This window comes from Ambystoma mexicanum, chromosome 13, assembly GCF_040938575.1.
Source record: "Ambystoma mexicanum isolate Mex_15411 chromosome 13, UKY_AmexF1_1, whole genome shotgun sequence".
Taxonomy (NCBI): domain Eukaryota; kingdom Metazoa; phylum Chordata; class Amphibia; order Caudata; family Ambystomatidae; genus Ambystoma; species Ambystoma mexicanum.
The window spans coordinates 205,567,821-205,711,999 of NC_090938.1; the positions used below are offsets into that span (position 1 = coordinate 205,567,821).

Sequence of the window (144,179 nt, forward strand, 5' to 3'; positions counted from 1 at the left end):
AGTGGTGTTGTCTGGCAATGTCGGGAATTGCTCTCCCATATGGTATAAATCAGTGGAGCTCCAGCAAGTGTGAATTCTCATAGGTTCCGCCTCTGTATTTGCCTGATGGAGGGTGCGCATAGGCATTAGAGTGGTGGATGCAGCAGAAGATTTTTAGGCATCCATAGTGTGCAGCGGGGGTGGCTCAGACATGGATGAATGTGATCATTTAATATCTTGCCTGGTAAGTTGTCCTGGCCTGGAGTTAAAAGCGTAAGAGTCGGACAGTGCCTGCAAGTCATCCATGTATTTCTGGCAGATAGAGTCAGATATGCGCCTATGGGACTGGGGGATGGGCAGGGGAGTGGATGTAGATCGAGGTGGGAACCTACTTGCCTGGGAGCGAGTCCAGGGTGGTGTGTAGGTAGAAGCTGATGGCGGCAGAAGTGGAGGCGGGGCAGGGGGAGGAGATGTTGTTAAGTCTCCTCAAGGATTGGACAGAGCAGTTGAGGATGCAGGCGGGGGTGTGAGAGGCAGGAGAGGGTGGTGGGGGAATGTGATGGCTGGCAGTGGCGCAGGGGTTGGTGGTGGGGGTGAAAAGGAGGTGTCCAGGCCCTCAGGTGAGACGAGTATGGTGCTTGTTCATCTAAAAGGTCTACAGGTGGTGCTGTAGGTGCTTCCGAACCAGAATCTCTAATGGTGTCTGCAGAAACACTTGGTAGAGGCCTGTTTTGCGATTGTGTTTACTGTTTAGCCAGCCAGCCTTTGGAGGATGCTTTTTCTGCTCTAATTCTTTCTCTAACCTAGCCTGAGAGTTCTTAAGCGACCTAGTCTGACTGTCACGCAATCTGTCTGTAGACACTTTGTACCAGGTCAAATAAGCTGACCAATGACCATCAGACACCTTAAACTTTCTATGTTTCGAAGCCTCGCGCAAGACAACAAGGCAATCCACATGAAACAACCCCTCAAGTGGCCAATGACACTCCTTTTGAACCTGAGTCAAAAGATTCCACTCTTTTAAATATTTACAGGTGAACGCCCCATACGTCGAAAACATGAAGAAAGCATTAGTGCCTACTGCAGGTGTAATTGTTGTTGTGGAAATCTCAGAGCCCATGGCTACATCTAGAAGTCAAAAGAGCGGGGAGACACAAAGGGAGCTAGGAATGCAGGTACTGCAGATCAAGAGGGGTGGTGCAGAAAACCTTCCGGCAATTGGTATTTACCGGTGGTGACAGCGTAAAGACAAACCAGAAAGGTGGTACACAAGGGGAGAGAGGAGCAGGCAAGGATTGATAGAGTTTGCTGAATATAAAGATAAAGTAAGACAAGATGGACAAGAGGAACAGCTTCACGGTTGCTTCAACAATCACATTTGGCACTTACCTCACAAATGGCTAAAGTCCATCAGCATCGCCTCTTTAGCAGAAACCAGAACCCAGATATAGCAAGGCTCTGAGTGTTATGGTAGGTTAAGCAATGAAGGTGGGAGGCCAATCCCCAAAATGTATTCATGCAGGAACATTTTTCTTGCCAATCAAGTCCTCTCGCATTCATGGAAGAAAATCATGTAAGTCTGTCTGTGCCCTAAATTGTCTGTAGCATGGACAGGACGCTAGTGAATAGTAGCAAACAATCTTGACAGTGCCCACACTAAATCAAGAAAATAAACACAAAGTCAATTCATCAACAAAACCAATCACAATGAACCCCAAGTAACCCCAAAGGAATATGTCAGCTCTCTAAACGCGGCAGGCCTGCAAGCATAAAAGTAAAGACGTACCACAGCAATCCTTTGATTCAGTAGCAAAAATAACACTGGCAGCAGAGAAAAATACAAGACAACACTGTCAGCTGCAATCATAAAAACGGCAGCCCACAGGAATGCACAGCAGTCTACCAGCGATGTTCCTCTGAGAAAGCACTCTTAATAGCCACCCAGGGGCAAATGCATCAGAACCCACATTTGATCCTGCGGACATGCGACAACACACCTGGACTCCCCTACTCACAAACTGTGTCTATGTGCAGCACACATAAACCACAGGCGCATTGACTCTGACACTCACGTAGCCTGGAGACAGCAGCATGTCTCGCTAGTTTGAAAAACAGAAATAGTCTGTGACATCACATGGTGGCCCTATGTCTAAAATACAAGAAAATGCAATGAGGATCTAAACCTCCTCTTCAACCAGTTCAAGAAGCAAAATGAACAGTAACCCAAATTGTAAAACCAACCCTGACAAAATGACAATCCAAAAATCCAATGCAACAAGCGATACAAAACTTCACAGTAGTAGAAACAGAAGCAGTTTTAATCAGAACCCGACAAACAGACAGCAATGACATGTACACGATAGACAAGTTGTTTGCAAGAAAGGGCCTTTAAATAGAACTACACCAACTGCATTCTGTAGTTGAGAGCTTATCCCTCTCATTGTTTTATGTTTGTCGAGAGCATGATGCGAAAACATTCAATCTTAGCTTCAATGTGAGCTTTGGCAGCCTGCCAGTGCTTTTCTGTGTCTGGGTCGCGCTGCTTTGATGCAAGGAAGAGGGGTGTTGTGGGCTTCCAGTGCCTCTGCAAATGCAGGGGCCTGCTCCGCTACAATATGGGACACCTATCTGTTTGTTACTTGATTGCAACAAAAAACACTTATGCACAGGAAGGCCCACGGCACTAATTGTTAGGTACTCAACTTGAGCTCTACACTGAAACCAGCAACTAGTGCACAGAAGCAAAACAGAAAGACCATAGTCAAACTCAATGACTGTGATCGACAGAGCTGAAAATGACTGAAACGTAGCTATTTACCCAGTTATAGATGAACACAAAACATTCCACAGGTGGAGGGAGAGAGAAAATACACAACATGACAAATCAAATTTTTGTCAAAATGACATGCAGTGCCGTGAAGATCAAAAATAAAGCAGAACATAAGCGGATGGTTATATTTACTGATCAGTCCTAGGGGAACAAGTTCACGGCCTTGCTCTGCGACAGAGATTTCCCATGGGCATCCCAACCACACCACAGAGTTTGACAACTTCGCAGATAACAGGGATGCCACGCTTTTAACAGCGCCCTCTGGTAAAATGAGGACCTTATGTAGTTGGCCTGTGGTAGTGGTAGATGGCAGCCCCCCATAGGAATTCCAGCACAGTCCCGACCAAAGATCACAGTACCATTCTGTGGTGGCCAAGATAGGGCCCCTTTCCAAGAACCCCCCCTCGGCCAGCATCAGTTTGCAGCAAGTAAGTAGTTCAAACAGAGACTGGTGGTAAACCAAGCATCTTGTATTAGATAGCAAAGACAGAGCATAGAGAGTGATCAGCTGGGAACACAGCAGGACAGGTGTTCAGGCAATCGGCACACAGAGCTCTCTTGGGACCACCCCTAAAGCACAGGTTATATCGCAAATGATAAGCAATTACTAATATATAATAGCACTTTCAGAATGAGGGGGTGTTACTTGGCATGATATTGCAGACATTTGGCAAAAACTGTCGACATCTCACTTGTGACCTTGTGACGCAGTCCGGTAGGTACATTGTTAGGCAGAATCATGTGCAGTACCCTTTGGGAACACTACACACAATTAAGACTACACGTGTAAGTACAATTTCACCTTTGGTAGAAGGCTGTACTACACTGTAATGTGGTAGCAGGGGCTGAGCAGCCAGACTTATCTCAAGAGTAAAGTGAGCAGTACAATAGGTTACACAAAGGACTGGCAATTACAGTGATTCAAACAAACACTTACTCAAGGTTTCTTGGTAAAAGAATATACATTTATTTACACAGTCAGTTGGAAAACATTCCACTAGCAAGAGCAGCTCAATATCACAGTCTAATACTCTACAATACACAACCAATCAGTTTATGAACACGTTCAGCTCCCCTGAAGTGGGTGCAAAATGGCACTTCAGTTACTTTAAAAGGGTTAGAAAGACAAGGTTAAAAGAAAGATAGCACAAATATTTTATAGAGGAAGGGCAAACAGTTTCAGTTCACTACAACCAGCCATTCAATTCAATAGGCCTGGGCCAAAGTCAATGGTTCAGAGTCTTGTATAGGATAGCATAGTTCTGGTAGTAAACGGTTAAGTCTTTGCCACGGTTCTTAAGAAGAATTTGGTCAGGCGAAATGTTATATGTTGGTTTAGGGAAAGATAAGCCTTCAAAGTCTTAAAGTTTCACAAACTTTAACCGTGGCCGATCGGAGTTCTGCACCGCACTTGCACAGTACCTTGTAAGTGAAGAAAAGCTGTAGCTGAGGCAGTTGTTCCTGGCAGTTCCTGCAGATCTCACTGTTCCTGAGCTTCAGTCGTGGGGACAAGAAGGAGGACATTGGGAGGTTCCTGCACTGCCCAGGGAAGAGGCCACAAGCTTGGCAAAATGTCGGTTTAAGGTGTGGGTGGCTTAAAGACCACGAACTGGTATCCTTCCCACTGGCTATCTGGTTTTCAACAGCACTAAGGAGAAAATTCGACCATTATGCGGACGGTGTCCAGGCGTCTTACGAGTTGGTTGTTCCCACCAAACTCAAGAGAAGAAGCTAACCTTGAAGGGCTTCTCTGGCAATGGAGTTTCAGGCAATTCGGACCTACGGCAGGTCTTCATCGGTGGACCAGGAGTTGCAGCAGTCGTCTTCCTTCAGCTGGTCTTCGGTTCTTTTGTTCCAGTGGTCGACTCTGCTTTCCAAGTCCCAGAGACCTGCTTTTAAACAGTTTTCCCCCATTCATTCCAGCCTGGCTGTCACTCACACAGCAGGGTGGCTGTCCTTGCCGGACAGCCTGCTGGCCAATAATGCCAGAGTGCATTCTGGTCTCCTATGAGACTAAGCACAGGGAGTTTCAGGCACCTCCCTCACATTGTGTCCACCCCAGACACTCAGGCACCAGAGGAGGGCTTAAGCACTTAAGCCTGCCAAAGGCCAACGAACAAAGGGACCAAACCTGGCTTGGTGCGCAGAGACAAACACAAGAAGGACCTTTCCAAAAAGAAATGGTGAAAAAAGTTGACCGGAGTCTGTTTTTACAGATAGGTCTTGGGCGCCATATTGGAAAAGTTGGCTGTAGCGATTTTTAGCTACCGGTGTTCGCGGTCAGGAAAAATCATGGTAGTTTGTTTAAAACCACTGCCACCAGTCATTTCAAGTGAGAAAGGGTAACATTTGACTGTTATATTAGTGTTTAGACTCAGGGGAAGCTAGGCAACCCCTCCAGCACTCTATTGAAAGATAGTGTGTGCTGGGTCTGTAAATTTAAAAAGACTAGTAAAGTCAATTTAACTTTACATGCTCTGGGAGACAGTAGTCAGTCCCAGAGAAGGTATTTAAACCTTGGGGAGTCTGAAAGACACCCCTGTGCCACTGCACTGAGGGTGCTGTGTGACACACAGAAAAAGATGATGCCTATGGAGTTGTTTTAAAACTCCATATCCAAAGAACACAAAAGTAAAACACACATCAAAATACATGAAAGAGTGGAAAAAAGGCTCACACTCTTTCCAGGTAGAAACTAAAATCCTAGAAATCCAGCAAAGTTGCTGGGGGTCTCAAAAGGTAAGGGAAATTAGCACATTCTTGAGAATTCTCCCTAACATACATCATGTTGTATTATGGGTAAGGGGCATTCGTAGAAACCCTACTGTTATCTCCCATATATGGTGCTAATGCTATACTTGTAGAGAATCCACGGAAGAGAAGGTCGGACTTGTCATCTTCCCTAGGAGGGGTTTGGGCCTGTCCGGGGTGCTGCGTGCAGAGGGAAGCAGAGGGAAGATCTGAGGCCTAAATGTATGAGAGAGAGCCTAATGTAGAATACCATAGCATAGTTATAGCATAATCATCCAGCATAGCATAGCATAACATAGCAAAACATAACAATCCTGCCACATCAGTACACAGACATCATATCTCTCCAGGCAATATTGCTGAAATAAAACACATACTTAATAGCTCCTAAGGTAATAATTATGCTATAGCACACACTCTGCATAAGTGTCCACTTAGCCATGCTACAATAATAAAGATTCTTCAAAGCTCCCCAGGTAAAAGTTCTGCTATAGCACACAGGCATTATAACTTTGCAGATAATATTGCAGAAATTGAATACATTCCCACTGCTTTAAGTGGAATGAGAAATCAAGGCGAGCTCATGGGGCGAAGTCAAAGTACTTGATGTAAGAAGCAGGGGAGGTATGGGGATATGGGGAAGACAAGAGGTGGCAGAAGATTTTTGTTAGGAAAGGGGTAAATAGGGCAGCCCTTTGTGACTTTGCACATTTTCTTACAGAGATCATAAAAGGGATGCCTACAGGGGTCAGAGCCTGTCCATCAAAAACCTCTCTAAGGCAGACCCTTCACCATAGCTCATTTTGTCAAGAAACAAAATGAGAGGCCGTTGCATCAAAACGAATGTTAGTAATCTGCACGTCCTTCCCACTGACCTCTTACAAAAAGGCAGTGTCGCCTCTTGTAATTGGTCAGTGATACAAGCAGTGTATTGCTAGCATAAATTATGCACTCGCGTCTCACTTTCTTTTTTAATTTACAGCGCCGAGCCATGGAGGTAGCCCTTTCACTGTGTGTGTGGAGAAAGGGCTAGCTGCAGTAGTGGTTGGAGCTCTGGCAGAACCCTGGCTCAGGGGAACTTTTTAAAGACTGCCAGGGCTCTGCCCCAGCGAGCACCATCCCACTTAAAGCCCAACACATACTTCATAACTTCCAAGGTATTGATTCTGCTACAGTACCATTGGGTTGTATTGCTGAAATATTACACATGCACCTAACTCCCAAAGTAGTAATTGTGCCATGGACTTCATAGCTTTCCGGGAAGTAATGCTGCAATAAGCATCATACCTGGTAGCACCCAGAGGAACACGTGCGCTGCAGTCCACACACCTTTGATCTTTCCACAGATAGACTGTTGGTCAATCCGGGCATCGTTTCTACCTCAGTACACACAGATGTGAGATGTGTGGTCTTGGTATCATCTAAGGCGCACAGACTTCAGCCCCATTCATACACCGCCTCGCGCCTCACGTTGCACCTTGGACCTGAAGACGGGAGGTTAATCATTGCTGGCAGCCCAGGCCGGCTGAGTGAGGGCGTCAGCAGGTGCAGGAGAATGGCGGAGCAGGCCTTCTACCCCGCCGTGGCCCTCTACTACTTCTTCAAGGTGTCCCGGGCCTGCCAGGACGACGAGCTGATCCTGGACACGCGGGCGTCGGTGAACGTGTCCTGCCTCTTCGTGGTGGCTCAGCCGCTGTGCCTGCTCCTGGGGGGCTATGCCGGAATGCTGGCCTACCTGGCCACTGCCCTGGTATCCTACACGCTACTGCCCAAGAAGGATAAAGGTGAAGCGGGCAGAGGACTGGCGGAGGAGAAGAAGCAGAAGAGACCCCAGATCAAGGAGAAGGAGGAGAAGGGCGCGAAGGTGGACTGAGGTGCCAACTTGCACTAAGGTACCCCTCCATTATCTGTACCCACCTTAGCAAAGGTTCGGTGGTGGGTGCCCCACCTGCTTCTACCCAGTGGTAGATCTTTTTCTCTACCACATACCCCCTCCCCACAGTGGCACCTTTTTCATGCATTGGGACAAACGCACCTGTTTTCAGCCCCCCTTGCCTTGAAAGTACCCTTTCAAACCTATGGGTTAGAACTGCCCTGAAACCCTACATGGCCACAGTGGCTCTCCGCCGACACCTCCCTATGTAGCAGGCAATGGTACGGCCCTGTCTTGGTGTAGACGTCTGCCAAAAGTAACGCCAGTGTTTATGACGAAACATAAACCTTGATCCGTTTATCACCTTTTTTGGTTTTGCTCTGCTTCACCCTTCAAGTATTCTATTCACACTGCCTCTGCTTTTCATTCTTAATCTGTAGCACTGGCACACACAGGCAGCCCTTTGACCGTGCGCATTTTCCAACAGAGATGGTCGCAATGTATCGTGAAAGGGCTGCCTGCAGGGCTCAGCTCCTCGGATCAAGAAACAAAAGGAGAGGCAAGCGCAGCAAAATGTGCTCGCCCCTGCCACTGACCCCTTACAATAAGCCACTGCCACCGCTTGACCCACCTTTGCAAGTGGTCAGGGAGAGAGAGAGACGGTGCATTGCTAGCATTCATTTTGCTGCAGCCACCTCCCCCTTCCTTTTTTTAATTAGGCAAACTCGCAGAATGGATCCGTTGAATATACTTTGTAACATACCTCAATTGGTTGAGGCACCTGCTGCAGATGTGACCCTCCTGAGGATAATGCAATCCCTTGCATGCAGGGAACTCGAACCTTCCTGTATGGGCAAGGGAGGTGGCAAACAGAGATCCGCCATGGGCTCAAGTCCCAGAGCAGTCCTGTCCAGCCTACAGGCCAGTATCACGCAGGAACTGAAGCAACAGGAGGCAGCCTGTCCAGGCCAGTGGTAAGCATGAACTGAAACAACAGGCAGCCTGTCCAGGGAAGCTCAGGATAGTGCGGCAGTGGAACAAAAACCTGCAGTGTGAACCGCAGAGGGGAAGACTGCGTGTAGGCAAGCATCCTCTGGCCCAAGGCATCTTACCCCCTGCCCCACCTCCCGCACACACACACTGTAGCAGGTGACGCCGCAGCCCATCAATCTGGGGGATCGGGGGCCCTAGGACTCTATACCCAGGGCTTTAAGTGGGCCGGGGCCTGCCGTGGCTGGGCCCCGGCAGTTCCGAAATTTCGTTTTGAGGCGGGGCCCTGCCGGGGCCCACTAATCTCCCCTGGCAGCCCCACCCACTATACGAAAAGCCATTTTTTTTCTATAGCCTGAAGCTCTCGCTCGTGTGCGAAAGCTTCAGGCTTCAGAAAAAAATGCCTTTCAGCCATAATGGTGGCGCCGCACCTACGAGGCATCCTACCAATCAAGTGATGCACGTGGGCCGGCGCCACCATTGAGGAGAAAGCGTGAGGCCGCTGGAAGCAGGGGCCTTGCTTTCTAAATACTGAAGCTCCCGCGGATTCGCGGGAGTTTCAGTCTTTAGGAAAAAGGCCTCTGCTTCCAGTGGCCTCACCCTTTCAGCCTTGATGGTGACGCTGCCCCTGCCCAGCTGGCGAGGGGCAGCACCACCATTAAGGCTGAATAGGGAGGCGCTGTCCCCTGCCAGGCAAGCCTATAGAATATAAATGCAGAGATCAGCACCCTCTCCCCCAAAGGGGAAAGGGTGCAATCTCTACAAAAGGCTGCCTGGCAGGGGTGCCAGTAGCCCATTGAGCCGGGGCTCGTCAAGGGGGCGTGGCCTAACGGGCCATCAAGACCCCTGCTGTTAGGCCACGCCCCCTCGATGAGCCCTGGCTCGATTTGTAGTGCCACTTAAGGCACTGTCTATACCCAGCCACGGCTCACGTTATGTCTGGCTGCTGGAGTGTATACCCTACACAGCTGCCACCCGCATGGACTCGAGGCCCTTTGGTGGATCTGGAAAACAGGTGGGTAGGTTAGGATAGCTGGAAGAACAGAGCGTGTCATATAGCTTTGCTCCTGTGTTGATGTGTGCAGGTTAGGGAGTGGAGGCCATAGTGTTCAGGTGGGAGCTTGGTGTCTCTGCGGTGCTGGATGCAGCAGCCAGGTTGCTAGTCTGTAAATTAGCTGTGCAAGGGTCCCGCTGTGCGGTTTGGTGTCTGTCTCCAGAAGGAACGGTTCAAGAGCATCTTTCATTTCACTTCTCTGTTGGGGGGAACCATGGCTCCCAAGTGATGGTGGCACAAGCAAGCTTGGGGACACTAAACAGCTGATCATTATTAATATGATGCATGGAGCAACACTGTTGCCTGCTAAATCATGCAGGGCGAGGCAGTGTGTGTGTGCAGTGCACGCTTAATAGAACCACGCGCAGGTGATTCCCATTATTGGCAGCCAATGGAAATAATACCCCTTTTAGGTAAATTGGTTTGCCCAGGGTCACCAGGATTGGTCAATTGCTGAGGCGGGACTTTTGATTGCAGAGTCTGTATGTTGTTCTTGCTCCAGTGCACACATCCCCCAGCTGCATCTTCGCTTAGCATGTTTTGCATCCGGTTATAGGGCTTCTGCATAGGGTTCCGGCAGGAGTGAAACAGGAAATCTGTGCGCGGTTATCAACTGCTGCATTCTCCACGTGGGAGAATGGAAGAGATGCCTTGAGGTGCGCCCATTGCTCAGCCAAAAGTGACATCACAGCAAAGAGGAGATCTGCCCCAAACATGTATGGTTGGGATATCATGGGAAAGGGGTGTGTGTGTGTGTGTGAGAGAGAAAAACATGATGACTGTGTTTTAAAATGACACCTTTTCAAGGTGTCAGATGTAGCAGTTAAATTATTCTGCACGTTCTGGCGTTTTAGCTCTTATCTGTCTGCATTCCTGTGCAGTAATGGTCATTATATTTTGGTATGCACAGCCACCTGCTTGTAGTCATTGATTAAGTCGCACTTAAACAATGTAACTGTCATACATGACGTGAGCACTATAGATCCATGTCATGAGCTCCATTTAGCGCACACTAGCTGGGCAGTAATAGGGTGCTGTAAAACAAGGAGTGCAACACGAGGATAGAAGAATATGTATTTTTTTTATTTTATTTTTATTATTGGTTTATTTGGTTTCCTCTTTGAAAACCTTTAGCCCATACAAAATATAAATATCCATACAACTGTTTGCATAAAAAAATCAAGCGAACTTCATATATACAAGACAAGAAGGAAGCAGAAAAAGAAGCAAAAAAGAGATATGTACCAAAAAGAAAAAAAAAGAAGAAAAAAAATAGTTTGTTCTAGAATACACTAGGTTCATAAGGTATCAAGTAAAGTACAGATCGTCGCTGTCTAACAGAGCTCTTCCAAATTATAGTTCTACTGTGCAATTGCTAGTTTCGTAAATATCAGTAGCAAACATTTCGTCAGAGCAATTATTATTTTTGATTTCTCTCCTTCAACCAAGATAGTCCATCAAAGCTTTTCTGAGGCGGCCCATATTTGGTAATGATATCTCCCATAGTAGTGAGTCTTTCTGTTTTCAGGAGCAGAATATGTATTTACTTATTTAATTTCTAAAGTGCCCTGATTGTTTACAATTAGAAGGGTAGAATATCATGGGTGCTGTCGTGGGCAGAGGGTTACAGGCAGATTAGGGACGGGGAGGTGGACCCAGTCTCAATGGGAGAGTTACACGCACTATCCACCGGTGAGATTTTCTTTCAAGAGACGGGTCTTCAGCCCGTTTCTGAACTGCAGGAGAAACAGGCCCAGTCTGATGTCAGGCGAACGTTGCTCCTTCTTACCTTTGCTTATTTGGACAAGGCTTGTTTCTTGTTCTTTTCATCTTTGCAGTTTCTGCTTCAGAGTTTGGTGATGCTCGGGCCCCTGGTGTTGCACTGGCCTCCAGAGATTAGTGCTGTCCCGTCAAAAAAATAAACTCATTATGGAAATCAACTAGTGTCTGTAGGATTCCCTCTGTAATTTAGCCAGCTGTTTTATAAAGTTGGAAGCAGTCAGTGTGAGCCCAAAGTGTGCTTCTGCCCCTGACAGTTTGCCTGTAAATAGCCCCCCGCCCACCTCGACCAACCGCAAGCATTCCCTGATGTGACTGCTCCAGACCTCAAAAAATGACTGCCCCCAGAAAAACAAAGAATCAGCGAAAAAAGAGATTGCTCCGAGTGCAGCCTCGGTCATGACATAGATGCCACTCTGCGGTAGCAAGAGCCGGCGGTGGCCCAGCATACGCCACCCCTATTGGAGTAGAAACAAGGGGGGACCATATCCTATCGCATTCGGGGAGGTGGGGGTACATGAAGATGTGTCCTACCCTCATATCTGAGCTGTGCCTTCCAGGCAGATTGCCAGCATGGGGAACTGATGGGGGCTGTCATTGTTAAGTACATCAGAGAGTAACAGGTAAAGTTAAATTGAGGCTCATTATGAGTGTGGTGGTGTGGTAAAAAAGTGGCACTAATTACCACTTTACACGCTCTGCCATGCTACGAGTTTGGACCTGGAGTGAGTGATTTACCGCCAGAATCTTGCTGGAGGTGAGTCCCACTTTCTGACAAAAAATCTGCAGCATTACCGCCCAAGTAATTCCACCGAAATCCCCAATGGAGTCCTATGCACTCCAGATTAATGGGGACTAACACCGCCACCACCACTACTGGCGGTAAATCCAATGAGCAAGTGGTGGTAACAGTAATTCCATTGGGCGGTATTCTGGCAGATATACCCCCGGTATACCACCCAACTCGTAATGAGGCCAAAGTGTCTTCCTAAGCATTTGAAAAACAGGGCATCGATCTGCTGGCTGGCGCATTTGCATTTGCATCCGACACGAAGGGTACAGAAGGAGGTGTGGGGTGCGTCTCTGCAGAAACTTAAAGTGTACTGGTTGGCTAAAAATCAAACAATTTCAATTGCTGTGTCCAGATACGACAAAGCACATTTTTCGGTCATTGTTCTGGAGTTCGGTCTGTTTTACAACAAAAGAAACAATAATATATTTTTCATTGAGCCCAAACTGAATCGGTGTCTCATCTGTACTTTTTCCTGTTAGCATCAAGTATGTCATTCGTGACCTGTGTCTATTCATGGGTGAGCATTTGGTGTGTTCCTGTCAAGAGAAGCTGCATTGAGCAATATTGTATGTCCACTGAATCAACTTTTATTTGTTCCCATTATACTTTGTTGTGTACAGATGTGTACCCCCAAAAGTGTGCTCATATAGTACCTGATGAAGAAAAAGGCACTTCTGGTCATAATTCCTTCTTTCTTTTTAAGAGAAACGAGGGTTGTAATCTCTGACTCCAAACTTGGCCAGATTCTCAGAAAGTGCCGGAAGTAAAAAAAAAAAAGCACATAATGTGCTTGTTTAAGGTTGAATCTTAAACAAAGGAAGGGTGTTAATCCATAACCAACAAACAGATCTATACCTACAAACAAGGTCTGTACCTAGACATCCCCACATACACCAACTAATATCAGGTGTATGTCCTCAGACTGTTTCAAATAACATATTTTATTGTTCAATACTCAAAGCAACAAAATCCTGACACAAGAATCTAAAACACATAAAAAGCATATGCACATGTTACAATAAAAAACGCATAAAAAGTTGCTGTTAAAAAAACCAAGATCAATCATTAGAACCGGAAAAAGGCACAGAGCCAAATTAATTGTTGTTGCTCAACACTGTACCCATCATAGCCCAATAAAATATGTTATGTGAAACAGTCTGAGGACATACACCTGATATTAGTTGGTATGTGTGGTGATGTCTAGGTAGAGACCTTGTTTGTAGGTATAGATGTGATTGTTGGTTATGGATTAACACCCTTCCTTTGTTTAAGATTGAATAATATTACATCCCCACTTAGTAGGAGGGGTCAATACCTTTTGTGTGGGGAACCACCCCTGTAGACATTTTTGCTTGTTTAAGGTTGTCCATCATGATTTCATCGAATGCGAAATGTCAAAGGGAGAAAAAAACGAAAGTCATTTAAACGAAAAGGACTTTCGTTTTTTCTCCCGTGGACATTTCTGGTCTCCCGCATCGCCCCCCCCCCCCTACTACTTACCCTTTGGCGGCACACTTCGCTGTATGCTGTCAACTCCTCCCTTCCTCACGTGCATGGGAACCAGGGCCGCAGGGTCCTTTTTAATTTATTTATTTTAAACATTAGTGTTTCGGTTGCGGGGGACAACCACGCAACCCCGATGTGATTGTAGTGAACAAGGGTGCGGCGGACACCACCCCATCCCCCGCTCTTCTGCCGAAATTCGAATAAATATCCCATTTGGTTTTCATTTTTATTCGGTCATTTCTACAGATTCCCTTTTATCTAAATGGACCATTTTAAGAATTCGGCAGCTGACCGTGTTCAGAAGGGTGACTTGCACATTTCCTGGGGGCTGTGCAACACCACAAAAATGCTGTGGGCTTCCCTGCTTGCATACATTAGAAATGTGGGTGCTTGGAGCATTATTCACAGACCAGTGAATGGCCCATTATTGTGAAATGTGCAAAAATAAATAAAAGCATTTCTATCCCTGTTTCATAAGGCTGCTGTCACATTCAAATAAAAAGGCATGAGAGTGTCAAAATGCACCCTTCACTGTATTGCACATTCATCTGCCCCTGTTCCAAACAGGCGCTGGGGAATTTGTTTCCCCGTGCATTGAAATGTGTACAAATGCTCCCTTATTTGCGTAAATGTGCAAAGGGGGTGAGCAATTGCATTTGATGTGCTCATTCAAATGCTCTTACTTAATAGGTTTGATAATCTGGCCCATTGTGTATGTGAACTGGCTCATTTTGCAAGGTGACGGGCATTACACAATGGTGCCTGCATTTGCACCTTTTCACAATTTGTGCAATTTTCTTTCTATTTTAAACAGGGGTGGACTGGGAACCAAAAGTGGCCCTGGAAATGTTTTTCAAATGGCCCCACATTACACTGTCTGAGTAAATGTAGCAAGCATGACCAACTTCAATAAGTATGGATTGAGGGTGGAAGGGTACCACACCCAAGAACATCTGGAAAAACTAGGTCCAAAGGATGAATTTTAAAGCACCCATGTCCCTGTAAAGTTAAACGACATAAAATAGGCATACTATGCGTTAAGAGTGAGTGATAGCCTACTGGCAGCTTTGTAACAAATCCTTTACTTCAAATGGATGTGGGGAAGAGGCAGTGTTGTGATTGGGCGAGAGGGTAAGAGAATTAAAAAACCAGGAGACCCACATCAAAGAGGCCCACTGGAATATCTCCTGAGCGCCCTGTAGGGCAGTGCAGCACTGGCAGGAGTAGAGGCAATGAACTGACTAATCGTGTCCATCATGCATCCCCGCTCCACCTCAAAGCAACGCATGGTTTAACACCAGATTATTATGCAGGCACTAAGCTAATGGATTCCCATCGAATCTGCCCATGTTTTACACCTGGTAAAAGCAGGGAGATTCCATAGGAATTTGTTAAGGATTCCAATCGGGCGTCACACACTGGACCAGGACACTTGGTCCTAGCCTGGGATGTGGTGCTCAATAGGAATGCTTTTTCTTTAATTTCAACGAATTCAAATTGTGCCGGTACCCGACCCGTCTCACACCCCTTTTACAAATACCCCGGGTTACAATAGACTGTGAACCAGGCCAGTTGGTCAAAATACAATATTTATTTATTTTTAAAATTCACAAAAATCACACACATTTTAATATTGGCAGCAATCACCAATGGGGTGATAATGATAATGGAATGGAAGCAATACACTTGGTAACCCTTCTAGTAAAACATATTCAAAGCACAAATGAATAGGAGCACTATTTGAATTAGGATAGATAGCACCCAAGTTAAGGGTTCCCCCTGAAATGTTCCTTCAACCCACCAATAATCGAATTCTGAGTGGATAGAGCGAAGCAGCAGGTAATCAGGGATAAAAGGCAGCAAACAGAATCAAAATCTGAATCCAAAAAGCCTAAAATGCCATCAGATTTTGAAAAATAATTAATTATATCTGTGTTTAAATAATGATATGCATATGTTTTATCACAGTATCAGGGATGTTATATCACTAACAACCATCAGGCAAAGTATCAAAAAAGCATACAGTTCACAAAGCAAGTTAAAATTGAAAACCCAGTGCAGCCGAATTCACACATGGAAAAGTTACATTTTTTCTAGTTTGCAGTTTTAAATGCCAAAATGTTTTTTAAAAAAAGAAAAACGGGTGAAAAACACTGATACAGAATGCAGTTTCTTGTCAGGGTGAGAGATGCACATCACAGGGACAATACAGAAGAGAAAGGAAGGCTATAGCTGGTGAATTGAGAGAGATTTGGAGGGTAGAATATGGTTCGGTTTTAGCAAAATAGAGCAGTGAAAAAGAGAAAATCGGTTTTAAAAATGAAAGGCAAGTTTTGCTTAAACTAAATTATCTAGACTATATTGTTAAAGAGAGCCACGGTACATTCAAAGATTCATTCGCGACGTCAACCTTTTCCCGCCGTGTTCTGATCTATGTGGGAATTAATTTAAATTACTCCAAATATTACTAATGAGTTACAAGATAAGGTGAATGAAAGAATTGCGCTAACACTAGAAAACAAGAACAGGGTACACAGAAAATTAGAACAGTCTATACAAGTTATTAGGGTATGGATAGGGTTGCTTAGAGGGTGGCACAATGTCAAAAGTCAAGATGGGGTACACTAAGTGTTATGGGATGGGGATACTCACAGTCCGCTCTTAGATTTGGCATTAGGAACAGTCAACCAGGTTCTGCATTCCAGGGCTCAGGTCAGCAGGTAGCGGCAGACTCTCCTAGCAGAACAACAGCTGGGCCTGTCTGGTCACCGGATACAAGGACAGCCGGATGGCAGGGTTGCAGCGGGCATGCAGTTAGTGGGCAAAAAGCCGGTCAGGTCTCAGGATGCTTCCCAAAAGAATACCACAGCTTTTCCCTTTGGTCATTGGGATTTTTTCCTTAGTGGGATCTCTGGACTGAGGCCTTGCTGAGATGGTCAGCAATGCTTTGGCCTTGTGGAATCTGGAATCAGCTATGCTTTGCCTTTGCAATGGAATCTGGAATCAGCTATGCTTTGGCTTTGCAGTGGGATCTGGAATCTGGCAAGATGAATGTAGATGATCCGGAACGCAGGCGCCGGAATTTCAGGAAAGGGTGTGTGTCCAGAGTTCTGTCAACCACCCTTTTTATAAAGCATCGTGGCATCATAGAATTATATGGTAGGGCAGGCTTAGCTAGGTATGCCTCTAAACAACTGGATTGGTCAGGGGTGATAGTTACCGCCTTCCTATCAGCTTTTTGGGTTCAAGAGCACAATGTCAGATTTATGATGTGAGTTTTACAATGCCCAGAACCTCCCACAGTTACTTTAGCTAAAATCCAGTTTTGCCATAAATGGCACATTTGCACAGTGGTAGCATTTTAACAAATTACATAAGCAGGTTACATATTTTATGCAGAACATGCCAGTCCAACTCTACAATTTGTAAGACATTGTTCCACCCTTCTAATAATTTTTAGTCATTTTAAGTGTGAAATATTCGGCCTAAAATTCTATAACTTTACACTTGTGTATGGATTATCATCAGGCATGTCAGTATTGAATTTTACATTGGCATCATGTACATTTTCCTTGAAATACCCAATTCTCTGCCATTTCTGTTCCCAGGGTGGCAGTGAAGGCTACAACGTCTTAAATTAAAACCCACAAAATTACATTAAAACTGTTTACCTTTTACATTCCTGCGAATTTCTGTTGCAAAAATAACAATCTTCAAAGTTTCTTAATAAAATAGTCTTTTGAAACAAATGGGCATCCTTTGTCCTTCACTGGAGCCATTTTTTTTCTCTTCAACTACCACCAACTATCAATTCAGCCCAGTGTGGGGAGGGGGTTTCCTAGTTTGATTGAACGTTTATGGCCCCCTCCACTTCACAGGCTGGTGTCCCAGAATTTCCATTGAAAGAGGCCTCAGCCCAGACAAAAGTCTGCCAAGGTAGCAATTATCACTTGGGTGTTCTATCATCTACTGTGAGGGGCTTTCTGTTGCTGGCAACGCCCAAGCAGAAACCTGTTTGGGGCCGATTTCCCCCATGTAGCAATGCAATGCTACATGGGGGAATTTCCCCCATGTAGCTTGATTGCCAAAAATCATATTGCCATTAGACAGATGGAAGGCGTTCTCAGCCCCACCTGCGACTACCTCCACCTCAAAGTAAAGGTCTCCGCCAACTGTACCATTATGCTGAATATCATCTACAGACCACCAGGTCCAGTGCCAGCCTCCCTGAGCAAAGCATTATCTACACTAGGCTTCACCCAGGCCATCGAAGTACCTACCCATAGCAAAGGCCGCACTCTAGATTGGGTAACCCACCATAACTGCTCAATCAATATCACTGATATCTCTCCTATCCCTTGGTCAGACCACTACTCCACTCTGTTTGAAATCAAGGTCTCGAGGGACCAACTCAAACAGACCCCACTGCCTGCAGCTATGGCCAGAAGTACCCAGCAACTAACTAAAGACAGGCTCACGCCTTACCTACTAGTGCCGGCCCTCCAGGCCCCCCGCTCTAACGACCCTGAAACTCTTGCTGATGCGTTTACTACAATCATCTCTCAGGCAGTGGACGCTATTGCACCTCTCACCCTGAAAAAGGCCAAACGAACTAAGCACTCCAATGCCTGGTTCTCCAAAGATCTCTATGACCTTAGAGCTAAGAAAAGGGCAGTGCTTTCTCACTGGAAAGCAGACCCCAATGACATCACCAAATCTACCTTCAAATCCATTTCTAAAGAATCCAAAACGGCAATAATTTCAGCAAAAGCCTCTTCGTTCAACTCAAGAATAGCTAATGCGAAATCTTATATGAAGGAAATCTTTGCCATCTTTAGGGAACTGGAGACTCTCACTACCCCACCACCAATACTCCACAAGGATGAAAAGTGGTGCAACCAAATCCAAACAGCCATGCTGGACAAACTCACCATGCTCCAGAACAAAATATTAGCCCATCAACAAGCCCTTAGTCACCAGATAACCCTGGCACAGACTATGACCAGCAACAACACCCCATCCTTCGAGTTTAAGGATATGAGCGAACAAGAGGTTATTGCTCTCCTAAATTCAATCAAACCATCCACCTGCAAGAGGGATGCTTGCCCAGCTCAACTTTTTAAAGATTGCGCCGGCCCCCTTGCCCCCTTTCTCACTGCATTCATCAATGCATCCTTCCAATCAGGCCGCGTCCCCACCAGTCTCAAAGAAGCATGGGTACGCCCTCTTCTTAAAAAACCAACCCTAGACCCAAATGCCCCAGGGAATTATAGACCCATCATGACAGTCCACTTCCTTCTAAAAATTCTGGACAAAGCAGCTTACCTGCAAATCCAGAAGCTTCTCGAAACCAACAAGGTGCTTGGATCAAGACAATCAGGATTCCGCCCAGGGCACGGCACTGAAACTGCTCTCATAGACCTAAAAAATCAAATGGATGACTTGAGAGACACAGGCAAACCTGTGCTCCTCCTGCTCCTTGACCTATCAGCGGCTTTTGACCTGTTGGATCACAATACTCTCTGTCACCACCTCTCCACTGCCGCCAACTTCTCCCCTTCAGCCATAGCTTGGATCACCTCGTTTCTTCAGGAAAGGGTTATGAAAGTCTTCTCCGACTCAGCCCGTGCATTCCCAAGCCTCATCAAATGTGGAGACCCTCAAGGATCCTGCATTTCCCCCACTCTATATAACCTGTTCACCAGGCCGCTGTTCTAGATCCTGGACGCCTTGGGCATCATGTACACCAACTATGCTGATGACACACAGGTCCTCATTCCCCTCACAGGTGACTACGAAGCTGATAAGGCCACCCTCGAGTCAACCTACTGCACAATTCAAACATGGATGGCAGAAAACTGGTTATGCCTCAATGGGGATAAAAGCGAGCTTCTGATAATCGGTTCACCAGCCACACTTAAGAAGTTGGATAAACAGTACAGCTCCTTTACCATTGACCACTCATCAATCCCAGTACTGCAAACTGTAAAAACCCTAGGAGTCTACCTCCACCCTGACCTCTCCATGAACAGACAAGTGAATGCCATTTCCTCGACCTCTGCATATCACTCCAAACTCATCAATGCCATTAGACCATATCTCTCAAAGCCCAACTGTCTTACCATTGCAAAAGCAATAATCGGATCAAGATTACACTACTGTAATGCCCTCTTCCTAGGAACTTTCAATAAAAACCTCGCCAAACTACAGACAGTCCAGAATAACGCCCTTAGGGCAGCCACTGGCATCTCCAAAAGGGAACACATTTCACACACAAGAAAACAAGCCCATTGGCTCCCCATCAAGGAGAGAATAGCCTTCACAGCTCTGGCCATAACACACAAATGCTTCCACAACCAGGCACCCCAATACCTGGTGCAAAGGGTTATTAAATAAGAACCTACGAGACCCACCAGATCAGCCTATGCGAACAGGATATCTGTTTCTAAAACAAAGAGAGCGCGAGCCATGAGGATCCAGCTTTCCAGTTCTGGCAGCAACACACTGGAATGCCCTCCCTCCACACGCTAGGAATAGTGTATCTCACCTGGCATTCAGGAAACTAATCAAAACCCTGCTGTTCACCTAAGCCCTCCTTAGATCACCTGACTGCTTCAGTCCACTACCACAAGCTAGTGCACTCTCCTTTACCAATTTTTCCTCTGCTACTAATGCAACACTGTTCATTAAGCTCAATGTAACCAAGAGCTAACACTGTTCATTAAGCTCAATGTAACCAAGAGCTTCTTTATTAAGCTCAATGTAACCAAGAGCCTACTATCTCTGAGTAACTAAGCCAAATATACATATAAGACAATCACTGCAACAGCGCCTCGATGCCTGCGGGCGGCTCGTGCGCTTTACAAATGCAAATAAATAAATAAAATAAATGTAATACCTTATTTTATTTATTTTTGTTATAAATCAGAATAAAGCCTGTTGAATAAGATCTCCCATATATGTTTTACAGCACAAAACACCTTCACATTGCTAGATAAGGGCAGGACCTTATCCAACAGACACTTTTAAACAAGTATTTTTCTTATTTGTAAAAGTTTGTTTAAACATCTGGTGACTGCTGACCTTTTCCTTGCAAGAGTTAGTTTCTTGTATGCAGCAATTTGTTTAAACACAGATGCACTGAAATTGACATATGCCCAGAGAGCCAGGGCCTCTTTGGCGCATTGATCTTTGATATTTTGTAGCCCCAAAAGTAAAGCATTTCCTGAGTAGCTGAAGTAAAGCTTCTTTTGATCACTTCAGAGCTGAACAACAGCCTGTCATGCAGGGATACTGTTCTTGTCCGCTGAAGCACAATTTGAAAGTGGATGGGCATGGCAGGGTCTCATTAATAAAAGTATTGTGATGAGGAACAGAGGAAAAAGAGCAACAGAGTGGCATCATTTTTAAATGTAAATATTTCCCTTTTTCAATGGGACTTTGGGCTTGCAGCAAAGCAGCGCTGCTTTTTCACTCCCCTTCTTTTGTACATGTAAGAACACAACACACTGGCAGGCTTTCTCAGAGTGCCCCCTAGTTCCATCCGGCGCCCAGTAGGTGCTTGGCAAGATGGTGCAGCCATCTTTTTGTTGCTGCAAAACACAGTTTTGGTGTTAGGCAGTAGATCTCCAAGGAGCCAGCGCAGCCATTTTGCTGCTTCTGCTGAAGTGCAGCTTGGTTATGGAAGGGACTACAGCTGAGTGGGGAAATATATCCCACAAATCCATGGTAAATGTCTCCTGCCATCGTAAATTGCAGGAGACATTCACACTTTTTGCAACATGTAGATGAATGAAAAGAAAGGTGCTACATTCATCTGGCATGTTTTGGCACCTTTTCACCACTATACTTAAGAAATAAAAAGGCATTTCTCTGATTTGATTTAGGGAGGGTTTAATGAGAAACACTAGCATATCAACAGTGCCCACTAGGCTTGATCTATGGGCTTGTCCTGGGTTACCTGAACCCATTCATAGTGGCATTTGGCAAGGTAGCCTGGGGCATGGTAGTTGGCTGTGCCTCCGACCACCCCCAAGCCACCCAGAGTGGCCACGTGACATGGCCCAAAGCACACCCTTCAGGCACCTAGCCATGGCCAAGTGTCCTCCAAACATGTCACACCTATCTGAGGCAACCTCACAGAGCATTCACCAACTAGGATCATTGGGGGACAAAACTTGACACAAAGCGAAGCTCCTAAGTGTTAATCCAGATGGATCTGAATACAGTTTAAATTTCATCCATCAATTGATGTAACAATAATGTATAATTACTGAACATTTTGAAGCATTCATTCATTTATTGTATCACACAAAACAATGTGTATATATATATATATATAGAAAGAGAGAGAGAGAAAGAGAGAGCGAGAGAGAGGGAGAGAGACAGAGAGAGAGAGAGAGAGAGAGAGAGAGAGAGAGAGAGAGAGAGAGAGAGAGAGAGAGAGAGATTAAGATTATGTTAGGGTATAACCGCCGGAGATTTGCGTTTTACAAGAGGAGATTTGTTTCCCTATAAAATGCAGTAATTTACAAAGTCAATTTGTGCTCTTGATTTATTTTTTTATTGACAAACAACACTTGGTCGATTTCAAGGCTGTGAATTCGTGCAGCAAAAATTGACAAAAAATATTTTTATAACATATATTTACAGAATCCGTAAATAAAATTGTAAAATCAAATAATATGGATAATGTTACATACCAGTAAAGGGCAGGTGGTTGACACATAAGAGAAAATAGACAAAGGTATGGTCTCATTAAAAAGCCAGCATAATTGCTGGTATTCATGACCTCATCATCATTAAACACAGTAGTTAGAGCTCATTGCATATTATTTGATTTTACAATTTTATTTATGGATTCTGTAAATATATATTATAAAAATATGTTTTTGAACATTTTCTGCACGAATTCACAGCCTCGAAAATGACCAAGTGTCGGCTGTCAATAAGAAAATAAATCAAGAGCACAAACAAATTGCTTTGTAAATTACTGCATTGTACAGGGAAACACATCTCCCTTGGCAAAGCACAAATCTCCGGCACAATATTTATATATATATATATATATATATGGTTTTTGTATAGGGTTTGGTAATCTTGTAGTGAGTGAGCATTTTGTCATTTCCTTGTAGATTGTGCAATTATATCTATATGCATTGAACGGTTACCATTACTGTGGTGACCTGTTTTATAGATTGCATCGGCACTTTACTATTGTATTTGTATATTTTGCAGATATCCAATGAATTCTTATCATCGTTACATAATGCACTTGCACTTTATTACATGATGGATGTACATGCATATGATTAAATGATAATGCCGCCCATTCTTGCACAATGCACTGGCACTTTGCTATTATTGGATGCGTTTACAGAGTAGATATTGAATTAATTTCCAACATTTTAGCACAATGCAATCGCACCTGATTATATGATGCAGGTACATTCATGTAATCTAATGAGAACCTAGTCCAGTCTTGCACTATGCATTTGCACTTTAGTACTTTAATTCTATGCATTTGACCTATGATATGTTTCTAGCTATGAACAGTTGGACATATGTTTTCCTGCTGCAAGTGTAACATAATAACATTTTGCCCTTTTTGCCATATTAAATCATTACTTGGATTTTGCATTAGATAGCGGTTGTTTAAACAGAATGAAGATCCCAATACAGACAATGCCTAGATTGACCATGCTGGGAAGCAGTTTTTCCGGCTGCATAATATACCTTGAACATGGCAGCAAGGTCCCTCCTTGTTCCTACAGATTGCTATAGGCGGCCATAATGTCCATCCTAGAGCACTGGGCTATCCCATGTACACATACGCATTATCTATGATCAACATCAGCAAGGTCGGCGATCTAAACAGTATCACCGACACATACATAGTCTACCTCACTATAGATCTAGATGTGACATTATACGAGCATGGCCAACATTGGCAACACGGTAGCCTATGTGTGATGCAAAGGCATTGGAGTGCAAACCGGGGTGCATATGTTTATTTGATGGTTGATATACAATTTGCATTTTTGATTGTATTGTTTTGTAACTATGTTCAAAACCAACTGTGGATGCAAATATATGTATTCTCACTAATCATTAGTGAAGCTTCACGCATTGGTGCCCAAAACATATTGGATAAATGTAATAGCAACTGTATACGCCAGATTAATTAGAACTATACAGCAAATATAATGCTCATATACCCTGTAAGATCCATGAGTCCTTTCAAAAATGGCCGACAGAAACAACAGCAGCCAGCCAAAGTCACCTTCTCACTGTTTGTCAATGTATGTATGTGTTTAAATGGGATCCCTACACAGGGAGGAGTTACTGTGAGCAAGCCACGGGAGTGTGGCGAAACGCGTCAGTCAGCCTCTCTGGCATGGATGAATTTGGGAAGCTTTTTTAAACTGCATTTCTCAATAAAGCTTTTTACTCTCTACGACTTCGTTGGGCAGTTTTTGAATTGGTGTTTCCCAACTTTCTCATTTTTCTGCCATTTTTGCCGCACACTGGTGTAATCCACTCTGATGGGAGTGCAGCTCCAAAAAATGGAGGCTTCACCGCCTTTCTGACTTGGAAATATATATATATATATATCTCCAGTGACATATCGCAACGACACAATTGTTGTCAACTAACAAACATCCAAAAACACACACACAACACATATTACAAAATCACACACATTGTTTACAGATCAGTGTAAACCAGACACTCAAATTTTAATTCTGTGTCCACTCGGGTTTGACAGGACAGTGAATGTGATGTAGCCCCTACCTATTCGTGAACATTTCCTGAATGCTGCTGTGAATAAAATATATATTTGGTTAATCGTTTGCCAACTCGAGTTTCGGGTATCAAGGCGTTGCAATTCCTATACCCACCCTCCCTCAGGGCGATTCCTATTTTGTGACATGGGAAAATATTAAAACGAATCTGATCGTCTATGCAATGCTTTTAGTGATGAACCCTTAAGGGCAAATGAACTGCTGTCCCCACAGGTACGGTTCCTGGAGCCCACCACATGCTCCTTGTAGACATCAATGAGCTTCATGGAATTGCTTCCCGCCTGCTTACATGGGCAAGAGCGATTGTTCTGTGGGAATAACTCAAAGGAACGCGCATGTGTTCCTTTTAGCTGGTGTTCATGGCGACACCAAGCACTTTGTTTCTTCATTGGTGCTGCTGGGCTGTCACTGCTTATCCCAACCGCCCCTTTCTCGAACCTTTCCCGCAGGGCTCTGGGATCCAAGCCCATGACAGCTTGGAACCTGATCATGCTGAGACCTTGGCAACCCTGTGAAGTGCCAAAGTATTTAGTGTGCTAAACATTTCATCAGCTTATCATCAAGTGAAACTCTCAGATGAATCCCAACACCTGACTTCTTTCATGACACCTGTGACAAATCGCAGAATTCAATCACTTCTCCCCAGGAGGGAACCTTTTCTTGTGAGGCTAGGGAAGTGCGCCTGCTACCCGATATCCTCCCTAGGGTTAGAGGCAAGCAGAACCTCACCAGGGAAGATGCCCCCCGCCCTTGGGGAAAGGACTCTGGGTTCAAAGAGGAATTTCCTAAGTTACTCACTCACAACCCACCAACTACAGCCAACTACAGCCACAACACAAAGACGCCAAAAAGAACAAGCTATTGTTTGTTATTGTGACATAACATAGTTCGGTATGAAGAAAATCATATTGCCAATACTGCGATGAAGAAGAGATCTAAAGGAATGCAGAACACTCTGGCAACACATAGAAGGAACTCTGATTCTCTGCTGGGGAAGGCCCTGCTGAGCATTATAAAAAGGAAAGGAGGAGCGCTAGAAGGAAGAGAAGCCTGGGAGTTTCAATCCTGTGTGCAAAAGCTGAGAGAAGCTGAGAAGTGAAGCATTAAGAGTGGAAAGACAGCTAGCATGCAAGAGAAATGCTAGAACAGCTAGATGCCAGAGAAACTGGGGAAAGGGAACCCCAACAAAGAAGCCGAACAGTGAGTGATGGCATGACCATGACGCAGTGAACTGTCCTCTTCAGTAACAATGCAGAGAACACGGACTCTCCCGCATTGCAGAATTGATACAGATGGAGAGAGCGAGGAGAGAAGAGCGAAGGCAGCCTGTCGGCACGAGAAGAGATTACCAGGCCTGGTGATGCTAACCCCAAGGAAAGGAGTAACAGGGGCAGCGGGAGACACAGGAGTATATGAATCATACTCGTCCCAGTGAGAGTGAAGAGTGGAAGTCAAGTAATAATCATTAGTGGCACAATTATATTATTCCCAGTAAGAGTGAAAAGTAGAACCCAAATGAGAATCATTACTGGTACAATCTTATTCGGCCCAGTAAGAGTGAAGCGTGGAACCTAAGTGATCATTACTGGAACCTCCCTACTCGTCCCAGTAATAGAGAAGAGTGGAAGAAAAGTAAGGAACGGGTTGAAAGGGTTGTTAACTGGCCCAGCCAGGGAAGGGAATTGGAATTAAGTCAAGAAACAGTAATACATATAGGAAACCAAGAAAGAGAGAGAGAAGGAACCAAGGAAAGAAAAAGCAAGGTGTCAAGGATATGTTAGAAAAGCTGAAAAATCCTATTTCTGAAATGTATGAATTAGTGAAAGTAGTTGCCAAGAACTACCTGAAACCCAACTACTAAAGTGACTTTGCTGAGAAGCAGAATGCAGGAGAAGGTAGTCATTCTCCTGTGCCTTTGTTCTTTCTGAATAGTGGTAGGGACAGAGTAGATGAGAATTGGACAGAGAACAGTTATTTTTTTTTGTCTCAACGATAACTGGCAAACACACTCGTTAGTTTGTGTTAAGCAAGGAAAACCCCATAGTTTAGGGATATCTAGGAGTTTATTTTATTTAATTCTAAAATAAAAACCCTTGAAAGGGAAGACACTCATCTCTGTCCTTCTTCTGAGCCGCCACACACCCTTAAGAACTTTCAAGTTCCTTGAATGCCCGTTGGCCTAGCCTCGGCGGCAGCAGTCTTACAACAGGCCGTGGAAGCGGTTCTTAAGGGACTGATGAGCTCAAAGGTATTTCAATACGATGCACTTGTGCATGGTAACACTGTGGGAGAACCAGCCAGTACACTTGGGCAAGTGCTGGGCCATCTAAAGGATGCAGATTAATGATATAAAGAAGAAAATGCTGACTAAGTCTGAGGGCTGCTGAGTATTTGGGTCTTAAACTTTAGATGGAAGGGATTTGCCCCGACCGGGGTTGGTTGATGCTATTAAAATTGACCCGGCTCTTACTAATAAGGACCAATAACGGTCTTTTTTTTAAATTGGCGATCACTTGAACTTTACCACAAGTTCGTAAAGGATATGGCCACAAAAATGATGCCCCCAATATCACTTCTTAAGAAGGGGTCCCTTTTTTATGGTTAGAACAGTGCAGCCAAATGTTTCAGTGAATAAAAGAAGACATTGCCAATTCTCCCTCTTTGGGCAATTTTGTACCAGGCCACTGCACAGTACTCACCATAGATAGAAGTGGGCCAGGTTTGGGCACAACCTTCTAAAGGGTTGGGAGAAAACACAGTGGCCTTTGCGTCCAGGCCCTTGAGAGGCGGGGAGGTAAGCTATTTGGTGATTGAATGAGAGGCGTTGGCTATATCATGGCTGTGCACCATTTTAGGTTTTACCTGTTGGGATATAAATTCAGGGTACGTTCAGACCTCCTGCCACTTGTGCAAGTATTTTCAAGTACCAAATGGAAATAGGCCTCGCCATGCATTGCCAGATGGCTGCTGGGATTGCCATCCTTACACTTTTCTCTGGAGTATTTGCCATGGACACACAATGCAGCTGCTGCCTGCTTGTCCCATCTCCCTAGTCCCTAGTTGAGGAAGGGCTTGAGGCAGCTGGCAACGAAGTGGTTGTAGGATTCACCAGCCATTTCTGAAGAGGAATGGGGTCTGGCTGAGGGTGGGGAGAGAGTTATGAAGTGTTTCAAGGCATGGACGGTTAGTGGGTGGCAGAACAAGACCACTCTGGAGGAGGAGTTCTGGGTCGGGTATGAGGTCAAGGATGAACTATGGAGTGATAGATGGCAAAGTGAGGAGGAACAGTAGGATTGTACCCATAGAAACCTTAGGGGAAATTATAGTACAGTTAGCATACCAGTGATGCCAGGGCTTCAGCCTCACTAGGCGCTTTTGGAGGCCAGGCATGGATTTAATGGCCAATAGAATTCTAAGGCGGTTCAAGGGGTGTTCCTCCAGTCACAAAATGAGAGTCGCTAAGGAGGCCCCGCTATGTCTACTCGAAGTCTACTCTGAACGCTGGGCGAAGGTGGTGATGGATTTTACGTGACCCATGCAAGGTTTGGGTTGGGGCAGTAGATTCATTTTTGTTTTAGTGGATTACTCTTCTAAATGGATCGAGTGGAGGGCAGTGAGTCAGGCTTTCACTATGGCGATGATAAGGTTCCAAGAAGAGGTGTTTTTCAGGGACAGTTTTTCCAAGGAAATGTCACAGACAATGTGGTGCCATATGCCTCTACAGCTGCAAAGGGTTTCCTGAAACATGCAGCCATCATGCGCATGTGGACTGCTCGATACCATCCACGCTCCAAGGCTAAGTGGAGATAGCAAATAGGTGGGTAAAGGGTGGCTTCCAACTAGATGTCGAGGGTGATCTGCCGGAGAAGGGAATATTGACGCAAATGATTAGGGCATACTGCACCGCACCACACACACAGTAACACAGGTGCCACCCTTTGTCTCCCTGAAGGGTAGGCAGCCTGGTAGCCAACTCAGTCAGGGCGGACAGGCACTATTTGATCATGCAAGCCATTCAGGAGGCAAAACACAATTATAAGCAGTGTTTTGACACCGATCACCAAGTGAAGTGCACAGGCTCGGACTGGTCCTATAGGGCAAAAGACCCATGGCCGAACCTAAAACACAAAATGCTGGTGGGGGGCAGTTTTTTTTGGTCAAAGTGGGCCACTTTTTCTGGCCAATTTGATGAGTTAATTCACTATGCGGCTAGTAGTTCGGACTAGAGTCGCTGAATAAATATTCTTTAAAATGCACAATTTGCATCACACTTTATCAAACAAAAAAACCCTTGGGTGCTATTCAAACAGTGTCACAAAAGGAATGAATAGCCATTTGCAACTGTGGGCCACTTTTACATTGGTGCCAGAAACAATGTTATGGCTCAGACCGACCCTGGAAGTGCAGCCTTTCGGAGGTTAGTGAGTTGCTGGATCCCTAAAGAATATGTGGCATCGGGAGTGGTGTGGTGGCAGTAAGAGGAGTGGGGGAGGGGGTGGTCCAGGGAAGTTTGGTCAAATAAATGTCTCAGGGAAGGTTATTGGGTGATGGGGAAGGGGTTTTGGATCCTGATCTTCGCTCCTTGTCAGACGACCATGAGTTCCTGGATGATGGGGATGTGATACGTGACAACACAGCGGAACCGCAGCACGCAAAAAAGGAAAACCTACCACAAAAGGATAACCTGGATCAGGCAACAGCTGTCCTCTGCCTGTGGAACTCTAATCAAAGGGCTCCACCTGATTGGGTGAAAGACTAGGTTTGTAAATAGTGTACATAATCTGTAGAATGCTTGTTGTCCTCTCGTGTTCAGTTTATGGTGGGGGGCGGGGAGAGTTATAATCTGGAGTCTAGAATGCTTAAGTAATAGAATGTGTAGCAGGGGTCAAGACCTAAAAATTAAAGTGGGGGGACTCGTTAACATACGTGATGGGATGTGGCATCACCAGAAATTAGCATATCAAGGTGAAATATGCACATTTCATTAAATTGGCTTTGCATAACCCCCCTAATTGCAAAGGACGAATAGAATTTGCCTTTCATAAAATCAACACACACACAAAACCAACAGAGGGTACTTTCTTCTAAATGAATATTTGAAAACATTAAAATGTGTGCATGTTTTAAACTCCAAGAACCAATACAAATGTTTTCTCTGGAACTTGCAGTACCGAAATGGGAAATTTCACATTTAGTTTATTTTTCATCAGGTTATATAGTGCATTGGTGAAGTGTCCGGCCAGCAAACCTGACTGCAGTTCGATCCCAGAGGTCGGCTTTAATTCATAAATTCAAGGAGGACATTCAATGTTTCTCATTTTAGCTGGGGCTGGGGGAGGGGCAGTGACTCCCTACGTCCACCTGCATGTACCCTCGACTTGAACCCTGATGTGTCCACATGCATGTACCCTCGACTTGAGCCCTAATGCGTCCACCCGCATGTACCCTCGACTTGACCCCTGATGCGTCCACTGGCATGTACCCTCGACTTGAGCCCTGATGCGTCCACCGGCATGTACCCTCGACTTGAGCCCTGATGCGTCCACCCGCATGTACCCTCGACTTCAGCACTGATGCGTCCACCGTTAAGTACCCTTGACTTGAGCCCTGATGCGTCCACCCGCATGTACCCTCGACTTCAGCACTGATGCGTCCACCGTTATGTACCCTCCACTTGAACCCTGATTCGTCCACATGCATGTACCCTCGACTTGAGCCCTGATGCGTCCACCGGCATGTACCCTCGACTTGAGCCCTGATGCGTCCACCCATATGTACCCTCGACTTCAGCACTGATGCGTCCACTGGCATGTACCCTCGACTTGAGCCCTGATGCGTCCATCCGCATGTACCCTCGACTTGAGCCCTGATGCATCCACTGGCATGTACCCTTGACTTGAGCCCTGATGCGTCCACCGGCATGTACCCTCGACTTGAGCCCTGATGCATCCACCCGCATGTACCCTCGACTTCAGCACTGATGCGTCCACCGTTATGTACCCTCGACTTGAGCCCTGATGCGTCCACCGGCATGTACCCACGACTTGAGCCCTGATGCGTCCACCGGCATGTACCCTCGACTTGAGCCCTGATGCATCCACCGGCATGTACCCTCGACTTGAGCCCTGATGCATCCACCAGCATGTACCCTCGACTTCAGCACTGATGCGTCCACCGTTATGTACCCTCGACTTGAGCCCTGATGCGTCCACCCGCATGTATCCTCGACTTCAGCACTGATGCGTCCACCTGCATGTACCCTCGACTTGAGCCCTGATGCGTCCACCGGCATGTACCCTCGACTTCAGCCCTGATGCGTCCACCCGCATGTACCCTCGACTTCAGCACTGATGCGTCCACCATTATGTACCCTCGACTTGAGCCCTGATGCGTACGTATGATGTCATCGGAGCTGACGGGAATGTTGGAAAGGAGGTTGAAAATGGTTTGAACAGTGATGCCACACTTACCCTGAAGGTTTAACTCGGCGTCAGGATCCCCGGCTGCAGCCCAGTTAACTTTGCGTCTAGAATCACTGATAGAAAACTATTTTTACACATAGTTTTGGGGTGAGAAGGATCTTTTTGGGGCCTGGTGTGGCCTTAAATCTATGGGAAGAGTTGGGTTCTCAGATGCACTTCGCGTTGGGCAATCTCTCCAATTCCCCAGTTTGACAGCCTTCCTGCTGGGCCAGGGACTGGGAGGTGAAAGGGGTCTGTCTGGATGGAGCACAGCCATGCTTTGTTTGCAATTTAGGGAAAGGTGGAGCTACACATTCTGCTTGTGTAGTAATTATGGGGTGGGGTGAAGAGGGTGGTGTATAGCTACGCATCTTTTGGTGTTCTGAGAGACGGAAGGGTACGCTGTGGTGAACTGTGTATTGGTAAATTGACATTCACCCCAATGGGCAAAAACAATTGAGAAGCCTTTCATCTACTGGCGTGAAGGGGAGGGATAGGAAGACCCATAGAGCACTGCACCCACAGGTGCGATGAGGTGGAGGATTGAGAGTCAAGAAGGTTCTGTTATGTGAATAGAGACACACATGAGCCCTGCATCTACTGTTGTGATGTGGAAGAGGAGGACTGAGAGATGAGATGGTTCTGCTCTGAGGGATAGGGAGACCCATAGAGCCCTGCCTCCACTGTTGTGATGTGGAAGAGGAGGACTGAGAGATGAGATGGTTCGGCTCTGAGGGGTAGGGAGACCCATAGAGCCCTGCCTCCACTGTTGTGATGTGGAAGAGGAGGACTGAGAGATGAGATGGTTCTGCTCTGAGGGGTAGGGAGACCCATAGAGCCCTGCATCCACTGTTGTGATGTGGAAGAGGAGGACTGAGAAATGAGATGGTTCTGCTCTGAGGGATAGGGAGACCCATAGAGCCCTGCATCCACTGTTGTGATGTGGGAGAGGAGGACTGAGAGATGAGATGCTTCTGCTCTGAGGGATAGGGAGACCCATAGAGCCCTGCCTCTACTGTTGTGATGTGGGAGAGGAGGACTGAGAGATGAGATGGTTCTGCTCTGAGGGATAGGGAGACCAATAGAGCCCTGCATCCACTGTTGTGATGTGGAAGAGGAAGACTGAGAGATGAGATGGTCCTGCTCTGAGGGATAGGGAGACCCATTGAGCCCTGCATCCACTGTTGTGATGTGGAGGATGAGTATTGGGAGTTGAGATGGGTCTGCTCTGAAGGATAGTAAGACATGGACCCCTGCGTCTTCTGATGTGGCAGGAAGGAGAAGAATTGAGAGTCAAGAAGGTCTCTGTGGGAAAGGAATACCCATAGTGGCCTGCATCTACCTGTGTGATGTGGAGGAGGAGAGGATTGCAAGCCAACAAGGTGCTGTTCTGTGGGACATGAAGACCGGTTGGGTCTTGCTTCTTTTGGTGTGATATGATATAAGGCATTTATGTGGTGGTGAGAAGGTGGGGCATTTGGGGAATTGAAAGAGTTTCAACAGAAAGGTTCTTCCATGAAGCTCAGAGCTGGGGTAGAGTCAGTCACATGTCAGACTCAGTGTCACGCTGTAAACCATCTGCATCCCAGCTGAACATGGATGGTTGGAAATATCTTTGTTTCGCTATAGGTCACTGTGCTTTACGGTGTAACAAGTGAGAGTAGGAAGGGGCCTATGCAGGGCGGCAGGGAAATCTCTGGGGCCCTATATGCATACTGGCCTGATTGCATCACTGCAATGATGCTGGTTCCTTGTCTTGTACAGGATGTACAAGGCACAGGAGCTATGTGCAATTAGACACGCATATCAACACTTGAGCAGCTGTTGCGCATGCGCCTCACTGCACACAACAGTGATTGCAGACATGAAGGCCTGCAAGGGACGCCAGGCCCCTGTCTCTGCCTCTGCACTGCAGCTCCCCTTCTCATCGAGGCACATGGGTCTAAATGCAGTGATAGGGTGCATTGAGAGGACGCCATCGGGGTTACAAGCTGCAGTCTCAGGGGGCCTCATCCTACTCTCAGAACTGTAGGCCGCTTAGTGTACAGCGGAAGAACACCTGCACTGTTGCAGATGGTTACTGCTTGCCCTGGGCAGACACTGGCCGTTCAAAGCAGTGTGACTGCATGAGTCATCACAAACGAGTGAAACAACGCACTGTGAGTCCTAAGGAAGTAGCAGTGTCTGCTTGCTCTACTACCTTGTGCGTGCAAAAGGTTGCAGGCCATTGCGATTCACAACTTGAATTGCAAATTATTCATGGTGACCTAGGAATGAGCACTCGCAAAGCATGCTATGTTGACTAGCAGTCACTTTTTGTTTGCAATGTCCTTTCATCGCCTCTGTTTCTTCTGCACATTTCGGTATTTTCTGAACTGTATGCGTTAAACAGAGATGATGTGTTGGTAGAACCAAAAAGGAATACAATCAAAATAAACACTGAGCACATTTTTAAAGTGTGCTTACATTTCAAGAATAGAAAGTGTATCACATTTGAAACTTAATTAATTAACAAAACAAACAAACTGAAGCTCATCCCAACAAAGACCACATTCATTTCCCTTGGAAACCTCTCAAGCATCCACACGTCCAGAATTGGCTGACAGAAGTTAAGCTTGATGGATTTATGCCTCACTCTCACACATTGCCTATTTATTTATTTATTTATTGGGTATTTATAATGCACCAATACAGCAAATGGTGTTTCAAGGCGCCATCAACGATCACCCCACATTCAAAACTTGCGTCGCTAAAATGGCAAAAAGAGCATTGTATGGGCTCAAGCTCCTGCCACAAAATGTGAGCTCTTCATCCAGGTCACAGGTTTCTGAGCAGTTGTTCAAGGCCTCATCCCGGGTTTGGTGGTAACCCTTAAATGTGGTGGTAACGCTATTACAGCCACATTTAAGGGTCCGCCAAATCACAGGGTTGGCGGATTTAGCCCCAGCTCTGAGCTGGGGCAAATCCTGTGCAATTTTGCCAGTTTTTGGTGCTATTACCGCCGGAGGTAATAGCGCCGAACATTCCCCATTGTGCCCAATGGGGAATGTGAAATTCTCCAATGGGCCCAATGGGGAATGGAGATTTACAGTTCCGCCAAACCCGTGATCCCGCGCTAATAGCGCCAGGGGGGTTGATGGTAGGGCTAATAGCCCCGGCGGTAATACCGCCAGGGTTAGCGCCCAACTCGTGATGAGGCCCCATGGTCTTCCCCAACCTGGATTGAGGAAATGCCCCACCCTCCGAAGTCCCATATGCCACCTTGACCTCTCTGGAAGTGTTCCAGCTTGCTGAAGCAAGCATCAATATTGGGCTAATATATTGTAACCATATCGCCTGCATCCTCAAGGAGCTGCATCGGCTACCCCTTAAAGCATGCATCCTGTTCAAGACAGCCCCCATGCACTTCAAAGCAGTGTCAACTAAAACACCACTCTCCTCAGACGAGAAACTCACCATCTCCAGACATCAACACACCCCGGGAAGCCACGCCACCAGACGAAACACAAAAAAACACAAGAGGTGGGAAGAACTGGGAACGAGGCCTTTTCCAGCTAACACTCAGTTTCCAGAACAAGCTACCAATGCAGATGTCATGTTTTGTTATTGGGATCAGAATGGTCCTCTGAACTGACACTTCAAGAAGGAACCGAAGACCTTACTCTTCAAAGAACATTTCACAGTTAACTCCACTCTTCCCTGCTTCTCCCCCTCTGGAGCTTCTCCTTCCCCTGCTAACCCTACACGCCCCAGATGCTTCTGTTCCCTCCGAGCCCCACCTGTAGCCCTTGGGTGTGTCCGTCATGTACAGCGTTCCATCGCTTACCAGCTAGGCTTGTGGTTTGTAATGCACAGCGTTCCATCGCTTCCCAGCTAGGCTTGTGGTTTGTAATGTACAGCATTCCATTGCTTCCCAGCTAGGCTTGTGCTTTGTCATGTGCAGTGTTCCATTGCTTCCCAGCTAAGCTTGTGCTTTGTCATGCAAAACTTTCCATTGCTTCCCAGCTAGGTCTGTGCTTTGTCATGCACAGTGTTCCATTGCTTCCTGGCTAGGCTTGTGCTTTGTCATGTACAGCGTTAAATTGCTTCCTGGCTAGGCTTGTGCTTTGCCCTGCACAGCGTTTCATTCCTTCCCAGTTAGGCGTATGCTTTGTCATGCACACCGTTCCATTGCTTCCCGGTTAGGCTTCTGCTTTGTCATGTATAGCCTTCCACCGCTTCCCAGCTAGGTGTGTGCATTGTCATGTACAGCGTTCCATCACTTCCCAGCTAGGCTTGTGGTTTGTCATGTACAGCATTCCATCGCTTCCGAGCTACGCATGTGCTTTGTCATGCACAGTGTTTAATTACTTCCCAGTTAGGTGTATACTTTGTCATGTACAGCGTTCAATTGCTTCCCGGCTAGCTTGTGCTTTGTCATGACCAGCGTTCCATTGCTTCCTGGCTAGGCTTGTGCTTTTTATGCACAGCGTGCCATTGCTTCCTAGCTTGTCTTGTGCTTTGTCATGCACAGCGTTCCATTGCTTCCCGGCTAGGCTTGTGCTTTGTCATGTACATTGTTCCATCGCTTCCCAGCTAGGTGTGTGCATTGTCATGTACGTCATTCCATTGCTTCCCGACTAGGCTTGTGCTTTGTCATGTACATCGTTCCATTGCTTCAGAGATAGGCTTCTGCTTTGTCATGTTCAGCGTTCCATCGCTTCCCGGTTAGGCTTGTGCATTGTCATGTACAGCGTTCCATCACTTCCCAGATAGGCTTGTGGTTTGTCATGTATAGAGTTCCATCACTTTCCAGCTACGCTTGTGGTTTGTAATGTACAGCATTCCATTACTTCCTGGCTAGGCGTGTGCAATGTCATGTACAGCGTTCCATCGCTTCCCAGCTAGGACTGTGGTTTGTCATGTACAGCGTTCCATCACTTCCCAGATAGGCTTGTGCTTTGTCATGTACAACGTTCCATCACTTCCCAGGTAAGCTTGTGGTTTGTCATGTACAGTGTTCCATCGCTTCCTGGCTAGGCGTGTGCATTGTCATGTACAGCGTTCCATCGCTTCCCAGCTAGGCTTGTGGTTTGTCATGTACAGCGTTCCGTCACTTCCCAGCTGAGCTTGTGGTTTGTCATGTACAGCGTTCCATCGCTTCCCGGCTAGGCGTGTGCATTGTCATGTACAGCGTTCCATCGCTTCCCAGCTAGGCTTGTGGTTTGTCATGTACAGTGTTCCATCACTTTCCAGCTAGGCTTGTGGTTTGTCATGTACAGCGTTCCATCACTTCCCAGCTAGGCTTGTGGTTTGTCATGTACAGCGTTCCATCACTTCCTGGCTAGGCGTGTGCATTGTCCTGTAGAGCGTTCTATCACTTCCCGGCTAGGTGTGTAGTTTGTCATGTACAGTGTTCCATCACTTCCCAGCTAAGCTTGTGGTTTGTCATGGCCAGCGTTCCATCGCTTCCCGGCTAGGCGTGTGCATTGTCATGTACAGCGTTCCATCACTTCCCAGCTAGTCTTGTGGTTTCTCATGTACAGCGTTCCATCACTTCCCAGCTAGGTTTGTGGTTTGTCATGTACAGCGTTCCATCATTTCCCGGCTAGGTGTGTGCATTATCATGTACAGCGTTCCATCGCTTCCCAGCGAGGCTTGTGGTTTGTCATGTACAACGTTCCATCGCTTCCCGGCTAGGCGTGTGCATTGTCATGTACAGCGTTCATCACTTCCCAGCTAGGCTTGTGGTTTGTCATGTACAGCGTTCCATCGCTTCCCTGCTAGGCGTGTGCATTGTCATGTACATCGTTCTATCGCTTCCCAGCTAGGCTTGTGGTTTGTCATGTACAGTGTACCATCACTTCCCGGCTAGGCTTGTGGTTTATCATGTACAGTGTTCCATCGCTTCCCAGCTAGGCATGTGGTTTGTCATGTACAGCGTTCCATCACTTCCCAGCTAGACTTGTGGTTTGTCATGTACAGTGTTCCCTCACTTCCCAGCTAGGCTTGTGCATTGTCATGTACAGCGTTCCATCGCTTCCCGGCTAGGCGTGTGCATTGTCATGTACTGTCAGGAATGGCACTCTGTCAAGAGTGGCACAGGGTACCCAAGTAGGGTTTGGGTGGCTGTGCTGAGGTAAGGTAGCAGATAAGCACACACAGCAGGAAGTTCAACAAGAAAGAAGAGTAGGAAACAGTAGCTGTGAGCCAAAAGGGGCAAAAGATACAAAGGTACAAACAAACTGGATTCCCTCTTGGGGTGTATGCTGAAATGGGAAAGAGTGTTCCACGAACCTTAGGAAATTCCAGCCTTCTGCATAGATTGCTATAACAGAGGCCCATGTATGCTCATGGCTGGGAACAACAGCAGTAGGTGTCTATAACACTGAAAACGCGACAAAGGAAGGGGCAGAGGTTGCCTGCCGGAAACCAACAGGCAAGCTCTGTACAAAGGGATTACATAACACAGATGAGAAGACAAGAACAGACATATCCAGCGAAAAGGAAGTCAATGAGCAATCTAGCAGAAGGAAATGAAGGAAAGGCAGTTAGACTGAAATAGATAACCTAAGGTGGAGTACAGAGGACTCAAGGAAGAGAACAAGGGAGCAGCAGTCAGGAAAACAGAAGGGCTGCAAAGTAGGAAGCAGGTCTGCAGTCAAGAGTGGCACTAGGTGCAGGCAAACTGTAGTGGACTGCGGAGGACTGTAGTAGCCAGCAAGGCAGGGAGTCCAGAGGAACAGGACAGAGAGAGATTAGTAGTAGGCGACAGACAGAGAGCCCAAAAGAATAGGGCCGCGAGGTAGGGAGCCCAGAGGAGCAGGCCTGTAGGCAGCGAAGAGGTGCAGGCTGCAAGGTAGGGAGCCCAGGGAACAAGGGCTTGGAGACAGCAGAAGGTTGCAAGCTGCACGGTAGGGAGCCCAGAGGACAAGGGCTGCAGGCAGCCAGAGTGGGGCAGGCTGCAGGGCAGGGAGCCCAGAGGACAAAGACGGTAGGCAGCCGGAGTGAGGCAGGCTGCAGGGCAGGGAGCCCAGAGGACAAGGATTGTAGGCAGCCGGAGTAAGGCAGGCTGCAAGGCGGGCTGTAGAGGACTAGGACTGTAGGCAGCCGGAGTGAGGTAGGCTGCAGGGCAGGGAGCCCAGAGGACAAGGACTGTAGGCAGCCGGAGTGAGGCAGGCTGCAGAGCAAGGAGCCCAGAGGAGCAGGGCAGCAAGGAGTGAGCCCAGAGGAGCAGGGCTGCTGACTGTAGAGGGCTGCAGAGGACTGTAATAGGCTGCAAGGCAGGAAGCCCAGTGGACAAGGGCTGTAGGTAGAAGGCAGCGGATCATGATCGGCTGCAAGGCAGGGAGCCCGGAAAGGGCACTGGAACAAAACAGCATAATGCAGCAATAGGAACAGCATACAAAGTAAAAGGTCAAGGCAAACAGGAGCGGAGAGAACTCAAGATGCAAGACACTGTGCTCCTGCAGGCAGCTGCTTATATACAGCCCTGCCCTGTTCTGAGGCAGGCTAATTGACAGCACCTGGGGCAGCACACATGATGACAATCTGCCTCCTCCGTCTCTGGTCCTGAGCAGGTGGAAGCAGCACTGGCCGCTAGGGCTTCTGGGGATTGTGGTCCCAATAACAATGAATGAGAATAGCCAGGAATTGAGGATGTAGCCAGGTGCATTATGGTAAATGTATTTAATTGAATAAAATAAGAAAGAACCAAAGTTGAGCAAATGGAAATAAAAGGCCAAGGCGTGAAAAGGAGTTGTTCAAGGAGTATTACGAGGATAAATGAGTACCAAGTAGTCCATGATGGCTGCCAATGCGTGTGCCAGCGGCGCGGGTATGACATGTACAGCGTTCCATCGCTCCCCAGCTAGGCGTGTGGTTTGTCATGTACAGCGTTCCATCACTTCCCAGCTAAGCTTGTGGTTTGTCATGTACAGCATTCCATCGCTTCCCGGCTAGGCGTGTGCATTGTCATGTACAGCGTTCCATCACTTCCCAGCTAGGCTTGTGGTTTGTCATGTACAGTGTTCCATCACTTCCCAGCTAGGCTTGTGGTTTGTCATGTACAGCGTTCCATCGCTTCCCAGCTAGGCTTGTGGTTTGTCATTTACAGCGTTACATCGCTTCCCGGCTAGGCGTGTGCATTGTCATGTACAGCGTTCCATCGCTCCCCAGCTAGGCGTGTGGTTTGTCATGTACAGCGTTCCATCACTTCCCAGCTAAGCTTGTGGTTTGTCATGTACAGCGTTCCATCGCTTCCCGGCTAGGCGTTTGTATTGTCATATTCAGAGTTGCATCGCTTCCCAGCTAGGCTTGTGGTTTGTCATGTACAGCGTTCCATCGCTTCCCAGCTAGGCTTGTGGTTTGTCATGTACAGCGTTCCATCGCTTCCCAGCTAGGCGTGTGCATTGTCATGTACAGCGTTCCATCGCTTGCCAGATAGTCGTGTGCATTGTCATGTACAGCGTTTCATAACTTCCCAGCTAGGCTTGTGGTTTGTCATGTACAGCGTTCCATCGCTTCCCAGCTAGGCGTGTGCATTGTCATGTACAGCGTTCCATCGCTTGCCAGCTAGTCGTGTGCATTGTCATGTACAGCGTTCCATCACTTCCCAGCTAAGCTTGTAGTTTGTCATGTACAGCGTTCCATCGCTTCCCGGCTAGGCGTTTGCATTGTCATATACAGCGTTCCATCGCTTCCCAGCTAGGCGTGTGCATTGTCATGTACAGCGTTCCATCGCTTCCCAGCTAGGCTTGTGGTTTTTCATGTACAGCGTTCCATCACTTCCCAGCTAGGCTTGTGGTTTGTCATGTACAGCGTTGCATTGCTTCCCAGCTAGGCGTGTGCATTGTCATGTATGGCGTTCCATCGCTTCCCAGCTAGGCTTGTGGTTTGTCATGTACAGCGTTCCATCGCTTCCCAGCTAGGCTTGTGGTTTGTCATGTACAGCGTTCCATCACTTCCCAGCTAAGCTTGTGGTTCGTCATGTACAGCGTTCCATCGCTTCCCGGCTAGGAGTGTGCATTGTCATGTACAGCGTTCCATCGCTTCCCAGCGAGGCTTGTGGTTTGTCATGTACAGCGTTCCATCACTTCCCAGCTAAGCTTGTGGTTTGTCATGTACAGCGTTCCATCGCTTCCCGGCTAGGCGTGTGCATTTTCATGTACAGCGTTCCATCACTTCCCAGCTACGCTTGTGGTTTGTCATGTACAGCGTCCCATCACTTCCCAGCTAGGCGTGTGCATTGTCATGTACAGCGTTCCATCACTTCCCAGCTGGGCTTGTGGTTTGTCATGTACAGCGTTCCATCGCTTCCCAGCTAGGCGTGTGCATTGTCATGTACAACGTTCCATCGCTTCCCAGCTAGGCGTGTGCATTGTCATGTACAGCGTTCCATAACTTCCCAGCTAGGCTTGTGGTTTGTCATGTACAGCGTTCCATCGCTTCCCAGCTAGGCTTGTGGTTTGTCATGTACAGTGTTCCATCACTTCCCAGCTAGGCTTGTGGTTTGTCATGTACAGCGTTCCATCACTTCCCAGCTACGTTTGTGGTTTGTCATGTACAGCGTTCCATCGCTTCCCAGCTAGGCGTGTGCATTGTCATGTACAGCATTCTATCGCTTCCCAGCTAGGCTTGTGGTTTGTCATGTACAGTGTTCCATCACTTCTCAGCTAGTCTTGTGGTTTGTCATGTACAGCGTTCCATCAATTCCCAGCTAGGCTTGTGGTTTGTCATGTACAGCGTTCCATCACTTCCCAGCGAAGCTTGTGGTTTGTCATGTACAGCGTTCCATCGCTTCCCAGCTAGGCGTGTGCATTGTCATGTACAGCGTTCCATCGCTTCCCAGCTAGGCGTGTGCATTGTCATGTACAGCGTTCCATCGCTTCCCAGCTAGGCTTGTGGTTTGTCATGTACAGCGTTCCATCACTTCCCAGCTAGGCTTGTGGTTTGTCATGTACAGTGTTCCATCACTTCCCAACTAGGATTGTGCATTGTCATGTACAGCGTTCCATCGCTTCCCGGCTAGGCGTGTGCATTGTCATGTACAGCGTTCCATCGCTCCCCAGCTAGGCGTGTGGTTTGTCATGTACAGCGTTCCATCACTTCCCAGCTAAGCTTGTGGTTTGTCATGTACAGCGTTCCATCGCTTCCCAGCTAGGCGTGTGCATTGTCATGTACATCGTTCCATCGCTTCTCAGCTAGGCTTGTGGTTTTTCATGTACAGCGTTCCATCACTTCCCAGCTAGGCTTGTGGTTTGTCATGTACAGCATTCCATTGCTTCCCAGCTAGGCGTGTGCATTGTCATGTACAGCGTTCCATCGCTTCCCAGCTAGGCCTGAGCATTGTCATGTACAGCGTTGCATCGCTTCCCAGCTAGGCTTGTGGTTTGTCATGTACAGCGTTCCATCACTTCCCAGCTAGGCTTGTGGTTTGTCCTGTACAGTGTTCCATCACTTCCCAGCTAAGCTTGTGGTTTGTCATGTACAGTGTTCCATCGCTTCCCGGCTAGGTTGGTGCATTGTCATGTACAGCGTTACATCGCTTCCAAGCGACGCGTGTGGTTTGTCATGTACAGCGTTCCATCACTTCCCAGCTAAGCTTGTGGTTTGTCATGTACAGCGTTCCATCGCTTCCCGGCTAGGCGTGTGCATTGTCATGTACAGCGTTCCATCACTTCCCAGCTGGGCTTGTGGTTTGTCATGTACAGCGTTCCATCGCTTCCCAGCTAGGCGTGTGCATTGTCATGTACAGCGTTCTATCGCTTCCCAGCTTGGCTTGTGGTTTGTCATGTACAGTGTTAAATCACTTCCCAGCTAGGCTTGTGGTTTGTCACGTACAGCGTTCCATCACTTCCCAGCTAGGCTTGTGGTTTGTCATGTATAGCGTTACATCGCTTCCCAGCTAGGCTTGTGCATTGTCATGTACAGCGTTACATCGCTTCCCGGCTAGGCATGTGCATTGTCATGTACAGCGTTCCATCGCTCCCCAGCTAGGCTTGTGGTTTGTCATGTACAGCGTTCCATCACTTCCCAGCTAGGCTTGTGGTTTGTCATGTACAGCGTTCCATCGCTTCCCAGCTAGGCGTGTGCATTGTCATGTACAGCGTTCCATCGCTTCCCAGCTAGGCTTGTGGTTTGTCATGTACAGCGTTCCATCACTTCCCAGCTAGGCTTGTGGTTTGTCATGTACAGTGTTCCATCACTTCCCAGCTAGGCTTGTGCATTGTCATGTACAGCGTTCCTTCGCTTCCCGGCTAGGCGTGTGCATTTTCATGTACAGCGTTCCATCGCTCTCCAGCTACGCGTGTGGTTTGTCATGTACAGCGTTCCATCACTTCCCAGCTAAGCTTGTGGTTTGTCATGTACAGCGTTCCATCGCTTCCCGGCTAGGCGTTTGCATTGTCATATACAGCGTTGCATCGCTTCCCAGCTAAGCTTGTGGTTTGTCATGTACAGCGTTCCATCGCTTCCCAGCTAGGCGTGTGCATTGTCATGTACATCGTTCCATCGCTTCCCAGCTAGGCGTGTGCATTGTCATGTACAGTGTTCCATCACTTCCCAGCTAGGCTTGTGGCTTGTCATGTACAGCGTTCCATCGCTTCCCAGCTAGGCTTGTGGTTTGTCATGTACAGCGTTACATCACTTCCCAGCTAGGCTTGTGGCTTGTCATGTACAGCGTTCCATCGCTTCCCGGCTAGGCGTGTGCATTGTCATGTACAGCGTTCCATCGCTCACCAGCTAGGCGTGTGGTTTGTCATGTACAGCGTTCCATCACTTCCAATACAAACTTCCAGCTTGTGGTTTGTCATGTACAGCGTTCTATCGCTTCCCGGCTAGGCGTTTGTATTGTCATATTCAGAGTTGCATCGCTTCCCAGCTAGGCTTGTGGTTTGTCATGTACAGCGCTCCATCGCTTCCCAGCTAGGCGTGTGCATTGTCATGTACAGCGTTCCATCGCTTGCCAGCTAGTCGTGTGCATTGTCATGTACAGCGTTCCATCGCTTCCCAGCTAGGCTTGTGGTTTGTCTTGTACAGCGTTCCATCACTTCCCAGCTAGGCTTGTGGTTTGTCATGTACAGCGTTCCATCGCTTCCCAGCTAGGCGTGTGCATTGTCATGTACAGCGTTCCATTGTTTCCCAGCTAGGCGTGTGCATTGTCATGTACAGCGTTCCATCGCTTCCCAGCTAGGCTTGTGGTTTGTCATGTACAGCATTCCATCACTTCCCAGCTAGGCTTGTGGTTTGTCATGTACAGTATTCCATCACTTCCCAGCTAGGCTTGTGCATTGTCATGTACAGCGTTCCATCGCTTCCCGGCTAGGCATGTGCATTGTCATGTACAGCGTTCCATCACTTCCCAGCTAAGCTTGTAGTTTGTCATGAACAGCGTTCCATCGCTTCCCGGCTAGGCGTTTGCATTGTCATATACAGTGTTCCATCGCTTCCCAGCTAGGCATGTGCATTGTCATGTACATCGTTCCATCGCTTCCCAGCTAGGCGTGTGCATTGTCATGTACAGCGTTCCATCGCTTCCCAGCTAGGCTTGTGGTTTTTCATGTACAGCGTTCCATCACTTCCCAGCTAGGCTTGTGGTTTGTCATGTAGAGCGTTCCATCACTTCCCAGCTAGGCGTGTGCATTGTCATGTACAGCGTTCCATCGCTTCCCAGCTAGGCGTGTGCATTGTCATGTACAGCGTTCCATCGCTTCCCAGCTAGGCTTGTGGTTTGTCATGTACAGCGTACCATCGCTTCCCAGCTAGGCTTGTGGTTTGTCATGTACAGCGTTCCATCACTTCCCAGCTAAGCTTGTGGTTTGTCATGTACAGCGTTCCATCGCTTCCCGGCTAGGAGTGTGCATTGTCATGTACAGCGTTCCATCGCTTCCCAGCGAGGCTTGTGGTTTGTCATGTACAACGTTCCATCACTTCCCAGCTAAGCTTGTGGTTTGTCATGTACAGCGTTCCATCACTTCCCGGCTAGGCGTGTGCATTGTCATGTACAGCGTTCCATCACTTCCCAGCTAGGCTTGTGGTTTGTCATGTACAGCTTTCCATCACTTCCCAGCTAGGCGTGTGCATTGTCATGTACAGCGTTCCATCACTTCCCAGCTGGGCTTGTGGGTTGTCATGTACAGCGTTCCATCGCTTCCCGGCTAGGAGTTTGCATTGTCATATACAGCGTTGCATCGCTTCCCAACTAGGCTTGTGGTTTGTCATGTACAGCGTTCCATCGCTTCCCAGCTAGGCGTGTGCATTGTCATGTACATCGTTCCATCGCTTCCCAGCTAGGCGTGTGCATTGTCATGTACAGCGTTCCATCGCTTCCCAACTAGGCTTGTGGTTTTTCATGTACAGCGTTCCATCACTTCCCAGCTAGGCTTGTGGTTTGTCATGTACAGCATTCCATCGCTTCCCAGCTAGGCGTGTGCATTGTCATGTACAGCGTTCCATCGCTTCCCAGCTAGGCGTGAGCATTGTCATGTACAGCGTTCCATAGCTTCCCAGCTAGGCTTGTGGTTTGTCATGTACAGCGTTCCATCGCTTCCCAGCTAGGCTTGTGGTTTGTCCTGTACAGCGTTCCATCCCTTCCCAGCTAAGCTTGTGGTTTGTCATGTACAGCGTTCCATCGCTTCCCGGCTAGGTGTGTGCATTGTCATGTACAGCGTTCCATCGCTTCCAAGCGAGGCGTGTGGTTTGTCATGTACAGCGTTCCATCGCTTCCCAGCTAAGCTTGTGGTTTGTCATGTACAGCGTTCCATCGCTTCCCGGCTAGGCGTGTGCATTGTCATGTACAGTGTTACATCATTTCCCAGCTAGGCTTGTGGTTTGTCATGTACAGCGTTTCATCGATTCCCAGCTAGGCATGTGCATTGTCATGTACAGCGTTCCATCACTTCCCAGCTGGGCTTGTGGTTTGTCATGTACAGCGTTCCATCGCTTCCCAGCTAGGCGTGTGCATTGTCATGTACAGCGTTCTATCGCTTCCCAGCTTGGCTTGTGGTTTGTCATGTACAGTGTTCCATCACTTCCCAGCTAGGCTTGTGGTTTGTCATGTACAGCGCTCCATCATTTCCCAGCTAGGCTTGTGGTTTGTCATGTATAGCGTTACATCGCTTCCCAGCTAGGCTTGTGCATTGTCATGTACAGCGTTACATCGCTTCCCGGCTAGGCGTGTGCATTGTCATGTACAGCGTTCCATCGCTCCGCAGCTAGGCGTGTGGTTTGTCATGTACAGCGTTCCATCGCTTCCCGGCTAGGCGTTTGTATTGTCATATACAGAGTTGCATCGCTTCCCAGCTAGGCTTGTGGTTTGTCATGTACAGCGTTCCATCACTTCCCAGCTAGGCGTGTGCATTGTCATGTACAGCGTTCCATCGCTTCCCAGCTAGTCGTGTGCATTGTCATGTACAGCGTTCCATCGCTTCCCGGCTAGGCGTGTGCATTGTCATGTACAGCGTTCCATCGCTTCCCAGCTAGGCTTGTGGTTTGTCATGTACAGTGTTCCATCACTTTCCAGCTAGGCTTGTGGTTTGTCATGTACAGCGTTCCATCACTTCCCAGCTAGGCTTGTGGTTTGTCATGTACAGCGTTCCATCACTTCCTGGCTAGGCGTGTGCATTGTCCTGTAGAGCGTTCTATCACTTCCCGGCTAGGTGTGTAGTTTGTCATGTACAGCGTTCCATCACTTCCCAGCTAAGCTTGTGGTTTGTCATGGCCAGCGTTCCATCGCTTCCCGGCTAGGCGTGTGCATTGTCATGTACAGCGTTCCATCACTTCCCAGCTAGTCTTGTGGTTTCTCATGTACAGCGTTCCATCACTTCCCAGCTAGGTTTGTGGTTTGTCATGTACAGCGTTCCATCATTTCCCGGCTAGGTGTGTGCATTATCATGTACAGCGTTCCATCGCTTCCCAGCGAGGCTTGTGGTTTGTCATGTACAGCGTTCCATCGCTTCCCGGCTAGGCGTGTGCATTGTCATGTACAGCGTTCATCACTTCCCAGCTAGGCTTGTGGTTTGTCATGTACAGCGTTCCATCGCTTCCCTGCTAGGCGTGTGCATTGTCATGTACATCGTTCTATCGCTTCCCAGCTAGGCTTGTGGTTTGTCATGTACAGTGTACCATCACTTCCCGGCTAGGCTTGTGGTTTATCATGTACAGTGTTCCATCGCTTCCCAGCTAGGCATGTGGTTTGTCATGTACAGCGTTCCATCACTTCCCAGCTAGACTTGTGGTTTGTCATGTACAGTGTTCCCTCACTTCCCAGCTAGGCTTGTGCATTGTCATGTACAGCGTTCCATCGCTTCCCGGCTAGGCGTGTGCATTGTCATGTACTGTCAGGAATGGCACTCTGTCAAGAGTGGCACAGGGTACCCAAGTAGGGTTTGGGTGGCTGTGCTGAGGTAAGGTAGCAGATAAGCACACACAGCAGGAAGTTCAACAAGAAAGAAGAGTAGGAAACAGTAGCTGTGAGCCAAAAGGGGCAAAAGATACAAAGGTACAAACAAACTGGATTCCCTCTTGGGGTGTATGCTGAAATGGGAAAGAGTGTTCCACGAACCTTAGGAAATTCCAGCCTTCTGCATAGATTGCTATAACAGAGGCCCATGTATGCTCATGGCTGGGAACAACAGCAGTAGGTGTCTATAACACTGAAAACGCGACAAAGGAAGGGGCAGAGGTTGCCTGCCGGAAACCAACAGGCAAGCTCTGTACAAAGGGATTACATAACACAGATGAGAAGACAAGAACAGACATATCCAGCGAAAAGGAAGTCAATGAGCAATCTAGCAGAAGGAAATGAAGGAAAGGCAGTTAGACTGAAATAGATAACCTAAGGTGGAGTACAGAGGACTCAAGGAAGAGAACAAGGGAGCAGCAGTCAGGAAAACAGAAGGGCTGCAAAGTAGGAAGCAGGTCTGCAGTCAAGAGTGGCACTAGGTGCAGGCAAACTGTAGTGGACTGCGGAGGACTGTAGTAGCCAGCAAGGCAGGGAGTCCAGAGGAACAGGACAGAGAGAGATTAGTAGTAGGCGACAGACAGAGAGCCCAAAAGAATAGGGCCGCGAGGTAGGGAGCCCAGAGGAGCAGGCCTGTAGGCAGCGAAGAGGTGCAGGCTGCAAGGTAGGGAGCCCAGGGAACAAGGGCTTGGAGACAGCAGAAGGTTGCAAGCTGCACGGTAGGGAGCCCAGAGGACAAGGGCTGCAGGCAGCCAGAGTGGGGCAGGCTGCAGGGCAGGGAGCCCAGAGGACAAAGACGGTAGGCAGCCGGAGTGAGGCAGGCTGCAGGGCAGGGAGCCCAGAGGACAAGGATTGTAGGCAGCCGGAGTAAGGCAGGCTGCAAGGCGGGCTGTAGAGGACTAGGACTGTAGGCAGCCGGAGTGAGGTAGGCTGCAGGGCAGGGAGCCCAGAGGACAAGGACTGTAGGCAGCCGGAGTGAGGCAGGCTGCAGAGCAAGGAGCCCAGAGGAGCAGGGCAGCAAGGAGTGAGCCCAGAGGAGCAGGGCTGCTGACTGTAGAGGGCTGCAGAGGACTGTAATAGGCTGCAAGGCAGGAAGCCCAGTGGACAAGGGCTGTAGGTAGAAGGCAGCGGATCATGATCGGCTGCAAGGCAGGGAGCCCGGAAAGGGCACTGGAACAAAACAGCATAATGCAGCAATAGGAACAGCATACAAAGTAAAAGGTCAAGGCAAACAGGAGCGGAGAGAACTCAAGATGCAAGACACTGTGCTCCTGCAGGCAGCTGCTTATATACAGCCCTGCCCTGTTCTGAGGCAGGCTAATTGACAGCACCTGGGGCAGCACACATGATGACAATCTGCCTCCTCCGTCTCTGGTCCTGAGCAGGTGGAAGCAGCACTGGCCGCTAGGGCTTCTGGGGATTGTGGTCCCAATAACAATGAATGAGAATAGCCAGGAATTGAGGATGTAGCCAGGTGCATTATGGTAAATGTATTTAATTGAATAAAATAAGAAAGAACCAAAGTTGAGCAAATGGAAATAAAAGGCCAAGGCGTGAAAAGGAGTTGTTCAAGGAGTATTACGAGGATAAATGAGTACCAAGTAGTCCATGATGGCTGCCAATGCGTGTGCCAGCGGCGCGGGTATGACATGTACAGCGTTCCATCGCTCCCCAGCTAGGCGTGTGGTTTGTCATGTACAGCGTTCCATCACTTCCCAGCTAAGCTTGTGGTTTGTCATGTACAGCATTCCATCGCTTCCCGGCTAGGCGTGTGCATTGTCATGTACAGCGTTCCATCACTTCCCAGCTAGGCTTGTGGTTTGTCATGTACAGTGTTCCATCACTTCCCAGCTAGGCTTGTGGTTTGTCATGTACAGCGTTCCATCGCTTCCCAGCTAGGCTTGTGGTTTGTCATTTACAGCGTTACATCGCTTCCCGGCTAGGCGTGTGCATTGTCATGTACAGCGTTCCATCGCTCCCCAGCTAGGCGTGTGGTTTGTCATGTACAGCGTTCCATCACTTCCCAGCTAAGCTTGTGGTTTGTCATGTACAGCGTTCCATCGCTTCCCGGCTAGGCGTTTGTATTGTCATATTCAGAGTTGCATCGCTTCCCAGCTAGGCTTGTGGTTTGTCATGTACAGCGTTCCATCGCTTCCCAGCTAGGCTTGTGGTTTGTCATGTACAGCGTTCCATCGCTTCCCAGCTAGGCGTGTGCATTGTCATGTACAGCGTTCCATCGCTTGCCAGATAGTCGTGTGCATTGTCATGTACAGCGTTTCATAACTTCCCAGCTAGGCTTGTGGTTTGTCATGTACAGCGTTCCATCGCTTCCCAGCTAGGCGTGTGCATTGTCATGTACAGCGTTCCATCGCTTGCCAGCTAGTCGTGTGCATTGTCATGTACAGCGTTCCATCACTTCCCAGCTAAGCTTGTAGTTTGTCATGTACAGCGTTCCATCGCTTCCCGGCTAGGCGTTTGCATTGTCATATACAGCGTTCCATCGCTTCCCAGCTAGGCGTGTGCATTGTCATGTACAGCGTTCCATCGCTTCCCAGCTAGGCTTGTGGTTTTTCATGTACAGCGTTCCATCACTTCCCAGCTAGGCTTGTGGTTTGTCATGTACAGCGTTGCATTGCTTCCCAGCTAGGCGTGTGCATTGTCATGTATGGCGTTCCATCGCTTCCCAGCTAGGCTTGTGGTTTGTCATGTACAGCGTTCCATCGCTTCCCAGCTAGGCTTGTGGTTTGTCATGTACAGCGTTCCATCACTTCCCAGCTAAGCTTGTGGTTCGTCATGTACAGCGTTCCATCGCTTCCCGGCTAGGAGTGTGCATTGTCATGTACAGCGTTCCATCGCTTCCCAGCGAGGCTTGTGGTTTGTCATGTACAGCGTTCCATCACTTCCCAGCTAAGCTTGTGGTTTGTCATGTACAGCGTTCCATCGCTTCCCGGCTAGGCGTGTGCATTTTCATGTACAGCGTTCCATCACTTCCCAGCTACGCTTGTGGTTTGTCATGTACAGCGTCCCATCACTTCCCAGCTAGGCGTGTGCATTGTCATGTACAGCGTTCCATCACTTCCCAGCTGGGCTTGTGGTTTGTCATGTACAGCGTTCCATCGCTTCCCAGCTAGGCGTGTGCATTGTCATGTACAACGTTCCATCGCTTCCCAGCTAGGCGTGTGCATTGTCATGTACAGCGTTCCATAACTTCCCAGCTAGGCTTGTGGTTTGTCATGTACAGCGTTCCATCGCTTCCCAGCTAGGCTTGTGGTTTGTCATGTACAGTGTTCCATCACTTCCCAGCTAGGCTTGTGGTTTGTCATGTACAGCGTTCCATCACTTCCCAGCTACGCTTGTGGTTTGTCATGTACAGCGTTCCATCGCTTCCCAGCTAGGCGTGTGCATTGTCATGTACAGCATTCTATCGCTTCCCAGCTAGGCTTGTGGTTTGTCATGTACAGTGTTCCATCACTTCTCAGCTAGTCTTGTGGTTTGTCATGTACAGCGTTCCATCAATTCCCAGCTAGGCTTGTGGTTTGTCATGTACAGCGTTCCATCACTTCCCAGCGAAGCTTGTGGTTTGTCATGTACAGCGTTCCATCGCTTCCCAGCTAGGCGTGTGCATTGTCATGTACAGCGTTCCATCGCTTCCCAGCTAGGCGTGTGCATTGTCATGTACAGCGTTCCATCGCTTCCCAGCTAGGCTTGTGGTTTGTCATGTACAGCGTTCCATCACTTCCCAGCTAGGCTTGTGGTTTGTCATGTACAGTGTTCCATCACTTCCCAACTAGGATTGTGCATTGTCATGTACAGCGTTCCATCGCTTCCCGGCTAGGCGTGTGCATTGTCATGTACAGCGTTCCATCGCTCCCCAGCTAGGCGTGTGGTTTGTCATGTACAGCGTTCCATCACTTCCCAGCTAAGCTTGTGGTTTGTCATGTACAGCGTTCCATCGCTTCCCAGCTAGGCGTGTGCATTGTCATGTACATCGTTCCATCGCTTCTCAGCTAGGCTTGTGGTTTTTCATGTACAGCGTTCCATCACTTCCCAGCTAGGCTTGTGGTTTGTCATGTACAGCATTCCATTGCTTCCCAGCTAGGCGTGTGCATTGTCATGTACAGCGTTCCATCGCTTCCCAGCTAGGCCTGAGCATTGTCATGTACAGCGTTGCATCGCTTCCCAGCTAGGCTTGTGGTTTGTCATGTACAGCGTTCCATCACTTCCCAGCTAGGCTTGTGGTTTGTCCTGTACAGTGTTCCATCACTTCCCAGCTAAGCTTGTGGTTTGTCATGTACAGTGTTCCATCGCTTCCCGGCTAGGTTGGTGCATTGTCATGTACAGCGTTACATCGCTTCCAAGCGACGCGTGTGGTTTGTCATGTACAGCGTTCCATCACTTCCCAGCTAAGCTTGTGGTTTGTCATGTACAGCGTTCCATCGCTTCCCGGCTAGGCGTGTGCATTGTCATGTACAGCGTTCCATCACTTCCCAGCTGGGCTTGTGGTTTGTCATGTACAGCGTTCCATCGCTTCCCAGCTAGGCGTGTGCATTGTCATGTACAGCGTTCTATCGCTTCCCAGCTTGGCTAGTGGTTTGTCATGTACAGTGTTAAATCACTACCCAGCTAGGCTTGTGGTTTGTCACGTACAGCGTTCCATCACTTCCCAGCTAGGCTTGTGGTTTGTCATGTATAGCGTTACATCGCTTCCCAGCTAGGCTTGTGCATTGTCATGTACAGCGTTACATCGCTTCCCGGCTAGGCATGTGCATTGTCATGTACAGCGTTCCATCGCTCCCCAGCTAGGCTTGTGGTTTGTCATGTACAGCGTTCCATCACTTCCCAGCTAGGCTTGTGGTTTGTCATGTACAGCGTTCCATCGCTTCCCAGCTAGGCGTGTGCATTGTCATGTACAGCGTTCCATCGCTTCCCAGCTAGGCTTGTGGTTTGTCATGTACAGCGTTCCATCACTTCCCAGCTAGGCTTGTGGTTTGTCATGTACAGTGTTCCATCACTTCCCAGCTAGGCTTGTGCATTGTCATGTACAGCGTTCCTTCGCTTCCCGGCTAGGCGTGTGCATTTTCATGTACAGCGTTCCATCGCTCTCCAGCTACGCGTGTGGTTTGTCATGTACAGCGTTCCATCACTTCCCAGCTAAGCTTGTGGTTTGTCATGTACAGCGTTCCATCGCTTCCCGGCTAGGCGTTTGCATTGTCATATACAGCGTTGCATCGCTTCCCAGCTAAGCTTGTGGTTTGTCATGTACAGCGTTCCATCGCTTCCCAGCTAGGCGTGTGCATTGTCATGTACATCGTTCCATCGCTTCCCAGCTAGGCGTGTGCATTGTCATGTACAGTGTTCCATCACTTCCCAGCTAGGCTTGTGGCTTGTCATGTACAGCGTTCCATCGCTTCCCAGCTAGGCTTGTGGTTTGTCATGTACAGCGTTACATCACTTCCCAGCTAGGCTTGTGGCTTGTCATGTACAGCGTTCCATCGCTTCCCGGCTAGGCGTGTGCATTGTCATGTACAGCGTTCCATCGCTCACCAGCTAGGCGTGTGGTTTGTCATGTACAGCGTTCCATCACTTCCAATACAAACTTCCAGCTTGTGGTTTGTCATGTACAGCGTTCTATCGCTTCCCGGCTAGGCGTTTGTATTGTCATATTCAGAGTTGCATCGCTTCCCAGCTAGGCTTGTGGTTTGTCATGTACAGCGCTCCATCGCTTCCCAGCTAGGCGTGTGCATTGTCATGTACAGCGTTCCATCGCTTGCCAGCTAGTCGTGTGCATTGTCATGTACAGCGTTCCATCGCTTCCCAGCTAGGCTTGTGGTTTGTCTTGTACAGCGTTCCATCACTTCCCAGCTAGGCTTGTGGTTTGTCATGTACAGCGTTCCATCGCTTCCCAGCTAGGCGTGTGCATTGTCATGTACAGCGTTCCATTGTTTCCCAGCTAGGCGTGTGCATTGTCATGTACAGCGTTCCATCGCTTCCCAGCTAGGCTTGTGGTTTGTCATGTACAGCATTCCATCACTTCCCAGCTAGGCTTGTGGTTTGTCATGTACAGTATTCCATCACTTCCCAGCTAGGCTTGTGCATTGTCATGTACAGCGTTCCATCGCTTCCCGGCTAGGCATGTGCATTGTCATGTACAGCGTTCCATCACTTCCCAGCTAAGCTTGTAGTTTGTCATGAACAGCGTTCCATCGCTTCCCGGCTAGGCGTTTGCATTGTCATATACAGTGTTCCATCGCTTCCCAGCTAGGCATGTGCATTGTCATGTACATCGTTCCATCGCTTCCCAGCTAGGCGTGTGCATTGTCATGTACAGCGTTCCATCGCTTCCCAGCTAGGCTTGTGGTTTTTCATGTACAGCGTTCCATCACTTCCCAGCTAGGCTTGTGGTTTGTCATGTAGAGCGTTCCATCACTTCCCAGCTAGGCGTGTGCATTGTCATGTACAGCGTTCCATCGCTTCCCAGCTAGGCGTGTGCATTGTCATGTACAGCGTTCCATCGCTTCCCAGCTAGGCTTGTGGTTTGTCATGTACAGCGTACCATCGCTTCCCAGCTAGGCTTGTGGTTTGTCATGTACAGCGTTCCATCACTTCCCAGCTAAGCTTGTGGTTTGTCATGTACAGCGTTCCATCGCTTCCCGGCTAGGAGTGTGCATTGTCATGTACAGCGTTCCATCGCTTCCCAGCGAGGCTTGTGGTTTGTCATGTACAACGTTCCATCACTTCCCAGCTAAGCTTGTGGTTTGTCATGTACAGCGTTCCATCACTTCCCGGCTAGGCGTGTGCATTGTCATGTACAGCGTTCCATCACTTCCCAGCTAGGCTTGTGGTTTGTCATGTACAGCTTTCCATCACTTCCCAGCTAGGCGTGTGCATTGTCATGTACAGCGTTCCATCACTTCCCAGCTGGGCTTGTGGGTTGTCATGTACAGCGTTCCATCGCTTCCCGGCTAGGAGTTTGCATTGTCATATACAGCGTTGCATCGCTTCCCAACTAGGCTTGTGGTTTGTCATGTACAGCGTTCCATCGCTTCCCAGCTAGGCGTGTGCATTGTCATGTACATCGTTCCATCGCTTCCCAGCTAGGCGTGTGCATTGTCATGTACAGCGTTCCATCGCTTCCCAACTAGGCTTGTGGTTTTTCATGTACAGCGTTCCATCACTTCCCAGCTAGGCTTGTGGTTTGTCATGTACAGCATTCCATCGCTTCCCAGCTAGGCGTGTGCATTGTCATGTACAGCGTTCCATCGCTTCCCAGCTAGGCGTGAGCATTGTCATGTACAGCGTTCCATAGCTTCCCAGCTAGGCTTGTGGTTTGTCATGTACAGCGTTCCATCGCTTCCCAGCTAGGCTTGTGGTTTGTCCTGTACAGCGTTCCATCCCTTCCCAGCTAAGCTTGTGGTTTGTCATGTACAGCGTTCCATCGCTTCCCGGCTAGGTGTGTGCATTGTCATGTACAGCGTTCCATCGCTTCCAAGCGAGGCGTGTGGTTTGTCATGTACAGCGTTCCATCGCTTCCCAGCTAAGCTTGTGGTTTGTCATGTACAGCGTTCCATCGCTTCCCGGCTAGGCGTGTGCATTGTCATGTACAGTGTTACATCATTTCCCAGCTAGGCTTGTGGTTTGTCATGTACAGCGTTTCATCGATTCCCAGCTAGGCATGTGCATTGTCATGTACAGCGTTCCATCACTTCCCAGCTGGGCTTGTGGTTTGTCATGTACAGCGTTCCATCGCTTCCCAGCTAGGCGTGTGCATTGTCATGTACAGCGTTCTATCGCTTCCCAGCTTGGCTTGTGGTTTGTCATGTACAGTGTTCCATCACTTCCCAGCTAGGCTTGTGGTTTGTCATGTACAGCGCTCCATCATTTCCCAGCTAGGCTTGTGGTTTGTCATGTATAGCGTTACATCGCTTCCCAGCTAGGCTTGTGCATTGTCATGTACAGCGTTACATCGCTTCCCGGCTAGGCGTGTGCATTGTCATGTACAGCGTTCCATCGCTCCGCAGCTAGGCGTGTGGTTTGTCATGTACAGCGTTCCATCGCTTCCCGGCTAGGCGTTTGTATTGTCATATACAGAGTTGCATCGCTTCCCAGCTAGGCTTGTGGTTTGTCATGTACAGCGTTCCATCACTTCCCAGCTAGGCGTGTGCATTGTCATGTACAGCGTTCCATCGCTTCCCAGCTAGTCGTGTGCATTGTCATGTACAGCGTTCCATCGCTTCCCAGCTAGGCGTGTGCATTGTCATGTACAGCGTTCCATCGCTTCCCAGCTAGGCTTGTGGTTTTTCATGTACAGCGTTCCATCACTTCCCAGCTAGGCTTGTGGTTTGTCATGTACAGCGTTCCATCGCTTCCCAGCTAGGCGTGTGCATTGTCATGTACAGCGTTCCATCGCTTCCCAGCTAGGCTTGTGGTTTGTCATGTACAGCATTCCATCACTTCCCAGCTAGGCTTGTGGTTTGTCATGTACAGCATTACATCACTTCCCAGCTAAGCTTGTGGTTCGTCATGTACAGCGTTCCATCGCTTTCCGGCTAGGCGTTTGTATTGTCATATTCAGAGTTGCATCGCTTCCCAGCTAGGCTTGTGGTTTGTCATGTACAGCGTTCCATCGCTTCCCGTCTAGGAGTGTGCATTGTCATGTACAGCGTTCCATCGCTTCCCAGCTAGGCTTGTGGTTTGTCATGTACAGCGTTCCATAACTTCCCAGCTAGGCTTGTGGTTTGTCATGTACAGTGTTCCATCGCTTCCCGGCTAGGCGTTTGCATTGTCATATACAGCGTTTTATCGCTTCCCAGCTAGGCTTGTGGTTTGTCATGTACAGCGTTCCATCGCTTCCCAGCTAGGCCTGTGCATTGTCATGTACATCGTTCCATCGCTTCCCAGCTAGGCGTGTGCATTGTCATGTACAGCGTTCCATCGCTTCCCAACTAGGCTTGTGGTTTTTCATGTACAGCGTTCCATCGCTTCCCAGCTAGGCTTGTGGTTTGTCATGTACAGCATTCCATCGCTTCCCAGCTAGGCGTGTGCATTGTCATGTACAGCGTTCCATCGCTTCCCAGCTAGGCGTGAGCATTGTCAGGTACAGCGTTCCATCGCTTCCCAGCTAGGCTTGTGGTTTGTCATGTACAGCGTTCCATCGCTTCCCAGCTAGGCGTGTGCATTGTCATGTACAGCGTTCCATCGCTTCCCAGCTAGGCGTGTGCATTGTCATGTACAGCGTTCCATCGCTTCCCAGCTAGGCTTGTGGTTTGTCATGTACAGCGTTCCATCACTTCCCAGCTAGGCTTGTGGTTTGTCATGTATAGTGTTCCATCACTTCCCAGCTAGGCTTGTGCATTGTCATGTACAGAGTTCCATCGCTTCCCGGCTAGGCGTGTGCATTGTCATGTACAGCGTTCCATCGCTCCCCAGCTAGGCGTGTGGTTTGTCATGTACAGCGTTCCATCACTTCCCAGCTAAGCTTGTGGTTTGTCATGTACAGCGTTACATCGCTTCCAAGCGACGCGTGTGGTTTGTCATGTACAGCGTTCCATCACTTCCCAGCTAAGCTTGTGGTTTGTCATGTACAACGTTCCATCGCTTCCCGGCTAGGCGTGTGCATTGTCATGTACAGCGTTACATCATTTCCCAGCTAGGCTTGTAGTTTGTCATGTACAGCGTTCCATCGCTTCCCAGCTAGGCATGTGCATTGTCATGTACAGCGTTCCATCGCTTCCCAGCTAGGCTTGTGGTTTGTCACGTACAGCGTTCCATCACTTCCCAGCTAGGCTTGTGGTTTGTCATGTATAGCGTTACATCGCTTCCCAGCTAGGCTTGTGCATTGTCATGTACAGCGTTACATCGCTTCCCGGCTAGGCATGTGCATTGTCATGTACAGCGTTCCATCGCTCCCCAGCTAGGCGTGTGGTTTGTCATGTACAGCGTTCCATCACTTCCCAGCTAAGCTTGTGGTTTGTCATGTACAGCGTTCCATCGCTTCCCGGCTAGGCGTTTGTATTGTCATATACAGAGTTGCATCGCTTCCCAGCTAGGCTTGTGGTTTGTCATGTACAGCGTTCCATCGCTTCCCAGCTAGGCGTGTGCATTGTCATGTACAGCGTTCCATCGCTTCCCAGCTAGTCGTTTGCATTGTCATGTACAGTGTTCCATCGCTTCCCAGCTAGGCGTGTGCATTGTCATGTACAGCGTTCCATCGCTTCCCAGCTAGGCTTGTGGTTTGTCATGTACAGCGTTCCATCACTTCCCAGCTAGGCTTGTGGTTTGTCATGTACAGCGTTCCATCGCTTCCCAGCTAGGCGTGTGCATTGTCATGTAGAGCGTTCCATCACTTCCCATCTAGGCTTGTGGTTTGTCATGTACAGCGTTCCATCACTTCCCAGCTAGGCTTGTGGTTTGTCATGTACAGTGTTCCATCACTTCCCAGCTAGGCTTGTGCATTGTCATGTACAGCGTTCCTTCGCTTCCCGGCTAGGCGTGTGCTTTTTCATGTACAGCGTTCCATCGCTCTCCAGCTATGCGTGTGGTTTGTCATGTACAGCGTTCCATCACTTCCCAGCTAAGCTTGTGGTTTGTCATGTACAGCGTTCCATCGCTTCCCGGCTAGGCGTTTGCATTGTCATATACAGCGTTGCATCGCTTCCCAGCTAAGCTTGTGGTTTGTCATGTACAGCGTTCCATCGCTTCCCAGCTAGGCGTGTGCATTGTCATGTACATCGTTCCATCGCTTCCCAGCTAGGCGTGTGCATTGTCATGTACAGTGTTCCATCACTTCCCAGCTAGGCTTGTGGCTTGTCATGTACAGCGTTCCATCGCTTCCCAGCTAGGCTTGTGGTTTGTCATGTACAGCGTTACATCACTTCCCAGCTAGGCTTGTGGCTTGTCATGTACAGCGTTCCATCGCTTCCCGGCTAGGCGTGTGCATTTTCATGTACAGCGTTCCATCGCTCACCAGCTAGGCGTGTGGTTTGTCATGTACAGCGTTCCATCACTTCCAATACAAACTTCCAGCTTGTGGTTTGTCATGTACAGCGTTCTATCGCTTCCCGGCTAGGCGTTTGTATTGTCATATTCAGAGTTGCATCGCTTCCCAGCTAGGCTTGTGGTTTGTCATGTACAGCGTTCCATCGCTTCCCAGCTAGGCGTGTGCATTGTCATGTACAGCGTTCCATCGCTTGCCAGCTAGTCGTGTGCATTGTCATGTACAGCGTTCCATCGCTTCCCAGCTAGGCTTGTGGTTTGTCTTGTACAGCGTTCCATCACTTCCCAGCTAGGCTTGTGGTTTGTCATGTACAGCGTTCCATCGCTTCCCAGCTAGGCGTGTGCATTGTCATGTACAGCGTTGCATTGCTTCCCAGCTAGGCGTGTGCATTGTCATGTACAGCGTTCCATCGCTTCCCAGCTAGGCTTGTGGTTTGTCATGTACAGCATTCCATCACTTCCCAGCTAGGCTTGTGGTTTGTCATGTACAGTATTCCATCACTTCCCAGCTAGGCTTGTGCATTGTCATGTACAGCGTTCCATCGCTTCCCGGCTAGGCGTGTGCATTGTCATGTACAGCGTTCCATCGCTCCCCAGCTAGGCGTGTGGTTTGTCATGTACAGCGTTCCATCACTTCCCAGCTAAGCTTGTAGTTTGTCATGAACAGCGTTCCATCGCTTCCCGGCTAGGCGTTTGCATTGTCATATACAGCGTTCCATCGCTTCCCAGCTAGGCATGTGCATTGTCATGTACATCGTTCCATCGCTTCCCAGCTAGGCGTGTGCATTGTCATGTACAGCGTTCCATCGCTTCCCAGCTAGGCTTGTGGTTTTTCATGTACAGCGTTCCATCACTTCCCAGCTAGGCTTGTGGTTTGTCATGTAGAGCGTTCCATCACTTCCCAGCTAGGCGTGTGCATTGTCATGTACAGCGTTCCATCGCTTCCCAGCTAGGCGTGTGCATTGTCATGTACAGCGTTCCATCACTTCCCAGCTAGGCTTGTGGTTTGTCATGTACAGCGTTCCTTCGCTTCCCAGCTAGGCTTGTGGTTTGTCATGTACAGCGTTCCATCACTTCCCAGCTAAGCTTGTGGTTTGTCATGTACAGCGTTCCATCGCTTCCCGGCTAGGAGTGTGCATTGTCATGTACAGCGTTCCATCGCTTCCCAGCGAGGCTTGTGGTTTGTCATGTACAACGTTCCATCACTTCCCAGCTAAGCTTGTGGTTTGTCATGTACAGCGTTCCATCGCTTCCCGGCTAGGCGTGTGCATTGTCATGTACAGCGTTCCCTCACTTCCCAGCTAGGCTTGTGGTTTGTCATGTACAGCTTTCCATCACTTCCCAGCTAGGCGTGTGCATTGTCATGTACAGCGTTCCATCACTTCCCAGCTGGGCTTGTGGTTTGTCATGTACAGCGTTCCATCGCTTCCCGGCTAGGCGTTTGCATTGTCATATACAGCGTTGCATCGCTTCCCAACTAGGCTTGTGGTTTGTCATGTACAGCGTTCCATCGCTTCCCAGCTAGGCGTGTGCATTGTCATGTACATCGTTCCATCGCTTCCCAGCTAGGCGTGTGCATTGTCATGTACAGCGTTCCATCGCTTCCCAACTAGGCTTGTGGTTTTTCATGTACAGCGTTCCATCACTTCCCAGCTAGGCTTGTGGTTTGTCATGTACAGCATTCCATCGCTTCCCAGCTAGGCGTGTGCATTGTCATGTACAGCGTTCCATCGCTTCCCAGCTAGGCATGAGCATTGTCATGTACAGCGTTCCATAGCTTCCCAGCTAGGCTTGTGGTTTGTCATGTACAGCGTTCCATCGCTTCCCAGCTAGGCTTGTGGTTTGTCCTGTACAGCGTTCCAACACTTCCCAGCTAAGCTTGTGGTTTGTCATGTACAGCATTCCATCGCTTCCCGGCTAGGTGTGTGCATTGTCATGTACAGCGTTCCATCGCTTCCAAGCGAGGCGTGTGGTTTGTCATGTACAGCGTTCCATCGCTTCCCGGCTAGGCGTGTGCATTGTCATGTACAGTGTTACATCATTTCCCAGCTAGGCTTGTGGTTTGTCATGTACAGCGTTCCATCGCTTCCCAGCTAGGCATGTGCATTGTCATGTACAGCGTTCCATCACTTCCCAGCTGGGCTTGTGGCTTGTCATGTACAGCGTTCCATCGCTTCCCAGCTAGGCGTGTGCATTGTCATGTACAGCGTTCTATCGCTTCCCAGCTTGGCTTGTGGTTTGTCATGTACAGTGTTCCATCACTTCCCAGCTAGGCTTGTGGTTTGTCATGTACAGCGCTCCATCATTTCCCAGCTAGGCTTGTGGTTTGTCATGTATAGCGTTACATCGCTTCCCAGCTAGGCTTGTGCATTGTCATGTACAGCGTTACATCGCTTCCCGGCTAGGCGTGTGCATTGTCATGTACAGCGTTCCATCGCTCCCCAGCTAGGCGTGTGGTTTGTCATGTACAGCGTTCCATCACTTCCCAGCTAAGCTTGTGGTTTGTCATGTACAGCGTTCCATCGCTTCCCGGCTAGGCGTTTGTATTGTCATATACAGAGTTGCATCGCTTCCCAGCTAGGCTTGTGGTTTGTCATGTACAGCGTTCCATCACTTCCCAGCTAGGCGTGTGCATTGTCATGTACAGCGTTCCATCGCTTCCCAGCTAGTCGTGTGCATTGTCATGTACAGCGTTCCATCGCTTCCAAGCTAGGCGTGTGCATTGTCATGTACAGCGTTCCATCGCTTCCCAGCTAGGCTTGTGGTTTTTCATGTACAGCGTTCCATCACTTCCCAGCTAGGCTTGTGGTTTGTCATGTACAGCGTTCCATCGCTTCCCGGCTAGGCGTGTGCATTGTCATGTACAGCGTTCCATCGCTTCCCAGCTAGGCTTGTGGTTTGTCATGTACAGCGTTCCATCACTTCCCAGCTAGGCTTGTGGTTTGTCATGTACAGTATTCCATCACTTCCCAGCTAGGCTTGTGCATTGTCATGTACAGCGTTCCTTTGCTTCCCGGCTAGGCGTGTGCATTGTCATGCACAGCGTTCCATCGCTCTCCAGCTACGCGTGTGGTTTGTCATGTACAGCGTTCCATCACTTCCCAGCTAAGCTTGTGGTTTGTCATGTACAGCGTTCCATCGCTTCCCGGCTAGGCGTTTGCATTGTCATATACAGCGTTGCATCGCTTCCCAGCTAAGCTTGTGGTTTGTCATGTACAGCGTTCCATCGCTTCCCAGCTAGGCGTGTGCATTGTCATGTACATCGTTCCATCGCTTCCCAGCTAGGCGTGTGCATTGTCATGTACAGTGTTCCATCACTTCCCAGATAGGCTTGTGGTTTGTCATGTACAGCGTTCCATCGCTTCCCAGCTAGGCTTGTGGTTTGTCATGTACAGCGTTACATCACTTCCCAGCTAGGCTTGTGCATTGTCATGTACAGCGTTACATCGCTTCCCGGCTAGGCGTGTGCATTGTCATGTACAGCGTTCCTTCGCTCCCCAGCTAGGCGTGTGGTTTGTCATGTACAGCGTTCCATCACTTCCCAGCTAAGCTTGTGGTTCGTCATGTACAGCGTTCCATCGCTTCCCGGCTAGGCGTTTGTATTGTCATATTCAGAGTTGCATCGCTTCCCAGCTAGGCTTGTGGTTTGTCATGTACAGCGTTCCATCGCTTCCCAGCTAGGCGTGTGCATTGTCATGTACAGCGTTCCATCGCTTGCCAGCTAGTCGTGTGCATTGTCATGTACAGCGTTCCATCGCTTCCCAGCTAGGCTTGTGGTTTGTCTTGTACAGCGTTCCATCACTTCCCAGCTAGGCTTGTGGTTTGTCATGTAGAGCGTTCCATCGCTTCCCAGCTAGGCGTGTGCATTGTCATGTACAGCGTTCCATCGCTTCCCGGCTAGGCGTGTGCATTGTCATGTCCAGCGTTCCATCACTTCCCAGCTAAGCTTGTAGTTTGTCATGTAAAGCGTTCCATCGCTTCCCGGCTAGGGTTGTGGTTTGTCATGTACAGCGTTCCATCACTTCCCAGCTAGGCATGTGCATTGTCATGTACAGCGTTCCATCGCTTCCCAGCTAGGCGTGTGCATTGTCATGTACAGCGTTCCATCGCTTCCCAGCTAGGCTTTTGGTTTGTCATGTACAGCGTTCCATCACTTCCCAGCTAGGCTTGTGGTTTGTCATGTACAGCGTTCCATCGCTTCCCAGCTAGGCGTGTGCATTGTCATGTACAGCGTTCCATCGCTTCCCAGCTAGGCGTGTGCATTGTCATGTACAGCGTTCCATCGCTTCCCAGCTAGGCTTGTGGTTTGTCATGTACAGCATTCCATCACTTCCCAGCTAGGCTTGTGGTTTGTCATGTACAGTATTCCATCACTTCCCAGCTAGGCTTGTGCATTGTCATGTACAGCGTTCCATCGCTTCCCGGCTAGGCGTGTGCATTGTCATGTACAGCGTTCCATCGCTTCCCAGCTAGGCTTGTGGTTTGTCTTGTACAGCGTTCCATCACTTCCCAGCTAGGGTTGTGGTTTGTCATGTACAGCGTTCCATCACTTCCCAGCTAGGCATGTGCATTGTCATGTACAGCGTTCCATCGCTTCCCAGCTAGGCGTGTGCATTGTCATGTACAGCGTTCCATCGCTTCCCAGCTAGGCTTTTGGTTTGTCATGTACAGCGTTCCATCACTTCCCAGCTAGGCTTGTGGTTTGTCATGTACAGCGTTCCATCACTTCCCAGCTAAGCTTGTGGTTTGTCATGTACAGCGTTCCATCGCTTCCCGTCTAGGAGTGTGCATTGTCATGTACAGCGTTCCATCGCTTCCCAGCAAGGCTTGTGGTTTGTCATGTACAGCGTTCCATCACTTCCCAGCTAGGCTTGTGGTTTGTCATGTACAGCATTCCATCACTTCCCAGCTAGGCGTGTGCATTGTCATGTACAGCGTTCCATCACTTCCCAGCTGGGCTTGTGGTTTGTCATGTACAGCGTTCCATCGCTTCCCAGCTAGGCGTGTGCATTGTCATGTACAGCGTTCCATCGCTTCCCAGCTAGGCTTGTGGTTTGTCATGTACAGCGTTCCATAACTTCCCAGCTAGGCTTGTGGTTTGTCATGTACAGTGTTCCATCGCTTCCCGGCTAGGCGTTTGCATTGTCATATACAGCGTTGCATCGCTTCCCAGCTAGGCTTGTGGTTTGTCATGTACACCGTTCCATCGCTTCCCAGCTAGGCCTGTGCATTGTCATGTACATCGTTCCATCGCTTCCCAGCTAGGCGTGTGCATTGTCATGTACAGCGTTCCATCGCTTCCCAACTAGGCTTGTGGTTTTTCATGTACAGCGTTCCATCACTTCCCAGCTAGGCTTGTGGTTTGTCATGTACAGCATTCCATCGCTTCCCAGCTAGGCGTGTGCATTGTCATGTACAGCGTTCCATCGCTTCCCAGCTAGGCGTGAGCATTGTCAGGTACAGCATTCCATCGCTTCCCAGCTAGGCTTGTGGTTTGTCATGTACAGCGTTCCATCGCTTCCCAGCTAGGCTTGTGGTTTGTCATGTACAGCGTTCCATCGCTTCCCAGCTAGGCGTGTGCATTGTCATGTACAGCGTTCCATCGCTTCCCAGCTAGGCGTGTGGTTTGTCATGTACAGCGTTCCATCACTTCCCAGCTAGGCTTGTGGTTTGTCATGTATAGTGTTCCATCACTTCCCAGCTAGGCTTGTGCATTGTCATGTACAGAGTTCCATCGCTTCCCGGCTAGGCGTGTGCATTGTCATGTACAGCGTTCCATCGCTCCCCAGCTAGGCGTGTGGTTTGTCATGTACAGCGTTCCATCACTTCCCAGCTAAGCTTGTGGTTTGTCATGTACAGCGTTCCATCGCTTCCCGGCTAGGCGTTTGCATTGTCATGTACAGCGTTCCATCGCTTCCCAGCTAGGCGTGTGCATTGTCATGTACATCGTTCCATCGCTTCCCAGCTAGGCGTGTGCATTGTCATGTACAGCGTTCCATCGCTTCCGAACTAGGCTTGTGGTTTTCCATGTACAGTGTTCCATCAATTCCCAGCTAGGCTTGTGGTTTGTCATGTACAGCATTCCATCGCTTCCCAGCTAGGCGTGTGCATTGTCATGTACAGCGTTCCATCGCTTCCCAGCTAGGCGTGAGCATTGTCATGTACAACGTTCCATCACTTCCCAGCTAGGCTTGTGGTTTGTCATGTACAGCGTTCCATCGCTTCCCAGCTAGGCTTGTGGTATGTCCTGTACAGCGTTCCATCACTTCCCAGCTAAGCTTATGGTTTGTCATGTACAGCGTTCCATCGCTTCCCGGCTAGGTGTGTGCATTGTCATGTACAGCGTTCCATCGCTTCCAAGCGAGGCATGTGGTTTGTCATGTACAGTGTTCCATCACTTCCCAGCTAAGCTTGTGGTTTGTCATGTACAGCGTTCCATCGCTTCCCGGCTAGGCGTGTGCATTGTCATGTACAGCGTTATATCATTTCCCAGCTAGGCTTGTGGTTTGTCATGTACAGCGTTCCATCGCTTCCCAGCTAGGCATGTGCATTGTCATGTACAGCGTTCCATCACTTCCCAGCTGGGCTTGTGGTTTGTCATGTACAGCGTTCCATCGCTTCCCAGCTAGGCGTGTGCATTGTCATGTACAGCGTTCTATCGCTTCCCAGCTTGGCTTGTGGTTTGTCATGTACAGTTTTCCATCACTTCCCAGCCAGGCTTGTGGTTGGTCATGTACAGCGTTCCATCACTTCCTAGCTAGGCTTGTGGTTTGTCATGTATAGCGTTACATCGCTTCCCAGCTAGGCTTGTGCATTGTCATGTACAGCGTTACATCGCTTCCCGGCTAGGCGTGTGCATTGTCATGTACAGCGTTCCATCGCTCCCCAGCTAGGCGTGTGGTTTGTCATGTACAGCGTTCCACCACTTCCCAGCTAAGCTTGTGGTTTGTCATGTACAGCGTTCCATCACTTCCCAGCTAAGCTTGTGGTTTGTCATGTACAGCGTTTCATCGCTTCCCGTCTAGGAGTGTGCATTGTCATGTACAGCGTTCCATCGCTTCCCAGCAAGGCTTGTGGTTTGTCATGTACAGCGTTCCATCACTTCCCAGCTAAGCTTGTGGTTTGTCATGTACAGCGTTCCATCGCTTCCCGGCTAGGCGTGTGCATTGTCATGTACAGCGTTCCATCACTTCCCAGCTAGGCTTGTGGTTTGTCATGTACAGCGTTCCATCACTTCCCAGATAGGCGTGTGCATTGTCATGTACAGCGTTCCATCACTTCCCAGCTGGGCTTGTGGTTTGTCATGTACAGCGTTCCATCGCTTCCCAGCTAGGCGTGTGCATTGTCATGTACAGCGTTCCATCGCTTCCCAGCTAGGCTTGTGGTTTGTCATGTACAGCGTTCCATAACTTCCCAGCTAGGCTTGTGGTTTGTCATGTACAGCGTTCCATCGCTTCCCAGCTAGGCGTGTGCATTGTCATGTACATCGTTCCATCGCTTCCCAGCTAGGCGTGTGCATTGTCATGTACATCGTTCCATCGCTTCCCAGCTAGGCGTGTGCATTGTCATGTACAGCGTTCCATCGCTTCCCAACTAGGCTTGTGGTTTTTCATGTACAGCGTTCCATCACTTCCCAGCTAGGCTTGTGCATTGTCATGTACAGCGTTCCATCGCTTCCCGGCTAGGCGTGTGCATTGTCATGTACAGCGTTCCATCGCTCCCCAGCTAGGCGTGTGCATTGTCATGTACAGCGTTCCATCGCTTCCCAGCTAGGCTTGTGGTTTGTCATGTACAGCGTTCCATAACTTCCCAGCTAGGCTTGTGGTTTTTCATGTACAGCGTTCCATCACTTCCCAGCTAGGCTTGTGCATTGTCATGTACAGCGTTCCATCGCTTCCCGGCTAGGCGTGTGCATTGTCATGTACAGCGTTCCATCGCTTCCCAGCTAGGCATGTGCATTGTCATGTACAGCGTTCCATCGCTTCCCAACTAGGCGTGTGCATTGTCATGTACAGCGTTCCATCACTTCCCAGCTAAGCTTGTGGTTTGTCATGTACAGCGTTCCATCGCTTCCCAACTAGGCGTGTGCATTGTCATGGACAGCGTTCCATCATTTCCAAGCTAGGCTTGTGGTTTGTCATGTACAGCGTTCCATCACTTCCCAGCTAGGCGTGTGCATTGTCATGTACAGCATTCCATCACTTCCCAGCTGGGCTTGTGGTTTGTCATGTACAGCGGTCCATCGCTTCCCAGCTAGGCGTGTGCATTGTCATGTACAGCGTTCTATCGCTTCCCAGCTTAGCTTTTGGTTTGTCACGTACAGTGTTCCATCACTTCCCAGCTAGGCTTGTGGTTTGTCATGTACAGCGTTCCATCACTTCCCAGCTAGGCTTGTGGTTTGTCATGTACAGCGTTACATCACTTCCGAGCTAGGCTTGTGCATTGTCATGTACAACGTTACATCGCTTCCCGGCTAGGCGTGTGCATTGTCATGTACAGCGTTCCATCGCTCCCCAGCTAGGCGTGTGGTTTGTCATGTACAGCGTTCCATCACTTCCCAGCTAAGCTTGTGGTTTGTCATGTACAGCGTTCCATCGCTTCCCGGCTAGGCGTTTGTATTGTCATATACAGAGTTGCATCGCTTCCAAGCTAGGCTTGTGGTTTGTCATGTACACCGTTCCATCGCTTCCCAGCTAGGCGTGTGCATTGTCATGTACAGCGTTCCATCGCTTCCCAGCTAGTCGTGTGCATTGTCATGTACAGCGTTCCATCGCTTCCCAGCTAGGCTTGTGGTTTGTCATGTACAGCGTTCCATCACTTCCCAGCTAGGCTTGTGGTTTGTCATGTACAGCGTTCCATCGCTTCCCAGCTAGGCGTGTGCATTATCAGGTACAGCGTTCCATCGCTTCCCAGCTAGGCGTGCGCATTGTCATGTACAGCGTTCCATCGCTTCCCAGCTAGGCTTGTGGTTTGTCATGTACAGCGTTCCATCACTTCCCAGCTAGGCTTGTGGTTTGTCATGTACAGTGTTCCATCGCTTCCCAGCTAGGCTTGTGGTTTGTCATGTACAGCGTTCCATCACTTCTCAGCTAAGCTTGTGGTTTGTCATGTACAGCGTTCCATCGCTTCCCGGCTAGGTGTGTGCATTGTCATGTACAGCGTTCCATCGCTTCCCAGCGAGGCTTGTGGTTTGTCATGTACAGCGTTCCATCACTTCCCAGCTAAGCTTGTGGTTTGTCATGTACAGCGTTCCATCGCTTCCCGATTAGGTGTGTGCATTGTCATGTACAGCGTTCCATCACTTCCCAGCTAGGCTTGTGGTTTGTAATGTACAGCGTTCTATCGCTTCCCAGCTAGGCGTGTGCATTGTCATGTACAGCGTTACATCACTTCCCAGCTTGGATTGTGGTTTGTCATGTACAGCATTCCATGCTTCCCAGCTAGGCGTGTGCATTGTCATGTACAGCGTTCCATCGCTTCCCAGCTAGGCTTGTGGTTTGTCATGTACAGTGTTCCATCACTTCCCAGCTAGGCTTGTGGTTTGTCATGTACAGCGTTCCATCAATTCCCAGCTAGGCTTGTGGTTTGTCATGTACAGCGTTCCATCGCTTCCCAGTAAAGCTTGTGGTTTGTCATGTACAGCGTTCCATCGCTTCCCAGCTAGGCGTGTGCATTGTCATGTACAGCGTTCTATCGCTTCCCAGCTAGGCGTGTGCATTGTCATGTACAGCGTTCCATCGCTTCCCAGCTAGGCTTGTGGTTTGTCATGTACAGCATTCCATCACTTCCCAGCTAGGCTTGTGCATTGTCATGTACAGCGTTCCATCGCTTCCCCGCTAGGCGTGTGCATTGTCATGTACAGCGTTCCATCGCTCCCCAGCTAGGCGTGTGGTTTGTCATGTACAGCGCTCCATCACTTCCCAGCTAAGCTTGTGGTTTGTCATGTACAGTGTTCCATCGCTTCCCGGCTAGGCGTCTGCATTGTCATATACAGCGTTGCATCGCTTCCCAGCTAGGCTTGTGGTTTGTCATATACAGCGTTCCATCGCTTCCCAGCTAGGCGTGTGCATTGTCATGTACAGCGTTCCATCGCTTCCCAGCTAGGCGTGTGCGTTGTCATGTACAGCGTTCCATCGCTTCCCAACTAGGCTTGTGGTTTTTCATGTACAGCGTTCCATCACTTCCCAGCTAGGCTTGTGGTTTGTCATGTACAGCATTCCATCGCTTCCCAGCTAGGAGTGTGCATTGTCATGTACAGCGTTCCATCGCTTCCCAGCTAGGCGTGAGCATTATCAGGTACAGCGTTCCATCGCTTCCCAGCTAGGCTTGTGGTTTGTCATGTACAGCGTTCCATCGCTTCCCAGCTAGGCTTGTGGTTTGTCCTGTACAGCGTTCCATCACTTCCCAGCTAAGCTTGTGGTTTGTCATGTACAGCGTTCCATCGCTTCGCGGCTAGGTGTGTGCATTGTCATGTACAGCGTTCCATCGCTTCCAAGCGAGGCGTGTGGTTTGTCATGTACAGCGTTCCATCACCTCCCAGCTAAGCTTGTGGTTTGTCATGTACAGTGTTCCATCACTTCCCGGCTAGGCGTGTGCATTGTCATGTACAGCGTTCCATCATTTCCCAGCTAGGCTTGTGGTTTGTCATATACAGCGTTCCATCACTTCCCAGCTAGGCGTGTGCTTTGTCATGTACAGCGTTCCATCGCTTCCCAGCTGGGCTTGTGGTTTGTCATGTACAGCGTTCCATCGCTTCCCAGCTAGGCGTGTGCATTGTCATGTACAGCGTTCTATCGCTTCCCAGCTTGGCTTGTGGTTTGTCATGTACAGTGTTCCATCACTTCCCAGCTAGGCTTGTGGTTTGTCATGTACAGCGTTCCATCACTTCCCAGCTAGGCTTGTGGTTTGTCATGTACAGCGTTACATCACTTCCCAGCTAGGCTTGTGCATTGTCATGTACAGCGTTCCATCGCTCCCCAGCTAGGCGTGTGGTTTGTCATGTACAGCGTTCCATCACTTCCCAGCTAAGCTTGTGGTTTGTCATGTACAGCGTTCGATCGCTTCCCAGCTAGGCGTTTGTATTGTCATATACAGAGTTGCATCGCTTCCCAGCTAGGCTTGTGGTTTGTCATGTACAGCGTTCCATTGCTTCCTAGCTAGGCGTGTGCATTGTCATGTACAGCGTTCCATCGCTTCCCAGCTAGGCGTGTGCATTGTCATGTACAGCGTTCCATCGCTTCCCAGCTAGGCTTGTGGTTTGTCATGTACAGCGTTCCATCACTTCCCAGCTAGGCTTGTGGTTTGTCATGTACAGTGTTCCATCGCTTCCCAGCTAGGCTTGTGGTTTGTCATGTACAGCGTTCCATCACTTCCCAGCTAGGCTTGTGGTTTGTCATGTACAGTGTTCCATCACTTCCCAGCTAGGCTTGTGCATTGTCATGTACAGCGTTCCTTCGCTTCCCGGCTAGGCGTGTGCATTGTCATGTACAGCGTTCCATCGCTCTCCAGCTACGCGTGTGGTTTGTCATGTACAGCGTTCCATCACTTCCCAGCTAAGCTTGTGGTTTGACATGTACAGCGTTCCATCGCTTCCCTGCTAGGCGTTTGCATTGTCATATACAGCGTTGCATCGCTTCCCAGCTAGGCGTGTGCATTGTCATGTACATCGTTCCATCGCTTCCCAGCTAGGCGTGTGCATTGTCATGTACAGCGTTCCATCGCTTCCCAGCTAGGCGTGTGCATTGTCATGTACAGCGTTCCATCGCTTCCCAGCTAGGCTTGTGGTTTGTCATGTACAGCGTTCCATCACTTCCCAGCTAGGCTTGTGGTTTGTCATGTACAGCGTTCCATCACTTCCCAGCTAAGCTTGTGGTTTGTCATGTACAGCGTTCCATCGCTTCCCGGCTAGGTGTGTGCATTGTCATGTACAGCGTTCCATCGCTTCCCAGCGAGGCTTGTGGTTTGTCATGTACAGCGTTCCATCACTTCACAGCTAAGCTTGTGGTTTGTCATGTACAGCGTTCCATCGCTTCCCGGTTAGGTGTGTGCATTGTCATGTACAGCGTTCCATCACTTCCCAGCTAGGCTTGTGGTTTGTAATGTACAGCGTTCCATCGCTTCCCAGCTAGGCATGTGCATTGTCATGTACATCGTTCCATCGCTCCCTAGCTAGGCTTGTGGTTTGTCATGTACAGCGTTCCATCACTTCCCAGCTAGGCTTGTGGTTTGTCATGTACAGCGTTCCATCGCTTCCCAGCTAGGCGTGTGCATTGTCATGTACAGCTTTCCATCGCTTCCCAGCTAGGCTTGTGGTTTGTCATGTACAGCGTTCCATCGCTTCCCAGCTAGGCTTGTGGTTTGTCATGTACAGCGTTCCATCACTTCCCAGCTAGGCTTGTTGTTTGTCATGTACAGCGTTCCATTACTTCCCAGCTAAGCTTGTGGTTTGTCATGTACAGCGTTCCATCGCTTCCCGGCTAGGCGTGTGCATTGTCATGTACAGCGTTCCATCGCTTCCCAGCTAGGCTTGTGGTTTGTCATGTACAGCTTTCCATCACTTCCCAGCTAGGCTTGTGGTTTGTCATGTACAGCGTTCCATTGCTTCCCAGCTAGGCGGGTGCATTGTCATGTACAGCTTTCCATCGCTTCCCAGCTAGGCTTGTGGTTTGTCATGTACAGCGTTCCATCGCTTCCCAGCTAGGCTTGTGGTTTGTCATGTACAGCGTTCCATCACTTCCCAGCTAGGCTTGTGGTTTGTCATGTACAGCATTCCATCACTTCCCAGCTAAGCTTGTGGTTTGTCATGTACAGCGTTCCATCGCTTGCCGGCTAGGTGTGTGCATTGTCATGTACAGCGTTCCATCGTTTCCCAGCTAGGCGTGTGGTTTGTCATGTACAGCGTTCCATCACTTCCCAGCTAAGCTTGTGGTTTGTCATGTACATTGTTCCATCGCTTCCCGGCGAGGCGTGTGCATTGTCATATACAGCGTTCCATCGCTTCCCAGCTAGGCTTGTGGTTTGTCATGTACAGTGTTCCATCGCTTCCTAGCTAGGCGTGTGCATTGTCATGTACAGCGTTCCATCGCTTCCCAGCTAGGCTTGTGGTTTGTCATGTACAGCGTTCCATCGCTTCCCAGCTAGGCGTGTGCATTGTCATGTACAGCGCTCCATCGCTTCCCAGCTAGGCTTGTGGTTTGTCATGTACAGCGTTCCATCACTTCCCAGCTAAGCTTGTGGTTTGTCATGTACAGCGTTCCATCGCTTCCCAGCTAGGCTTGTGGTTTGTCATGTACAGCGTTCCATCACTTCCCAGCTAAGCTTGTGGTTTGTCATGTACAGCGTTCCATCGCTTCCCGGCTAGGCGTGTGCATTGTCATGTACAGCATTCCATCGCTTCCCGGCTTGCATGTGGTTTGTCATGTACAGCGTTCCATCACTTCCCAGCTAAGCTTGTGGTTTGTCATATACAGCGTTCCATCGCTTCCCAGCTAGGCTTGTGGTTTGTCATGTACAGCGTTCCATCGCTTCCCAGCTAGGCGTGTGCATTGTCATGTACAGCAGGCTTGTGCTTTATAAATCCCATACATTGAAACAACTATTTAGGGTTGTATTCGCCTTTGGCTGAATGCACGATAAACTAGTCTATACTCAGCCAAATACTAAATAGGCCATTCGTCACACCAGCGACAATAATGCTGGACCTTCCAGGATGGAGACACCGGATTTGACCCCCAATATGTCCGCCTGGATAAAGGAAACAACTCCTTGCACCCCATCCACGGTAACACGTGATAGGGCATATACGCAATCATACTCATAACCCTGCACTGGGAATCTAGTGCAAACAGATTGAGTGATATTTGTTATCAATAATGTGCTTTTATAGGTAGATCGCCTCACATGGATGAACAACTGCACTATTAAAGTGAGATGAACAGACTTTCTGATAAAGGGTCCCCTGCACTTGAACCTAGTATCACTAAAAGGCATAGATGTTGCATTTGGGCCGGACAGAAGAAATGCTGCTACTGTGGCTGAACAGTGCTGAACTATTTGCACTGGGCCCTGCAAAAGCTGTTGTCAGTCAGACTAGTTGGTGGCAGCAACATCAGCCGGCTGGTGAAGCTGTGTGCAGCTGCCACCTGCAGGGTCTTCACAGGCAAAGCTCCTGAAGGCAATAGAGGTCAAAAAACACAGAATAAACAAAATGCAGCATGTAAAATGTCAATGAGAGTGCAAGGTGACCCAGTGGTAGCTGTTGAAATTTGGTGGTGGAAATGTTCTGCCCTTGAAAGCATGTGCTTAGGTCTCCTCACAAGGCCTGGCGCACTGAGAACTTATTTAACATTACTTAGACCATTAAGGGGGTGAGTCCAAAATAAATACAATTATTATTTCATCATACATTCAAGGGAACGAGCGTCAGTGTGAGTCACACTTGGACGTTATGTAATCTAGATAGCTTAGAGCAGTGGTATGTACACTTTCTTTGTTTACTAAATTTTAATCGAATTTGTAGATACAAACATACCGAAAATCATATAAAAGGTTATGCACAAAATCATAATAATAATATGTAATTGAAGGTACTTAGTAAACTGTCACAGACTTAACGAGACTAAGATAAAATGGTTCAGTGAGCCCCTCCTACGAGCAATAGGCAAAAGATAGCTTTAGAAAAACTGCTTGTATGACAAACATACATTAGATACATGAGATAAGGAAATAATAAAATCATCAGACTTGATACAAATAAATAAACAGCCAAATGGTTAAAGTAACGAGTTCATTACATGGAGTGGAGGGGGCTATATATGACAACAGGCCACAAAGAAAACAGGGGGAAAGATGGAGACAAACAGGGGAGGATTATTCTCATCACTATCTGATTAAATTTGAGAATATTTGTGCATTTGTAAATTCATGGAACAGCATATACAATAAATCACGGTCCTTGTGTGGGTGTAATATTGGCTAATGAATAAGTGCCAATTCATATTTGGAGAGATCAGGTGTACAGGCCAAGCATCTCTTTAAATCTTTGAATGTCACAAATATTCCACCAACATTTTGTAGATAGTTTGTGAAATTGTCTCCAATTAGATGTACTCATTCTAGTAGCAATGAGAAAATACAGGTCATAAATAATTTAGGAGTAGTTAAAGACTCTGGCATTAAATTAAAGACTCCCCAATAACATATTACTGAAGGATAAGGGGGTATCTACCATCAAAATATGTTTATGGTACCTCCAAACTTGTACCCAAAATGAATTAGCATAAAAACATTCAAAGAAGTTATGTTTTTATGAGCACAAATAGATTTACGAGACCAGGAATTTCCATCACCTAATAAATTGGAGTTAAATAGTTTAATCAGTGTGATAAATTCTCTATGGGTGAAAAAATACACATTTTAATGGATATTCTCTGAGGTTAAAACCATCTTAACCCTTCTCCAAATTCAAAGACCATGTGTGTGCATCATAAACCTCTCCGCATTTTCCCATTGCAATTCAGAGGACCATTTAGCAGCAATTTTTCTATCAGCTAAAGTAATCTTATAAAGGTGTGCTGCCTTCATTTGTGTGATGGAAACCAACATTATGAGTTTAGATTGGTCTGGATCAAGTTTATTGTTGGGAAAGGAGTTCAGGATACCTATAACTGTGTTTAATAATTTGTTATATTGACTAAAATCTGAATGTGTATGAGAGTAATTAACCTTAAATTCATCAAAGGACTAGATATTTGAATCACAAAAGAGCTTACTGGCAAATATGATGCCTTTAGTTAGCCATTTCTTTCAGAGGGTCTGCCATTAATAATCATATTTTTGTTACACTAAAGGTAGGCAGAGTGTAAAGTACATGACTTGTCTCCTGAAATAAATAAAATAATAAGAGTAAAAACCATTAACAAAATTGGCTTAGGGAGTCTTGTAGACGACTGACCAAAAATGTATATTAAGTCGTTCAGAGTAAAAAGAGTACACCAATTTCCTTTCAACAATTATCCAACCAGGAGGATCATAGTTGTCATCCACAGAAAACCAGCTGTGTGCCTATTTTAATAGGAAAGCTTTATGATAGCCTCGGGAATCCAGGATCCTGACGCCACCATTCTCATGGGAATTTTTCAGTTTGCTTAAGGACTATTTTTTTTTATTCTTGTTATTACTTCATAAGAAATTTAAAAGTATTGAATAAATAGATCTGAACATGGGGGAAAGCAAAGTGACAGGCAGCATTTGCAAATAATGAAGTATGATTGGAGAGAGTATCACTTTAATGGTGCCCCCACCAGGTCATGTACAATGTAGAGTACAAAGCAACCAATTCTATAAGTCTATTTAGTCAGGCTGCCATATTAAGTATACCAGTTTACGTGAATGAGGAGGCAACGCGAGTGCCTAAATACTTAATCGAAATGGGGCACCATTTGAGTCCAAATGAGTCAAGTTCATATTTAAGACACATGCTGAGGGGTAGCATCTCAGATTTATCCTTATTTACCGTATAGCCTGAGACAGAGGAAAACAGATTTAATATGTTAAATAACATTGGTAGATACACATTAGGATTCTTCATAACAATCAAAACATCATCAGCAGAGGCCGCTAATTTAATTTCAGGTTTCCCACATTGAAGTCAAGGGATACCTATTACTTTTCCATTAAGCTCCAGAAGAGGCTTGATCGAGCAGGAGAACAAATAGAACAATTGATTAGTGAGAAACCTTGTCTTGTGCCACGCTTCAGCGAAAACAAGGATAAAGATGTCCATTAATAAATATAGATGTTCTGTGGTCAGAGTATAGAAGATTGACTAGTGAGATATATCCTTCCCCACAAGCTTCAAAGCAATAGAAGCACTCCACCCTGTCAAAAGCTTTCTGTGCATCAAGGGCGATAGCAGCTTAGCTGTCTCTGCCATTATTTTGTTTGCTATTGATAATATGCATCAGGTTACAAAGTAGTCTGGCATTAGAGGAAATAATTCTACCTTTTACAAAACTCACTTGATCCAATTTTAAGAACTTAGGGAGGTAAGGTTTCATTCTATTTGCCAATAATTGTACAAAGATTTACAATCTGTATTAATTAAGGATATGGGACTATACACCTTTTCATCCTCTTAATCCCTGTCCACTTAAGCAAAGACAATTATAAGGGACTCAGCAAAGGATCCAGAGGCTTTACCAATCCAAGAAAAATAAGTGAACACAAATTCTAGCCTAACGGCAAGTTTAAAAGCAATCTGACTACAAAAGTCTATGGCTAAGCCATCAAAACCTGGGGCCTTATCTTTTTTAATATCTTTTCTTGCTTTGTAAATTTCATTAATGTGAATGTTACGATCCAAGGGGCTCAGATCATTTGGGAATAGGAATTTCTACCAACTCTATCAAAACAATATTGAAAATTGTTTAGGGTGCTCTCCTGTTCGGAAGAGTAAAGGGATTCATAGAAGCTCTTGAAGAAATCGAATATAGCTTTATCAGAAAACACCCCAACACCATTCATATTTTAGATAGAAGACTTTTCTTTTCTTCTTTTAGGATAGGATGTCAGAGACTTGCTTGCTCTATTAAAAGATTGATACATTTTTTATGTATATTTTAAGATTGCCCCGCAAGCTTGTTCTGATAATGTATTCCTTTTGTAATGTAGAGATAAGATATTAAATAATTCATCAATTGGATGTTAAGTGTACGTTTTTTCCACATTTTTAAGATTCCCTAATAATAAATCACAATCTTTTTTATTCTCTTTCTTTTTTTATAACATAGGAAGGCAGCTTTATAGACATCCCAATTATTGATTTGTGATGTGTCGTTAATTAGTTCAACAAACTGTCGATGAAAGGTTAAGCAAGATAATTCAAATGTCCTATTTTATAGAAAAAAAATATTTAATCTCCATCTTATGGAAAGTTTTTTATATCTGTAAGGACAAAGTAGAAACAACCAGAACATGGACTGAAATAACAATGCTTTCTAACTTAGTGTCTAAAACAGTTCCTGATATTGGCCACCAGGGGACGCAGAGACAACCATGTTCTCTGTGTCAGCTCTGTTGCCACAGCCCCGAAAAGTGGATTGAGACCCCACTTACAGGACCCCCCCACAGATGAAAAGGAAACGTCAACTGTGGGAACACACCGCCTATAAGTGGGAGAAATTCTGAAGGAAATCGGTAGAGGAGACCCTTGGAAATAAACGCGACACAATACGGCCCTGCCGGACCTGGAAATGTGAAAGTGAAACTGCCCGGACACACGTGTACTGAAGGGCGCACCTGCCTAGAGAAAAGACCTTAAGGGGCCATGAACGAGCCCCCCAAGAACAACGACACACTGTCTCTACCCCCGACGGGCGAGGGATCTGCTGCGGAGACCCCGGTGCCCCAACAAGTGGAAGAGGTGGGTGCCCTAGCTACACAGTGTTCGCTCCACTGTGGGTTGAGACCTGCTCTCTCATGGATTAGCTTTGGGGGACTGCTGCAGCCCCTGCTGCCGCTGCGCTCTGCTCTGTCGGGTCCCCCTAGGAAGCGCGCGCCGAGGCGTGGACCTGGGCCGAGCAGTGGAAATTGCAGAAGGCCCCCTGCCAGAGGAGAACCCACGGTCCCGGCCTGTGTGACACTCTCTGTGCCCTCAGGCACCACTTGCCCCCGCCGCAGCATCAGTGAATCGGAGACCGCTCCTCCTGAACGCGGGGAGGGCCTCATGGGCCCTCGGTCGTAGGCAGACGCATTGGGTCCCTCCCACCTCCAAGCCCCTGCGCCCCCACAGTATGCTCTCAAAGCACCCGCTGGAGCGCTGCACGGCCACACGAGACTCCGGACCATCTGCAGCCTCACAAGCCAGTACAAACCTCACCGACCTACATGGTGCTGCCCAAGTGAACACAGAGCGAGACAGAGGCAAGAATCACATAAACTAAATACACACAGAGTGAGGACTGGCCCCACAGGATATTCCAACATCCATTGGCTGGCACTGAACCCAGTATGGCAATAATCAATGCAGTAAGCCGACTGGAGTGGTAGAACTGACGAAACTGCACACAGTTAAACCTTAAAAGAAATTGGCCCATAAAATCAGAGTGCTGCCTACTGTTGGCCCAAAAGCTCCTAATAAACAGCAATCATCCATTGCGGGAGTGAGTAGTATAGAGCCCAGGAGGGGAGATTCTGAGCACAGGCCTCACAGGCCCTGAACATTCAATCCATCACAGCAAGAGCTAATAAATAGCACTGCCCGCCCTGATAACAACAGGGGACCATAAAGGAGACCACTAAGGGGCAACGACATTGCAGCACACAACGATCGCTCTCACCCCGACAGCACAAGGAGGGGGCAAACCAGTGGAGAAAAGACCAGTGAGCCCTGACAACACAATACCCTGAGACACCACCAGACCCCGACCAAACCCAACTACGGCAGACCCCTAAAGGTGCTGAGGCCTCATCACAGTAAGTGAGGCATAGGCTGCGTACGGTGACCCCCCACCTGCTCTAACCCTATGGACAAAATAAAGAGAGGGCATACCCCAGGGATCGAGAGCACCACCGCCCCCCTCCCTCCCTTAAGTGGACAACACACTGGATTTACCACATAAACTGGTACACTCCCATTAGATGTGGACCTGACGGGGACCCTGCCATTGCAACTCTCTCCTGGAACTATTCTGAAGACACCCTCCCATGGGTCTGAAACAAGGCGACTCCACGGTTCGACACCTCCTTGACCAAGCAGTAAAGGGAGCAACCTACTACACCATATAAATGGTTAAAGAGAAAGAACAGTGCAGAAAAATTGGATACTAAACCACACACTAAAGAAATACTATAAATCTATGCCTTCTGCTACACGCCCCTGCGCATGACGGCACCCTCATGGATGGCAACACCAATAAGCCTCCCACATGGGACAAAGATAAACGCCCCACTTCCCAGTGTCCAGGAGGGCCCCGACGACACCCCCCCAAGGTCTTCGGCTGACATTTAGACCAACCCGCCTTCACCAAGTCTACTGGGCACTACCAGCGCAACCCCCTAGGGTTACATGATTGTGAGACAAAAACTAGATCCATTCGCCTACACCCCCACACCAATCTGGTCTGTCGACTCTGCCAAGACAGCGATGGAAACCACGCAAAACGACTCCGCTTCCACGAAAGGGGGCATTGTAGCCTTGTTGGGTGAAATTAAGACCATGGGAGCCAACATTGGGCACAAAATAGACAAGATCACACAAAGGTTGGACAGCATGGAAGAAAGGCTGGACGGAGTGGGGAACAACCAAGCATCCACAGACACTTTGGAAGCATAGCTCGAGCAAAGGATAACTGATTTGGAGCAACAAGAAGAGGACTTCAAGCTCAAGATGGTCGATTTAGAAAACTGGGAAAGACAAAACAATCTGCGCATTTTCGGGATTCCGGAATGAGACGAGAAACTGAAAGCGACCTGAGGAAAATGCTTCACGATATCATCAAGCTCTTAATCGCGGATGATACAATAGATGAACCCAAAACAGAGAAAATCCACAGAACTGGTGGCCCCCCAGGTGGACCAAGATCGGTCCCAGCCCGATTCCATCGCTTCCAAGACAAAGCTAGAGTTCTCGAGAAAGCTAGAACCAGTGACGCAATTACTTTAGGTGGCACCCAAATATCAATATACCAAGGCCTATCCTCGCTAACATTGGCCCCCAGGCGCATGTGTGGACCGCTCACAAAATGGCTGAAGGAGAAAAGCGTTCGATACAGATGGGGCAACCCCTTCTCCCTTTCATTTGAATATGAAGGAACCAAGATGAGAGTGAGATCTAAAAAAGAAATTAAATGCATCCCTGAACTAATAAGAGCCAGAGAAGAAGAAGGCAATCGAGGAGAGTCGAGATGGGAAGACCGAGGCTGGTGTATCCAGGGCCCCAGGGGAAAGCGGGTGAAAGGCTCAGGAAAGTACCGGAGGGGCAATGCCTCCCCGCAGGTGGATAACTGAACACTCTTGAACTTGGTAAGATGTATCTACTCTAAGGTTCTGGAAGTGACTTGATTAGGGGCCCACTTTTCAAATTCCAGTATGGCCATGACAAAGAAACCTGGTGGGGGACACAACAGGGGCTCAATCAAGATTGAGGTATCATGTTAGATTAAGGGGCGTGAATTAACAGCCCTCATAGGTGGTTTGATGCAAAACCGGTGTTATCAACGGGCTCGATCGGACGCCACCAAATGGGAAAAGGTAGGGAGGGGGAGGGAGAAAGAGCAGACAAGGGGATGGGATTAAAGTAGCAGCTTTACTGGTCCGAAACGATCGATATAGCGAGGATTCCAATGAGCAAATAACATACTGGCCACAGACTGGAAGATATCTCCCCACGAAAATATCCAATGCCAATGACTATTGAAACAAGGAAGGGGGAATTGGGACACTCAACATAAAAGGGCTCAACTCACCCACTAAAAGATCACTGGTATCCAAAGAATTCCACAGGGCTAAAATGGATGTTCTGTTACAAGAGACAAAGTATGTCAAGGGGGAAGAGCGGCAAATCCTGGGTAGACGGATTGGGGTGGAATTCTGGGGATCTGGACCCCTAAGAAAAGGAGGAGTGGGGATCCTCATCAGAAAGGGTATAGAATTCGAAGCAACCAAGATCTTATCCAATGTAGAAGGGTGGGCTCTATTGGTTACGGGAATCATTGCAAAAGTGAAAGTCACAATTGCCACAATTTACTCCCCTAACTCTGGACAGACCAAGTTCCTGGTCAAAACAATGCCTAAAATTATGCTGGAGGCCTCGGGCCATATTATCCTGGGGGGGTGGGGGGGGCTTCAATCAATGGGCAGATCCAACCATAGATTGGAAACCTGGTAATCCTGATGTGAGAGGCCAAACTAGGGGTGACTGTACAAAATGTAAGGGGATGATGGACAAATATTGAATGGGTGATGTGTGGAGAGACAAGCACCCAAATGAACAAGGCTACACCTTCTATACCAACCCACATAATACATTTACCCGAATAGACTATATATATCTATCCAAAGACCTCTCCAACATCACAACCCTCGCAGAGATAATCCCAGATTCTTGGTCAGATCCCGACATGGTGGTAGCAGACATTCAATGGGAGAATCTGCCAGTGATGGGAGGAAAATGGCGATGTAACAAGAGTTTATGGAAGGACTCTGTCCTCTGGGCAACAATAGAGACAGAAATTAGCGAATACCTCAAACTAAATGATACGGGGGAGGTATCGAAGCAAGTCGTCTTGGAAGCAGGGAAAGGCACTTGGCGAGGTGTTTTAATAAAAGAAGGGGCATGCAAGAAGAGGGAGGGAAAGATCATTGAACACAGGCTTAGAACCGAAATCTGTCAGTTGGAGGGAGAATGTTTGAGAGACGAGATAAATGATGCCAATAAAATTAACAAAAGAAAAAAGAGGAACTTAGACTGCTAGAATACAAGCAGATAGTGCGCAAGCTTCGACCTTTGAAACAGAAATTTTATGAAAAAGGGGACAAAGCAGACACACTATTAGCTGTGAGACTCAGGGACCAGAGAGCTGAGGGAAATTACTAAAAATAACCGAGGATAACCCCTTCCCAGCAGACTCTGTCCCTACCATCCCTGAATGCTTTGCCACTTTCTATGAGACCTTATACACCTCAGAAACAAACCCTGACCAGCCCGACACCGAGAAAACCAGACCATCAACTTGCCCAAGATATCAGACCCTGACTCTGACCTGCTAGAATCCCCCATATCTGAGCAGGAAGTACAAGACGTGATAAAAAGGCTAATATTAGGCAAATCTCTGGGCAAAGATGGCTACACGGCCGGATTTTATAAATCATTTAGTACACAACTGACACCGTTATTGACGGACCTTTTTAATGAAATACTTGACACAGGGAAACCCCCAGACTCCTTCATTCGTGCCCTAATTACGGTTATCCCTAAAGATGGAAGAGACCCCAAAAAATGTGGATCGTACCGCCCCATCTCCCTACTCAACTTAAATGTGAAAATTTACATGAGGGTCATTGCTGCCAGACTAGAGTGACTAATGCCACAAATCATACACCCTGACCAGGTCGGATTTATACTGGGAAGACAAAGCGCGGATACAATGCTCAAAACCCTCCATCTTATTCATGCATCCCAAAACATACCCAACAAACCCGCCCTCCTTTCAATTGACGCAGAGAAGGCCTTTGATAAAGTGGAGTGGGGCTTCCTGAGAGTAGTCCTAAGGAAGGTGTGGATCGGCCCAAGATTCAGAAGGGGAATACAGGCGGTGTACACAGCCCCCAAAGCATCGATATTTGTGAATGGGGAATATTCTAGATGGTTTGAACTAGGACGTGACACCCGACAGGGATGCCCCCTCTCCGCAATCCTTTTTGCACTCTCCCTTGAACCTCTGGCCCAAACAATGAGTACTGACCCCCAAGTGGAGGGTATTCGACTGGGATCGATACAATATAAAGTGGCCCTCTACGCTGACGATATACTCCTGCATATGACCAGCCCTATGATGTCCATTCCCCGGGCTCTCCACCTACTAGAAGAATATGGTCGTCTCTCCGGGTTTAAGGTGAATAAAACTAAATCCATTCTGTTCCCACTACAGGGATCGATAGAGACAAATGAAACCAGGTATTCCCCATTTGGACTCAAGATCGACCATGCTAAGTTATAATATTTGGGAATACAGATCAAAAAAAAAATTATACTAGGCCAACTTCTCCCTTCTCCTCCAACAATTCCATGCTGATCTAAGTAAATGGGGCAAGCTGATGATCTCTTGGCTAGGGTGCCTTAACGCTATCAAAATGGTCTGCCTCCCCCGGTTTCTGTACCCATTCCAGATGCTACCCATAGAGATACCCAATACATTTTTCCTCGAGGCTAAGAAATCCATGGTGAAATTCCTCTGGGAGGGAAAGAAGGCAAGGATCGCATACGACACCCAAACACTTCCCAAAAACAAAGGCGGGGTGGGACTCCCTGATCTGAAAAAATATTATGAAGCAGCCCAATTACGCGTTCTAATTCCCCACTTACGCAATTACAAAGCACCCCAATAGATACACATGGACAATCACTACTTATCACAGGCCACGGTTTTGGAGTGTCTCTTGGTCCCTAGGAAAAAACTTGATAGTAGACTCAAAGGTCACCCAATCCTGAGCACCATATGGGGAATTTGGAGGAAAGGTCCAAGGATGCAAAAGATCTCTACATGGCCCTCCCCGCTGAGTCACCTGTGGTCCCCGGGAATAAATGATCATATCCCCAATGTAGAAAGATTCCAAACATGGTACGAAGCTGGCCTAGAGAGGGTGGGACAGCTACAGAGGAAAGACTCTTGTCACACTCCCAGAATTGACGGAAGCCCTGGGGATAAGCACACTGCCCACCTTTCAATACATACAAATTAAGGGCATTCTAACAAAACCAGCATTGTTGTGAAAGACAAGCTGATGCGAGACCTTACCCCTTCGAGAAGCTATTAGACTCTAGGACAGAGATGAAGGGCCTGATATCTGTATTGTACAATGAACTGGTTGAAGCTGGGGATGGGACCACAGATCCACTGCAATGTAGTTTATGAGAGAGACCTAGGTGAGCAAATTAGCCTAGACATGTGGGGGAATGATGTGCAGGGTGGCGTTGAAAACGTCTATATCAAGTCAATATAAATGACATGCTATTAAACTGTTACATAAATGGCAATACGACCCCCTCAGTATCTCCAAAATGTTCCAAACGATTAACCCAAGATGCTGGAGAGAATGTGGGGAGGTCACTGACACATGTGGTTGGGCTGCCCCTGAATAAGAGCATTTTGGGACGAAGTCTTGGGTTGGACAAAGAGATAGATGATATCCAAAGAACTCCTAACTCCCATTTTATACTATTTGACCTGGAAAAAAGTGAGGACGAATGGAGTAGGATTAAAGGTTTGCGCCGCCCCCCACCCCGCTTCTCCTAGCGGCTCGTGCCATACTTGTAACCAATTGGAAGTCCAGGGTGGTCCAGAGTAAGAGTGAATGGATCAATGTAGCATCAAACATATGCATAATGCAGAAGATAAAAGCATCACTCCACGGGAAATATGCACAATGTGAGGCTCTATGGACAGACTTTGTGAATAAATTCTTGTCAGGCAACTTAAAATGTCAAGATGATTGATGCAATGGGTTGAAATGCAAAGGAAGTGATCAAAGGGATTGTGAGCGAAAGACAACAGACAAAGACTCATCCAATGAGTAATTCCCTCACTAATAAATAGTGGCCATGTAAGGACACGCAAAGATTCACCCAAGATGTCTGCTCAACCCACGGGGGGTGGGGAAGGGTGAAGGGAAAGTCATGTTGAAACGTTGCAGCTCAAAGACAAATGTACGTACAAAATGTATGACGAAATAGTATTGATACGTTCTGACACTGTTCTGTAACCTCACGATTGTATTATTTTCAAATTGTGTGACTGGCAATGAACAAAACTTAATAAAGTTAAATTTAAAAAAAACAGTTCCTGATAGAGACTTTGATATAAACATGTAATCAATACAGGAAAATGTATTTTGAGGGATGGAATGGAAAGAAAAATCAAACTCAGAAGATGACCAATCCCCCATTAGTCCAATCAGACGATTTCCAAAATAAATGTAAGGAATTCTTTATGTGTTTTGCAGCCTTTAAGACTCATTTTGACCTTGATCCATAAAAAGATCAATTATGTCATTGAAGTGAGCACATAGTATTAAATTAGAAATATTGGATTGCTAAATATATTCAATATTAATCAAAACAATCAGGAACCATTGATTTGTAATTTGACTAAAGGCCATCTGCCCTTGTCATCAGCATCTTTATGTAAAATTGTGTAAGATAGCCTGTGATGTTGTCACTGCTTCCCGAATGGGGAGCCCCTTCCCATGAGGCCAGTGTGGTGAGGCAGCTCCCCCAGGGGGTGGTACTGAGCAGGTAGATCTCATCGGAGGGGAGACCCCCTTTATGACTAGTGACAACCCCATCGGGAGAACCCGCTATTCCCACCCAGCACATGACCCTAGTGCTCCTTTCTGGAGTTACCCCACACTCCTCTTCCTCTTCACACTTAGCCTCATACACTATCTACTTTGCTAATGCAACTCAAATAGAGAGTACTGAGTCAATGAGGAGTACTAGTGATTTACCATCTCAATACTCACCTAGTACTGCGATGAGGAGGGAATGTGGAACAATATCAAGTACGCATGGGAACCACTTTCACTAGTCTAGTGGTTCATGAACAGTGATTGGCAGAACAAGAAAACCAATGAAGGACTTGACAGTTTTTCAAGCACTGCCAGGAGGAACCGCAAGAGGAGAGGCACGCCCGCCAAGCAGATGGGGCTGATCGGGACACCATGCAGAAGGAGAGAGAGAATCCAGGGCTGGTCAAGGATGGAAGGACTGCGCAGTCCAGAAGCAGACCGAGACGCCCGGGTGATCCAGAGCTCAGGGGACCACGAAAGAACACCAGCACGTCAACCCCGAGGACAAGAAAGCTGCAGAGCCACTGTAGGGGGAAGGAAGCTCCGGAAAGATATCAAAGTACCGCAAGTGAGCCCAGCTGAATAGAGGGAGCCAGCACTTGCAAAAGGCATAACACAAGATATGGGGGAAGCCACAGAGGCCTAGAAATCTCAAATAGGTTGTTGCTAAACCGGGAAAGGCAAATCTGTGACTGGCACCCAAATCGTACATGGACTTGTACTAAGGCTTGGCAGAACAGCAGAGTTGTTGCTAGGGGGGCTAAAGCCCCAGGTCTTCTGGTTGTAGCCCCAGGTACAAGCTCAAGGGCTACAACCAAAAGGCTAGCTAGCCATGAGTCCTGAAAGTTCCGACATTAGCATAGCCACGGATATTTTCCAGATCTAGTAACACCCTTGCAGGAGAGTGAACCAAGTCTACAGAAAGGGAGAATAAAGCCCGAAAGGCAAGTCTGGGACTGGGACCCAAATCGTACATGGACTTGTACTGAGGCTTGTCAGGAAAGTGAACCAAGTCTACAGAAAGGGACAATAAATCCAGATAGGTGAGTCAGGGACTCACAGCCAAATCGTGCATGGACCTGTTCTAAGGCTTAGCAGAGAGTGAACAAGGTCTACAGAAAGGGAGACTAAAGCCAGAAAGGCGACTCTAGGACTCTCAACTCAATTGTATATGGACTTGTACTACGGCTTGGCAGGATAGTGAACCAAGTCTATAGCTTGGAGAAAGCATCCAGACAAAACATCGTCCGTGCAACACTTGGTGACAGGGAACCAGGTCTGCACCAAAGGATCAGGGACCTCTACAGCTTGGAGAGAGCATCCAGGCAATGCTTCATGAGTGCAGTCTTTGGTGAGAGGGATCGAAGTCTGCACCCAATGGTCGAAGACACATAACAGCATGCAAAGACTATCCAGGCTGTTCCTCTTCAGCGCAATAGCTGGTGTGGATAGGACCCAAAATAACTGATCTGAAAGCATGAGGAAGGCTGGGGAAAGAAAGACAGGTCTCCAACAGCCAATGAGTGCCTGTGGTTAGATGAAGAGAATCTGATTAAGACAAAAACTGCCTTTTGCCCAGGGGAAGGGTGTCAACCCTCTAGATCAAGAAGACACCACCTTTGAATAAGTTAGCTTAATGTGTAAGGGACAGAGTTAGGATTTTGACACTGGACTGTGGGACTTTTATTTTGTACATTCTGACACTAGTTATTTCCGTTAAGGCATGGAAATCCCTCTTAGATTCAGGGCGAGTTCATTTTTTTGTTCCTTTTTCACCTTTGAATAAAGGTTTATAGCCAACACTAGGATCCCTCTGTGTCAGAGTCTTACCTCTGCACCCTTACAAGCCCATTATTGATAAAGATCACAACAAAATTACATTTACCTGCAGCCTGACTTGTAATAACCTCACCCATGGAAAGGTTTTTCAATTTCATTGATTCTTGAACCGAAATATGGGTTTCTTGAATACATGCTACTGAATTATATTTCTTAAGAAATATTAATAACGTTTGCCTTTTGATTGGATTATTAATCTTTAATTGTGGGCCGTCATTGCGCACAATTGTGTCTGAAGACATAAAAATTGTCGAATACGTTACTGAGAAGTGCTGTGATCAAGTGCTTCTTCACATTAGATCTGTGTCAGTACGTAACACAATTTTGCAAGCCGCAAACGAACTATTAATCTTTGGATTTGATATCACGCTTGAGCCAAGAACCGATGATGAACATCTAAAAAAAGCCAAAGGACAAGTCCATGCCTACAAGAATCCCAAGCAGACCGACGCGCAACAGTGAGAAGTGCAATGAAGATCTACAACAATGGAAGTAAAAGAAATGACAACTTTCATAATAACTCTAAGGAGTCTCAATTGAGGAAACATGATGCTGGCTATTAGCAACAACTGGAACTGAGCGTCACGCAGTGCATCTTTCTATCCTGGAACACCAGAGGTTTTGCTCACTTGTTAGAGGTTCCCTGGAGAAGAAATGAGTCTCCTTTTGTAATTTGTCTCCAGGAAACATGGCTAAGCGAGCCTCCATCACGAGACGGGTATGTCACTTTACTGAATCCCGCAATAAAAAATCCTATAGGTAGACCGTCATCAGGCCTCCTAATGCTAATAAAAATAACTCCATGGTGGTCAATTACAGATTAATTTTGTCCAAATCCATTTCTGCAAGGTGCCGTACTCTAAACCGATAACCCAGAGGCTGAGCAAAGGAAACATCTGTTAGTATTAAATGGTTACTGGAACCCGAAACAAATCAGCTGTAAAAATTTTGTAAATGCCGTTACTCGACAGATCGATGAGGTGTTGACACGATTTAAGAACCTTTCCGTCATATTCTGTGGGGATTTAAACTGTAGTTGGTTTAAGTTAAACCAGTCAACTCAGTCGTTTCGACCAATAGTCGAAGATGAGGAAACAGTAAAAAATCACATATGGAGAAATTCACTAAAAATGCGTAACTGTTCAATGGTAAATGGACAAGTGAAAGGTGACCAACCTCCACATGCAACGTGGTCCAACAACAACTCACAGTCCATAATAGACTACTTTTGGGTTTCTCAAAACCTTTTTGAACAGGATATTTCGCTTGAAATTTGTGAAATGCAGAACAGTGATCACAAGCTCCTACGATTTTCCTGTGCGATTGAATGGCTTGAAAAAACTAAGAAGTACAGTATTCCAGTGACGGTTAATGTTAGTGGTAATCGACTACGGATAAATGCTTCACAAATCCGGTTCATAAATCTACAGTTATTAAACCAACCAAATGAGTTATTAGTCGATTATGTGCCGTTACTTTCAAACTACAGTTCTAAGAAACCAACCAATACAATATTTGGAATCCATCACAAACATTGTTACACTATGCAAATAGCAAATGCCAAGAAAAGGATGCGACGAGACATTAGATTGATAAAAATGGCAAGAGCCCCGAAATTGAGTGCCAAAGAAATAAAAGCTGCCATTGGAGAGAGAAGATCAAAATACAGAAAGTGGCTGAGATCACAGAGAATGATAATTGAACAGGATCGGGCTGAAACCTTCCTAAAACACCTGATCACTTTGAATTCATATGAAATCTGGAAAATATTAAATTCAAGTGAAATGCAACATCGATCTGCCACAGTGCACAAAATTGATGCTTCAAAATGGGAAGCACACTTTGCAAAAACGTTTTTTAAACCAAGAAATGACTCAACTGAAGAAATGCAGATTATCACGACGACCTGGGGTATGCAACCTTCGCTGTCTGACATAGAGATGGCCATAAGAAACCTAAAAAGTTCACGTGCAGCGGGTCCTGACATGATCTCAAATGTCCTGCTAAAAAAGAACGCCGCCGAATGGGCTATCCTAATAGAGACACTTTTTCAACGAATATCTGTCCTAATGAAAATACCAGATTCGTGGCGACAAGCCATCGTTGTGCCAATCTATAAAAAGGGCAATCGGGCGGAACGAAACAACTACCGCCCAATTGCCCTTTTGGATACCATTGGAAAGATTTTTGCATCTTTCCTGAGACAAAGATTGGTCTCTTGGACAGATCTGCGACATTAGACAAACCGGCTTCACCAAGGGCGTTGGTGTAGATGCAAATCTGATGATACTAAATGTTCTAAAGCTTGAGACCTTGAAAGCCAAGAAGAAAATACATCTGGCATTTATTGATTTGCGTGGTGCATTTGATAGTGTCAACCGATAATTATTATGGAAGAAAATGGGTGCCTGGAAATGTCCATTAGACCTGATTGCACCAATAAAAGCATTGCATACTGATACCTCAATTAGAATTCGTCTGAACCAACAGGGCGAGCTATCAATGAGTGTATTTACCAACAAAGGCGTAAAACAAGGATGCCCACTGGCGGCTGAGCTATTTAAATTGTTTATTTCCGATCTGCCCAATAATCTAGAGTCTGCACGTTGTTTCGCACCAAAAATAAACAACACAGAAATTCAATGCATCATATATGCAGACGACGTAGTCCTAATAGATTCAACGGAGATCGGCCTCCAACGGCTACTAAACAAATTACAAGAATACCTGGAAATAAATGAATTAGATTTGAATTCAGATAAAACTAAAATTATGTCAATTGGTGACCGAACATCAAAAATGCAGAAACAATATAAATGGTACTATAGTGGAACCCAACTAAGTTCAACAAATTCCATTAAATATTTAGGTATAATGTTTAATAACTCGATAAATGAAAAGTACTGGAAGGAAGAACTGGTGAACAAAATGACTCGATTCAGTATTCAGGGCCTTAAACTATACATACTGTACGGCAAATTCAGTCTAAAACCTATAATTACCTTCTACTGTCAAAAAGTTACACCGGCAATCACATTTGGAGCTGAATCTGGATGGAATATTGAACCATTGTTTTGGCAAAAGTTGGAAGGCATCTTTTGGCGAAAAGTCCTGAAATTACCTTCTTACATATCAATGACTCAATTACGATATGAGCTGTCACTAAACTCTCTACATTCGAGCATTTTGTGGAAATCCTTAATGATTTTCCGAAAAATAAAATTAAGACCAGTAGTTCCAGCTTACAAATTATTCTCCGAAAAAACAGGCCAACGGCAGTCTTTACTGTTACAAGAGTGGTGTCAGCTACAATTAGACCAACTGACACATGCAGATTTAACGTTAGAAGATTTAATTGCTCGACCACAAGTCATCAAAAAGAAGTTTGAGCTCTGGAGCTGGATATTGAACAATGATCAACGACTACTAATGCCCACGGCGCTGAATTCCGGAATTGGAGTTCATAAACTTCATGTGCAGAGTCGATATTTAATTAATTGTCCATCTCGACACCACCGCAACCAGTTTTTGCGACTAGGATTGAATTTACTGCAAACCAAAGAGATGTTAGCCCGTCGTCATATTAATGAGGTGGGGGGAAATCTTTGTCGATTCTGCAACCATCAGATCGAGTCAATCGAGCATCTTATGACCGACTGCACTTTTTTAGCAGCCCGGCGGACGCAACATTTGGGAACATTTGCTCCACCTACCCTGAACAATCAAGAGTGGTGGCAATATGCAATCGCAGGCCATAACATCAAACTAACGTATGCCGTCGTAAACTTTATGGATTCATTGAAACTATATGAGAAATGACTAACAAGAAAACCAATATGATGCAAACAAGCCAAAATTTTAAACTCTAAACTCTGAAAAAAGCAATGCGTCACGAGTAACAAACGTAGGACCTGTGAACTTGATGTCTGTGTTTATGTCCTGAGAAGAAATGTGTAATAAAAGCAAGACGGCCAGTATGATATCATGCAGGCATGTCGAGCTGAAACTTTCACAAAAAAAAAAAAAAAAAAAAATAATCCCCTTAACATTCAAAGAAGTGCATTTAAAAGCCATTAGCTGAAATCAGAGGCACTTCCATTTGCCTTTTTTTAGAAAATGTTTCGATATGCATCCAATACATATGAAGAAACATAAAATAATCAGACAACATAGCATTCCATAACTTAATACTGAGTGCGTTTACTCATATGAGGAAACAAACACTGGGCATAACACATAACGAAGGGAAATGGACGAACACTACCACTGATCCTGAACCTGACAACTATAAAAACGTTGTACTTAAGCAAATTAGTCAAGTAGATCAGATATAGGATTCCAAATATCAGGTGGGGGGAGGCGGGGGAAGAACACATGGATCTCATTCAAAAAGGAAAAAATGCAGCAAATTTCATAGGGTGTATTGGCGCCTAACAGAAAAACACAGAAAAAAGAAGTAGACACCATGCTTACCCATTTTCCACTGTAATAGTTAGACAAGCACTACTGATATACAGACAATAATATGGAGTAATGTAGCTGCCTTAAATGCAAAGGATTGTTGACAAGAATCAGGAAGCAAAGTATCCATGTCATCCATTTTTAACGATCTTGAAGGATTTGAGGTCCGTTGGATCGTTAAAGGCAGAGGTATTACCTTTTATAGTAAACTTGAAGGTACACAGATGGATCAGCCTGTATCTTGCAATAAATTGACTCAGTGCTGGATGGTACGTTAAAAATGATTTTCTTCGTTGCAGTTTTATTTGAAACATCTTGTGAAATAAAGAATTTGGGCCCATTCCATGAGAGTTGTCCAAGTTCCTTTGCCTTTTTAATAATAATTAGCAGTTGCATGTATTCCAGCCAAAGGAAAATCAGTGTATGTGCGCCTGCCCTTTTTTTATTTGAAGATTCCTTAATACCAATTCGATGTTCTCTTTGAATGTTAAACACTGTTGAAGGCCCTAGATTATTTTTCAGAAACCAAACGGGCTCCTCACCCTCACAGTTTTCTGGCATATCAAGTATGCAAAGGTTGTTTCTACAACGTCTATTTTCTAGTTATTCATGTTTCTGAAGTTCGTTTACTGATTTTTCCAGAAGAGCAGCACACTGGGAAACATCTTCTGCCCCACCAAACCTTTGCTCCGCATCACCTATTCTCGACGCAAACAAGGACCATCTATTGTCAAGTTGCTGGAGTTTATTATTAGTCACTTCCATAAAAGGTTTGTGAGCCCTTAGTTCCATCAGAATAGTCTCCATGCTTGGGTGCGGAGCTATTTGGAGTGGCGGCGGAAAGTCACTCTTGGGCCTTTTTAGAGCAGTTGTGTGGGGGGGGCTGTAGCAGAAGTATCTTTATTAGTGGATCCTTTCTGGGAACCTCGTTTGGCGCCATATTAGAAACATTGATCGGTTGATAGTTGAAGTATAAACTAATCAGCTCTTTGTAGAAAAAAGCCTTTCAGCAGAGAAGTATGATCTATAATATAGGCGGAGGAAAATTAGGCCTCCGTGAACAACTTTGCGCAATGCTGATCACTCTCCTCATGTGACCCGGCGTCTTGGAACTCGAGAGCCTGTCCAGGCTTCCACCCTTAGCGAGTCAGACAAAAAGCCAAATACGGCTTCCAAAACTCTCCCCATCCACTTCAAGAACATAAGATGAGTCTTAATTAATTCTTCATAACATTATTTTATTTAGGTGAGCTACATTGGTGTGATCTGTGGCAGTTGTAGGGAATGGAGCGAGACAGTTAGGCGGCCATTCCTGTCAGCATAAAGCCACAACCCCAGGTATGCACACTTTTTGATGCTGAGACCCCCCATTTGAGTACAAAAACTGCTGCTGTCACCCCAGATGTCATATCTGCTTATATTTTCTACTGAAAGTAGATGTACTATTTTTTAAAAGCCACACGCCCCCCTGCCTGCCACACCTTTTAAGGACCACTGGCTTAGAGTTAGATTCATGGTCTGTTTTTGAAATTAATGTAAAGAATAGTCCTCACTCTAACTGCCTGAAACATTGCTGGTCTTAGACAGGGTCAGGCTGGGTGGCAGCCCAGTATACCTCCTCACAGGGGGGCATCAGGAGCTGCTGCATTTCACAGCACATTCCATGCTTACAATGCAAAGTGTGAGTTGGCACGCCTGTCCAGCCACCACGGCAGGAGCAGGCAGGGTGCCAAGTCTGACGAGGACCCTGCAGCTACGCACTTTCTCCCAGCTGTCTTCCATACAGGTGTTTAAAATGTCACTGCATCATGACCCTATTACACGGCAGAAGGGTCCAGTATTTATCACCTTTTGAGCATGTTTCAATGCAATAAACCTAAAGTGCCTAAAGCTGTCTGAAACCTTGTAACCAGTGAGGTGGCTTTTGCAGGAGTGGTCTCCTTTTCATATGCAAGTAGTTCATCTTCACCTCTACTGATTTCTGGAAGCATGCAATGCATGCAATGGGCGGATAGCTCAGGGGCAACGTGCTCGCCTTGGAAGCAGGACGACACAGAGCACCACGGGTCTGATCCCCGGGTCTGCTCTTAGAAACCTCTGGGTATTAAGCACGTTATAAATATCTTATGATAATATCATATCATACATCAAGTAAATCAACTGTAGACATTTTAATTCTCAGTTTGCTCCTACTTTGCACTTGGCATTCCACTTTGTTTATTAACATAGAAGCAGTTCTACTGTTTTAATCAACCAATTATACGGCATTGTCTTTTTAAAAAAAATGCATTCTATGTTGTGGCAATTTCCCTTCTGAAAGAGAGCAATGCTCGTTTTATCTAATATGTTTCTGTGATAAATTTGTATAGGTTGGCATTTTCACTTACAAGCCAGAACTCTTTTACTCAAGAGTCAAACAAACTAGATTGTTTGGGGAATGAGCAGAATCCCACAAGATGTGTTCCGAAAGTCAACAAACATAGATCAATTATATTTTGCATCGAAGCCTGGGTGAACTTTCCCTAAGGAGATCAGTGAGCTCTGCAAATCTCCAATTTCGGTTAGGTTTGTGGGTTTTCTGTGATTTGTCGTCTAGCCAGAATCTACTCTAACCTCCTTTAAGAGAAATAAAACTTCAGGGAAGTTCAGGTGAAGCCGGTGCAGGCTCAGGCTGATTACTAGGGAAAAAAAATACACAAAATAAAATATAAGGATTCAGGAAGAGAGAGACAGGTTAAAGGAAAGGGAGAGTTGACTGAGGCAGTGTGGGGGTTAGCAAGAAGAAATGGAGTCCTGTGCATCTGTGAATGTTATCCAAGTAAGACAGCACATTAAACCCTGCATCTTGGATCAGCCCACTCTCCAGCCAAAGGCCACAAGAGAGCTCTCTGGGAACAGCAGTGAGGAAGAAATTGCCTCTTCCTAGCAACCAACACCAAGAACAAAATCAGAGAGACCAACCACTGATGGACTAGTCCATCAGGTAACAAGAACATGTGTCATCTCTCCTGGTTTTTGGTTTTGTTTTCTGTTTGGAACTCAACTTCCAGGGGCCACCTCTGATTAGTCACATCACTTCCTGCAGCCGGCTTGGATCGGTGACATCACTTTCTGTGCCCATCTTGGATTGGTGACATCACTTCCTGTGGCCATCTTGGATTGGAAACAAACACATTTGAAAGGTAGATGGAGATTCCAACAAACAAGCGATCCCTCAATAAAAGGGGATACCCTTTAAACTACAAACATACAAAGCTTGTGGTTGTTGCTGTCCTTTTTACAAGGGAGACATTCACTAGTTCAATCTTAGTACAATATCAACGGCACGTTGATCAGCCAATGTAGTAAAAAAAGATACATATTTTAATAGTTATTAATCACAATTTTACCAAACAATTATATTATGCTGTTTTGGCCAATATTTCATCGACCCGTTAAACACAAGAAAGTATCAAAGTGGTCTGTACAAAACACATCATTATCAAGTTTTAGTAACCGATTGCTTGAAAAATAAAGGGACTCGTGCTATGCAAATTTCCACCGGACATACCTCATTCAATAGCACTCTTCCACTTTCAAACCAATCGTACCATTCTCATCTTCCCAAATACATACTCAATACAAAGACAATTAATATACAAACAAAGTGCCCAACATGTTTCTTTCCTTCCAATTTCAATGTATTAATCAATAGGAAATTCATCAGGGGCCAAAGAAAAAACGCTTTTGTACAAGACACATGTTACAGTTCAACAAGCCTTCTCGGACTCTGGTTAATATCCAGGCTCATCGTGTGCGTTCCTCACTCAAGTCTTCAATCCTTGAAATGAGCTACCAGTTAATGCGACTGTGTATGTCTTCCCCTACAATAGAACAGCAAACATGAGGAGTTCAATGTCCAAATGTACATGGATTCCACTATCTAACAGACTACCAATATCAATAAATCAATTTGGTTGTTGTGCCATTAAATTGCACTCATCATCTCAATACTTAATCACTTCCTCCTCTTCAAAACCAACACCCTAAATGTGGTGAAACCCGACTGTTTTGCCATGGTGCAGTGTATAGTCGCCCAAGTTAGAAAAAAGCTAGTCCCCTCATACTTATGGATGAATTCCACAAGAACCATACGCAGGGAAACTCATTTGTTCTGTCTCTTACTCAAAAGGCCACTGATAAACCTCGACATGTTAAGCCCGTTACTGGTGTATACTAGTAGAGAAAGCATCACAACCATAACGGCCCGAAAGGGGGGCGGCAATCTCCAATGCTGCTTACCGTCCTTAATAGTTGCAACAGATTCCTCAGGAGGGAGCTAAGAGCCTTGTGTCCGTGATGGAAACGTTGAACTGCCTGTTCTTCTTCAGGGCGTGAAGTCCGGAAGACTACAAGAACAGAACACAAGGATCAATCAGATAAACCTTACTGGATCTAAGATTCTGCTTGTGTCAAAACATGGCCCCCCATCGACCTAATGGGCTTGTGCTAATGTAAATTCTTACCCAAGCACAATCTGTTGTAGCCTCCCAATCAGGCTGTGGGTAGCTGGTGTGCTCAGGAGTTAAGCGTTGCTTGAAGGCATGGTTAATTGCTAATGCGTTCCGGACCAGGCTCCTGAAGAACCGGAGTCCCGGTAGCGGTTATTATGCAAAAGAGAGGGGTGCACCCATACGGAATTCGCTAAATAAGTCTAACACCATACCAACTTTAACCATGTAAGTTTAAAATACATGGATTTCTTTCAGCACCTAAAGCTGTGTTCCCAACAGCCTAAAGGCTTACCCGAGTTTTTGGTCAGGGATCGATTTACTCTTCTCTGGATGAAGAGATATAAACAGACTCTCTGTCGTGTTCTAGCCACTCGACGCATCTCGCGGCTGATCTGCTTGTGCTGCACGCCAAACATAAAGAGATGGCATCGTGAGCGGGCGTGCTAGAAAGCCTAAAGAGTACAGATTTGTTCATAACCACCGCGTGGCACACTGTCTTACCGTTAGGTTTTGTAATCATTTTGAGTGCAGAATCGTCCTCCGTGGGGTTGTGCGGTCATCTTCACCTGGCTTCAGCACTACCGGCATTGATTGGTTGCTAGTTTTAACCTCTGTGTCCTTAGTGAGCTTAATTCTTATTGGTGCATCTGGTGTGTGCACCTCACTATGGATTTATGTCCTCTTTCTATCTTTAACCTTAATATCTGTAACTTCAAGCATCACCATCTCGTTACAGTCTGACCCCGCAAAACTGGAGTAGACATACCACAGCAGTCAGGAAACCATCATCATTCAGTAAATCATATGCATCTTGGATCGGTAACCACTCCCTGCGCCATCTTGCATCAGCCCAAACTCCTGCCGAAGACCACAAGAGACTCCTCTGGGTACACCAATGAGTAAGAAATTGTCTCACCCCAGCAACACCAGGGACAAATTCAGAGAGACCAGCCACTGATGGAGTAGGCAATCAGGGGACGAGAGCATGTGTCATCCCCTTTGAACTCACTAGGGGCATGCAGCCAGGGGAATCCCAGTTTTGGGCGGAACAGTGAAGGGTGAAAACGAGCCATTGACAAGTCTCTTTGCCTTTTCTCCTTTGAGTCTTTTCTTTGATGTGCCCTACTTGTCTGTAAGCACCCATTATTGCCTTTTCTAAGCTTCACCCTCGCCATGGACTTCTCATGCTTTCTCTTCCTTTGCCTCCTACTTCTCTCTTCACTCTCCTCCACTCACAACCATCTCAACTCTTCCCAACTATTCAAAACTATTCCTCTACTCTTGACTTTGCCAAAAGTGGCTCCTATCACGCTCTCATTTTGTCTCAATCGTCCCAACCTAGGCTCCTCAAAAAGACTCAACTCAATTCTCTCACCTCCTAAACCCACCTCCATCTCCTGTACTCTTTCTGCAAATGCTCTTCCTCTCTACTTTGGTTCTAAAATGTCTACCATTCACAATATCCTCTCTACTTACCTTCTATACCCTCCTCCAGCTCACGTTGCTCCAGCACTCCCACTACTATGTCTTCCTTTGCCCCCACCAACCCTAATGACATTCTTGACTTACTCCTCGAGGCTAACCCTTCTTGTGCCCACGCTGTCCCTGCACACATTGTGAAGCACAATCCTCCCAGTGTTGCTCCACATCTTGCTTCCCTCTTCAACCCCTCTCTTGATAATGCCACTTTTCCCTCATCCTATAAGTCAGCTACTATCATCCCGCTCCTTAAGGAACCTGGTCTAGATCATAATTGAGCTGCCAACTTTCACCCTGTCTCTCTTCTACCACACTATTCAAAAATACTAGAGCGAGTAGTATTCAATCGACACACTGAGTTCCTTGATACTCACAGTCTCCGGGACCCTCTTCAAACTGACCTCCAACCTCTGCATTCTACCGAGACAGCTGTCCTCAATGTCAGCAACTTCATCTCTTCTGCTCATCATGAATACCTTTCATCTAGTCTTATTCGTCTCGACCTCTCTGCTGCCTTTGATACTGTCAACATTCTGAATGTCTCTCTACATTATCTCTCCTTGGCATCAAAGAGAGGTCCCTCACTTAATTTTCTTCATACCTTGCCCCCAGACACTAATAGGTGTCCTAGAAGAGCTTTACCTCCCCGCTCACCCCTCTTACTTTTGGAGTTCCCCAGGGATCTGTCCTTGGTCCACTTCTCTTCACTCTCTATACTTAAGCTCTTTGCGCCCTGATCTTTGCTTATGGCTTCTTCTATCAACTCTTCTCTGACAACACTCAGATTATCTTCTCCTGTCACTCCTTATCTGATGAGCTGTTGTCAAAAATGTCAAACTATCTCTGTGCCATCAAACATTGGATGGCATCTCGCTCGCTCATGCTCAACTCCATTAAGAATGACGTTCTCTGCTTCCCAACCAAAAAGGCTATCTCCTCTTTCCACCCTCTCCTTCTCTTCTCTATTGACTACCTTCCTTTACCTGCTTCCAATTCTAACCTTGGTGTCATCTTTGACCCATCACACAACTTCTCACTCTTCATCTCCAAATCTGCCACTGCAGCCAGACTCCTCCTCCTCAATATCATAAAAATCTGCAATCTTCTTTCTTTAAATACTGCTAAACAGATAATCATCTCCTTATTCCTTTCTAGATCTGACTATGGTGCCAGTCTCCTCTATGGCCTTCCCAACTATGCCTTTTCAGGTCTGAAGATCCTCAAATGTGTGGTCCGAAGCTACCAAGGTTATTTATTTAATAACAGAGAGTCTATGGCTGCAGGACAATGACCACAAAGGCCAGTCGGGCTGAGGCAGAGTCATCCACATGTCTAGCATTAATGATGCAGACTCTGACGTTCCTTAAAGAAATACTGAATAGCCAGTTAGGATTGCAATGTTATGAGCACTGTACCTGGGGAAAACATACAATATATCTACAGTAAGAGGCCTGTGGGTGCAGGGAGCACCATACATGCTCCATACAAAAATGTACCCAATGGGATAGCCAGTGCATCATGTGTGCTGCAGTACAGCCTCCTGCAAATGGGCAGCACCTTTATGAATAAAGGGGAACCTGTACATTTCATAAAGTAAAGTACATTTTTTAAAAACACATCCTCTGCACATTTTTTATTTGCATTGCTTTGTTAATATTGTGCTGTGTTTCATTTAAAAATGACAATTCTCTGTCAGCTGCAAACACAGTTAGTTTTGGTTTCTACATTAAACGAACATCCTTGTGCAAGGCATTTGTGATTTACACACTTTTCTTTTGTTGGGAATTCTTGGCAACAAACATTCTGAGCTTCTGACCTATTCCGTTAACTTTGTACTTTGTTTGCTTTGAACATGTGCTGGCAGGAAAATGTCTGAACTCTTCAACTCAATGTTTACAACAACATCATTTCCTCAGCAAAATTTGTCATAAGCTTAACCCGAATCTGTCACTCAAATCTCTAAAAGTTTCAGCCGAACCCAAATCATCACTCTCATTGCAAAGGATACATTCTCTGATGACTCTTTCGATCTGCAAATCGCATCCCGGCCACCAGAAGTCATCACATATTCTCTGTTTGGTCTTCACTATTCCTTGATGACCTTCGTGACCTAGCTCAATAATCTTATGTCGCAGGTTCACAGGTGGAATTATCCGATCACCTCTCATGACTCTGTTATTCACCACATTGAGTTCATCTGCAACCTTCCAATATTCCATGAGATTGTGTTCTTCAAATGTATCTTTCTTCAGATATTTACTGTTTTGAAAGATTTGTTTCAATTTCAGCATAACATCATCTTCTTTTTCAGCCTCTTCCCATTCTGTTTTCGATATGGAAAATGTCTCTATATTTAAAACAACTTCTGAGTTTTTTTCATTCTCATCATCATTCTCTACATTATTGGTGAGCCGTGACAGACAATCAGCAGCGCGATTTTTCACCCCCGGTACGTATCGTACTGTGCAGTAGTACTCTTGCAAAAGTATGACCCATCTTTTTATTCTGTTGGACACATTATCCAATCCTTTATTCATAATGACATGTATTAATGGTTTATGATCAGTGCGGATTTCTACCTCCACTCCCCAAATGAAATTTCTAAACTTCTCCGTCGCCCACTTGATGGCCAATATCTCTTTTTCTATTGTGGCATAAGACTTTTCCGCACCTTTTAACAGTCTTGATGCAAATGCAATTAAATTTTCTTTCCCATCAACTTCCTGGGTGACAACAGCTCCAAGTCCCAAATTTCTAGCATCCGTCGTAATTATGGTTCTTTCCACTTTTGAAATTCTTTAATGATGTGCTCCGCTCAATTCCCGCTTGATATTCTCAAATTCGTCTTCACATTCTACATTCCATTCGAAGATCTTTTTCTTCAGGAGTTCACGTAGTGGAACTGTATGTAAGGCAAAATCTTTTATGAATTTGGAATAATATTCCGCCATTCCTATGAACGTGCGCACTTCTTTCTTTGATTTGGTTCTCGGCATGTTTTGTATAGCATCAGACAACTGCTTCTTTGGGCGAATACCATCAGCAGATATGGTATGTCCAAGATACTCAATTTCTCTGCGATTGATATTGCATTTCTCCCTACTGAGAGTCATTCCTGCCTCATATAATTTCTTGTAGACATGTCGCAACCTCTCATCATGTTCCTTTTGATCTGTGGCATGCACCAATTTATCATCTTGAAAGCAAATGATCCCTTGATCACCTTCAAATAGTTTATGCATAATCCTTTGAAATAGTGAAGCAGCTGATATCAACCCAAAAGGTAGTCTCCTGTATTGGTACAACCCATGTGGCATAATAAATGCTGTCAACATCTTAGATTCTTTATGTAATTTTACTTGGTGATATGCTGAAGTTAAGTCGAGTGTAGATAAATATTTTGAAGGCCCAATAGTAGACACAATTTCTTGTATATTGGGGAGTGGATGTCTGTCAGGGATCACGCTTTTATTAAGCTCGCTCATGTCCACACATATTCTCAGCTTGCCGGATTTTTTTCTAAGCACAACTAATGGTGAAACCCACTCACTGGCATCTATTCTTTCAATGATTCTCTGATCTTCTAACAATTTAATCTCCTTCCTCACCTCATCTCTCATTGATAGTGGAATACTGCGCAATTTCTGGGCTACCGGAGTATGATTCAGTTTCATTTTAATCTCATGTACAAATCCGCGAAGACATCCAATTTCATTCCTGAAAATCCCTTTCGTTATGTCATCATTACTGATGAACTTGTTTTCTTGATTTCTCATAGTACCACTTTCGACTGAATACACCGATTCACTGGATGCAGCATCTAATCTCACTTTGAGTTTGCTTTGATGAGTCCAGCTCAACAAAGGTGTTCTTCCTGCTTTGGTAATATATATTTTTCCATTTGCTTTCCTCTCTTTGAATTTGAGCGTGCCCCAAAACCATCCAATGACATCTATTCGGATTCCACCATATGCTCTGGGTCTTATGTCTGACTCATGCAGATATTCATGTTTCTTCCTGTTCCACAGATTTTGTGGCACTAGGGTATATCTGGCTCCCGAATCAATCATCATGTGCATGTCTACACCGTCAACGCACACCATAGCCTTGGGACTTTCCATTTCTTCCTCATTTTCTTCACCTGTTATAACAAACACGCATTCCTCTCCATCCTCATCACTGTAATTATCACCTCCTATCCAATTTGTAGAGGTATTCTGCAGCATCGAGCATGATGTCCCTTGCCTTTACATTTCCCACATATAATTTTTAATGCAGGGCATTCTGCATTATCTGCCCAATGGTCAGTACCATCACATCTGAAACACCTCCCTGTGTTCTTCCTCCTAGAGTCATCTCCTCGTCTGCGTGGGCTCCTCTTCCTCACATCACCATTATTCGCTCTAGGAATCATTTTTTTTCTTTTATCATCATTCCAGGATACTCTGCCACCCCTTTCTGACTTGTATCTTCTACTGGTATTTTCTGTTATTACAGCTATGGATTCACTGTTCTTGGTCACGTTGGGTGTTGTGATTTTGTCTTTAGGAATATCATGTTTAATTTCTGTAGCCTGCAGCCTATTTTCTAATTCTTTGACACATTTCTCTGTATGCTCGACTTCCTTGGCCACACGTAAAACTGTATCCAGAGCGGGATTATCTTCAGCCCATAACCTTTCTCTCACGTTGCTGCTCCTGCACTCTAACATGAATTGATCTCTTAATCTTTCATCTAACCGAGCATCAAAATTGCATGTTTTAGCCAGCTTCCTTAAATTTGTAATGTATTGTTCCACACTCTCACCTTCTTCCTGAGTCCTCTTCCCAAATTTATAACGTTCCAGAATCGTACTCCGTTTCTTCTCATAATGTTTGCTCATTTTCTTGACTGAATGTTCATACACATTGAGATCAACATCTTCCTCAGGTGGTAGTTCTGGCAAGTTTTCAAATTTTTCTTGTCCTGCCGGGCCCAAACAATGTAAAAGAAGAGATTTCCTCTTCTCCAAACTGCAGTTCTGACCACATACAACACCTGCATAGTGCTCGAATGATTTGATCCACCTTTCCCAAGGGATCACTGGGCCCCCAACCTCCGACAGGAAAAACATGGGTGGTGGCACACTGTTAAAAGACATGATGTACACTTTGCTGGATGATAGTAAAAGGGTTAAGAGTTATGCAAGATATATGTATGTCTTGCACACTGTAGTGTTGATTCTTATAGTTACTTGAATTCATTGCATCAATTTCATCTGTCTTTAACTCAGCACACAATTCTATATTAGTATTGTGTGCCCTGTATCCTTATTATGCTGTACTTAATAGCATCAACATTATTGTTGTTTGTGAAACCTGTTTGCAAACAGGAGTGCCCTCCTATACCATGCAATACGGTAGCTCTGTCCAGGCAGATGAGAGGAAACAACGTAACTGGGCGTGTCAGAACCCAGAACAAAAACAATTAATCATATGCAGGAATTACTGACCATGATCGCGCAACCACTCATTGTGATTTAAACGCTCCAGGGTTTGTCCGATTAGCATCCGGACCGAAATGAGGAACGAAACGGAGCGGCCACAGCTTCTTGACAGCTGCGCGGCCTGCTACACATTCGCCGTGCAGATTTCACCGTTGGAGCGGAGCGGCTGCAGCGTAGGAGAGTTGCGCAGCCAGCTACGACGCTCGTATGAACCAGGTAGCACGGGGGCAATGGGGCGGTGGGGCCTGTGAAATTCCTCGTCGCCACTTGAAGTGGTCGAGGTAAGGACAGGAGACCTTGGATGAACATAATAAACTTTTATTAGCTTAGGTAATTAAATATATATGGATAGAGGAGTACGGATGTAAGGCCCCACCGACTGTGGCTGCAACGATCTTCTCATTTGAATGTCAGAACGTTCACCAACCTACGTCTCTCACCATTCCAACATTCTATCTTTCTCACACCACGAGAGCGCCTCGCGGATTCTCGTGATGAGATAAGACACACGTATATTACACATCCGAATGGAGTGAAATTCAAGTGATTCAGGGATTGGCTAAAATTATTCAGCCAAGGCTAAGTTGCATCCTGTCCCTGGAATAAACAAATGTATACTTTGGCGGGAAGATTGGTAAATTTGCTTGATATGACCATTCATGTTTGGGTTTCTTTTTTGTTTGTACAACTCATTTGTTTCAAATTGTTGAAAGTGCAGGTGTATAATTTGGGACAAGGATAGCTGGGCTCCCTGCATTACCAAAATTGTGCGATCCTGGGCATATCATCTTCTCCCTGTGCACCTCAGTCCACTTAAGTGTCAAAAATCAGAGCGTGCAAAATAGGGGTCATTTTAAGAAGTGCTACATAAAAATTAAAAGAATCTTTGGTAAAGCTTTGGTATAGGCATTGCAAAGAGTTTGTGATATGTGAGGGAATGGGGGTGTGAGGAGTGAGAGACAGAGGGATGATGAGGGAACAAAGGGTCATAATTAGCAGAGTAAAGTGTGGACCCGCACGGTGCTCTCTGCAGATGAAAGATCATGCAGATAGAGTGTTGTGTAATGCACAGGGAGGGACATAAATCACCAGTGAAACCTCCACCGTGGTGGTTCAGGAGAAGTACCAAAACTCATGTTACCAAATGGATGCATCAGAAACTCTTTGAAAAGCGGACACATTTGCAAGTAAAAAATATGAGACTGAAGCGGCTGATCATTGGTGGGAAAATGATAGTGGTTGCAGTTGGAACATATGGGTATTAATAAAGGAACTCCTCTGATCTTATACAATCACACCTGGAGCTTTCTTGATAGAAATTCAAGAGTTGTACAGGCACCCATCTGTCAGTAACTGGACCCAGTAGAAGCCATCTGGAAATAGTGAACTTTATGCAAGGGCTGTACCTTAAGGTATAACACATTATCCAGCAAAGGCTCATTACAGCAATGGTGGGGTATGTCAATCGGCTCCTAGTGGATCCAGTTGCTGAAATACAATTTGGCAATCAGATAACTTCTCCAAATAGCAGAACATAAATATTCACCCTTTTTAAGCACCATCAAAAAATAATGTTGAGCAATATGTAATATGCACACTTTATTCATTAATCATATAACCCACATATGGTCATATCCTTAACACGCTTCCACACTAAAATGCTTTGCTGTTGTTATGACATAGGCGTCAGCAAGCCACAAGTCATGGATAGTGGCTCATGGTCCCATTTTGCTATGATGGGAACTGCACCAGACTGCAGGTTCGGTCTAGTGGCAATTGTAGGTGGCTTGGTGCGGCCAGGGGCATGGCTGAACATCATGAAACAGGCACTTCGGCCATAACGTGTGCCACCCGCATGTGTTGCTCAATGTCACACACGCCAATGTGCACTGTCTGCAAAATTGATTTTAGCGGCTCCTTATGGTTGTCATATATTTTAAAGCAGAATTTTTAATAACTTACATACAGTGCTGGAAGAAAATGAAACATCTTCAGTTAAAAAAAAGTGTTGCTATTCACAGAAAAACATTGTTAAAGGCGCATTGTGGTTAGGTTGCCCTGCCAAATTTCTAATGTAGATTGATTGGCTGGGTTTGCGATATGACTCAAGCCTGTGCCTCAGGAATTACAGCTGCTGGCAAATGATGGACAGTAGCTCCCGATGCCATTATTGGGTATACTCGGCACTGGTCAAAGCTGCGGGCTAAGTCCGGTGGCTATTGAGAGTGGTTTGGTGGAGCTAGGCTAGAGTCATGGTTAAATTCAATTCAACCATGACCTGCCTCCCCAACAGGTGCTGCTCAAAAGGGACATGCATCATTATGTGCAGTAACAAATGTGTTTGTTAAAGGAGAATTATAGTTCTTTCATATATGTTAAAAGTGGAATTATTAATAACTTACAGACAATACTGGAACATCATGAAACATCTTCAGTTATAAATAAAAATAGAAATCAGTGAAAAACTTTGCTAAATGGACCTTCTGGTTAGTTATCCTAATAAAAACCTGTGAAATCTGGTGGAAAAAACGATGTTAAATCGACAGAGCATGGCAGGGGCGCGAGTTAGGACTGCATAGCTTACCATAGCTGGCAAATATCTTCTTTTTTTCGATTTTGTGATGCAACCATAACGTCCCTTTAGCAAAGTTTGTCATTAAATTCTGAACATAAATACATGTTCTTTGCATCCACCTACAAAAGGCATTTTATCTATGCACTCTTTGTGAACGTTTTTTCAGATTTATAGCAGTTTTAATAAATGTTTCTGACTTTAGATTATATATATATATATATATATATATATATATATATATATATATATATATATATGCGTTTTGCATGTTTTTATTTTTGTAATGGCAGTATATGGAGGCAAAGACAAAGAACCCACAACTAATGTTGCTAATAAGTGTTGCATGTCAGAGAACAGGTGTCCGGGGTGGTTGCCAAATACTGTTTCGCCCATGTTACTGTCTAGGCAAAGGCCGACCCTGCCCTGACCTCTGCGCTGTGCTTCATTGGGCCTAGGGTGTGGGATGCCGTATAGTGTGGAGCTGTTACCGAGATATGTGCAGCACAACCAGGGTGACAAGAAGTCAAAGGCTGCCAGAGGATAGAGTTTGCAGCCTACCCAACAGTGCACTCAACTTTAAGAAAGAGACTTCCCTACTTCCCTTCCCTCTCTTTCACAACTTGAGTGCAGGGTTAGTTGAGCAGGCTTGCCAACAATACTATCAGCTACAGGGCATGAGAAGGAACAGGGGGAGGTGAAGGTATTCTATCAGTAATGAGTGATCCATCTCATCGGCAAGGCCAACAACCAGCTCGCCCGAGAGGGGAAATCTCTCGTTATTGTGAGACCCTTAACCCCTTGAGAATTGCAGGCGCAATTCCCTCAGTTCCCGAGGCCTTACGTGCCAAACGGGGAATCCTGATATCCAAAGCTGGGCTACTTATTACACCACCACCATTACCACAGACTCTAACAGGTGCAAAGTCCTCTTTTCTACAGTCAAACACTGTCCGAACCCCACATAGACCCAGGGGTACCATAACTCCAGCAGGAGTGTGAGGCTGGCCATAAGATCTTTATCAACAAGACTGATACCACCATTCGCACATCCAGGGCTACAAATCCTTTGAACCCCTCCATATTTTTCCCAATAAGCCCTTCAACTTATGATCAACTTCTCTACTCATCGCCCGAGAACCTCTCGTACCAGCTTGCATCTCTAAAACCAGCCTCTTACATGGATTACATTCTGCCAGCCACCAGCCTGCTCTTCTTAGGATAGTCAACGTCTCTCTCAACAAAGGGTACCATCCCAGGCATTCTAAAAACAAGGTTTGTATGCCGTCATACATCACCTACAAGACAACCATTAACAGTACTCCAGCCTACCAGATGACCAAACTAAAAACATCAGGTGGCACACGGTCATGCTGCAGTAAGTCCATTAGCATACGGGAAAATAGGTTGGCTTGCAAGCAGAAAACTAGGAATCAGTCCCTCGCATGCAGAACTATGGTCTTTTCGGACTCCATCCCAGTGGCAATCTGACTTCTCCAAATCTCCTTAAGTGAAGGAAATGAAAGAAGACCAGGTTCTTCTAGGTGCATCTTGGGGTAACCAAGATTCTAGCTATCTTGTGTACAACCCCATCTATATTTTGTACTATGATCATTATTAATAATGTTTACATGATTATGTGGGAGATTCTCTCTACCAATGATTCGCTCTATGATTTACAGCACTCATTGCTCCAAAGCTAGATTTGCTCTATAAATATATTGAATGATGATAATTATTATATTACTGATAATAACAACAACCTAGCACCAGTGTGTGTTTGGTATGGGCAGGGGCACAGAATAAAAGTCTTCTTAGAAATACCTCGAATTCTGGGAGGGGGTTCCTTGGGAGGGGTAATATTCAAGGGGCAATGTAAAATGAAATGATACATTTCAGACATCGGATTGAAACTGTGATGGGGCAATTCTGGAGGTGAAAGCTAATCTTTATAAATCTTCTTATTAACTTTGGAGTGCAGAATTGTGCCATGGAAAAGTAATTAACTGGAGAAAGATAAAACTGGCATGGCACATTTGAAACCGGTATGACAATGTTCTGGAGCCAATGTTAAACTGGCCCGGGGACAATGATCAACTATACTACCTGACAATGTTCTGGGAGATATAAAACAGGAATTTTTATTTTAGATGGGCAGTTGGAAGCTGGCATGGTAATCTTCTTTTTGTATTGTCTAACATTCGTTTTTTTCGGGGCGGGGGCAATGATATGGCATGATAAAGTTCCTATCCTGGTCAATGTAAAGTTGTCATGAATCATTTTCTGGGGAAATGAAAAACGGTATTGGTAATCTTATGGCTGGCTTGTGAAATAGACAATAATTTCAAGTGGGCAATATGAAACAGCCATCAAAATCTTCTTGGGGCACTTGGGTGGCATGAGAATGTGAATACTCACTGGATTGGACATTGACTCAGGCAATGGCATATTTTGGAGCAAAGTGCCATATTTGAGTGGCACCCCACACAGTTTGGTAAATGGTGTTTGATGTCAGCCATAGCAACCTGGAATATTTAAGTAACATCATGGAATGATTGAGTGCTCCCTGGAGTATTAGAACTCCCATATATACGTCAATGGTAACTTGGTACCCTTTCCTTTAAGAACAATTCTTATTGTATTCTGTTTTCTGGCCATTCTGATTAAAATGTGTTAAGTGGTTATCAGGACTAATAGCACGTGTTATGTCTTCTGGCAGAGTGTTTAAGACAAGTTTAATTCCCTCTACTAGTGCAATATTGAAGTCTGCTGCATATTCTACTGCCGTATCATTTATGAGGGAGTCAGTGCAATGTCCATGTATCCCGAACAGACACTTTACAGAGATGGCAAACCATGTAATCCTCTTTAAACTAAGTCTAATACGGAGCGCATGAAAGGAGAAGGCAAAGTGGAGAGCTAAATGAATGTCCATCAATGGGTCACTGCTCTAGTTAACCAAATTCATTTCTCTTTCAGGGACCATCAATATCGGCTGAAAATACCTGTCACAAAAGAGAATCCGGATCAAAGGGCCAGAGGACACCTTTTGAATCCAGTCCCGTTGGATATGCGAGGATATTTTTTTTTAAAAACTAAATCTGACCAGGATAAACTGTGCTTCCTAAATATGTCCCAAAACTATGTATTCCATTGGATCATCAAAAGGAAAAAAAGATCATTGTCATGTTGAAAGTATATTACGCTATCCTTGCGTACAAGTGAAGAACACCCCAGACATGTTGATCCCTTTCAGCACCCTGCATATTACATAACGAACATCCCCATGCATTTCTACTCAAGTGACACAATTGGACTGGTATCTACCTTCCCCAACAGGACTACCAAAGACCTACCCGGCTGGTCGGTTGATAACCTTACTCTTACATAATATTCTTTCTATGTCCATGGCTTCTTCGGCCTTCCTCTCATAACTCTCTAAGTGGCCATTTTATTTTTCGACCGTCCTGAGATATTTCGGATGCATAACTTAAAATGTTTGCACACTAGCGGCTGAAATATGTCAATAAATTTAATTTGATTTGAACGAATGTAAATCGATTCTTCTGTCAAATTAAGGGTTACCACTGAATCACTGCGAGGGCCCTTCTGGTGTGTGCTGGGTGTGAAGTGTCTAGTTCCTTAGGGCCCATCACTGCAGCATAAAGACTGGAATTAGGCAACACAGAGATGGCCTTGCAACACATCACTTTTCCACATCAAAGCCCTGGCCTAGCACATCTTCGATTCCAAACACCATAGTTGTTTCTTGAGGTCCACTCTATGTTCTTATCTTCTGCAGTGATCACAACTACATTACAACCATAATGATATCCACAACCTTCAGTACCCTAATTAAAAGGTTAGGCCTGAGTAAACTTGACTTTTGAAACTGCCTCACAAGCCTGCCGATATACTTCATGTTTCTTGCCAGAGTCATCTTCTTCACCACTCGGGATTTCTTCAGTATCTTTCGTGCAATTTGCAGCTCCTTCTTCCAAAACCATGCTGTATGCTCCTCTGTGCAAAATATAGCCCAGCGCACATTTCTGACATGGGCTCTTAAGATATTCCGTGGTGTTACAGTTTTAGGTTAGAACATCTGCGGTGCTACCAGAGAGTAGCACTCTAAGGCTCACAGCGAGGTTTACTGTGCTTGTCTGATGAAATCAGAGAGTGGTTGAGGTGCTCTGGAGAAATAATCGTGAGTGTTTTGTGATCTGAGAGGTATCCTCAAAATGGGATAGGTTAGGGGGGCGACTCGCGAGCCAGCCAAGTAGATGACAGGATCCTGCCATTTAGAACCATCTGACAAAGGCCTGCTGTGAGGTTTGCTGGTCTTGGTTTGAGGTGGCCAAAGATGGTTCTCTTCACCTTGCTTATCGGTGCTAACTCCTTCCCTATCCTGATGTCCGGAAATCCTGCTGAAGATGTGGTCTGTGCACCTGTGAGGAGTGGTGTGCCCCTGCAAGCGAGGGGCTCTATGAAAAAGCATGGCATAAACAAGCTTACCATAGGGTGACAAGAACTAAACACCCTTAATCAATCATTCTTGGTAGCTCCTGGACACACATGTAGGCTCTTTGGGCTAACATCAACAGGATCGCGCAGCGCACAGAAAACTAAGCCAGGATCTTCTTGCACCCCTGGGGAATCAAAGGCAGTGGGTTTAGAGTGCAACACTCTGAATGATAGGTAATCATAACAAACAATCTCCAAAAAGACTGAGATGGGAATCCTCCTTGCCTGGTGATGCCTTGTATACCAATATGTATACTGGGTAATTGGGGGAGGCACTTTTAATGCACTTGTCACACACACACTGTTATATATTGATATAAGGGGGTTCTCTTTGCATCAGAGTACTCAGTAGCCAGTGGTTGCTGGGAACCTAGGAAAGCAGTGCCCCACCAAGCTACAGTACCTCTTGAGGAGGCAACTTAGCCCTGGCCTCTGGAAGGCCCCAACATGTCCCTCACGTCACTTGAATCTTGGGTGCGCACAGGGGCCCGAGGGCGAGTTCAATTAAAATAAATAAATGCATGTTAAACAAAATATAAAAGGCATGAAATTGAAGCTACATACCCATTCATACTGCATTGAAACATATTCAGCCCAGATCAAAAAAGCTGTGCAGACGTATGAAAGCGGCTGAACAATGAATTTGTATAAAAGAAGACAATGTCGATAGACTCCTAAACTATGTTTTGCAGCCCGCAGCAGAGCTAAAGTAGCTGATTATGAAGAATGAGCTTTTAATGTATGGGGAACAACAACATTAGTTTTTGACCTCTTGGAAGCCATACAAATAGATAAGTATTAGCTCCTGGAGAAGGTTTATTTAGTCACATATAACTGTAGACCTCCAGCATTTGAATCTTTCATAGAGTCATAGGCTTGAATTATCCCCTGTTGTCAGGCTGGGTATCCTCGGTAAATTCAAAAATGCATAGCAGTAAGTAAATACATTTGATTGACAGCCTATCAACTTCATACTGGCCCTGTGTTCCCTTTTCTCCATGGCCAATAAGGGAGACAGGATGACTCCATTTCTGGGAGCCACAATCGACCTCTATATAAGTAGTTGCAGTGCCTCACTCATATAGGATGGAAGGTCAACCTTAAGGGGAGGCAGGTGGCCTGCACATGAGTCTATGAAAGCTACCAAAGCTAGAGAACTACAGTTACAGGTAACTAAACCTTCCGCAGCATTAGTGAACAGTGAAAACACCATGGACCTAGTGGGAGACATTTTATAGAAAAAGATGTTGCAGCACTATCTGAGTATTCAAATACAAAAAGATGTATCATAAAATATCATTTTTAATTCATATTCCTGTCAAAGCACAAGTATCAAAACATTAAAAAACACATACACAACATAGCAGTATACAATCATAAAATTATTCCACCTCACAAAATCAAGGCAAAAATACTCAATGGAACGCAGTGGCAAGTATTTTTGCCTTGATTTTGTGAGGTGGAATAATTTTATGATTGTATACTGCTATGTTGTGTATATGTGTTTTTTAATGTTTTGATACTTGTGCTTTGAGAGGAATATTAATTAAAAATGATATTTTATGATACATCGTTTTGTATTTGAATACACTGTGTCCAGCCCATATTTGTTAAGAGGTTGCGGAAGTAGGATTCTATTTCAGGGTTCACATTGTGTCATTAAGATGTTGTATGTCCTTCCTTTTGTTGATTTTATACCTTGTATCCCCACTTGGTAGGAGGGATTATCACCATAGTGTGGAGCAACCCTTGAAAGAAATATTCTGCAGCACTACCTGTCCCACTTCAATGTCCACTCTACTGTCAACATCCCCACATCCCCCCTAGTGAAGACCTGCCCAGTTCATAAGTCTTAAAAACTTGGCCAAGAAGTAACAGAGAGCTTGACATACATCGAGAGAATGCAGGGTCCTTTGAGAAACAGAAGTAGGATTAGTGAAAAATGTTGGCAGTGAAACACAAAGAGGCGCACCACTGTGAAGGTCCTGGCTGGAAAACCTAGGTGCGGAGGAAGGACAACATTGTCATTAGGAAAGGTGGTTTAGGGCTCCTTGGATAAGAGCGCTCCCTATGTGTCTGAGTGATCCCAATGAGGAATCTTGCTTTCCAGATTTGCAAAGCCCTGTGCACAGGCTCAAAGGCTGGGTTCATGATCCTAGACAGAACTATGTTCAAACGCCATGAAGGCACCAGGCACAACCTTGATGGAAACGACTGAAGTAGTCACTTGAGAAATCATTTACCTATGACGCAGCCTGAATCCAACGAGCAGAGGTAGCAAAAGATGGCCAACATGTGAAATTTGATGGAAGCAAATGGAAAGACTAGTGCGAGGTCAGTACAGCAAATAAGGCAGTCAATATCGAGGGTGAAAATTCAATGGGCAGAGGGTATAATTGTGGCACCTGTAGCAAAAGCTTGTTTACTCCTTAAGATAGACATTTAGTGTGGACATGGCTCTAGCATTGCCAACGTTATCCAGACAGTTGATCGAGAGCCCTAGATGTCTAAATAGTTGCTTCTCAGGTTCCGGCCTGTCCCTGCAAGTGATCTGCAGTCATGGTTAAGGACTCAGTCTCCACCTGGACAGCAGCTAAGGGCGGTTATGATGAACATGTGCACCCTGTGGAGTTCCCTATCTGCTGATGTGTTCTCCACTTCAGTTAAATGTTCCAATCACAAGGAGACATGATGGCGTATTGCCCAAGTCTGAGGGAGCTGTGCTTCCCTTGAGAGCAGTGCTGTCCTGGTGCCTCCATGTTATCCACTTGGATTGTTAGGGCTCAAGGACATGGACTGAAGGGGAGGAAGACAGTCAGAAGTTACCGGTTTGGCTGAAGAATGTTGATGTGAGTCCACATTCTGATGTTGACCAAAGTACCATTGTGTTGAGGCTCTTCAAATGAGGGCAATATCTTGATATGGACGCGTATGAGGTGAATCAGCTTCTACGGAGGGCAGGGAATCCTCTCAGTGAGAAGACCTTTTGACCTTGGCACTGAGAAAGTTGGTGTTGCCCCATTTTCCCATCACCTGGATCCACAGGCGGTTGATGATCTCTTGGGTCACGCCATTGCGAAGCCTACAGTCGTGAAGAGGCCGATGCAAGTTGTTCACAGTACAAGTTATCTGATTCAGTGAGATGTGCTCTTTTCGCCAGGTTGCAGATCGGTCCCTTGGAAGGCTTGATTCTGCGTGTCAAAATCGGCGCCTAAGAAGAGAATATCCAAGATTCAAGGAGAGATGGAGCCGAGACTTGGTTTCATTAACTGAGAGTCCCAGCTTGCATAGTAGGGCCTCTGTAGTATTGGTATATGAGACTTCCATGCAGAGTCCTAACACCACCAAGTCATCCTGATAGGGGAAAACATGCATCCTCTGCCCCCGGTGTCGAGTAGCCACCAGTGCCAAGCACTTTGTGAACACATTTGGTGCCGGGCGGAGGCCAAAGGGCGGGTTGTGGAACTGGGAATGTAGTACTGAGGTATAACTCTCAGAAAACCACAGTAAGCTGGATGAATGTGGATTTCAATACATCCTGAAGGTCTATTGTACACAGAGACGTTTTTAGGGGAGGACAAAAGGGGCACTTGCCCCGTGCCCACACCTTGCAGGGGGGCCCCACAAGGCTGCCTGATCTAAAGAAGTAAGATTCCATTGTTCACCAGACTTAAATAGCGCACGTTAGGATATTTTATGGCATGCTGCTGAGGCTCTAATCCTATTCACTGCGGGTTGTTGACAAGTAAATGTTGCCTTGATCAATTCATCATGTAATTATTTCTGTGTTCATTGTGGTATACATAGTCTGTTTGTTCACTACGGCACAACTCCATTAGCATTCTTTTCTTCCTGGAGGAATTATGTTGATCATGTGCAATAGCCAAAGCTGAAATACATATTGATAAATTGAGTGCCTCAATGGCTCACAAGTTAACTCATTGTGTTAAGCACTAATTGCAGAGATATGTGTCCATATGTAAGATTAGAATAGCACATTCCAGCAAGGCTGGATGACCCTTGCCTATGACTGAAGTTTATAAACCTACCTGCATATTTACTTGCTGTTTTAGCACAACAGGTGCTATTATCAGCAAAGCACCTGCAACAGATAGGGGTTGCAATACAAACTAACATGTCATCCGTATTGTGAAGGTCTAGAAATTGCTTTGTTCAGATGGGGTGTTGTAAAACCTAGGCAATCACCTCCAGTGATGAGCATAAACTGTCAGTCCAAGAGGTGATTAAGTATCCAAATTCAATACTGTGGAACCCAAAGGGTTCATGCTTGTATCCTGGCTTTGCCAGCAGATGATGGTGATCCTGGTCAAATCATCTAATATCTTTTACATTACTGTGCTGTCTTCTGTGAGGTTTGCCTTCTCTCATGCAGTTGGCATCATTCAGCCCATTACTTGATCGTGTTTCTTATGTAGGCCATTTGAGTGGAAGGGGTGGTAGACAGAAGAGAGCGGACCAGATGTTGTAGGCCTCGGGCAAGCATATTTTAAAGTCTTCTCATTGGACACAACATTTTTTTGCTTTTTCGTAAAAGTCAAAGGTCTTTCTGCACGTTTATAAATGACAACTTCACAAGCCAGTGTTTCAGAAGTATTTAAAGCTTTAAAATACAAAAGACAAACCCAGATGAAATCTGTTAAATCACATCAATTGGTATGCTGTTACTTATATACTTTCCTTGATGATAGAGAGAATGAAGCTAGAATCATTCCCATTTTGCGCAAAGCACCCTTCTATAATATTTTGTTTTAAAACATTCATGTTTGCTAATGTGATCTGTGTACATTCGAAGTTCGTTTCATAAAATTAGATCATTTTAGTTCATGGTAAGAACTGGAAATGAAAGTGTTGAAAGGCAAACATTGCAGAGTTGGCACAAAACCCAGCTTCACCCCATATCAATGTGTGATCCTGGGCATCTCATTTAATGTATTGCCGAAACTCTGAACATTGTCAGTCCCTAAACTTTTCAAAATTGTCAGCCTTCAGAGTGATTTCCTTTTCAGGCTATAATCTTCAAAAAAGCCTCACTCTTTGTTTCACTGTCTATAGAGTTGCTTTCACTACGTGTTCTTTTGATCTCTAATGACAACACTATTTGAAAACCATGCCCCACTTCTGATCTCAGTCTGTCTGAATACAGATACCCTTCAGGCAGCCTCTAATCTACATCCACTATCCATGCTACAGTATGGGTAGCTTTCTCGTTCCTTCCAATTGGTCTCCTCTATCCATGCTTGAGCACTTTTGCATTCTGGTTGGCAGCTAATGTGAGTTCTGGATTACATGTACCATTTACATATGGTCCTGCATTAATACTAGAGTCTGCATACCCTATTGATAAAAAAAGTATCTTGGATCTATACTAGAACAGAAGTAACCTCTTCTTAGACTGCTAATGCTGGCCTTTAAATGCTACCTGTTTATCATTCTGATTAGAGCAAGAATGAAGATTGTAATGGGACTTAAAGGCAGTAAGCATGCTTATTTTCAATGCTGGGGGCAGCATATCAACCTCTACGTTATATGTTGTGATTGCAATGAAGGGGTGGGGCCGGGGAGAGGGGTTTGGGGGAAGTGCGACCCGAAGATGTCCGTGCCCAGGGCCCCAAAAGTGCTGAAGATGGCCCTGATTGTACTCAAGCAGGTTCCAGGCAGTATCTAAGGCAACACTGGTTTTCCAGTGCTCATTATAAACTTGCAGTTTTTTAATAAAAAAGGTTTAAGAGGCTCAGACCGAGCTTTAGAGCTTTTTCACATTCAGGGCTCAAGTCGGAGGTACACGTGGGTGGACGGAGTCCCCCCCAGTTTTTTCAGGTGTTCCCCCACTTTTTTCAGAGGGTACCTTGATATGCACATTTCTGGTCACTACACATTTAATTGGTATGTTAGGCACCCTTTAGACACATTAAAAGCTGCTCCCAGGGAAGGAAACATGAAATTTGACTGTTTGCATGTCGTTCATCAGCCATTTTATTGCCGCTGCACTTTTTGCCCAAAATGTTTTGCCGAAAAAACATCGAAAAATATGGGAGGGGGCACGGCATATAAGGTGTAGGGTGGGGTGGTGTATAGAGAGTAAATAATAGAGGAGGGGGATTGGGCTCCACCCCAAATAAAAACAGATTCAAGGATTTTTTTTAGACAAACGTTTTGGGCAAAATGTGCTGCGAAAAATAAACAGGTGTTGAACGCACAGAGAACCTCCAGATAGCTGCTACTAGAAACATGGCAAAAAAGGATACAGTCACCATACACGAAGGGGTGGCCAATGAACGCAAAAGTAGCAGACCCAGTGCACAATCATCAACTCTTCCTCAGTGCACACAGGCCAGGCAAGTCGAAAACAAAGTGAAAATCCACAATCCGCTTGAGACAAGAAAAAGAGCACAAAGCGCAACCTTCGGTGTACTTCTCCTGATGGTCTCAAATGATTAACATCTTATGAAAATCCAGTTCCCAACAACTGACTCATCAAGGCAAGTAAAAGAAAACCCCGCTTTCCAATAACCTTAGGATATGATGATTTGCATCAACAAAGATAATACTTTCCAGACTGGTTCCAAAAAGTGACCACATCCCTCAACAAATGAACAACATCAACAAAGAGATAGCAAAAACTTGTTCGGGAATACCAGCGGTGCGCAGTGAACACTATCATGAAATCAGTAAGAGGCGCCATCTAGCCGACTACATGCATCTAAACTAAAGATGCATAAAAACATGTGTCCTTCTAGAGAGAGGCACAAGCCTGGTTCAGGAAACACTGGTACAAATGACTGCAACAAGGCAAACTCACACCTGGTACTCCAATGAGTCAACAAGAGGACTGACATACATGCAGTATCCCCGAATGTTTGCAGCAGTAACCCCTACAAAGCAGCAGAGGGTTACTCCAACACAAGAACATGAAAGGGAACAACATGTGGCAGAGAACACCCAGAGTGGGAGCAATAAACCACATGGACCCATGCACATACAATGCTACAGAATAGGAATGACAATGCACAGAGAGCTATCCCAGGATGTAGACAGAATGGGCGTGGCACCTCTTTGGGGTGTGACTCAGCAGCAATAGAGTCTCTCAGACAAAATAAATCAAATGCAAACTACAGAAACACTTGTGTAAACAGACGCCTGGGACTGGTAAGCCATGCGAAAACACATACAATATGGAACAGACTTTCCCAAGAAGAGGAGAACCATGTATCACAAACAAACCGACATTGAAAACTTACAGACAGGATAGAGAGACAATCATATAAGGGTAACCGAATGAATATTGCAATTTTGTGTGGAAAATCTATATATCCTCTATATCTTGAACCTGCAAGGGTACATATCAGAAAGACTTTAGCAACAATAATCAGCCAGGGCTGCTGAATGCATAGGATGCATTGTCACCAAGTGCACATTTGAAACTGGCAAACAATGCAATGTGTGTAGGCGTATGTATGTTTGCATAGCCATATGTATGTGAAAATGGGTAGACATGTATGTGAACTTACAGTACCCTCCTCTTCAAGGAATGGCTCGTCCCAGACACATAGGTTCACAAACACCACCCACCTAACCTGAGACTTGGTGATCTGCTCCCCTAGGTTCATCCCCTGGTTGCTTCACACTCTGTGTACTTAGTGTATGACCTGTAAAGCGGTCCAGTGCTTCCCAAAAGTACGCCCACACGCAATAACTACCCTAATAATAACGTATGTACATGTATTGGCATTATGTATGTTTTTGTGTGTAAGAATGTAGGTATCTGTGCGTGTGTGTATGTATGCAAGTATATTGTAATGGGTCGGAAGAAGGAGTCAGACACAAGGAGGACATGTTATGTTACTTTTAATGAAAATATATGGTAATGGCCTACATTTGCCTATTACTAAAGGGATTATCCTACCTATCAAATTCAACTAAAGGTGCTCTTCTGCTGTCAGTAAGACAACAGTAATAGTCCTCGGTCCTAAACCTAATTCTATCTGACCCTACCACTAATAGGAATAACTCAAAATTAGGCCGCCAAAAGCATGTCTCTCTTCTCCTGGTCGTATCTTCTCCTGCTGTTGTTCTTCAAAGAAACGTCCTCTTTGAATCTGTGTCTTAGTTGCTATTTTCGTGAATGTACAAATATCTTTAATTTCAGAATATACTTTTTCCAAAGTTATCTGCTTTGATAAGTACTTGAAATCTCTGTTTGACCCACTCTCAGGTACTTGGTTTCTATGGTGCAGTGCTCCGAGCCTATCGTGGAACCTCTTGAGGTACGGTTCACTATCGGGTACTTTGTTTCTCTGGGGCACTGCTACAAGCCGGTGGCAGAACCTCTCTGGGGTCAACCCACTCTCGGGTACTTGGTGTCTTTGGGGCACAGATCTGTGCCTATAGTGGAACCTCTCAGGGTTCGGTTCACTGTCAGGTACTTGTTTTCTCTGTTGCCAACGGCCATCTACAGACGCAGCCAGCAGGGAGCGAGTAATGTTCCCAACACCTGTGGTCTCGGAGTTGTTGGTTGGGCGCTTCGCCCACCATATTTCTCTTGTGGTCACGCCACCAGTGTGCATGGGTTTCAGTAATCCGTGCGAGCAACGGATCTCCTGTTCCTTGAGTCTGTTAACCAGAATCTCCCTCCGGTACTCCTCGTCTCCCCAGAAGTCACGAGTCCTGAGGCTTTCCTTTGCTTCGCCTTCCTCAAGTATAATCATGCAAGGAGATTTCCACTGCGCATTACACTCTCTTCTCTTCCAAGGATCACTCATCCCACTTATATGTACGCCTCTCTTTAAAGAGACATCTCCTTTTCATATGGCTGTTTTGTTCCTAGCTTATTGTTAGCCAAATGCAAGGATGACAGATGAGTATGCATAGTAGGCAGTCCCATATAGGCTGAGAGGTATTGGGTCTGGCGAGTTCCTCTTGAGGTCCCACTTGCCCAAACCCCTAAGGAGGGTCTTGCGGAGTGGGATCACCTCCCTAGCCCCAAAGGGGGTGGCACCCCTTTTGGGGAAAAGGGGCGAATACTCTCTCTAGATTTGTCACATTATATATACACGCACACACACATACATACATACATACACCCAAAACCACAACCATGAAACCTTTTACTGTCACAATTTGGAACTTTCAGGGTTTAGCTTAATTCCTATTTGGGCATAAGCACAAAAATGCAAACTTTCTACCAAGTGCGATGGACCTTGATATTCTATTTCTTAAGGTGACTTGGATTGTTGAAGAAGCTTCCCATTACTTCCTAGGAGGGTACTCAGAGTTAATTGCCCTAGCTAAAAAACGACACAAGGGGAAGGAGCAGGCACTCTAGGGGGCTCTGGGGGGAAATAACAGAATTGCTCACCCCTCAAAAGACAGGCCCTAAATACATTTGAAACAAAATATCTAAATATTTTTTGGAAAATGCAACAGATACCTCTGTGAAATGTACATGCCCGCTGCAGACTCATTCTACTTTGAGTCTGATAATATTAGGATTTATTGTGAAATTGTTTTCTGTCAGAAACAGGGGAAACACCTTTTGAACGGTGTGGCAAATCGCTAGGTGTTGTCACTTCGCCTCAGTAGTGAGCCCCTTCATATGAGGCTAGGGAGGTGAGGACGCTACCCAATTGTCTCCCTAGGGGTGGTATAATGTGGGAGGACTTCATGAGGAGGAGTTCCCCTCCTGGGGACCAGGATGGCCACCTAGAGTACAGGCCCAGTAGTCACAACCCCAGTGTCCAATCAGACAGTTACCACACTGGTCATACAACTCCACAACCTCCTATTAAGCATAACACTATAGGCTATAGTAATACCTCCAAGATAGATCCTTTTGTAAGTATGGGAAGAAGAACATCATAAATAACATGAAGAATATTGTTTTCTCAAGCACTGATACAAGGAGGCTGCAGAGGCATTAAGATGGATCTGTGCAACTGGCCTTCTACCCTTCAGTGAGGGCATGGAATTAAACAACAGAGGAGCACTTAGCACGTTGTCGAGCCAGCACTGGAGCAGCAACAAGGAAGGATGCTGACAGGCATGGGATACGAAAAGCGGCAAAGACCGGAGAGCAGAAACCACTAGCAGGAAATAGAAGGCTGCTCTCCAGGACCTGACATTGGTCAGTCGTATGAGCCTGAGGCAAGGCAGTGACACCACCTCCAGGGGGAGATGGACCACGCATGCCCCGAAACATAACGATACTGCAAGTAGCGAAACCAGCAACCACTGTTACAGACAACCCCAGAGTGCACACCGACGGCCGACTCCAGTCCTGGGAAGAACCGCCACCATATGCAGGTGTCCCAGAACGTAATGGGAGCTACGAGTGGGCCAGTAGGGACAAAGGGCGTTACGGGGGGGTTGTCAAAGCACACAGGGAGGGTTGCAAGGCCTAGAGAGGGGCCAAGGATGGTCTGGGACCCTTTAAGACTTCTGAGAACCTTGAACATAGGCCCGGAGAGGGGCTAAGGAGGGTCTGGGACCCCATGAAAACAAAATGTGTGCATCAGAGGTGGACTTGCTTGGCACAGTGAAACCGTTATGGAGCATATAAGGGTCTGAAACCCTGTGAACTTCAGCAAAGCGAACTTAAGAGGACACCTTCCTCATTACAGTGGGGAAGCCACTGACTATCAGAGAAGGGTCTGGGACCCTAAGGAAAGGCAAGCGAGCATTTGAGGAACTCTTCCTCCTCTCGGTGGGGAGACCACTGACCACCGGAGAAGGGTCTGGGACCCTAAAGAGAAGCGAGGGCAAGGGAGTCAGTCCATCTGGCCTTGTTTTGTATTGTATAAAGTAACACAAGGGGAAGGGAGTCATTCCCCCTGGTCCCATTGGAAACTACAAAAGTGCAACCTAGGAGAAGGAAGTCATTCTCCTGGGTGGTGGATACAAGACTGGGTGTGACCCGTGAGCAAGGGTAAGGGAGTCATTCTCCCTGGTATTTTCCATTGAGGAAAGAAGCATTTTTGGACACCGTTGAAGAACCGGGAGACGGGAGCCCTTCTACTGAAGGAAGAACTGTTTGTTAGTTTATTCTTTAGTTATACTGTGAGGATTAGAGTATGATTTGACAGAAGATGGCAGAACTTTGATTTGTCGGACGTTCTGACAATTCCTTTGGTTTTAGTTTGAGGCAGGGCAACCCCACGCAGGAATAGGGACAGTGAGGTTTTCTACCTAAGAAATACAAGTCTATAACCAAAACTATGCCACCTTTGTGTCAGTCTCCCCCTTCTACACCCTTACAACGGGGATATGAATGCACCTTGTTCTGACCTGGATTTTATCTCAAACCAGCGAGACAAATACATTATGAGGACATACACCTCAACAAAATAGCCAATCAACACACAGAAATTGCTATGACAACGCCACTAACTCAAATGGCAAGATGTTACTAAATTTGTGAAGTGTGGAATCTGCAAATCCTGAATGGAAGGTGTGGTAGGTCAGAAGGAGGAGAGAGACCAATAGGTGCCATTTTCAAAAGGTTTATTGGAAAATAACAAAGACAATGCCTAACAATCCTATCTTAAGGGTTTGCCTACCTAACACAACTAAGCTAGGGTGCTTGTTGTCAGTGGTGAGGTCCACAATAAGAAGTTGGTCATTGGTCCGAAACTAACCTAGGCTGACCCTACCACTATTATTATGCAACAAAAGACCAGGAGAATGACTTCCTTCTCCTGGATTGCTATTCAACAACGTTCTCCTCAATACGGGATCTTCTGATAGTCTTTTGCTATCTCTCGTAATAAGTCCTTCAGTTCTTTCAAGGGGGCTCTTTCAGGCCATTTTATATAGTTTCCATTTACTCTTCAGATTTCTCTATGGACTTCCTCTGATTCTTGACTGAGTCTATGAATATGTCTTGTGAGCCTTCTTCCTTCTTTAGGAAAACCAAATCTGTTCTCCGAACAAGCCTCTTTCCTTTTGTTATTTATCTTCTCAATGAAACATTAGGCTGAGTCCTTGTTTGAGTCTTGCTCTTCTTGCGATCTTGCCATTCACACGAACAAGTATGACGAGTACTTGAATGAGTCTTACTCTTTTTATAATATGAAGATTGCTTTCGATGCAGTCCCCAAGAACCAACGTTGGCAAGTCTTGGACAAGAGGGTCCCGATCCATTTAATCACTGTTATTCAACAACTGTATTCACCCAACAGGCCTATAGTTTGTTGGGGATTGGGGTAGAAGTAGCAAGGTCCCTCGGGGAGGAAAGAGGCGTGAGGCAGGGATGTGTTCTTGCTTACTTCTCTTTTGCCTTTACATTAATGAAGTGATTTCTGAACTGGCAGATAACTGTATTGTGAATATATTTGATTCACCTAGGATGGGACAAGATGTTTCTCCAGTGCTCTTCTTTTCAGATGATGCTGTATTGTTGCCCACATCCCTAATGGGTTTGAGACGTTCCCTAAATTGTTTTGTTACCAAATGTGAACAGTTGGAATTAGAGCTCAACAAAAGCAAAACTAAGGGGATGGCTGTACCAACATTGTTCAAGTGCCAGAAACCACGGGTTGAGATGGATGGTCACAGGCTCAAGCATTTCCCATATTAAGACTATATGGGAAACAGTTTCTCAGAAAAGGGTTCCTGGTCTGCACAGATAGCCAAATTATTAACCACCTTGGAAAAAAATAGTAGAGGTGTTGTTAAATTTCATGCATGTCGCAGAGTGGGAGAGTTGAAGCCAGCTATAGAAATGTATAAGATGCAAGCTCTCTCTTCAGCCCTATATGGTGCCGAAATTTGGGGATATGCCATTTGTGGATCACTGTCCACATTAGGGAACACATGTTTAAAATGTTTACTAAGATTGCTGGTGAATACGCCTTGGGCCTCCTTACTAATGGAATGTGATACTGTATCAGTTAAAGAGCAAGTAGTGAATAAACCAGTCCATTATTGGGTAAGATGCTGGACAACACCAGAATTGGGAAAATATAGGGAAGCTCTCGAACATGTTTTGAACATTGCAGGTGGTTGCTCCCTGCAGTGGGTCACATATGTAAAGAATAATCTGGCCACATTACATTTGGCTTCAGCATGGAATTACCCAAAGGCTTTGCCAAGAGAATACAAACATATGGCTAAAAGGGGAAATAAAGTCCCCTTCTTGGGATAGACTGAAGGACGAGTGCTCTACGCTGAGATCTGGTTTAGTGTATTTAGCATCTAAATAAGAACCAGGTTTCGTAGAGTATTTCAACCTTATTCGGCCAAGTTATGCACAGGCCTTTTACATTGAAGTTTGGCTCAATACCTCGAGAGTAGCCACCTTGTTGAGAAATTGGAGAGGGCATACTTCAGTCATATGTCCAGCATGTTCAAATGAAGATGAGACACTAATGCACTTTTTGTTATTCTGTGAATGTTTTAGGGAACAGAGAGTTTTGAATTTGCTCCCACTATTTAAAACTGCACCTATTCGAAGAGGAGCTGATTCTATGTCCTTTTATAAAACCTGTGAGGAATCCCATGGTATTGGCCCTGCTTCCAAGGTGGAGGCTCCTTTCCATGAGATCGGGGAGGTGAGGCCTTTACCAGATAGTCCCCTTCGGGGTGGTGCACAGCAGATGGATCTCATGGAGAAGGAGATCCTTCATGGAACCAGTGATGATGGCCCTGGTAGAATGCAGTATTCACCTGACCCTTTTGTGTCCCCACGCACCTCATCCCCCACTCATGCTCCTCTTGTCAGCCACATCACTATATTTTATAGTCAAGTAGTATGTCTTGTTGACAATACTGGGAGGAGGAAGAGGGAGACTAATCCAACCTTAATTCCAAATACCACAGACAAAAAAAGAGGAAAAAAGGAGGCAAAAGCCCACCACAGAACCAATACACGCAGTACAGTTTTCAAGCGGAAGTCCCAATCATAAAAATGAAAGAAGGACTGAATGGTCTGTCGAGCCAGCCCTAGAGGAACAGGGAACAAGACGGTTATTCTGTGGCACAGTATCTGAAGGTCAGAAACCGAGGCATGGAGAGTCATGACGGCACAAGAGGTCCCATGAAGGTGGATCTGGCCTGTGGCAGTGGAAAAGGAAGCCAGACTGGAAGAATCCAATCGAGCACAAAGATACGGCAGTTGAAGATGAAAGGAGCAGTCTGGAGCTGCGGAGCTGCGAGGGAGAAAACGCTGATCACAGCAGCGGCAGAGAAGCCCCGCTCCACCTCCCAAAGAGACCAGAGACTGGCCAACGAATTCCCAAAGGTAGGGAAAGGGTCGGACTGGTTGTTGGGGCAATGAGGGAACAGAAAACACTAAGAAGCCTCATAAGCATATCTGGAAAAACCCAAGGGGATAAAATTGTACAACTTGATACAAACTTTGCAAATCATGAAAATATATCCCGGAAAGCACAGTGGGATAGAAGAAGAATTGTGCAACCTAATAAGAGCTTTGTAAACCAGATAAACACATCCCAAAGTGCACAAGGGGATAGCCGGAGAAGCATATACACAAACATTAAGAATAACCCTATGTGGAATTGTATCTGGCAGGAGAGTATATCAGGTCTGTCCAATTGGACACAAGGTAAAACAGGGAAAGGGATCCCACAAAAGCAGACGAGTAGGGTCTAGGACCCATATGAAAGTGAGCAAAGAGCATCAACAAAGTATCTAGTGGTTGAACACCCACCTCAAGGCAAAGACACTTTTAACCAGTGGTCTAGGGCCCAGCTACTGTCGGGGGACCCTGAGAAGGTGAAAAAAATAAAATAGGGAAACCAGTTGAAGCGCAAACATCTTTGGAAGTGAAACACTCTGAAGCCAAGTCGGGCAGATTATTGAACATGACTTGGGACACCATTGGGAAAGTCTACGGTCATATCTGGCAGGTTAGTGAACCACAAAACAGGGGTAGTCTACCACTGGTAAATTAGAAACATAATTGCTGAACCGTATTTTACAGAAAGTAAACAAGAAATTCATTCATACATGTACCAATATTTCAAGAGGCATGCAGATCAATTTGGAAAGAAATCTAAGGTTTTAGACTGAGTAGAACAGAGAAAGAAAATAGTGAATGTAAGGGTGAAAGAGTAAGACTCGGGATATAGGTAAAAGTAGAAAGGAAATCAAATTAACATAGTGAACCAAAAACTCTGGGTCAATAGTGTTACTCCATAGTGACCTACACATTGGGTGATGAATCAATAAGGACAATAATAATAATAACAAATAAAGGACATTGTTTACAACATCTGCAAAAATTAAACAAATGAGTTTCATTGGGAGAACACTGGTATGATTATTTTCCCTCAATTGTTGCTCCAATTGGTTGTCAATATTTATACGGCGGAGAAACAACATTACATTTTGTGGCCTTTTTTATGTGTTTCATAGGATGCTCAAACACAACATTAAATCTAGTCACTGCATCAGACTGATTGTCCTTTTGTCACGAGAAAGGTGTGAGTCCCATCAAAAGGGTCTGCCAATAAAAGACTAAGAAGGTGCATTTTCGATTCACAAATAAAGGAAGAAGTTCCATTCAGAAGACCGGGGAGCTGTGTGCTGTTTTCAGACAGTGTTTTCTTTGTTCAAGAGAAGCTCCCCCCAGAAGAGGGGAGAACAGTGTTTTGTTTATAAACAGAAGCAAAAACCAAGGAAGAGGTTTTTCCAGGAAAGTGAGGTACTGTGTTTCCTTGGGTGGAACATTCAAACATTGAATGGTTAACTACATATTCTTTTCACAACAAACTGTGACACAGAGTCTACATCCAGAACATGAGGGGCCTCCTTCTGGATTAATGAGACATCCAGTTTTCATTTGTTAGTTTGTAAGTGTAAGGGACAGAAATCGGCTTAGACACAGGACGGTGGGCATTTACTTTACGGACATCTTGACTGGGTCCTTAGTATTTTTGCTGAGGAAGGGTAACCTCTCATAGAAAGTAAGGCGAGATAGGCTTTTCATTTGGCTTTTATTTTAAATAAAAGTCTTTACCAACCAATATGCTACCTCTGTGTCAGACATGTACTCCTGCACCCTTTCAAACCCCAAATAGTTTCAATACTATTTATTGTGTTGCTAAATATACTTATCGAGCCTGGATCATCAAAAGAACTCATAGAGTACAATGGCTGTCTATTAACAACTGAAACATTGTGATGTCGTAATAATTTGTTGTTTGGTAAGGGCTAGAAGTCATAAACAATGGCAACCAAGCAAAGAAATTGACTAAGCACATATGACTTTTTTCAAAAATGCCATACCTCTAGGGTGGATGGATATTTTATGCGAAGGAATCTTGCACTTTCTTTCATTTTTGTATATTTCTGTGTTTTTATACTTTTTAATTATGTTTTTACAATGGTAAGTTTTAGCTTTGTCCTTTTTTAAGCATATTTTTTGTGTAATTATGTGATTGAAGCTGAAGACGAATTGTTAAATAAAGCTTATGAAACAAATAAGCTTGCTAGTTACTGGGAAGAGTAGGATTACTCCAATCTTTATATTCGGTTTTCCAACATCCATAAATATGATTGTCCTATTTATTTTTCACGCCCCTTTACCCGGGTTTCCTGCTCTCCCCTTTCTCTTTGGTGTAATGGGGCTGCATCACCGGGTCAGCGTTCTTCATTGTTTCTGTTCGTTTTTAGTCAGGATGGCTTTTTCTGCCTTTTTTTTACATTCTCTCCTATAACATGCTCCGGTGTCATTGTGTGATATCGGAAAAGCAAGGGCTCTTCACTCTCTCCCCTTCCTGGTCACCACCTCTTGTGCAATGTTCCCTCCTGGGATTATCTTCGGGTTGACATACCTCTCCTAGTCTGTCCTCGGTGTGCTTCACTTCAGACACGTCAGGGTTGGGACTCCTCTTCGGCCCGTTCGAATACCCCTCCGGGGACTACCAGCCTCTGGACAATCTCTCTCCACTCTTTTCTCCCATTAGTGCACTTCAGGCACGTCGACTTTCCTGCTGTGTGATGACGCGCAAACCAGCTCTCTCCCTAAATTACCAGCTTCTCTCTGCTAGGCGGTTTGAAAATCTGGGGTCTATCTTCCTGGCTCTCTTGGCCCTCCCACTTTTTTTACGCAATGCTGGGGCTTCACCAGCTTCTCAAGATTGTCCTTCATTTGGGTTGGAGCTCTACTCTTCATAACTCCTTTAGGTTTCTTCAGCTCAGAGATTGACAGACAGGCATTCTTTATCCCTCCTATGTTTTTACTCTTCACAGTGCCAGTCTGATACTTTTCTTGTCATTACATTACCATAATATATGCAAGAGGAGTCTAGTTGCAGGTCGGGTTGCACTGGGTTTTAGAGGATAATGAAAAGGGAATTGCTTATTGTAAAGGGAATCCTTATCCCCAGGTGGGGAGTCTCTCCCTGCTGTGAGGTCCAGTTTACCGCCACCCGTAGGGTGAATGTTGCGTAGCGGGCTCACCTCTGTAGCCCCGCGGGAAGGGACTGCCCCTTGGAACCTTGAGAGAAGTGATTGAATCCCACAATTTGTCACAAAGAACGAAAGGTGACAATTAACTTTCAATTCAACTCAGGCAGCAGCGTACTCTATTTTTCTATTACTTGCTTAGTCCCCTCTGAAATCATTGGCTTGATTGTCAAATAGCAATCACCTCCTTCAGACCATTGCCAGCCCTGGACAGCCAAACAAGTACACCACCTGCAAAGAAACTTTATAACCTCTTCCCCTCATTTCACTGAATAGAAGAGAGTAAAGACAAAGCCATCCCTGAACACCTTTCCAATGAATAGCGAAATATGACTAGCACCCTCCTAAACAAAAGCTACAACCAGAAAAGAGCCCACACAAACCAAGCCGTCAGACATGAAAACGATATTCATCACGGCAACCATTGACTCGCTTATGCATATGACAACGTAATGACCAATTGGATACATGAGTTGGAATGGACTGTGCAAGGACCCAGTGAACCTCGTACATCGATAACCTATCTCTACATACTCGGAGATAATAAATCCAAAAGAAAAGAAAAACATGTAATACATGACAAGCAGACTGGCTCAGATAGAGACTACAATCGACAGCAACTCCTTAAGGGAAGGTTGGGGGACGCTTAAAACAAATAGGACACATGGCCAACTTTGGACAGTCTACTTTTAGAAACCTATAAAAAAGGTATTCCCACTGAAAACCTCAAAGGGGGCAGAAAAATATCTCAACAAAGCTAGATCTCCTGGAAGGAAATATTAGAGAACAGCAAAACCACATAGACAAACCTATAGCAAATCAAGGAGTTAAAAGAATATACCCAAAGACTTAAAGGAAAGCAATCCTGCAGCCCAGATAAAATACTAAGCGGGAAGATGAAGCATAGGTCATCCCATATCCTATCATTATACAATCTTCAAGACACTTGATCCGAAGGACTGATCACTCCTATTAAGCTGGTGATGTCCTGGACCGAAACAAATACTGGGGAGTCAGTCTAAACAGTAACCTCAGCAAACTATTGTGCAGCCTCATGAACCAAAACATACTAAATTTCAGAATGGGCAGTAAGATCGTCAAGATAGGATTCCTATCCAAACACGTCCCACAGACCATAGTCCTCACATGCAGTCACTGGTCAGCAAACATGAAGAACAAAAACAAAGGGGAAATATGTGCTAGCTTCATAGATTTCACAAAAGTGTTTGATTCAATCTGGCACCCTGCACTAAACCTTACATGACTGTATGTTGGAATGGAGGTAAGGGTATAATATAAAAAAAATTTCTCTCTAACTCAAATAGCTGCAAGGTGAATATCAATAATATAAAATGGTGTGCTTTAAACAGCAATGAGTGAGACAAGGGCGCAGCCTAAGCCCAGCCCATGTTGGGTCTCTATATCAATTACCCATGTCTGTTACAAGAGGACTCCCACTCCCAAGGTCTGAAACTACACGACTCAGAAATACAATGCCTGCTATTTGTAGTTACCCTAGTCACATTGGCACCCACCAAGGAAGAACTCTAACATAATATTAACTTCCTTGAAGAATACTGCAAGAACTGGGCCCTGGATGAGAACCTAAAAAAAACAAAATCATGGTAATCCAGAATAAAGCAAAATACAACAGCAACACATTCTAAATATTCGTTAATGGTACCAATGTTCAGCACACCAGGCTTACCTAGGTCTCCGAATAAATCCATCTGGGAGTTATAAACTGGCAATAAAAACATCTAAAGAAAAAGCCCTCTGTACATTCCAAACATCAATAAGCAACTATCGGACTTCAATCCAACTGTAAAATTAACGCTAAAGCTTTTTGACAGCGCTGTTAACCCAATCCTACTTTACATAGGTTTTGTGGTATCGAGCAATTTTATTTTAAAAAAGTATGCAGAGTGCGACGCGTACGAGGTGGGCAGGGAGACCGCGGAATGCCGCAGAGCCCAGGAGAACTGAGTGCCACAAGTTCCAAGGTCTCGAGGGGAGCAAGAGCGAATCATGACCAAATGGCAAGATAGGTTTGCCGAGACTGCAGCAGCTGAAGGAAACAACAGGTAATTGATTGCACCAAGAGCCTGGTTCAACCATGGAAGGAGTGACCGCTTCCCACAAAGAAGACCACTGCGAAGAGAGAAAGGAGAGTGGTTGAGCTCTGTGGGGTGCCAACAGGGACCCAGAAAGCTAAGAAATCGAACCAGGTGCCAAAGCAGGTCAATCCGCCTATAAACCAACAGAGACTGAGAGAAATTACTAAAGAGGGTGCACATGAAAACACACCCTGCAAGGGGTTATTAAAAACCAGAAAGAGAGGCAAATACCTAAAGGGGGTGACGTTGAATGCACAACCATCTAGGGCTTTCGAGAAGCCGAAAAGCAAAGCCAATATCAAAATGGAACGAACTTGAAAGACATAACCCACAAGGGGGTTCAGAAGAAAGATAGATTAAGAGAAATTCCCGAGAAGGGCATCCGAAAAATGGAGCAACCCAAGACAGTGGAATACTTGGCTAAGAGCTTAAAGCCCAGTCCGGGCTAAAAAAAGAACAGTCACTCACAGTGGGTGGAAACCTACAGTATCTCAGAACCTCAAGTAGAGGCAGAATGTCCCGGTGGTGCCACAATAACTCCCTATTGGCACCAATCTGAGACGCCCCTGAGGCGTGAGAGAGAAACAGCAGTTGACCAACTGCAAGATTGCAAATTCAAGAGGCTTGTTGTTTGCTGGGATAGTGTTAAAAGACAAGAACTAAAACTTGGTGGAGGGGCCGAGAGTTTGTCCCTTCTCCCTGTGTGGGAATCCAGAAGATTTTGTATGTGTTTGAACTGCGCAAGGAACCCAGGGAAGACAAACAGACGAATTCCAGAGACATTGTTGGGAAGAGAGTCATTGACCAGCGAACAAAAGCCAAGCAAAGGGGAGTAAGAAACACTTCTCTAGGCTCAGTTCGTGTTTATTAGTGGTAGGGGCATTTAAAAATAGAAGCTAGGTTTGCACTAAGGACAATGTTAAGTTTTGTAAGACCTCCTGATATGATATAATTTGTTCTTTATTATGCGCTTAATACCCAGACGTTTCTAAGGGCGGACCCGAGGATCAAACCTGTGTTGCTCCATGTCGTCTTGCTTCCAAGTTGAGCACGTTGCCCCCAAGATATCCTCCTAAACTGGTCCTGATGAGCACCAAGAATAGGGAATCGGATTGGGAACCTCCACAGTAGCAATAGGGCTTGGTAAGTGAAGGAAACCTGTCAAGTTGTCAGTGTACTTCCCGTGACTTACCACAATGCCCGAGGACTACACCGGATTTGCAAAATGTGTCTAAAGCCCTTCCGAATATTCGCAAGGAATATTCGCAAAGAACGTAATAAGTTTATAGAAAAGCTTAGTACTGTCATTCTGTGTTACAATCCTTTGTGGGCTGATATCAATCCGCTTGAGTGTAATAATGCCTTCTGGGGTATGCCAAGCCTAACTCAAGAGAGTGGTTGGCCTAATGAGGATTTAGGAATGAATGCAGAATTGGTACAAGCAAGCCCTAATTGTAAGCAAAAGGATGAATCTCCAGTAGTTTATCTAGATTGTTGGAAGGTTCTGTTAACCCAGCATTCATTAATTTAAAAATAAAAACAGCTGAAATTGACAAAGAAGTTATAACAGCAGTCTTATCAACGAAAGTTCAGCAGCAGCCGACAACAAACCAAAGTCCTCTCAGAACTTGTGGTGGCGGCCAATCATTGCGATGCATGTCAAGAACAAAACAAATGACCGACCAATGGATCTTCAATTTTAGAATTTACAGTGTCTGAGCAGGGGAATAAACACAAATGTGATTGAAGAACACAAATGTTGGGGGCCAATGAACTTCCGAGGAACGGATGTGTCAGAGAAACGGTAGAGGACAGAGTGGTGGTGCTCCCAAACCTAAGGTACACAGGGATTACAAAATGGGGAGTGTGAAGTAACACTGCATCACAATACTGAAACCAGTAGAGGCATTGGAAGTTTGAATGTTGAACAGGCCACAAACTTCAAGCAGATGAAACTCCCAGTGTCCCTCCTTTCCCAAATGTTAATGCACAAACCACTGACCCCTGAATGAAGCAAGAAGATAAAAACTGCCAAAGGAAATGGAATAACGCCATCTATACATTGATATCGATAGACCAAGAAGGCTTTTTTTGGAATGTAAAATTGAAAAAAAGGCAGTCCTTTTTAGTAGATACTGAAAAGAACGCTCAGTAATCATAACCAAAGATTTAATAAATGTGTTGGTTTACTCTACTACCACTAAATCTGTTAGTACATCTAGTAATGCTGTGATTAATCAGGTTACTGCTTCCTTGTCAGCGACTGTCATTCCTCAGAAATACTCCCATTTCTCCAGAGCCTGCTCTACTCACTAAATTCGAGGAGGCAAGACTTACTGCACAAGCTATGGTGTACGATTTATTGTCCTCCAGAAGCAGGGCTTCCAGATATGCCAGGTGAAAAGCAAAATTAAGTGATGGTTATGTTGTAAAGAGAAGTGAAACCAGAACAAGCTAATAAAGTGTCAAATTCAGATTTGGTTGTGATGTTATTTAAGGTACCAAGTAAATTGTGGTTGAAATATGTGTGCAGGGTGGATCTTATCAGGAATGCTGAGCTGGTGTGAGTTCAGGTTAACCCAAAAAACCCAATATTCTTTCAAATCAGAAAACCGAAAAAGGCAATTCCATAAAAATAGAATCGTTAATACAGCAGAGAATTATTTTCCTAGGATTAGCCCATTTAATATCTCAATCTTGCAAATAAAGATACCAGGAAGGCACACATGCCGATTAGTACAAGACGCACAAGCAGTAAATTCAGTGGTTGTACCTTCTTTCCTGGTAGCTCCAAATGTGGCGGCGGCGACTATACTTTTTTACAGACAAATGGCTATACATTTTTCTGTTGTTTACTTTTTCTCTGTTTGCTTTTCTATCCTAATAGAACTGGATAGTTAATATTTATTCGCCTTTGCTCATTCTGTCTCACACTATACAAGCACTAGGTTTCTGGAGGGTTACAAAAAAAGCTGGACCCTTTACTCCCAAATTCTCTAAAAAGACCATGCTGACATAGAGTCAAGTGGGGGGTCTGTTGCTGCAAAACGTAGATGACCTAATAGTTGTGACACCTTCATATGAGTCGTGCAAGCAGGACAGATCAGTGCTCTTAACAGCTCTTACTCAGAATGGGCAAAAGGTTTTCCAAGCAGAACCTGCAACTGTGTAAACAGAAGGAGCACACTTTAGGGCATGATATGTCAGCTGGTGTTAGAAGTCTAACACACCCAAGTAGAAACCGTTCTGAAGCTGCCCAAACCAACACTCCGTCAAGATAGGACTTTCATGGGGCAACTGGTTACTGACGGCATTGGAGAATGGGTTATGCTAACCCGCTAAACCCTTTACAAGGAATGACACATTGGACAAGACCAGAGACTTTATTATGGACCCTGGCAGCGAAGCAAGCATTCGTAGAGGTAAATGGGTTGCTTGCCAGTAAGGTAGCTCTTGGATTGTCAGATTACACAAACACGTTGTTTTGGACCGCCATGAAAAAGGGGGCTACACACAAGCGGTACTGAAGTGAAAGTATGGTGATAAGCATTGCCACTGAAAAATAGCACTCTGCCAGATCGGGGTGCAGCTTGTCTGCCACCTTGTTTTGCGGACATTTGCAGCAACGGTGTTAGCCGTATATTCCTCAGAAAAGGTGCTTCATTGTAGCAATGCCCCGGCCCCCAAGCAGTTACTGCATGTATGTTAAAATGAAAAACATATATAGTTATCTGCTTCAAGTCTCACAAAATATGAACTTGTTCTGCGTAACTCTGCAAATGTCATATTGAAACAATGTTCAGTCTTCATTCCTGCCTCACTGCTGATAGGTCCAGCAGGCGGTGAGCCCCATCATTGCCTTTCACCAACTGCATCCTGCTAGGGCCTGACCTGAGTGCACTACTGACATGAAAAGGGAGAATTAAAACGCTGGATATACAGTGCGTACTGCACCCAAGGTAATAAGAATCACATAACTGCCGGATATATTCTCTGCCCAGGTTGAGGAACCAGTTGCATTAACACAAGCAAGTGCCTAAACCAAAGGCAAAAGGGTCACAATATTAACTCTTTCATGCTATGCCTTTGGTCTCATGCATGTTTATGTGTTGATCTAGAAGGAAACGGGCTTATTGACTAGAGGAGACATCTCCTCTGTACATTAATTACCTGATAAGGCCAGACATAAAGAACAAAACACTGTCCAGGGAAAATTGAGATTTTATATTGCGCATGCAGCCAGAGACCAGCCTCTAAGTGGGGGGGTCAGGTTTCGAACCTGTGATGCTCCACATAGTTTTGCTTCAAAGACAAACGCATTGCCCCTCAGCTACCTTCCCAGCCTAACAGGAACAAGAGAAGCAACTAATATGGTGCTAAAAGCCCCAATGACAAACCTGAAAGATAACACACCCAATACATAATTGAAAGATCATCATATAAGGAAAGCTGTATTGCTTATGTATCAGTAGGTGTTAGGTTGCGACAGTGGGACTAAAAGTAGTAGCTAACACACCTACTCAGCCACGCACTTCTACTAAAGCAGCAGTGATCACAATCATAACATTTGAAAAGGTACAGCCCAACAGGTATACCTCCTGTGCCACTTGTGGTAACATGAGCTGACGGGAGGGTTACGCTCTTCAGGAGAAAGGTGAGCTAGCACAGATGCAAACAGAAGAGCAATAGATCTGAGGTGCCAAATACAGGAATGGTTCTATAAACAAATAGGGGTATTTAAACTAAACATAGATACACAACTAATAACACAATAGTAGCCCACCCCTGTAAGAGACGATACAGAGTATGGAGATGTTGTAGTGAAAAGGAGCACAGTGGGTCTGAAGAGAGGGGTGCACAGGCAATATTTTCAGCAGCAAAGTCAAGTTCAGTGAAGAAGGTCTTTAAGAAGGTGCATTTTAGGGTTCTAAACATTACTAGGGTAGTTTTAAGGCAGACCAGGAGAGAAGGACAGAACCACTTCAAATACGTTTTGGGGTTATTCATGGGGCAACACAGAATCGGGCAAGGATTCTAGATGCTTTAAAATGGATCAACTCAGCATCAAGACTTTTGAGTCGGTTGTTCCCAATGGATCAAGTGCACCGAGGCAGCAGAGTCTACAGGGACGTCATTTCACCAAAATGCCATGGAAAGCGGAAGTGACATCACACGACCCTTGAACTCTGATGACATCACAGGAAGTGATGTCATTTGACCCCACCCCAAAGTGACATCAAGTGAAGCGATAGAACACATCCTTTCACCCCTTGACAAAACAGGAAGTGTCATCACATAGCATTGTCCACTACGAAAAATATGGTTATAAATCTGTAATGTGATATACATTGCATACACGAACGGATCATATGTATTGTTAATATCAGTGTGTATAGGCTCATATTATCAAATTACTGTGAATGCAAGCAGACGTCCAAGGCCAAATAATAATGATGTATTATTATATCGCACTTACGCTTTAGCACTTTATATCGAACAAATATACAGACAATATCACCGAACCAGTGTTGGTACTCATTTATCCACCTCAGAAGGATGAAAGGCTGAGTTGGCCTTGCTAGGATTCGGATCTGCAACCAACGGCCACTTTTTGTGCTATGGTCAAATATTTCTACACTGTACACAAGCTTTCAGGCACAAGAATTTTGTCAAGTGACCGAGGACACCGAGATGGAATGTCTTGTGACGTCTGGAGACTGCCCTTGGGTGGTAGCGGTGCGTGGTATAAAACAACATAACATTATCGTAAAAAGAGACAACGGCAGAAAAAAACATGCCATAACTGCAACTTGCGAAAAGCAAATACATAGCCCGAAATGGATGCTTATTCTACTCTAAATGCTTTTTGGACGTTTTTGTCTGTGTTGTGTTTAAGAACAGACAACATCAGTGACACACTCCCTGAAGTGTGCCCGAAATAAACCTTTATTGAGTCTAGCAATTATTTTATATCATTCCAGAAAGACAAATTATTTGTTATTCCTATTCTTTCTAAGTTAGGGTCACTGCTCAAAGTGTTACACTTATGGAACCGCCTGTTGTTTTTTTTTTTTTTTTAAGAGGCCGCAAGAAAAAAGCCAGCCACTCCAGGAACAAAGAACCACATGGCCCTGGCCACAGCCCAGGAGGGTCCATTTCTAAAAAGAAAAAAAGACATGTATTCGTTATGGGTAGCAAGGTAGACCACAGGGGTAGAAAGGGAGAACTCAGGGGTCACAGCTACAACCCATGGCGACCCCAAATGACATCCCTGCATCAGCAACACAATGCAGTCCTGTACCCGTCATCTGATCGAATCAGGTGAAGAACAGGCAGGCAATGGTGAAATCTTTGTTTTAACTCTGTCAAGTCATCTCAAAGAAATCTAATGAGGGGGTTTGATTTGTTTAGTGGTGATCTGCTTGAAAACTGCTGATGCACAGGCAGGCAATGGTTGAGTCAGGAGCTCGACGGCAGGAAAGCGCATCAAAAAGTGGCAAGAATTAAAGGCAGCTCTGAGGGGCCTCCAGCACCTCAAAAGGTGACTCAAAGCAGTAGAGGTGGCTCAGAAATGGCTCGAAGCAGGCAGTGGTGCCGACAGTTGGTTCTTGACTTCTGTTTGTTGGGAGTCCCCAGTCCAGGGTCTCGAGGGGCAACGCAGGCCCTTGTTCTGCACTTCCCAGCCATAAAGTCTGCTAGAGAGCTCTCGCAGGGGCTGTTACATCCCGTCAGCAGGTTCCTGGTTACCAGTGGTATAGCTTGCTGCAGGTCTTGTCGATACAAGAGGTCGTCAAAATTGTTCCTGTGGGAAGGTTGAGAGAAGAGTCTTGCTCCTTTTTGGCAGTCTTTACCTTCACCTCTAGGGCAAAGTTATTTGAGGCAGACTGTACCCACAATAGAATCCGAGTGACATCCTTTTTCTGTAGTCCCAAAATGATTCAATTAAAGGGGTTGTCTCGCACAGTTTTATAGTCAATATGTCACAGAAAATCGGTCCATTGCATCCGTTCTGCAAGGGTACAATTAGTCCCTTTTCCCTGGTGATGTCAGTCCCAGAGTGCCTTGGCTGCAGGAAGTGAGGCGGGAGGAACAAGAAGTGTGGGAGACCTGGAGGATTCCAAGACGTTAGGAGCCTTCTGTGGGCTGATACCACTCTCCTGGCTACTCTAACATACCCTCTACCCTGCCTGCCATGCAAAGAGTCTCTCATAATTGCCAACCTAGTGTGAGCTCTCCATTGCCCTGGCAGGCCTTGCCTTTAAAGCACTAGTTTCCAACTAACTCCCAGGGGAAAATCTCTGCCCTTTGGGGAAGGTGACACGTCTTTGCAAAGAGATCAAAAGTGGGATTGACTAGGCCAGCCCCAAATGGTTTCTTTTTGGTGAAAGACAGTCCCAGACAGCCGATACCCATAATTCCCCATCAGTGAAAGTTGGTCCAGCAACCAAGCCGACAAATGACAAAGGGGTTTGGTCCGTATAATTGCATCTACCCACAGGCTACCATGTCAAAACTAGACATGGCTTATATAGAGATCTGGAGGCGTGTTTTACTGGAGGAAATATCATGGACCGCCACCTTACTAGACCCAAATATGTTTATGAGACACTACAGATTGAATGTGGACAACCCCATAGATGGTTTGTTTTCGGTGGGGGTGCTCAAGGTTGGAATTTAGCACATGAAAAAGGTGCACTCATTGTGATAATAAAGGTAAGGAGTGGCGGGGGAAGAAAATGGCTCCTTTAAGGCATTCGAGCACTCTGGTGAGGAAGAGTAGGAATAATGAAGAGTAGTGGTAAGCACTCGGGGCAGTAAGCTTTCCACCTAATATATGGCAGTACCGCCTTTTCATCTTCAGTAAGTACCATAGGGCTAATTTGCAAAGAAGTTACCAGTTGAAACGCTGAACTGGTGTTGGATGGTTTCATGTGATTTTAACGAAGAAATAAACATTGAATTATTTTTTAACGAATTCAAAACATCTATAAAAAATTGTTTTTGTTGTCTTTGGGGGTCCCCGCCCCTCCCCCCTCCCCGAACTCTCTTTTTTAAAAAAAAAAACTTTTCGCTTACCCCCAAAACTACTATTCCCATTCCCAACTGAATATATATAGTTTTCTAACATTCGTTATTTTTTTGTAGACGTTTGGTTTTTCGTTAAAAAATCATTCTTTGTTTTCTGTTCGAAAAAATCACTGCATACCCTCTTGACTTCTCACTGGAGGGAGTCTATTAGATTCACAAGGGCGTAAACTGTCTTACTTCTGGAAGGGGAATGTAACTAGTCAGGCTGACCACCTGTATTCAGAAAGTCCCTCTCCTACCTTCACACCGAATTACTCCAAGCCACATTTCTTGTGAATCCGCTCCTACCTATTTTCCGAGTTCCTGTGTTCTATATGAATGCATTAATTAGTATATTAAACACAGCGCTCCCCAACTCAGCATTAGGTTGGGAAGGGACAGAGCTTAATCTGATGCATGTACAGCATGGTTTCTCTGCACACACATGTTCTGCTGAATCATTGCGGGGTATCTTGCATGGTCTGCAGTCGGGGGAATCTGCCCACACATGGATTGTCGATTTTCAGGGCCTGAAATATTGATGGGGCATTATAACTAAGGCGCGCAGGCCAGATTTCCCCGGCGTGCTATTAACCTCCTTGCTGGCCTCGCGTCGAGGGCTGCGGCCACAATGCTTCAAAATAAACGCGCATGCGCAGGAGACATTCATTATCAGGGGCTCTAGAAAATCAATGCTTCGGGCACTGGAAAGGCAACTGGCCACCGTTTGTCATTTGCAGACGCAGCCCTGGCGCGCTGAAAAGAGGAGGTTTGCTTAAAACACATTGTTTCACTCTAAAACAGTGGTCTTTAAACTGGGGGCGGGCCTCAGGGGGGGGGCACACTCTTTAAAAAGGGTTTAAGATAATTGGTTGCAATAAAAAATGTAAGCAGTTTTCTAATGCTTCTATTTTCAGCTACCTTAATCCTTTTTCAAAGAGCGTGCTGTCGCCCCGGACATCCTTTGAATACAAATTCTCTAAAGGTTGGTGCTGGCGATCAGCTGCTCCGCAGTGGAATGGTTTTGGCCTTTGCCTAGGTCACCCTCTGAGTCGGTAGATGGCACAGCCCACGCAGGAGGTACAGGGGGACAGTTGACATAGCAGGCTGGCCCTCTCTGGTCCCCTCTGGGTCCGCACCATCTTTACTCTCCTGAAGGAGCAAAAGGGGCTTGCCCTGTGCCGCTGGCTGGGCGAAACCAACTCGCTGCATGAGGTAAGGGAATTAAAAAGCCTGGTGCTGAAGGGTGCTGTTAGAACGGGTGATTAACCCCAGATCGCCCCTCGCATCACACATGCACTCAGCTCAAGGAGACAAGGACACGTCTGTTGCGCTTGGGGTCCCGGTGGCGAATACTGATTCACGGGCCGTATTTATTGAAACCTGCATGCGTGAGCCGGAACAAAGCTTGCGCAGCCGTATTAACATTCATATGCTACGTAACATCCCTCCTTTTTTTTTTTAAATAAAAGGAATAACAACATGTTAAACATTTCAACGGCACAACCACACAACATGAGTTAATTAGGTTTGCCACCACAGCGGACTAGGCATCTGCGTCCATGATGTAGTCCTGGAATCTTGCTGGACGACGCCGTACTTCACGGCTTGAGTATCTCTGACTGTCGTCCTGGGTCGGACGCGGCGATTCCCTTGATGGGAGCTCTCCGCTCCCTTCCTGTTCCTCCTTTGTCGGGGTGTCCTCGGGAGTCTCCGGCTCGAGTGCCTCGTGAGTTCCTTCCGGTGCATCACCTACTATTTTCTTGAAATAGGATATATTCCGGGTCACGGTTCCTTTCTCGTTGGCAGCCGTTATCATTGAGCCTTTCACGTGTGTCACGCCCGAGGGCTGGGTTTCATGTGTGAGGGACATATTCCCTTCAGGGCGTCTGTTCCTTATCAAGACCGTGTCTCCTACAGTGATGTTCTTGTCTTGTAAATTTCTCCGACTGCTTTCTCATTCATTCTTTGCCTGCCGCTCCTGTCAGATGCGATCATCGTCAATGACTCCCTGTTCTCTTCATTCCACCTCGGGTATCAGACCTCTTGGATAGCGCTTAAACAGTGCTTCCACCGGTGCTACCCCCATGGACTGGTGTGTGGTCGCCCTATACTCTCTCAGGAACTCAAACAAGTTCTGGCATAACTCTCCTCCCCCATTCAGTGAAATGCAAAAAACTTTATTCAATGTCCTCAAAAATCTTTCTGCTTCCCCATTTGCTCTTGGCCAGAGGTGTCACTCTGCGATGTTTGATGCCACGGTCTTCCAGGTACCTGGCAAACTGCTGACCCTGGAACGGTGGCCCATTGTCTGAGCAGGGTTCGTATGGGAACCCATGTGTAGCAAATATTTTCTCCAGTGCCAAAATTGTGTGGTTGTATGCCATTGACTCCACCAGCTCGATCTCTGGATATCTGGACCACTGGTCTACCACTGCTAGGAAGTACATTGCCCTTCCAGTGGACCCAAAGTGTGTGTGCACGGTTCCCCATGGTAGCTCACATCTCTCAATGGACTGTATGGTAGGCCCCCTCTCGACTGGGCTGGCGGCCTGGAATGGAATGCATATGCGCACAAAATCATCTACACGCTTCTCTAGGTCCGTAAACCACACCTTTGCTCTCAACCTTGCTTTAGTCTTTGCCGCACCTTGATGCCCTTTGTGGGCTAGCTCTAATACTTTTGCCACTAGGGAGCGAGGAATAACAATTTGTTGTCCCCTCAACATTAGAGCTTCCTCCGACATAGAGAGTTCGTTTTGGGCTTTCCACATTGCCTGCAAGTCCTGTTGCGCCCCTCTCTCTCGCCTGGTGCCGTTAGCTAGTACATCTTTCCACTCCCCGCTGTCCATGGCTGTACTGATGATTTGGAACACCTTATCCGTTTCTGAAGCTGCAACTATCTCTTGGAGTGAAAGTGCCACAGGCATGGCTGCTTCTACAACATTACAAATCATCTCTATATAATCACCCACCTCTGTGTTTTCTTGCGTGTGGCCCGCTTCTGGGTGGTGAGACAAGTAGTCTGCAGGGTTGCTGGTACCTGGTCGGTACTGCAGTTTCACCCCATATTCAATCAGGGACAACATCCACTGCTCAATTCATGGGGGTGGCTTTGAGGATCCCCCTGCCATGATGGTCTGGTTTCCCTAGGATATATAGCCTGAAGTGCTTTTACCCCCACAGAATGGCCAGTACCTCCCTCTCGATTTGCGAATACCTCCTTTCCGTGTCTGACAATGCTTTGCTTGCATAAGCAATGGGGCGCATTTGCCCTTGGGCATCCGCTTGCAGGAGAACGGTGCCCAGTCCCACGGGGCTAGCGTCCACCACAATCTCGGACTCCCTTTCGGGATTGAAGTACGCCATTGTTTCCTTGCCTGTTAGCGCCCTCTTGATATCAGTGAACGCTTTCTGTTCCTTGGGGGACCATGCCCAGGCCATGTCGTTCTTGGTCAGTGCCCTCAACGGTTCAGACAGGGACGCTAGGTCCCGAATGAACCGGCCGCAGTAGTTCCCCATACCTAAGAAGCTTCTAACTAACGACGGATTCTCTGGGGCGGCCGCTTCTTGAATGTCTCGTACTTTCCCCGGGTCCGGGGATATGCCCTCAGCGTGGAAGATGAACCCAAAGAATTCAATGCGGTCCTTGAGGAACTCACACTTCTCCTTATGTAGCATGAGACCTAAGCTTTTGATTCGTCCAGGGTTTTTTCTAACCTTAATATGTGGTCAGCTTCTGATGAGGCAAAAACCAAGATATCATCGCTCAGGTTGATGACCCCTTTTAGGCCTTCCAGGGCACCACGGACCATGTTTTGAAACACTTCTGCCACTGATGAAACACCAAAACTCAGCATTTTGAATTTTATCGTAACGTATTGAGACTCTGGGTGGAGTATCAATTGATGATACCCAGAACGGAGATTCAATTTGGAGAACACCCTTGCCCCTTGTAGTTCCCTTATTATGTCATCCAACGTCGTGGTAAAATGTCTTTCCCGGCCAACTTGCCGCATAGGATACAGTATAGCAGAGCATGTCAGAACCCCTCATCCGACATTGTGGAACTTTCTGAGACTTCCACCCACTCTCGCGCTGTACTTTCCCTCGTCGCCAATGTTGGAGCGGGTGATTAACCCTAGGCCGTCCCTCACATCACACATGCACTCAGCTCAAGGAGACAAGGACACGTGTTCCCGGCGGCGAATACTGCCTAACAGGCCGTCTTTATTGAAACCCGCATGCACGAGCCGGAACGGGGCTTGCACATGCGTATTAACATTCATACGCCATACGTAACAGGTGCCAGTCTCTTTTCCAGCACCAGGCACGATATCGACACAGACTTCGATCCGAGAAGGACTTTCTGAGGTAAGAGTGGCGTTGAAGGGGCCTGGCACATTAGGTAACCTCTCTAGTCGCATCTATGGCTGATCAGCTCTTCCTCCAATGGGCATGCAAGCCTCATAGGGGTATCAGGTAATAATATCGCCATATATATGGTTGCCATAAATAATATCGCCGGGAAAATGTTGTGGCAATATTATTTGGGCGACTATACATATGGGGACAGGGGCAAAAAAAAAAAAGTTTTTTTAAAAACAAAAAAGTTTGGGGGTTGCGGTATTTTTACATGGCGAGATTTTGTGGCGACATTATTACATGGAACCCTCATAGGGCCTCGTGGGCAAATGGGCCTCAGCCGGGCTGTTTGAAAAAAAGCCATGAGGGGCACAGGCTCTTTTTCGCACACCAGAGAGGGAGCGACGCAGGGGCAGCTGGTGGTCGCCTGCACTGAACTGCATACCTGCCGGCTTTTTAGGATCATAACAGGGCACACCTTTGTACATTTTGCTTTGTCTTGTACTTGTTGGAAAGACCGACCGACTGTGGCATGTGCGGCTGCACGGCGGCCCTGCCTTGCCTCTGGAGGCAGCAATGCTGGGCTTGTGTCCTCCCACACAGGTAATGGTGGGTCTAAGGGGGGTTCACATGAGGGCCCAGATCCCCGTATGGGACCTCCTTAATCAATCACACGCCAACACAAGTGTCTTTCTTTCGGGACTGACACCAAATGTAGCATGGTCCCCTTTTATTAATAATAATACATGGTGTAGCCGTCACCTGACTTGGTGGCATGCTAAATCACAACATCCCATCCAATCATCATAAAAACATTTACCACCAACATTACCCACAACAGCCAAGGGTGCATTGGGGAACAACCTTATCCCACTGAAGTCTCTCGGGCAGCCTCCTCTAGGCCAGCTGGGGGTGCAGGGACATCTGCCCCTCCGGATCACAACCGGGCAGGGAGATGACCAGCTCATCTCCCCTCAGCTCCTCTCTCAGCATCCCAGTGCCACTGTCGGGCCTTCATCAGTTGCCTTGGTGCTTCGGTCTGGAGTTTCGGGGAGGCAGCAAAACCAACTGCAGCTCCTTGTCAGGGCCTCCCTTCCTCTCACCGCTGTCACCATGGAGCCCCCCTTGTCGGCAACCCTCCACAGGGTCTTCTCATAGGGTATGTCCATCTTGTGGGTGGGGCGCGGGTTACGGGCGTGCACCATATCTCTGACCTCCATTGGATGGGAGTCCAGTCTCTGCCGCTCCGTCTGTCATTGGCCCGCTCCTGGGCCTCCCTCATCCACCTTAGGTCAGGCACCACCAGTGTTCTTGACTTGTGGAAAGGAATGAGCCACCTCATCTTGCGTCCCAGGAAGGCCTCTGCTGGTGACACGTCAGAAAAGAGGTGAGCGCTGGGCCCAGTTGTTGCTCCTTGTCCAAGGCGATCCAGAACACCTTATTAAGTGTCTGCATGAATCTTTCAGTGTCTCGATTGGCGCGCGGCCAGCTGGGGTTATGCACCTGTGGACTACACTGTGGAAATCAAGGAAGCTGGCGACCTCTGCGCTCTGGAACGGTGAACCATTGTTCGAACTTACTGACTCTGGGATGCCGTACGCCACAAAGAGGTATTCCAAAATCAGTATCACAACTGCTGCCACTGTGGAGTCAACAAACTGCATGATTGGGTACTCATCCAATATCACCAGGAAGTTCTGGGACTGTAACACTGTGCCAAAATCCATGCTCGGTGACCTCCACGGGACCGGTGCTCGAGCCGGGGAGAATATGGGGGCTCTTTTGCCATTGGCCATGATATCAGGCACCACGTGTACCGGGCGAGGGCCATGCCAACCTTGTGCTCAAGCTCAGGGAATCCAACCTTCACCCGGAGTCGAGCCTTCATCTTGCTGGATCCCTGTTGTCCGACATGCGCCAGCTCCAATATCCATCCTAAAGAGACCATTGTATGCAGCAGGACCCCTTCGTGCTCCACAGACAGCTCACTCCTCCTGAGTCTCTGATGTGCTGCGCAGGGTGCCCGACAGGAAGCCCTTCCACTCTCCTGCACAGAGTTTTTAAATGAGGTCCTGTAATCTGGTGTCATCCCAGGTTGCAGCCACCATGTCCTCCAGTGACATCAGTCGGGGCACTGCTGCCCTGGTGCTCATGGCTACAAATGCGACCATGTCCCCATCGTCCACAAAAGGGTCTTCCTTCGGTCCAGCAGGGTGACACGAAATGTTATGAGCAGGGTTGTCTGCCCCTGCGCGAAAGCACAGTCACTCCATATTCTTGAAGCTGCAACAGCCATCTTTCCAGCCAGATGGGCGGTTGGGGGGCAGACCCCATCATAATGGGGACAAGAGGCTTGTCATCGTGAACATGGTCACTGGCTGTCTATAGATGTAGATGTAAAAGTGCTTACAGCCCCATAAAACAGCCACGGCTTCCCTTTCAATTTGGGAGTACCATCTCTCTCTGAGGGTGAGAGATTTGCTGGCATATACCCTCGGCCTCCAACTACGCTGTTCGTCGACTTGCAGGAGGACAGTGCCCAGGTTGACCGGGCTAGCATCCACCACAAGCTCTGTGGGTATCGTGGTATCTGCGGCCAAAGCCTCCTTCGCGGACAGGAAGGTCTCTCACTCGGGCGGGCCCCACTGCCAGTCTTGATCTTTCTTGGTCTATACTCGCAGCGGCTCAGTGATGGTGGCCAAATTGGGAATTAAGCATCTGTAGAAATTGACCATACCAAGGAAGCTACTCATCTTGGAGGGGGGCCCAGGGGCCGTTGTCTTCTTTATGTCTTCGACCTTCCAAGGATCAGGCGCAAGCCCGCCATTGTGGAAAACAAAGCCAAAAAAATCTATCCTGGATTGCATGAACTTGCACTTTCTCACGTTGAGAGTGAGGCCGTGCCGGGCGAGCCTTTTAAGCAGAGCCGTGAGGCGTGGTAAGTGATCCTGATGAGACAGAGAAGATGAGGACATCGTCACTCACATTCAGGACCCCTGGCAGTCCAACTAAAATGCAGATCATGTGCTAGAAGACTTTGGTGGCTGATTACATGCCGAAACTGAGCTGCCGGTAGTGAAACAGCCCTACATGTAAAGAGAAGGTGGTGATGGGCCCTGAATCTTCATGAAGCGGGACCTGGTGTCACCCGGCGTTGAGTTTAAGTGTCAAGAACATCTTTGCTCCTTGCAGGTCAGCCAATATGTCACCCACGGTGAGTGTGGGATAGCGCTCTCTGCAAATGGTTTTGTTGGGAGTCTCATGCCCATGCAGATCCTGACCTCCTTGGGACACTTGGGCTTATTGGCAATGACAATAGTTGAGACCCACGAGGTGGGGCTAGTTACTTTTTTGATGATTCTTTGGGACTACACATGAGATGGATGACAGGACCATGAAGTCCATGCTGCTGTTCTATGCTAAAGTACAGAGCAAGAACAGTGCCTGAGATCTTCTCACCAACCTCTAACAGTGTGAGAAGATGGCATTGCTGTCATAAACTTCAGTCCCTTCTACTTGGTTTAAAGCTTGGTTCAAAGCTTCTGCTTCTCCCGTGTCCAATACTGAGTCCCACTGCCAAAAATCTAGCACATTTCAAAGCCTCATTATGAATCTCCTGACTAATGGAGGATAGTGCAAACAGGCTTAGAGCTTTGACAAGCCAATTGTGTCAGGCAAACCTCACATGGAACTGCCAGTGCCCTAACCATATGTCCTTTTCACTGTCAACAGCCTGTTGGGAAAGGCAGCTCAGTGGGTTAATAACCCTGCTGCAGAGATTATTGTGTAACCTGATAGTTCAAATCCTGTTAATAGGTGAGAGTTAATGAGTCTGCATCAGAGCTATGCATTTAAGATGCAGATAACATTCAATTGTAAAGCAGTTGACTTAACTAACGGCTTATCAAAAGAACTTCTAAATGTTCAGTTATTCAGAACACACACATTTAATCCAGGATTATCTACTTGTAATGGCTCATACCAGACAACTCATCAGGGCTGCTATACCTGTAATGGCT

At 46.2% G+C, this 144,179-nt stretch overlaps 1 long non-coding RNA gene across 1 annotated transcript; it reads left to right on the top strand.

The window, feature by feature from the left end:
* Positions 1-6,997: 6,997 nt before the first annotated feature.
* Positions 6,998-107,192, top strand: LOC138520112 (uncharacterized). The gene is made up of 2 exons (XR_011282795.1): positions 6,998-7,452; positions 106,625-107,192. It is a non-coding gene; the product is annotated as an uncharacterized lncRNA (long non-coding RNA).
* The last annotated feature ends 36,987 nt before the right edge of the window (positions 107,193-144,179 follow it).